The 140,088-nt window shown below is 41.7% G+C and overlaps 14 protein-coding genes across 17 annotated transcripts in view; 9 read left to right on the top strand and 5 right to left on the bottom strand.

Annotated features, from left to right (window-relative positions):
- Positions 1 to 1,972, top strand: part of LOC133975716 (cadherin-related family member 1-like) — a 12,222-nt gene extending 10,250 nt beyond the window's left edge. The window contains exon 17 of one of the 2 annotated variants that reach the window (XM_062413682.1): positions 623 to 1,972. In XM_062413682.1, coding sequence (XP_062269666.1) covers positions 623 to 1,153 — 531 coding nt within the window. In that variant the 3' untranslated portion in view covers positions 1,154 to 1,972. The other variant, XM_062413683.1, reaches the window with a different exon arrangement.
- Positions 1,973 to 2,922: 950 nt separating this feature from the next.
- LOC133931545 (leucine-rich repeat, immunoglobulin-like domain and transmembrane domain-containing protein 2) lies at positions 2,923 to 5,459 on the bottom strand. The gene is made up of 3 exons (XM_062378450.1): positions 5,318 to 5,459; positions 4,354 to 5,135; positions 2,923 to 4,236 (listed from the first exon to the last, which is right to left on the bottom strand). The coding sequence occupies exons 1-3, from the start codon at positions 5,425 to 5,427 to the stop codon at positions 3,449 to 3,451; spliced, it is 1,680 nt and encodes a 559-aa protein (XP_062234434.1). The 5' UTR covers positions 5,428 to 5,459; the 3' UTR covers positions 2,923 to 3,448.
- A 1,160-nt stretch (positions 5,460 to 6,619) lies between these two features.
- Positions 6,620 to 9,938, bottom strand: lrit1b (leucine-rich repeat, immunoglobulin-like and transmembrane domains 1b). Its single transcript, XM_062378361.1, has 4 exons — positions 9,714 to 9,938; positions 8,913 to 9,373; positions 8,380 to 8,685; positions 6,620 to 8,236 (listed from the first exon to the last, which is right to left on the bottom strand). Exons 1-4 carry the CDS (start codon positions 9,833 to 9,835, stop codon positions 7,176 to 7,178), a joined length of 1,950 nt encoding a protein of 649 aa, XP_062234345.1. The 5' UTR covers positions 9,836 to 9,938; the 3' UTR covers positions 6,620 to 7,175.
- Positions 9,939 to 13,575: 3,637 nt separating this feature from the next.
- Positions 13,576 to 17,858, top strand: rgrb (retinal G protein coupled receptor b). The gene is made up of 7 exons (XM_062378432.1): positions 13,576 to 13,978; positions 14,797 to 14,953; positions 15,731 to 15,852; positions 16,143 to 16,296; positions 16,413 to 16,530; positions 16,634 to 16,747; positions 16,928 to 17,858. The coding sequence occupies exons 1-7, from the start codon at positions 13,903 to 13,905 to the stop codon at positions 17,066 to 17,068; spliced, it is 882 nt and encodes a 293-aa protein (XP_062234416.1). The 5' UTR covers positions 13,576 to 13,902; the 3' UTR covers positions 17,069 to 17,858.
- Positions 17,859 to 22,782: 4,924 nt separating this feature from the next.
- slc18a3b (solute carrier family 18 member 3b) lies at positions 22,783 to 25,553 on the top strand. The gene has a single exon (XM_062378370.1). The coding sequence runs from the start codon at positions 23,221 to 23,223 to the stop codon at positions 24,787 to 24,789; it is 1,569 nt and encodes a 522-aa protein (XP_062234354.1). The 5' UTR covers positions 22,783 to 23,220; the 3' UTR covers positions 24,790 to 25,553.
- A 622-nt stretch (positions 25,554 to 26,175) lies between these two features.
- Positions 26,176 to 35,948, top strand: LOC133975741 (choline O-acetyltransferase-like). The gene is made up of 15 exons (XM_062413712.1): positions 26,176 to 26,401; positions 26,916 to 27,034; positions 27,786 to 27,977; positions 28,589 to 28,707; positions 29,735 to 29,788; positions 29,903 to 30,086; positions 30,956 to 31,133; positions 31,268 to 31,437; positions 31,511 to 31,611; positions 31,712 to 31,840; positions 31,957 to 32,079; positions 32,180 to 32,321; positions 32,526 to 32,588; positions 32,871 to 33,008; positions 33,390 to 35,948. The coding sequence occupies exons 2-15, from the start codon at positions 26,990 to 26,992 to the stop codon at positions 33,654 to 33,656; spliced, it is 1,905 nt and encodes a 634-aa protein (XP_062269696.1). The 5' UTR covers positions 26,176 to 26,401; positions 26,916 to 26,989; the 3' UTR covers positions 33,657 to 35,948.
- Positions 35,949 to 48,244: 12,296 nt separating this feature from the next.
- LOC133931624 (poly(ADP-ribose) glycohydrolase) lies at positions 48,245 to 67,977 on the bottom strand. Its single transcript, XM_062378540.1, has 17 exons — positions 67,565 to 67,977; positions 67,385 to 67,464; positions 66,168 to 66,922; positions 65,769 to 65,891; positions 65,357 to 65,443; positions 65,089 to 65,163; positions 62,220 to 62,312; positions 61,287 to 61,441; positions 58,982 to 59,061; positions 58,838 to 58,898; positions 58,619 to 58,694; positions 57,205 to 57,352; positions 53,118 to 53,196; positions 52,503 to 52,611; positions 50,589 to 50,694; positions 49,452 to 49,580; positions 48,245 to 49,188 (listed from the first exon to the last, which is right to left on the bottom strand). The coding sequence occupies exons 1-17, from the start codon at positions 67,669 to 67,671 to the stop codon at positions 49,061 to 49,063; spliced, it is 2,391 nt and encodes a 796-aa protein (XP_062234524.1). The 5' UTR covers positions 67,672 to 67,977; the 3' UTR covers positions 48,245 to 49,060.
- A 5,592-nt stretch (positions 67,978 to 73,569) lies between these two features.
- zgc:174164 (uncharacterized protein LOC570656 homolog) lies at positions 73,570 to 80,980 on the top strand. Its single transcript, XM_062378901.1, has 22 exons — positions 73,570 to 73,768; positions 74,529 to 74,635; positions 74,723 to 74,799; positions 74,887 to 74,962; positions 75,046 to 75,122; positions 75,584 to 75,776; positions 75,877 to 75,939; positions 76,111 to 76,182; positions 76,271 to 76,440; positions 76,550 to 76,640; positions 77,232 to 77,365; positions 77,501 to 77,672; positions 78,114 to 78,203; positions 78,287 to 78,482; positions 78,617 to 78,728; positions 78,925 to 79,105; positions 79,222 to 79,308; positions 79,395 to 79,500; positions 79,936 to 80,065; positions 80,184 to 80,283; positions 80,391 to 80,428; positions 80,536 to 80,980. The coding sequence occupies exons 1-22, from the start codon at positions 73,702 to 73,704 to the stop codon at positions 80,657 to 80,659; spliced, it is 2,463 nt and encodes an 820-aa protein (XP_062234885.1). The 5' UTR covers positions 73,570 to 73,701; the 3' UTR covers positions 80,660 to 80,980.
- Positions 80,981 to 81,640: 660 nt separating this feature from the next.
- LOC133975996 (L-seryl-tRNA(Sec) kinase) lies at positions 81,641 to 85,411 on the top strand. Of its 2 annotated transcripts, none has more exons than XM_062414057.1 (6): positions 81,641 to 81,942; positions 82,367 to 82,625; positions 82,740 to 82,941; positions 83,043 to 83,118; positions 83,233 to 83,326; positions 83,410 to 85,411. In XM_062414057.1, exons 1-6 carry the CDS (start codon positions 81,736 to 81,738, stop codon positions 83,625 to 83,627), a joined length of 1,056 nt encoding a protein of 351 aa, XP_062270041.1. In that variant the 5' UTR covers positions 81,641 to 81,735; the 3' UTR covers positions 83,628 to 85,411. The 2 variants fall into 2 exon arrangements, with proteins under 2 accessions (XP_062270041.1, XP_062270040.1); XM_062414056.1 differs by having other exon boundaries at positions 83,233 to 83,338.
- Positions 85,412 to 85,591: 180 nt separating this feature from the next.
- On the bottom strand, positions 85,592 to 88,165 carry LOC133975994 (zinc finger protein Pegasus-like). Its single transcript, XM_062414055.1, has 4 exons — positions 88,043 to 88,165; positions 87,698 to 87,853; positions 87,415 to 87,603; positions 85,592 to 86,597 (listed from the first exon to the last, which is right to left on the bottom strand). Exons 2-4 carry the CDS (start codon positions 87,831 to 87,833, stop codon positions 85,663 to 85,665), a joined length of 1,260 nt encoding a protein of 419 aa, XP_062270039.1. The 5' UTR covers positions 87,834 to 87,853; positions 88,043 to 88,165; the 3' UTR covers positions 85,592 to 85,662.
- A 976-nt stretch (positions 88,166 to 89,141) lies between these two features.
- acadsb (acyl-CoA dehydrogenase short/branched chain) lies at positions 89,142 to 93,766 on the top strand. The gene is made up of 11 exons (XM_062414054.1): positions 89,142 to 89,264; positions 89,639 to 89,804; positions 89,917 to 90,017; positions 90,122 to 90,328; positions 90,499 to 90,669; positions 91,413 to 91,538; positions 91,628 to 91,720; positions 91,826 to 91,915; positions 92,028 to 92,165; positions 92,546 to 92,645; positions 93,146 to 93,766. Exons 1-11 carry the CDS (start codon positions 89,232 to 89,234, stop codon positions 93,220 to 93,222), a joined length of 1,302 nt encoding a protein of 433 aa, XP_062270038.1. The 5' UTR covers positions 89,142 to 89,231; the 3' UTR covers positions 93,223 to 93,766.
- A 2,602-nt stretch (positions 93,767 to 96,368) lies between these two features.
- On the top strand, positions 96,369 to 97,739 carry hmx3b (H6 family homeobox 3b). The gene is made up of 2 exons (XM_062378581.1): positions 96,369 to 96,772; positions 97,054 to 97,739. Exons 1-2 carry the CDS (start codon positions 96,490 to 96,492, stop codon positions 97,647 to 97,649), a joined length of 879 nt encoding a protein of 292 aa, XP_062234565.1. The 5' UTR covers positions 96,369 to 96,489; the 3' UTR covers positions 97,650 to 97,739.
- Positions 97,740 to 99,417: 1,678 nt separating this feature from the next.
- Positions 99,418 to 103,700, top strand: bub3 (BUB3 mitotic checkpoint protein). Of its 2 annotated transcripts, none has more exons than XM_062378729.1 (8): positions 99,418 to 99,599; positions 100,424 to 100,618; positions 100,711 to 100,780; positions 100,906 to 101,057; positions 101,458 to 101,616; positions 101,784 to 101,961; positions 102,171 to 102,409; positions 103,341 to 103,700. In XM_062378729.1, the coding sequence occupies exons 2-7, from the start codon at positions 100,424 to 100,426 to the stop codon at positions 102,389 to 102,391; spliced, it is 975 nt and encodes a 324-aa protein (XP_062234713.1). In that variant the 5' UTR covers positions 99,418 to 99,599; the 3' UTR covers positions 102,392 to 102,409; positions 103,341 to 103,700. The 2 variants fall into 2 exon arrangements, with proteins under 2 accessions (XP_062234713.1, XP_062234712.1); XM_062378728.1 differs by having other exon boundaries at positions 99,419 to 99,599; positions 102,171 to 102,387.
- An 8,057-nt stretch (positions 103,701 to 111,757) lies between these two features.
- si:zfos-911d5.4 (uncharacterized) lies at positions 111,758 to 127,843 on the bottom strand. Its single transcript, XM_062378739.1, has 7 exons — positions 127,708 to 127,843; positions 127,272 to 127,396; positions 126,627 to 126,727; positions 125,990 to 126,138; positions 124,745 to 124,973; positions 124,134 to 124,354; positions 111,758 to 113,476 (listed from the first exon to the last, which is right to left on the bottom strand). The coding sequence occupies exons 2-7, from the start codon at positions 127,388 to 127,390 to the stop codon at positions 113,309 to 113,311; spliced, it is 987 nt and encodes a 328-aa protein (XP_062234723.1). The 5' UTR covers positions 127,391 to 127,396; positions 127,708 to 127,843; the 3' UTR covers positions 111,758 to 113,308.
- Between the last annotated feature and the right edge of the window lie 12,245 nt (positions 127,844 to 140,088).

The following is a 140,088-nucleotide window of genomic DNA, read 5'->3' as shown; positions in this document are numbered from 1 at the left end:
AAGGGAGAGAAAGATATGACAATAAAATAGAAAAATATTTTCTATTTTCCTTTTTGAAAAACTTGTATTTTCCTCTCGTAATGTGATAAGGATTTTTATACGAAATCCCACCTTTGGTCATTTGAAATACTCATATTCATTATAATATTAGTTTATCTGGCCACATGACAAAGATGAAGCCTCTGAACCGGGAACCTCGCCTCTACACCTGGTTTAGGTGAAGATCTAAACCAGGACTTGTTCATTTCTCACACAACCATTCACATCACTCATGTTTTGGTGTCCTGAACTGTCCTCGCTCTTGTTCAGCCCTCATCAGTCACACGCCAAAGACAAACCCTCACACACCGCACTGCCAGACGCATTCCCAACAACTCCCTGTAGTGTGTTGTGCTTTGGTTTCTTAGCTTTGCATCAGCAGTCCTGTACTGTAGGACAGAGGAAGACGGATGAGTGGGTGTGAGAGTGTCGCATGGTCGGTAGATGTGTTGATTGGGGTTCCTCTGTCAGTGCTTTTCACATTCATCCATCATGCTTCCATGCTTCAGGCAAATGCTGCGCTAACATTTGCAGTCAGTCCCCTGGACTCGATTTAAACTCTTTCATTTGTGCTCTTTTGCAGACTCCTCTCAAGGGGCCTATGGCGGCCTTTTTAATGAAAAGTAGGGACAGTCCTATGAGAGCTCTAGGCATGGTCACTGTTATCATTAGCGTGTTGGTAGGGGTGACGGTCTTGATCTCTACGGCTATGTACATGCGCAACTCAAAGTCCAACAGGATCATGCCGGCGCGTCGCATCATTAAGAGGCGACCCAGGGACCAGCGGCACTGGACCTTCCAGATGCCCGTCATCAAATTCAACAACCCTGCAGAGAAGTTCCAGGTGGGCGACCCAGAGCGGGACACGGGCAGCCCCAGGACGAAGCCTCCACCCCCCAGCGCTCCTTCTCTGCCCCCTCCACCCCCGTGTTACACACGGCCGAGTGAGAGGCCCCGGGCGGTCCCAACAGTATCCGGTGCTCTGGCCTCTAAAGGCTCGAAGAAAGTTAAATCGCATCGTCGAAAAGAGGGAAACATGAGCTCCGCTTTAGTGTCGGAGCTCAAAATGAGGCTGGAGCAGAAGATGAATGAGAACAATCAGGGCTATTATTAAAAAACACGTCAGGTTTAAGGCTTCTCAGTGCGTTCTTTGACGACTCCACTGCCCTGAGCTCATCTTCTGACCAAGAGTACTCACCTGAAGCTCGTGTAATGATCTGGTTGAGTGGGCCTTACTTTAGACTGGGACGGCATAAGGCTGTAACAGGAAGGTTTGCAGATATTTATGTCTTAATATGAGATAATAAACAATGGGATCTACTGCATCCTTTGCTTAGATAAGGAGCGGAGAGGGCTCGAGTCTGCGGGTGGTGCGGCCGTAGATAAATCATTACACTGACATCTTGAGGAGGATTACATCATCTTAGGAGTGAGAAGCATCACTGTAATTGACCCAGGGAGAGGATTTACTGAGTACACGTCGGTTACATAACTTCCTGAAAAGTGAAACGTTCGGCACTTTTCAACGCGAGAGGGATTTCACCCGATAAATCCTAGAAATACGAAATCTTCTTGCTTGACAGAGCATGCAGCTGAATGACACAGTCATGAAAAGCCTGTTTATATAAAGTGCTAAAGGACCTGTGTGTTTATGTTTTTACTGTTTCACATCAGCCGCTTGAACTGAGAAGTTGCTCTTTTGTATGATTACAATGTGCCACTGTAGGTTTTCACAGTAACATGAGCTGCGTTGCTTTTATTGATTTGACTGTGTGATTGTAGAAAAAAATGCTTTTATATAAATGTACATAGGTCCAAATTTCAAGGTACAGCACCTCTATTATTTTCATCATTTTGAATGTACATACAGTATATGACAAGATATGAATGTTACAATAACAGGAAGTACAAATAAAACAAATGTAAAAAACTAGCTCAGATTTCTATGTATATAACTTGCTTGGACATTTTCTTTATAGATATATATATATATATACAATTTAAATATAGAATCTGTGACAAATATTTAGGCTCCACACACACACACATACTTTCACTAATTTTACTCTTCAATGCCTTCAATTGTAGGCAAATAAAGTTAAATCGCTGTAATAAATATTTATAAATATGAATATCCATCAGTCTATATCTTAACTAATATCTATCTTAGATAAGTTGATATAAAATTATATATCTCACTATATATTACATTTGCCTGGTCCTACAAAGTAACATATTTGTACCGTCTTTGTACCGTCTTGTTTTTGAATAAATATTTGAAAATAACGTGTTCTGTGCTCTACTTTGTCCAGAGGCTGCATTAGTAAAACTTTTAACACCTCATTTCTCTTTATTTGTGTTAAGTTTTTAAAGTTTATTCAAATTTAATTAAAATTAGGATATTAGTAAAGAAAAAAAGTATTTAACGTGACAAATCTTTGCTTTATTTACTCAGGGGGGATTGTAAATACAGGACTGTTATTTATCATGGAGTATTTTATTGGTTTTATTGGTGCGTTTACAATTTAGCTGTTAAAAATCCTACATTCTACATAAGCTATGTGAGCTAATAATTATTGCGGTGTGGATATAATGAATACTAATGAGATGTTACACATCCTCTCTGATTGTCTGCACAACTGATGTACAAATGGAAATATAATTTTCCCTCTGCCTGGGATTCAGAAACTCACTGTAATCTGCTTACGAGTGTACGTATAAATGCACGGGAAAACACCAGTTACATAACAAATCTTCTGAGTGATTGTGCTGAATAAAAACAAGCATGTCTCAGCATTCACCTTTGGTTTCTCTTTAATCCATGTCAAACATCATTTCATTCCATTACAAGATAAGCAAATCTGGCGTCTGGGAAAAGAAAAACTCCCAACATAAGTCCTCTGAAGCATAAACTCACACATAATAAGCTCTATTAGAATTTTATTTGGTGAATTTAACAGTGAAATATACCCATTGTTTTTTTTTTATTATTTAGAAGTGCATGTCTCTGTATTCAGTATCAACACATTCAGAAACAAAAGTGACACAAAGAAAATATTATATCAATACATTTTACAATACACTTTATGTACAAGAACATTAACACAGATATTAACAATCCTTAGAATAAGGAAGAAAGGCCTCTCCATTTTGATATTTAAAATTTTCAGAAATTTAAACTATTTACAGGATGTCTTTCTACACAATGTTGCAACCTGCCATATTTACCGTTGCATTTAAGTCACGTTTCTACAGCAAACGTAGTTATTATGGAAAATGAATACCTCAGGTTAAGGGTTTGGGGTTAGGGCTAGGTTTAGGGTTTTTCAGAAAATAAGGTGTAGTAGTGAGCTTAAATGTAACAGTAAAAGATGAGCTAACGCGGTAAACATAATGTTGGACTTTGATTCTAATACAGATGAGCCGCACTTCCTCCTTTGGGCCTAGCCTCAGCCTTCCCCCTCGTTTTCGGATTTTCCTCCGAGTCCTTGCACAGGCCTTCCTCGCTGGTCGCCTGCAGGCTGTCGAAGGTGCCCTGCCTCTCCGTTCCCTGCAGGTTCCCTCCGTGCCTCCTGCGCCTCCTCCACAGATCCACACAGCGCTCAACGCAGTTGAACCTGGCCTCTGTGGTGCAGGCGTACATGCCGGCCGGCACCGCCAGCACCATGGCGCACACGATGACTATGATGTGGATGAGCCTCTCTCTCTGCTCCAGCTCGCTGATGTCATTTCCCGTCACGAACACGATGCACTGGCCATCCCGCGGCGGGTGGTTCTTCAGGGTCACGCACACCTCATACTTGGTGACGGGGAGCAGGTCGCTGACTGAGTAGCTGTTGATGCCGGGGCCGATGTAGATCGTCTCCTTTTTAGGTGAATCATATTTGCCAAAGTGGATGGTGAACCAGGTCTCAGAAGGGTTGTCTGTCGCCGCGTACCACTCGAGGGTGATGCCGTACACCGTCTGCTTGGCGATGCGCATTTCAATGAAGGCGTTGTCACCGGATGACAACATGCGGACAGGCGGAGGGAGAGGGGCGGAGGAGTTGGACGAAGGGATGTCGACCATGATGCTCACAGAGGAGTTGCCGATGAAGTTGTTGGCCATGCAGGTGTAAAGGCCGCGGTCGGCCAGGTGAAGGGAGGGGATGACCAGCTGGGAGGCGACGGTCTCTGCATCGATGTGATTCTCCGTTACTGCAAGTGAGAAAACAGAACATCAGAGTCTACAGCATTTAACTCACAGTTCAAGATATCTCTCACTAAGTGCTTCCACAGCAGGTTTACAGCAGTTTAATGGATACAAAATCTTACCAGAAAATCCTCTTTTAATCTTCAGACTGTACATCCACTGAATGGTCGGGTCTGGTCTGGCCTTGACTAAGCATGTAAGCGTTGCATTTGCCCCGAGAGGTAAAGTTATGTTAGTCTCCGGGGCAGAGGCCACGGGCTGCATGCATGTTTTTAACTGGATCTCGTGGAAAAACTTGTCCGCTTTGGAGACGGGGCCTGAGCACTTCAGATAAGAGTTCATCAGGATGATGGGAGTGCTGATGGTCCTGATGAATTCAACAAAGCCTTTGAGGCGGCAGTCGCACAACCAGGGGTTGTCATGCAGCGCAATAACCACATTGGAGACCAGCCCTTCTTTCTCCCACGCTCTCCCTGCTGCTTGGTAGAGAGGCCAGTTAATGAAGACATCTTTTGATATGACGCTAAGGTGATTGACGGATAAATCTAAATAGGTCAGGACGGGTAAGTTCCTCAGAGCGTGTTCAGGTAGGACGTCCAGTCGATTGTGCTTCAGGTCCAAAATCTTGAGTTTCGGCGTATCCTGAAATGCCGTCCAGGGCACCGAAGTCAACTTGTTCCCTTGTAGCCTCAGCTCCGTCAGGTTGGCGAGCCCCTCCAGGCTTTTAATGTTCATCAGGGTGATCTCATTGAAGTTGAGCCAGAGGAACTCCAAGGCACTAACTTTAGAGAAAGCTCCTTGCTGTAACTCGGTCAGGTGGCAGTTTTCAATACGGACCTTCCTTAAATCGTGTGGGATGTCCTCTGGGATGTGTCCCATGGAGGTTTCCATACATAGTAAAGACCTAGGATGGTAAGACAGGATATTTAAAGATAAGACGGGCTAACACAGAGAGTATTTCATCAGCCCACATTTTAAGGATATCGTTTGTAGATATTAGAAAAAATTGCAAGCATGGTACATTCAACACCCATGTCTAAACCAAGACACCCTATTAGAGTTTGTATAGTTTCAGCGGTTACTTACCTTCCAAAGATATCATCTGTGCAGGAGCAGCCGGTCAGACAACTCGATGATCCAGGGGCGATGACATAAAATACCAGAGCGATGCGTAATGTGACATAAAATGCCTCCATATTACCGGAGGAGCATGTGGAATAGGCCTGTGTGGGCAAGACATGCTCATAGCCTGTGTGGGAGAAAGCCTATTACCTTAATCCTGCTTGACGTAACACTTAAGACACCAAATGACATTTGAGACACATGGGAAGGTGTATTTATAGCGATGAGTCCACTTTGTCTATGAAAACAATTGTCTGATCGGTTTAGAGGCATAACAGACTCCACAAATGTTTTGGTTTTTCATTCCAAACTTGGTTATGTTTGATTGTGCTGTTCCACTTTCAGGAATGATCCTAAAATGCTTTGCTGTCGACCTAATTTAATTTATTTGTCCCCCGACCGAAGCGCAGCCGTGGACATGGCAGGAGGCTTCTGTGTGTTCAGTGAGCCGGAGCCCGTCAGGCTTAGCGGCACAGAGAGGGAGGGCGGCAGAGAGACAGATGTCTGGAGAGGACCATAACCTGACCTCAATAATCTGAACACTGGTCGTCTCTCAGGTTGTTAAAGACAGAATCAGCATGTAGAAGCAAGTGTGAAAACAGAAAGAATACACAAGGCTTAAATCTTTTTTTTTCTTTATTGTCCAAGCTTTTATATGGTTTAAGGGCATCATAAATCCATTTTCATTTGTTGCTCGAAACATATAAAACCTCCCAATTATTTATTTTTATTATATTTAATCATGTACCATTTTTTTAAGGATTTTTAAGTTTTTTTACTAATCTACGACAATACCTGTTAAGTTAAAGCATACAACAATCTGTTCGCTGAAGATGATTTAGGTTTGTTATTGACAGATACATATACAGAGCTAAGTGCTAGCATTAGCATGCTAACATGCTCACATTATGCTAATATGTTCAGGTAGAACCAAGTTCATTAACATAGTTAAGTGGGTTAACATGATAAACTTTGCAAATTGGCCCTAAAGTAACATACGTTTTTAGACGAGTTTGGGACTCACCAAAATTCACCCTGAAGAGGCGACTTGATTATTTGAACCAAATTTTTTGGCAAATTAATCCGCTAGTAGAACACTACAGCGCCTGTAGCGTTTCAGTGACCGAGTAATCTGTTTACTTTGTATGTTTACGTTCATTAAATCCCATCTTTGTATGCACTTGACATAATAAGTTGAATTTAGATGAAGCTTAGAAATATAGATACCATTTTCTGAAATGCGAGAAAAAAGCCTGTAAACATTCATCAATAAAAAAAAGTATTTATTTGTATACAGTAGATTCATACATACACATATTTCAGATCAAAAATATTGACACTTTATAAAATGTAGTGTGTGTTGGGGTTATGACCCAACAGTAAACCTTGCACATAAACAAAATAGATACAAAATAAATTCTACATGACATCTGATTCATTATGTCTCTAAATAAAGGTTTTAAATAAAGACTCAAACACAATGCCGAGGTTATATCTTGGAAAAATATTTGGATTTCAGACAGTATGGGGCATTTCAACATTTCAAGACAATTCCCTCTGTGAAACATCACCCTTAAAAGTGCATGATGAGTTTAAAAAACAAGTTTTATATATACACATTTACACCACATGTAAATATTGGAAGCCATTTTCCCTTTTTTTGCTGCCCACCAAATAAATGGTGGATTTTATTCCCACAAGGCTGTAAAACAAGTCCTGACAGAGCTACCAGTGTCCTCTGAGCACCGTAGATGAACTGTTCACATTACAGGCTGTGATAAAACAAAGTGCATCCTGTGGAGGTTGAGGCATATGTTTGGTTTTAGCAGAAGTACTCGTTGGGTGGCCCCTCAGTCCTGGCTAAGGCCTCGGAGTCAACACTGGACCTCGCCGAGAGCAACCTGTTGGATTCATCAGGGTTTAGCCTCGTCAGATATTCGCCCTCCATCCCCTTGGTTTTGGTCCCAGGGCCGAGGGTCTCGAATGTGACGTACGAGTCCTGTATATCCTTGGACTGCCGCCCCAGCAGCTTTTGGCAGCGCTTCTTCAGCGCCCCGCAGCACACGATCAGTGTCAGGGGGACGGCAATCACACAGGCCACCGTTATCACCACCACGTTAATAAGCTTCTGAGTGCCACTCGCACTGGCTGCTTCATCTGTTGAGAAGATTACACACTGCTCCTTTTTCGGGATCAGGCCTTTGACGCAAACACAAGCAATGTACTTTGTTTTTGGCACGAGGCCATCAATGGTGATCCGGTTCTTTCCAGCACCCACATTGATCCGACGCATGTCTCTCTCACCGAATACAGCATATAGGACACTGAACTCTGTGGTATTTATGGCTGTGGGGGCTCGCCAGTTCAAGGAAACAGTATGGTCGGTGTCACCAATCACCTTCACCGAACGCACTATCCTTTTCTCAGGAGCTTGCTGTAAGGACGAGGCGTTGGCTGCTAAGTTACTCAAAGCATCCACATCCACTGATTTCTGGTCCGAATCCTTGCCTTGTCCCTTAGAAGCTCCATCAGAGACACTGTAGCTCTGGATTTCATACTTCCCGGTCACACCTTTGCCATTGAGCGGTTCGATGATGGGCTTTCCGGCTGAGCTAGTTGGTGGCGGAACGTATCTGGCAATAAGTTTCTCCTGGTACGCCGCTCTACCGATGCCACCAGGTTTCTTTCCTCTGTTCTTCTTGGAAACACCACCGGCTGTTTCCTCAGAGCGAAAGGAATCTGTGATCACTAAGGAGATGACTGCATCTGCGGTGCCCACAAAGTTGGTTGCTTTGCAGAGATATTTCCCAGAGTCATGGTAGGAGACCGCAGGGACACTCAGGATCGACCAAATGATGCCCTCCTTGGAAATCTCTTGCTGAACTGAAAAGTAAAAAAGCAAAAACAACAAACATTATTTGTGAGTGAAGCACACAAATAATGATTTTAATTTAATTGAGACTTTGACCTGGACAGAAGTACTTCTCCTATCTTAGCACATCTGAAATTAGCTCAGCAGAACTCACCGGTGCCGTTCATTTTCTTGCCATCGGCGCGGCTCCAGGTCAGCTCAGGGATGGGGACTCCGATTGTGCCACAGCGGAGCAGGACGTTGTTGCCCAGTGAGCTCCGAACACGAGCCACGGCCGTGTGCACCCGGGGGCCCTGGCACCGCTGCAGCTCGGCCTCGTTGAAGAGGACCCCCGACAGGCTCTCTGGATCGGCGCACCTCAGCCTGGGGTCAATGAGAGCCACGGTCGATGAGGGGAACTTCTGAAACTGGACCAGATCGTACAGGCGGCAGTCACACGCCCAAGGGTTGTCATGGAGCCCTGTAGAAGAAAACACAGTGTGAACTATTCCACCTATCCTGAAGATTTCCTCCGCACAACACTAAGACCTTGTGGGTGTAAGTTGCGATAAACAGAATGAGTCCAACAATAACTATTATTAGACTAATCCCTAAAAGGCGTCATGGTGTCAAAGAAGTGGTCGTCGTGCACAGCAGCTTAAAAACAAGACTTCAAAGTATCTTAATTTGTCAAAGCTTGTTCCTCACCGAGAATTAGTTTGGAGGATTCCGTGTCCTGGGGCGGCTTCACGCTGAGCCACATTGTGAGGACGTCAGCGGGGACAGTCGTCAGGCTGTTGCTGGATAAGTCCAGATAGGTGATATTCTTGATGTACATGGTGGCGTCGGCGGGGACGCTGGAAATCTTGTTGTTGTGCAAGTCGAGCAGCCTCAGGCTCGGCGTGTCGGTCAGGGACTCCCAGGGGAAGGAGGTGAGGGCGTTCCCGTCCAGCCGGAGCTCGTCCAGGTTGTAAAGACCTCGGAAGCTGTCGACGTTCAGTGAATTCAGTGAATTGAACGACATCCAGAGAAACTCCAGGTTGTTGAGGTAGTGGAAGTTGCTGCTGGAAATCCTTGTGATGGCCGTTTTCTCGATACGCAGCTTGGACGTGTCGCTGGGGAAGTTTGGAGGGACCACGGTGATTTCTGGATCATTGCAAAGCACGCTCCTGCAAGAAAAAATAACACAATCATTATAATTTATACAATACACAGTGCTTTCTAATCTCACGTTGCATTTGTTTGAAGGAGTGAATTTAGGAACAAGCATAAAATATGTTCTACCTACATTTTACATAAAAAATGACATAGCTCAACGTAGTAGCCTATTGTGCAGTAACAAGCAAAGGAGATTAAAGAGCAACTCCAAGTTAATCCTCCACTACACGGAGTGAGTGAATGGAAGAAAGCTGCCGTAAAGAAATCTTTTCCACGCACAAGAAAACAATAAAAGCTTCCTCTGGGGATAAATCCAAACAACACAAATGAATAATTGAAATTACAAATTACCTTGCTTTTGATCCGTCACTTAATTTGTGGAAGAAACAGTTGCACTGGGCAGGACACGAACCGCCCAACACAGGAAGAAAAACAAACGCCAAACAAAAAGCAACAGCGAAATGTCGACTCATGTTTCGGCAGCAAGTTACTAAAAGCTATGCAGCTAAACTACAGTTGAATCGGGAGCTGCTAACACGATCTAACAGGACATCAGAGGCATCGCTGTTGTTCTGCAGGCTCACAGCTCCATACTGCTGCCACCGGTCTGAATCCGCAGATAAAAAGGATAGGCAGGGATTAGTGAAGGACTTGGGTTATTTGCATTCACACGATTAGACTATTGCCTCCTGGAAGCTGATAGGTTGCATCCTTTTCACTTTTATTCAGGAGACGTTACCTTGCAATACTTAATTGGATGGTTTATTATGAACTACTCACATGCAGATGTAAAGGTAATAAAAAAAAAAAATGACTTTAGGAAAAATGTCTTCAACGAAATTCAATCATCTTTGATTTCCTTTTTTGACAATTCTTCCCATTATTTCTTTCGTATATCTTAAGTCATATACGTACAATATTGAATATTAGAGTCTATTTATTTTAAATGACAGACCGCCAACCTCACATTATGAAAGCACATGGCTGTCACTCGGTTTTAACTTTTAAGTTTTCTTCTCATTACAGATCAAACTGTGGTTATTTTCTAACGTGATCCACGAATATGTTTAGTATGTTGACAGACATGTTGTAGTTTGCATGGAGGCTACAGCTTCTTCCAACACATGACCACCAGATGGCAGCGAGTTACTCACATTCATGTTGTTGGGCCCAAACCTCAAACCAAATGTAATACCTCACCTGGATTTCAATTCAGATTCATTTCCCCCCTTTCCTCTTTTATTTGTATCATTTGTGATTCAAACATAAATTCACATTTCTCAGAGGAAATAAAAAACTGGGACAATCATATCCAATAAACTGTAGATTTTTCTGATTGTAAATAGAACAAATATGTAAAAATACCCTGCAGATTTAAAGATATGACTTGTAACAATAATTCGCAGTAGTATCCTGCATATACATGTGGATATTTTGACAAATAGAGGAGGATCTCATCTTAGATTTTCCCTGTGAATGTGTGATTCTGGTGCGACACGCTTTGCAGCTGACGGACATGTTGTCTCTGAGGGTTTTTCCAAAGGTGCAGAGGTTTAAAGACGTGGCCGTCCAGCAGGGTTTCAAATCCTTTAATCCAGTCATCTCTCCGTCTCTTATTAATACATGGCGCTCAGTGCAGGACCAGAGGGAGAAAAACTCCCACCATGCACTTCTTCCTGCCTCGCTCCCCCCCATATGACCTCAAGAGAGACACTTCTTTGGATCAGGGAGCACGAAGGAACTGATCTTTTGTCTCGAGGTACAACATGTATTTTTTCTACAACTAAAGTATTAGTAAAAGTATTTGCAAGATTTTATGTTCTACTAGTGAAGAAAGGACTTCATTATTGAACAGTTTGACAGAGCAAAAATATAAAAAACAATAAAATGAAGAGAATTTTAATATTTTTTATTTATCTTTATCAAAGTATTCTAGCTAATTAATGATGTTTTTATTTATATAATTTATTTCCAGTATTTAATTATTTAAACTGAAATTTGACTGTGTCTCCAAATGTGTTGCCTGTGGCACCAAACTGTACTCAAAGACAGCAGTGGAGTAAAAGTACTCGATTACTTCTCATCCACTCCTGCTCATCACTTGATCCTTTAACAAGACCAGACAAAGACATTAGTGTCACTTTATCTTCCTGCTGTTCCTCAGTCTGAGTGTGCGAGTGCAGTTTGTACAGTGAAACCTTTGTTCTGTCGGCAGCAGATTACAAGGATGAAATAAATGATTTGCCAAACTACCAACGTGCAGCCACTACAACAGGTTTGAGTCCTTTGATTAAAAAGATACATAATACTGATACAGTCAAACCTGATTTCTTACAATAAATCAAGGCTGTGTGGTCCCAGTTTCTGCAAAGGACAAATTTCATTCAAAAGACATTATAGAGCTGAAAGAGGTTAAAAATATGCTTCACTCCGATTTCAAACCGGCAAACGTTGACAGCTTGTGACGTGAGCACGGTGGAGGTTTTGGAAACACAACAATCACTTTCTCCTGGTTGATCAATCCACTGGGCTCATGTTCCCCCACAAGCTCTTATTTCGTCACACTCAGTTGCTGCAGTAGATTAACACGCACAGTTTTTATCGAATCGTTTGCATTGTGAAATGAAGGCACTGTGCTGTGCTGTGCCGCTGCCTGACCTCCCTCGTGTTCCCTGAGCCTCTGACCAACAGGCCTCTTGTTGGGATTCAGAACAGCTGATGAACATGACGCTGATGTACTGAATCACAAGCTCCAAACTGTCTGTTTGTCTGTGAGGGAACAACGTCTCTGCAGCCACATGAGGCCCATGTGTCCGAGCAGCAGATGCATAGTGAGCGTTGATGTTGCCGCTCTTTTTTTCCCCCCTGACGTGAGGAAGCATGTAAGTGGATGGGGACGCTCAGCTTTGAGTCAGGACAATATGGGCAGTTTGAGAAAAGGGTATTATAAGTCCATTGGGACACATCATTACTTCATAGTTAATGAGTTTGTGGTAATCTGTGCACAGATTAGTGGAGCAATCAGACTCTGCCCAAATGCTGCATTTTAAAAGCTTCGGGCCGCGGCGACGGCCAAAGGTCACATTTCCAGTGTCCTCGTTCCGGATGTGGTCAAGAGTTTACGACAAAGACATGAGTCAATTAATAAAATCCTTTTTACGCTAACATTTAATTATAATCAATTTAACTCCTGTAGGTGCAGCCTCAACTCAAAAAGATGCAGTGAAATAGACATTTAAAAGTGATCAGAGTTACACAGAGTTAACAGGGGAACTTAAATATAAAACATATAGAGGGTTTAAAGAAAAGATGTAGAGCCAACTGGAGTAAATGTTGGAGTAAATACATAATATTGGAGGTGAAGACTTGTGCTAAAAGATATTTGTTACCTCCTCCAAGAAGGTTATGATTTTTTACGAGTGTTTGTTTGTTTGTAACACAAATTAACACGAAAACCATCAAATGGATTTCAATGAAACTTGGTGGAAGTATGGGACATGTGTCAGGGTATTTTGTTCCACTTTCAAAACGAGATAGAGGGATTAGCAACATTTTGATTATTTAGAGAATTATTAATGGATCTAGATTAAAAAATCTGATGAAAAACCTTGATCTAGTACATTTTAATGTTGTTTCTGTGGCTTAAAGATCCCAAAATGATCCAAGAAAGTTTTGTTTTGCGTGTTAACTTGGGAAGAGAAGAGAATAGTTTGAAACATGAAACGTTCTTCTAAACTTTAAACGTCTGGAGTTTCTTGAGCCAGAACAGACACCTTTGTGTTGTGTTGTGTAAGTTTTTGTTTCAGTTCACAACTTTAGCTCTCCTTTCTTTTTCTTTTTATCTGATCACATCAGTTGTGTCTGCACACTCAAAGTCCAGGTTGCATGAGATACTCTGCAGAGTAATTCAAGAAATCAAATAATTTGAAGTCAAATTTGAGGATTTGTACAATCAGACCAGGAATGATATGCTGCAAAGAAACATTTCCTTTCGTAAACACTGAAGCAGATTTATTAATTTTATTTAATCTTCTCATTTTAGAAATACAAGCAAATGCATTTTCTGTGGTAAAAGACAACTCTCAGAATGAATAAACTAACAGAGTTCCTGGCTGCTCGATGAAGGGTTTAAGTCTTTGAGGATCTTTCTGGCCTCTCACATCCGAGCCTAAAGAACATCATTTCCCATGTTCCCCCTCTCCTCTCTTATCAAACTCAGCAGCCGAATGGGGGGAAAGAGTGAAAGGAAAGTTCGCCTGTTGTTTTCAAACTTCAGAGGAAGAGAACTCGACAAACTTTCAGATCGAACCTCAGCGCAGCGAACTGGCTTCGCTCGGTAACTTGTAGTTGCAGAGGTTTGCAGGAGGCCTGTGCTCGTTAGGACATTCTTCTGGGGATTGTTGAAGGGGCTTTTACCGAGATTAGTGTCTTTGTGCTGTTTCACGTGAAAGAGCCTTTATAAAGGCGTCGCGCTGCAGGAGGACCCGTCTGCGCCCAAACTTTGTTTAGTGCACAGTGTGAATTCACTGTGCGTCTCAACATGGCTTCGTTTACGTTACCGGAGGGTTTCACGGACTTTGACATGTTTACATTCGGCACAGCGCTCCTGGTCGGAGGTGAGTGGAGCAGGACCCAGGAAGACATGTCTGTGCACACGTTAAAGAGACAGGACACCCGGAATACATGTGTTCCTATAGTAAACACTTAAACTTAAAATAGCATCTTAACCACGCATCATTTACTCTCAATGTCATGAGCATAACTTCGTAAGTGTTATTCTCATGTCTTTTTAATCTCTGCTGCACCTTGAGGTGATGTGGTCAAAATTATAGCTTAATAAAGATGTCGATATCAATAAGCATAACGATAAATCATAATAGGTTAATCTTTATTTAGAAAGCACCTTTCAAAACCCAGTTAAAATGTGCTTTACAGGATGAAAAGGGAAATAATTTAAAGCAAAACAGTAAGAGACAGTAATAGAGCCCAGAGACAGAAACCAAAATCAAATGAATCAGCATTAAATGATTAAAATAGACAATAAGATCAGAACTAGGAGAACGTGCAGGGAGTTTAAGTTTAAAAACTGATTTATATGTTCCGGAGTAAAGGTTGTGGTTTTTAAACTCGTCTTTATGAGCAGAGAACGACAAACACTTTACAAATCTGACGTAGATTAGTGTTACACATCCTCACTGCGATTACACAATGTATAATTAATATATAAAAGTATATTAAACCTTAGGTATATGCCTGTTGAAGAACATTATACTGCAATAATTATGGATATTGTTTTATTACCCAGTCCCACCCTTAGCTGTTTACAGGAAAGTTGTTTCTATACGATACTTGATGGGGTATAAAGTCTCATAAATGGGGTTACACTCAACAGAAGATGAAATGAAAACGTCACAGCCTCTTTTTCTTCTTTCAGGGATGCTCGGCTTCGCCCTGAACGCCATCAGCATCGTGTCTTTCCTCACCGTGAAGGAGATGCGGAATCCCAGTAACTTCTTTGTCTTTAATCTGGCCGTGGCCGACCTGTGTCTGAACATCAACGGACTCACGGCTGCTTACGCCAGCTACCTCAGGTATCAGATTCCCTTCAGCTTTCCCTAAACAGGTGCTTTTCACTTTCACGGGGGTTGTTACCTCATTTCCTGAAGTAACCCCCACCAAAAAAAATAGGCTCAGTGTTTGATGTCAGCCACGGAGTATCACAAGCTGAATAAGCTTCTCAGTTTCATAATCCAACCACAATCCACTTTTATTCAGCACGGTAAGTTCACATTTTGCAAGAATGATAGTTACCCAACAGGGGGGTTTTACTACTTGGAACAGAAAAGAACAAATTACAATGAAGCAATACAGTTTTTTGCTTCTGTTTGAACCTCTTATATATTTTTCTCACGTGTGTCCCAATGGGCATGAGCAGGGCCTCTGTCAACCCCCACCACCCCCCCCACCCCCCTCACCCCCCTCACCTTATTTTCCCAAGGAGTGAATTATCTATGAATTACATACAATTTTATTTTGTAAAATATACCATGAAAGCAGAATTAAGTCAAATGATTAGATCAGAAATTAGCTTCTTAAGAGATTTTGCTTTAAAAGTTCACCTAAATGTTTTCAAGATAATTGTGATGGTTAAATGTATAATTTTTTGAATTTCATTGTGACATGTTGGAGAGTTTTACCTCTTCAGGGCCGGAATAGTGGGATGAATGTGTTTAATATCACGCTTTGATTGAAATGTTCAGAAATATTGCTTTCAAAAGTAAAATAGATTAAAGAAACTCTTCATTTTCAGCCCATCATATTCATATAATTAAATTGGAGCATGACAAACGTTTTTTTTTCCTCTCTAGATATTGGCCGTTTGGTCAAGATGGATGTAGCTATCATGGTTTCCAGGGGATGATATCGGTCCTGGCCTCAATCAGTTTCATGGCTGCCATCGCTTGGGACAGATATCACCAGTACTGCACAAGTGAGTACAGGATATATATGTGTTATGGCCTATATTTAGACCATCAAATTAATAATGAAATCTCTTAAACTAGAATCTTACTCACATATCTTCACTTAGTCCCTTAAATTCAATCAAGCTGCACCAAATCACATACACTCATAAATATCAGTTCCCTAAACATGCACGAAAGTTTTCATCAAGATCCATGAATTATTTTCTGAGAATTCAAGGAAAATGTTCAAAACCTAGCTCATAAAAACCCTGGATCCTCACACCCACATGACCTCACGTGTGTTTTCATTGTGCAGGACAGAAGCTGTTCTGGAGCACGACTCTGACGATGAGCGGAATCATCTGGATTCTCTCCATCTTCTGGGCCGCTGTTCCTCTGATGGGATGGGGCGTCTACGACTTTGAGCCGATGAAGACTTGCTGCACGTTGGACTACACCAGAGGAGACAGGTGGAGTCATAAGAGAAGATAAAAAAAGTCCACCGTGTCTTTCTGGTCTAGAAATGTTCCCTGAAAACAAGAAGTCACATTCTTCCATTCAATTTCCCATTTGATCTTCTCCACAGAGACTATGTAACCTACATGTTAACCCTGGTGGTGCTCTACCTGATGTTCCCAGCTTTCACCATGTGGTCGTGTTATGATGCCACCCACAAACACTTCAAGAAGGTCCATCACCACAGGGTAAATCCATCCATCCATCATCTACACTGCTTGGGGGACCCATCCAAACTGAACTTTACGTGTAACATCTTCAATAACACACCAAACTTTTTTTCTTTTCCAGTTCAACACCAGTTGGCCGTTGAGGGTCATGCTGATGTGCTGGGGCCCCTACGTCCTCATGTGTATCTACGCCTGCTTCGAGAACGTGAAGGTGGTGTCCCCGAAGCTGCGAATGGTGAGCGATTGTTTTGTTTTGATGAAAGATATGATCAAGGTGGTAAATAAGGCTAGAGGTGTCCCTTTATCTGGAATTGCGCAATTGAGAACAATGCCCAGAATTTAAAAATACGCTGCAGAATGTAATAATCTCTCATTTAATTCCTGTTCTCATGGACGTACTTGTCTCCTCTCTCAGATTCTTCCAGTCATCGCGAAGACAAATCCGATCTTCAACGCCCTCCTCTACTCGTTCGGAAACGAGTTCTACCGAGGCGGCGTGTGGAACTTCCTCACCGGACAGAAGATAGTGGATCCAGTTGTGAAGAAGGCCAAATAAAAAGGATACTTCTGGCAGAAAGTCAGGACCACATCATTGTTTGCTCTCATGATAGGTTCCTCACACTGTTTGGCTGGGTAAGGTAAATTGTCACTGTTGCCTGTACAGTTGTAATATTGTCACGTAGATGAAACCCAGGATGATCCTCACGCTAGATTCGTGTTAATCTTAAGAAATGCTCTGCGGGACACTTATCCATTTTCAAGGTACTCGCTGCATTGCTCCTCCGTCCATAATAAAACCACCATGTTGCTGCTCTTCTACTTGGTGCTCCATCTATTCACAGATGCCTCATTTCAGCAGCTGATTCCCTTCGATGAGGCGAACACCGGCATTTTACTAAGAAGAGTAATGTATTGTGATTTTGTTGGGAAGACCGCTTGAGGTGATGTAACCTCTATATATAGGAAGGAAATCATTTCCTGTGTTAAGACTCTGTTAAGCGATTATGGAGTCGTCAACGTCTAAGGTAACGTGAACGTAATCACCTCTAGGCAGCTGATTATGGAAATCTGTACACTGATAGTTAACTTCGGCTGATATTTTGGTTTTAAACATTTTATCTTTAGCTAAACTTTTTCCTTTATATATTATATAGAGGCCAATGAAGGATGAAGAAACCTGCCTGATCTAAATAAAGATCTGTTTGTTGGCAAAGAGGTTGTAGATCGAATTATTGAGAGGAAGTTATGCAGGGAGAAATTGAAGGAATTAAATAATATAATTGTTTACAGTGACAAATGCAGCCACGTGTATAATACCAGCATTAAAATATACACATTTGAACACATTTCCTTGTCTTTCCTCAATATGGTATTTGTCTCTGTGGCCTCTTGTCTGCTACGTCCGGTGTTTAAGTGTCAGCAAGGCCGCAGACTGAATAATTCTCCTCCTGCTCCCTGATCCCTGAGCTGCTAAATACAGTTGTGCGTGCACTCCAGAAATAAGCAGAGTGAGACCAAGTCTGTCTCACTAACCTCAGAGGTGACTGATGTTCTTGCCACTCAGTCGTCAGCAACTGAAATCCTCTCACCGTCAGTGGGCCGCTTGTCTTCCTGCGTCACTGCTAAGGAAATGCGGTCCCTGATATAGTTCACAGGACTTTAGTTAGAATAGTTACGCACAGTCTGTAAGTCTCGACCGGGAGGTCAGCAGCTTGTCGAGCACATTCCTGTGCCAAGGCCCATTCAATGGACGGCAACACATTTCCCACAGTCTTAAATATTAGAATATAATTATTCTGTGGGAGATGCGTGAAAATGTCAAAAGACGCTCTATCTTTTTTAACGTGACTTTCTGGTAATCTAGTATTTTTTGTGTCATCTATCTGACAAACAAACAAACAAACCAACGATCAAAACATAACCTACTTCGCAGAGGTAATAGTAAAGGGGTCTGATAACCTACATGATTCATTTGTCATAAAACATAGTTAAAGAAAAGAAAGAACATTTTAGGGGTTCTACATTATCTCTCTTTTTTTAATAAAGAAGAGGGAAATAGAGAAAACTTAAATTCGGTGTAGAAACATTGAAGAAACTGAGCGTTATATAGTTCAGGTCAAAGTAATTAGTTTAAAAAATATTGTCAACGGTAAAACTTAATATTCTTTCAACAAAGTCTTCATCTGTGTTTGATTGTTAGTTTGTCGCATTTCACAAAACTTACTCAACTGATTTCCGTTAGATTTTGTGGAGGGATGAGACGTGACCCAACAAAGAACCCATTTAAGTTTGAAATGGATTTTCTTTTACTTTAACTTCTGTACATCCTCACATGAGCCACAGGCATGACAAGATTCTTATTCTTGTTATCTTACAAAGAAAACCCACAGATTCAGGTTCAATCTTTATGTTCTGAGTCTATTAGTCTGTTGAAAATAAGCTAATTGCTATAAATTGAAAGAAGTGAAGTCAGGAAGTGACCTCAGGAGTTATGATAAGCAGCCGACTCTTCAGTTACATGTCCGTCCATCACATGAACAAATAAGCAGGCTGAAGATAATCATGTACTTCCTCATACACTCCACAGATCTATGTTAATTTGGACTGCTGAGGTGTTTATCAAGTGTCGGATTAGCTTCAGTTTCTTGGAAGGAGTCGTCCCTCTGACTGACGGCCGATTACAAGCCAGTGTTTTGTTCCAGTGATCTAATTCAGTCCGAGCTGCAGATAGAAGCAGCAGTAATAGCATCAAGCTCACAGGAATGAAGGAGGACGACTTGTCGATTTAGCCTCGTTGAGCTTCCTTCCAAACCCATTGTACAAACAAGTAGATCTGATGGTTTTCATTTGGCGGAGACAGGATTTAGATCAGCATCCAGACACTGGGACAGGGGAAGGTGCCCCCGGCTGCAATGATACAGGGGGTGAGGCCAATGTGAAGCCACGGTCACAGACAGATGGTGTAAAAAAAAAAAAAAACACCAGAGGAAAACGTCTGTCCTTACGCAGCAAAAAAAGCAGCAGCACACATGGCTGCGGACATGTGATATGTTCAGAGAGATTTAGTTAATCGGAGTCAGATTTTGACCTTAAGAAGTCAACGACACCAGGGACGCAGCCAGAGATGTTGAGTTACTGAGGTTGTTAGTTTCCCCAACACACAGAGAGATGTTGGACGAACAAATATCTACAATCTGTTGTTAAAAGTTTCTTTCATAATTGTTGTATTCAAATCGCCAAGTGTATTATTTTATGGAGGTTATATCTCCTCACATGATGCCGCTTCAAAGTCTTCTACACACTGGCAGAATTGTTACATTTATATTACTATTTGCAATAAAGATTAAAAAAAACTTTCATTTCATCCAATTTACCTCCAAAACAATCCAATTTAGAACTATCTAAAGATGATAAAATCTGCCTTGACTAATATTCAATACGCAGCTTGTTTAACACTTTTAAATAAAAAATGATTATATAAAATCATAGGATATGACCATTATAATGATATCTACAGTCCTGAAGAATATTATATCCAAACCAATGCAAAACACTAATTAAAAAAATGATTTTACACTTGTAATATTTAGAAAAAATGGTGTAATACGTTTTTATAAAATAAAATTATATTTATATTATTTTTATATATATATAGATTTTGACATAAGAAATAAAATACATTGGGATTTTATAAAAAAAAGAAAAGAAAAGAGGATTATGGTTGAAAAGCACTCTATATTCCACCGGCTGATGATCTGTTTAAGTGCACATGACAGCTGCTGAGCTACAGTGTGGGAAAGAAATAAAAAATACTTTACTGACTAAAAGTTGGAGCCCACAGGTCACGTTAGGACAACATTAGTTTCGTAAACTCAACATGATGCAAAACAGAGGTCGGGTCAAAGGTGAGCGTGAGAGCTCTTTTAAATGCCACACGTTGGAGTCCATGGGTCAGATTAGATGACAGGAAGGAGACAGGTCACATGATCAAAACAAAGATCTTACATAACGCTAACGTGTTTGTTCAGAAACCATAATCACGTCTTCACAACACCAACTGGGTCAAAGCCGTGACGTGCAGTAGATTGTTCCTGAAAGCATCTTTAAAGGATTGCTGCTGATGCCAAGTTACTAGAGCGATTTTGTCCTGGGATTATCCACGTGTTCACATCTCTGCACCGTCAACAGTATAAAACCTGTTTTATTCAAGAGGAAAACCAACTGTAGCAGGGTGTGTGGAGCAAAGCTATGATATGAAAAGTGTTTATCTAGCAGCTGCTGCTGTGCTGAGCTGCTCTCATTAGTGAAATTGGGCAGTTATTTCCTGTGTGGTGTTAATCCCCCTGTTGGTGAATTAATTCTGCTCTTTTCTGCATCAAATCATCCACTGAACAAACTGGAACCGCCCCTCGTCTGCTCACACAGACCATCATCCAACCTCCTGCTTTATGTCAACAATCATTTGAAAGCATTAAAAGATGGATATTTATTCAGTAACTTAGATTGACTACTCCTACTTTGAGCTAAGGCCATAAGAAAAGAGTTTCAGATTCCCAGTGCGTAAAATAAAGAGATGGAGGATTTGCCTTGTGATTTTGTGTGTGTGTGCTCATTTGTTATATCAATTATTCCTTGAGAGACAAATACAACATCTTAGAAAAACTTCTTGGATTAATAAAATCAAAATACAGACACATTTACTCGGTTGCTGCCTCTATCTTAGTGATGCTCCACTTGGTTTTGGATTTAGCTCTAAAATTACACATTTGTTATTATATGCAGGTCTTCACTGCCCTCTAGTGGCAAATAATGATAGAACTGTCGACCATAAATAAAAGAGCCTTTTACAATTTAACAACATGTAACGATTTAAATGTTCTTATTTAGCATTCACAATAAATAAAAATGTTTTACTACATGTAATATTTTTCGATTTTCATATTATTTAGTCTTACGTGACAATGATAATTTTACGCACTTTTTTTACGTATTTTACGTATTGTCATTCATTATCTCTTTATAATGGCTCCATATGGTGTTCACAGAAGGAGTAAGGGTCACTGGGAAACACATTTATAAGCACATGCATCCTTACACCTATCATCCTAGCATGCTATAATTACATGTATGTATATCTATGTTGCTCATATACTAAATTTGATGACAGCAAATAAAGTCTTGCCAGGAAAAGAAGAAGAGAATAAAAATTGAAAAACTGAGAGAAAATAAGAAGTGTGTTATCTTTTAAAAGGACGAAACGGTAAATTTAAAGTTATTCTTATTGTGTGTAATATTAGTTTGTTTTAAAACGTAAGAAGAAGCTTCACACCGTTGAGTTACTGAGAAGATTTTCATTGGCGTCTGTGTGTACTTTTACATTTCCACCACAAGATGGTGGTATAGGCTCATTTCAAATTTAAGAGGCTCTGCACATGGACGTGTGTGTTTTAACTGATTTCATCTCAGGACCTTGGATCTCTATGTGAAGTCCTGTTATATTGAGACGTTGCTTTTAAGAATGTTGCTATTTCATGGTGACACGTGATCAAACTAAATGTGATAAACGTGTGAGAGAAGATGCGGGTGCGAAAAAGCTGTCCGCAGCTCGTGGTGCTGAAAGCTCGTCAGCTCCTGCAGCAGTTTGAGTCAATGGCAGAGAAAGTCCCTTAAAAACCTTGAACTGAAAAATTTAACTCAATTATAGATAGATATTTCATTAAGTCTTAACATCGCCAGTAGGGGACTTCTTTAAAATATTATTTGTATAATTTGAGATTTATTATTAAGTTTATATTAATTTTGTGTTCTTTCGTTTTCAGAAGATGTCTCTTGTGTCTTCGCGTGTTTTGTTTTATTTGTACCTTAGTTTCAGTTTAAAATCAGACTGATGTCCTTCCTGTACATTTATCATTGCAGATATCGTCACTTCATGTTTATGCGTATATAAGTGTTTTTTTCCACGACTCCAGACTCAGGAGTCACGCACTGGACATTAGAAGAAAGAAAAAACCTTTTCTTTCGCTGCTCGTGTGGAGGGGCCGAGATGCACTCACTGGATCTTATTGGTTGAAGTTATTGCTGCCACGGTTGGAAATTAACATAAAGGAGGCGAGTGACGAAGGGACCCACTTGGGGGCAAGCTGCTAATGCGTCATAGCGCTTGGTGAAAAGGGGGGAGACAAAAAAAAGCGACTAAAATAGCGGAGAACCAGCGGGTTAATGTGCACCAATGGCCAAGAAGTCACTGGTGGTCTCAGAGCAGAGCGCAAAAGTGCCACAGGTGATAGGAGATATGAGCACGGGGATGAGAGTCTTGGAGCGTCCGCGGGCTGGCCAATAAGTAACAAAATCGCTCGAAACAAACGTTGCCATGTAAGATTAGCGACCGAATACTCTGCGCGGTGCAGAAGAACCTGCGACTTCACCACGTCACTTCTCGGGAGATCATGAAACAAAGTCGGATGGGGCTGAGGCGAGGACAAGTTGAGGGAGCTGAAGAAAGCCATCTTCGCCGATGAAGCAGCCAAGTTCCTGTGCGCCTCTCCCTTTACGCACAGGCGAGGTGAGGACGGAGAGCATCGCTTCCATGTAGAGGAATCACCCATGAGTCATCCGAGGTGCTGAGAGATCGGCAGCAGACGGGGAGAAGCACAAGGACCATTTTCTAACCGAAAAACTTATCTTTACAAAAAGAAAAAAAAGCACACCATGGAGGGAGAGGGGAGATCCTCCGGGCTGGCGAAAACTGCCGCCTTAAAACTGTCCGAGATGGGAGAGAAAACCAAGCGGCTGGGCACCGCGATGAAGGATCCACAAGGGCAGAGACGGATCATATTAGTGATTGTTTGCGTGGCTCTCCTGCTGGACAATATGCTCTACATGGTAATCGTGCCAATTATCCCAGACTATCTGGCTGAACTGGAGATTGAGCAGTCAGCGCACGTCCACCTAGTGATTCACCCCAACTCTTCAGCCAACAGCACAATCCTAGACAAAATCAACAAGAACAACTTAGACATCCAGATAGGCGTTCTCTTCGCCTCCAAAGCCATCCTGCAGCTCTTAGTCAACCCGCTGTCCGGAACTTTCATAGACCGGGTTGGATATGACATCCCGCTTTTAATTGGACTCTCGGTTATGTTCGTGTCCACCTGCATATTTGCGATTGGGGAGAACTATGCGACGCTCTTCTTTGCCAGAAGTTTGCAGGGCCTGGGCTCTGCTTTCGCGGACACGTCTGGGATCGCGATGATCGCAGACAAATACACGGAGGAGGGGGAGAGGAGCCGGGCGCTCGGCATCGCCCTGGCCTTCATCTCTTTCGGGAGCCTCGTGGCGCCTCCCTTCGGGGGCATCCTGTACGAGTTCGCGGGCAAGAAAGTGCCCTTCATCGTGCTCGCCTGCATCTGCCTGGCGGACGGTATCCTACTGCTCACCGTGATCAAGCCCTTCTCCAGCAGGACTAGAGAGAACATGCCGGTCGGCACCCCCATTTACAAACTCATAATGGACCCGTACATAGCTGTGGTTGCCGGTGCGCTCACAGTGTGCAACATCCCCCTTGCCTTTCTGGAGCCCACCATCTCCAACTGGATGGAGACCACAATGCACTCCTCTCAGTGGGAGATGGGAATCACCTGGCTCCCAGCCTTCTTCCCTCACGTGCTCGGTGTGTACCTTACAGTTAAATTGGCAGCGAAGCATCCACACCTGCAGTGGTTTTACGGAGCGTTGGGTATGGTTATCATAGGAGCCAGCTCCTGCACAGTCCCCGCATGCAAAACTTTTGGGCAGCTCATCGCCCCGTTGTGCGGTATTTGTTTTGGCATCGCACTCGTCGACACCGCGCTGCTGCCCACACTCGCGTTCCTGGTCGACGTGCGTCATGTCTCGGTGTATGGTAGTGTTTACGCCCTAGCAGATATTTCCTATTCGGTTGCTTATGCTATGGGTCCTATAGTGGCCGGGCAGATAGTGCACAATCTCGGGTTTGTACAGCTCAATCTGGGTATGGGTCTCGTCAATGTGCTTTACGCACCAGCCTTGTTGCTGCTGCGCAACGTGTGCCAAATGAAACCGTCCCGCTCAGAGCAGGATAACCTGTTAGAGGAGGCTCCGCAGGGGCTGTACGATACTATCAGGATGGAGGAGAGGAGAGCCAAGAAGAAGGGCTACAGCACGGCAGGGAACTGCCTGCCAGTAGATGAAAATGGGTTTGACCCATTCGGAGCACAGCGGTCCTTGTCAGAAGAGTCGTCCGGTCCGGAGTACACTTAGTCCGGCCACACTCTTACCACACATTCCACAGAAAAGATTTGCAGGCAGACAGGCTATTATAATCTAGTGAATTAAACTTTTATGTAAGTACAGATGTGCAATATAAACACCCAATCACCAAAATCATGATTGTGTGACCCGTTCTCCAAAGTTTACTTCTTATTTTCTTTCTCACTGTGATTTCATTGTGTCGAACAAGTCTATGTATCGTTTGTCATGAACGTATAACTGGAGTTTTGTGAGAGATCTATCAGCTAACGTTGAATTTGTGTGTATTGTTAAAAAAAAGATGATATAAATAGTTATATGTGCGTATGAGATTATATGGGACCAAGTATAAAGCACATTTCCCCCTTACACAAACAGCCTATATTTTTAGTCTATGAGGAAAATGTTTTTACTCGCACATCAAAGGCCTAATTTTCCTTGGTTTTCTCTTTAAAGATTCGTAAAAAAATATATACATTTTAATTTTTAACAACTGGGCCGGTTTTTTATTAGTTTTATCTCTCATGTTTTCTGTTGTTGTTTGAAAGTAAATGTACTGTAATAAATGGATTTTTGTAAATATGTGGATACACATGCACAATGTAAATTGTAAGAAAAAATACGTGGACCTCTACAAAGTGACTGTGTGTGTTTGTGTGTGCGTGCGCGCGTGTGTATGTGTGTGTGTGGGGGGGGATAAAGTCAGTCTCCTGAAGATGCACAAACATGTAGGCTATTCATTTACCGATTGTGGTTTTAATAAATCTCTGTTTGGATCCGTGACTGTGGTGACTTATTTTCATTCTCATACCACAAAATTGTGGAGTTTTTAGGTTTATTTTTCATTAGAAATATGAATAATGTTGGTTTTAAAAATGACATGGATTATTATTCTGTTCGTTATGGACGCATTCAAATATAAAGTTTCGGGAAATTATCTCAATTATGGATTTAGTTTGATGTAAATGGTGAAAAAGGCACGAACTTTTCTCTTGTGAATGAATAAACACTGTAAAAAATATAACAGATATGTGATTTCCACAAGTTCTACTTTGTGACGGTACACACACACACAAACACACACACACACACACTCACACACTCACACACTAAAGAAAGAGCGCACATAGACGCATGTGAACATATTAATAAAAATAAACTGATCCAAATGTTTAATAAATTATGCTTCAGCTAGTAGTCGCATCCCATACGCCTGAAACGTGAATCTGACAAGAATGAAGTCCTCACAGTGACGGAGAACTCCAAAAACACACTCTCCCCGGTGTATTAACAGTATTATGGGATCTGGGTGGGGTTTGAGGGCGGTTGGGTGGTGGTGGTGGTGGGCTGAAGCTGTCAGATAAGATGTTCCTCGGATAGATGAGGATGGGAGGAGTTTCGTGCCTCGAGGGGGAAGGTAGACGCAAACACCTTCAGCAGCTCTTTTTTTTTTTCTTCTGCTTTTCCACTTTTAACGTGGAGCCGCAGCCTTATGGCGAAGTGCGCAGGGCAGCGAGGAGCAGCAGTCCGGCGCCGGAGCGGAGCTTCACTCTAATATGGGATTTCACGGCGTGCGTGGACTTGGCAGGCACATGCACACTTCGTTGAACTCTACACCGATCAGGTAAGGCACCTCTTCTATTTATTTCTCTCTTTCAAATGATAACAATGGAGATCTGTGTGTTTAAAACTTATCCATTGTGCGCAAAAGTCCATTCACTCTCACATCGAATTTGTAAAGTGTTTCATTCTTTAACCACTTGATTTGTTTTCATCCAGTTATATTCTGATATACAGAATTACACTTTATATTCCTTTAAGTAATATTCTGAGACTGTGTACAAATATTTTCCTTTTATTTTATTTATTCGAAATACAGTTTGGTATACTGAGATGTTAATTAAGTAAATGTTTAAGAGATACTGAGTCAGTAGTCGTGAGCTATGAGACGCAGCTGGAATTCAAGGACACAAGCAACAAATTGCATTAGGCTGAGCATGATAAAGAATAGAAGCCTGTTTGGCTCAACGTCAGACAGCAGCGTTTATAGCTCCATGTTTCCAGGCCTGACTTCATTCACCACGTTTTATATGTTTACTGTTTTATTATATTCAAGTGTTTTAATATGCTCTATTCAGGGAAAGCAGCTGAACTCGAACCACCTCCAGAGAGTTTCCACTTTATTTCCACCTGAGCGGAATAGAATGCAAATATGCCGATTCTACAGAAAGAGACGGCCAGAGACCGAGAAAACCAAGTATGGAAATGTCCCTGATTATTTTTTTCATAGCCTTCTCATCATCTTCCACATACAGTTTCCCTGCTGGGGGAGGTCGCTGTCCGCGGTGCTGGAGTTCACAAACTGGCGCAGATGGGTTTCAGCACCAGGGACAGCGCCACCTTCCATTACATAATTGGCCGCTAGGGGCGAAAGTTGCACAGCAGGCTTTTCATCCTCATGAGTTATGAAACCTTCATTCAATTTCTGAGATTGAATGTATATATTTATATAGTGCAGTTATTTAATAAGCTCTGAGGCAACTGAGGATTATATTACAATCTATAGTCACATTATTTGGGTTCAACTGTTTCTGAAAACAATTTGTGGGGTTTTGCTTCTCCCAGGAATCATTTTATGCATCGCTGCAGCTATTTAAAGTGATCACTACAGAGTCCCCATTTCCAGGAACCCACAGATACAATGAAATGTACGATTCTGATGTACTGGTCAATATTAACATCTTAGATCTACATGCAAATGATCAAACACCACACACATACTATAATCAATTAGCATGTGTCCCATGAGGTTGTGGAATCTATTCTCAAACAGGCCTTAGAGCTTTTAAGATGAATTATTAACTCTGCTTCTAACAATAAAAGCATGAAAGAAAAGATGAGAGGGATTTATAACTTTAACGAGGGGTATATTTAATGCTAAGCTGCTGCTGTCCTTTCATTACTCCTTATGTTTATTTATGCCACTCGGTTGTTTTTTGTGACGTCAGGTGCTGCCGAAGGTCCCGGTGCCCCCGCTGAAACAAACCCTGGACACGTACTTGAGATGCGTCCAGCACCTGGTGAAGGAGGAGCAGTTCAAGAGAACCAAGGCCATGGTGGAGAAGTTCGGGGCTCCTGGGGGAGTCGGAGAGCAGCTCCAGAAGAAGCTTTTAGAGAGGAGGGACAAGACGACCAACTGGGTAAACTCTCACATTTACAAGATAAAATAATACGCTGCTGCTCTTTGCCTTAATAGAAAACCCCCCACAAATGTTTCCCTAAATCAATTAAGATATATTTTATCTTGTCAAGTGGAAATAAATCTTAATGTGAAAGACTGCAATATATTGAATTTGAGAATCATCTTTTGTTACACTGCGAAAACAATGCATCAAATTCCCCTGTTCAAACTGATAATAAAAAAACATCTCAGATTGTGTCTCCTATATAAGATTCCTATACATCATCCACTCATGGAAGATGTGTAACCGTAAAAAAAACAACTGGTGACAAAGATTTATCAGAGCCTCTGCTCGTCCTCTGTCGCTTCAATCTCTGCTCGTGCGTCTGGTTGATCGGTGAGTCCACATCTCATCCAGCGCAGTGAAATCTATCACACTCCCACTCTCACACTGATGCTCTCTCCCACTCTCCCTCTCATCTGGCAGTGATACACTCTAATGGGTTTGTTTGTTTGTTTGTGGTTTTCTCCGTTGCCCACAGGTCTCCACTTTGAGGCGGTAACTCGAGTTCGAAAGCGTTAAACGAAGCAGAATCTCTCAAATTGCGTCCCTGTGTTTTTATTATCCAGGTCTATGACTACTGGCTGGAGGACATGTACCTGAACAACAGGTTGGCTCTGCCAGTCAACTCCAGTCCCGTCATGGTGTTTCCCAAGCAGACGTTCAGAGATCAGAAAGACGCCCTCAGGTATATGCTGCACTTCAGACAATCTAATATTAGCAGGTAACGAGTTAGAAAACCTTATTCACCCTCCCTCATCAGCTGTGATGCAGCAGAGACACTGACGAAGGTATCTGAGAGTCAGACTGTGTAGGTCAATGAAATAATTGATCAAAAAGGAAATTGTTTTCAAACATCACTGTAATGCAACATGTTCCAGCTTCATTCATAATCGAGTTTGACAGCAGAAAATATCCCAGACAGGGAAACTTCAGAAATTACACTGAGGTTTTGGTTTGAAGGAAATGATCTCTGCTGGACCCTGTGAGAAACAAAAAGTGAAATCACAAATCAAAGGTTAACAGGACTGAACGTTGCACACCGTCACTAATGATAGAAAATAAACATGCTGTTCAGACCCGTAGCTGCTGACATGGTTTATGTTCTTCTCAGACACAGACTCAAATAAAGATCTGAAACACAGACATGGAAAGAATCACCGGCATCATCTCTCTGCCCGTTATTAAATGAGTGGTCAACCAGACATTACACCAGTCGGTCCAGGCCTATAACTCAACATTAGCTCTTGTCAGCTCGGGCCGCACTAACTGAATGTTTCCAGAGCCCCCCGTGCGGCTGGTAATCTACTGACCCGGCCACTTATTAGATTTGGGAGTGACAGGGCCAAGCTCTCCGCAGAGACTGGCAGTCGGGCCTCGTTTTGGGGTGCGGTGCGCTGCGGCCGACTCTTTTGTATTGATCTAGCTTTGGACGTAATAACAACAAGACAAATGACACACAACACACGATCCGACAGGGCTCTGTGTTTCCCTATTTGCCCGCACCGCCCACTCCCACAGAGAGACTGCCTCTCCTTCGCCAACACAGCAAAACACACACACAGCACGTTCCCTGCATCCAGGTAATTGGCCCCAATGTGATTACTGTTCAGATGAGAGTGTGTCTCTGTATAATCACCAGCCTGTCCTCTGTATGTTCAGTGTTACAGCAAACTCAGTTTTCTTTTAAATTCGTTCCTTTTCATTCTTTTAAGATTCGCGGCTCAACTCATCAGAGGCGTGTTGGACTACAAGGGACTCATTGATGAGTAAGTACTTTCAGAGTGAGGTCAGTCATTCGCACATGAAAATAAATTGACGTATGATAACGATGAGTCATGAGTCTCAGAGGTAATCTGACATGGTGTGATTACGTCTGCCAGGCGAGCGCTGCCGGTGGAGTCCGCTCGAGGCCAGTTAGCCGGAACCCCCCTGTGCATGGAGCAGTACTACCGCCTCTTCACCTCCTACCGCTACCCGGGGCTGAAGACAGACACGCTGAAGGTTCAGACGAACGCAGCCTCCTCCTCGGCGCCAGAGCACATCATTGTGGCGTGCAAGAACCAGGTCAGGACACCAGAGTCTGGGGAGGCTTTTTTATGCTCCGTCACACTTCTAACCGGAAACAGTGAGAATATATATGTGTACATGTAAGGACTCTAGTGCAGAAAACGTATTCCTTTGTCCACTGGAATGGTTCAAATCATGCATCAACCTCACCGATTATGAATGCAAGGTTGGTTTTCCAGCTGCAGGCTTGAGGAATATTTGAGGACATATAAAGTTATAAAATTCTAATTATAAACACCAATTCCTTGTGTTTCAACAGACAAAAAACAGTTCTCGACCAGAACACTTTGCTGGTCTAGAAGAAAGAACTATGTCTGGGGCAAGGGGCAGGACTATAAAGGCCAACTAGACCAATAAGACCACATATTAAACAGGAAGATATTTGATATCTTAGTGTAGCTCTCATCTAAACATAGTTTATTTTCTTACAGACCAAATCAAACTAAAAAGACTACCATACTCTGTTTAATTTGTAAAAGAACAGCAGCGAGAAAATACAATTTGGTTACAGAATCAAAGTGATATCTCATTGTACCTATAAATGACCACAGAGCGACACTCCTACTTGGAACAGGTTCTGGGAATTATCAATCTCTGGCACACTGGGAAGGTCCCCATGGAGATACAGGCAGTTAACATAATTACTGTTGATTGAATCCACCGGTTTAATGAGAGCTTCCCTGAACAGCTTCTTTAACCAAACACAGGAGAGGAGTCACTTTTCTGAAGGACCCTTTTTAGTTCCTGCCATAGTATCCTAGCTTATCCTGGCTACACCAGGCTCATAACAACATGTGGAAGTGACATGATTGTGTATTTTTCAGGTGGATCAATTCTTTATTAAGTGTATCTGCTTTTTTTTCTAGTTTTTTGTTTTGGATGTCGTCGCTAATGGCAAACAGCTCAGCGAGACGGAGATTTTATCCCAACTGGAGAAGATCATGAAAATGGCAGAAAACGCTGAAGAGAGACTTCCTCCTTTCGGTATCCTGACATCTGATGGGAGAACAGAGTGGGCCCAAGCCAGAGATGCACTGACAAAAGGTCTCAGCTCCGGGATTTTTTAATTTCTAATCACGGCTACGATCACTTTCAGGAGTCTTGATCAATCGTAAACCACTTTTAGAAGGAAAATCCAGAGTGTGCTTTATTTTTGTCTGCTTCCTTCTTCCATCCAGACCAAACCAACCGGGACTCCCTGGCTCTGATCGAGAGCTGCCTGTGCGTGTTGTGCCTGGATGAGCCCAGCGGCCTGGTGCAGAGTGACACCAACAGGGCCCTGCTGATGCTGCACGGTGGCGGCCGCGAGAAGAACGGGGCAAACCGCTGGTACGACAAGTCAATGCAGGTAGGACCATGTTCGAAAGCTATTCAACAACGAATACAGATTTTGCTCCTGTTGTTAATCCAGAGTCTCTCAGTTTGTCGTAGGAATGGACGGGACGTGCGGGGTCGTGTGCGACCATTCGCCATTCGAGGGGATAGTTCTAGTGCAGTGCTCTGAATACCTGATGAAATATGTGTAAGTCCGGCCAGTGCAGTGACATGTAACCGTACTTTTACCTCAAGCTAAAATGCTGCAGTGAACATGTAGGAGATGTAAAAGTTGTTTGTCTAAACAGCATTGGGAGTCCCTACAAGATGGCGAGGCCTCTCAGCATCAGAGAGCTCCCCCCTCCGAGGAGACTCCTCTGGAAATGCAGCCCCCACATCCAGGGAGTCCTTGCGGCATCTGGAGAAAGACTCCAGAGGCAAGAACAGCACAAACAAACAAACAAACAAACAAACAAACAAACACATCCAAATAATGATTTACAAGTCTTTCCAGAGACGTCAGCTCTCACATCTCTTGTGCTTTCTCCTGCAGGCTGGTGAATAATCTTGACATGGACGTTTTCAAGTTCACAGCTTATGGAAAAGATTTCATCAAAAAGCAGAATATGAGTCCAGATGCATTGATACAAGTTTCCTTACAACTTGCATTTTACAAGTAAAGAAAAAACTAATTATTTGCATGTTTCGCTTTGATAAAAGATCCCTTGGTCACCTCATCGTCATTTTCTCAATGATCCTGTCCGTCATGTGCTCAGATGCAGAGGACGGCTCGTGTCCACATACGAGAGCGCGTCCATCCGGCGTTTCCAGGAAGGTCGGGTGGACAACATTCGCTCTGCCACCCCCGAGGTCCTGGCCTTCGTGAAGTCCATGACAGACGAGAGGGTCACTTTCTCCGTGAGTCATTTTTCTCACTTTGACCCCAATTACAGAGTAACTCCCATATTACTGCCCATCAAGCCGGCTTTAATGAAACAGGTGCGATCGGCCCCCCCCTCTGGACGCCAAACCAGGAGTCTCCATTCGAAACAGACGATCTTCCTGCAGGTTTAATGGATCTATGAAACATGTATTTACTGGATGAACTGTTCTCTTCAACAGGACTCGGAAAAAATGAAGCGATTGAGGGATGCAATTCAGGCCCAGACAAATTATACGATTGCAGTAAGTATTTTTCATCTGGGTTAACCACCTCCTTGCTGTAACTTCAAATTTAATCTATATGAGAGTGGTATCAGTCTTCTCATCTAATTCTCAGCATGAAAGTGATAATAATTCCTAATTGGCTCTACAGTTTAATTTAGCTGTAGTAATTTAGCTGTAGTAAACGTGGGCTATAGGGTTATCGTTGCAACTAAAACAATAGGTACTTTATACAAAACTAGGGATGGGCCTTTATCTAAAAGACATCATTAGCACTGAGTAAAAATCTAAAATGTCTTTCAGGCGATTACAGGCATGGCTATAGACAATCATTTCCTCGGGCTCCTGAGAATCTCAAGGGAGATGAACATGGAAAAGCCGGAGATCTTCTGTGACGAGACATATGTGGCCAGTAACCACTTCATCCTCTCCACCAGTCAGGTAACAGGTCATCCTGCTACATTTGAACATATGACAGATTATTGTTTAAAGTTAATGTTTTAAACTTGCATGCTGATGCTTGAACACAAAGAGGAGACCTCCCCAGAAACGTCAACTCAACACACTGAGAGGATGAAAAATAAAAACTTTCCTTGATTTATCCATAACTGTATCATTTGAAGTATAATCAGAATGTGCTGAATTTCTCTTCTTTGTCTATGAACCAACAGAGTCACATGTCTTCAGCTGGACAGGCTTTGTGTTTTAGTTTTACTCCTGACCTGTCCTCAAAAAGCACTACCAGTGTTTCCCCTGGCTTATGGCAGTGTCTAGTCTTTCTCTTGAAGTCGTCTTATCCCGACTGCGTCCTCCCTTCTCCAGGTTCCGACCACAGTGGAGATGTTCTGTTGCTACGGCCCCGTGGTGCCCAACGGCTATGGCGCCTGCTACAACCCGCAGTCAGACCACATCATCTTCTGCGTGTCTAGTTTCTGGGAGAACACAGAGACGAGCTCGGCGGTTTTCGTCAAAGCCCTGAACGAGGGCCTGCTGGAAATCAGGGACCTGTGCAATAGAGGAAGCGCCGCGGCGGCCAAACCGGTAGAAAGCAGCCAAGGAGCCGCCCGGCCTCATAAATCAGGGAAGTAAGCCATACTGAGATTTAGATTTAGATTTTAGCTTTAGACTCAGTAGCTGAGATGCCTTCATCTGTCTTTGTTGTCTGTGCAATAGTGTTTCCTTCACAACAAATGCAAAGCCTTAAAAGCCCACATACTGTACAGTATGTACATATATAAAAGATGAAGGAAAGTAGTTTTCTTTTGGGTCTGTGTGGACATCGGAATACGTTCTGCTCCGACACTGCCTCTGCTTATCTCAGCAGACTTGAGATTAACTGGTCTGCTGCCTTTAGGAATCTGAAGCCATGTCTGCTTTGTAGCACTGATGTGAGGGGATAGTCCTCTGTCAGAGAGTTGATAAACCAAGTGATCGCAGTATATACAACCGGGGGAGAAATGAAAAGGAAAAACCCAAGAAAATAAGAGAGTCAACATGAAGTGAATTACGTGCTTTGAGCTCGACTGCCACCAGATTCGTAAACCAGTTGGACACCTGTAGGAAAAATGAAGACTGATGTGAATCTCCAGTACCATCATCCAGTGAGGGAATATGTTTTGGCAGAATGGTGTTCAACTGTCCGGCAGAGCTCCAGAGACGATTCACTGCCAAGGCTCAGGGCAGCTGTTCTGGAGCCGACACCTTACGAACACCCTGTACGTGTTCTTTCCTTTAGATTCTCCCCCGTCTGTATTTCACACTTGTACCCGTAGAGTAGTAATGTAATAGACATGACAGGTTTATGTAAAAAATAAAACATAAATATATATGTATATATATTCAAAACAATCATGACATCCTGTAAATGTGACCAGCTTCACTGTGCGTGCAGCCGTGTTCTCAGCAAACTGGATCAATGGTTCTATTTTCTTCTTAATGTGTTTAAACGTGTGAAGTGATTCTACTGACGCCCTTGTGGTCATGCATATGTGACGTCTGCGTGACTTTGAGTCACTTTAAGATATTCATGTAACGATGTGAATGAACACGTGTAAACATCGAGGACTGGTTGATAAGTAACGTACGTGTGTAGAGAGAAAAAACCTGATATTTCAGTGGCACATCTGAAATCATGAGCTCGATATCTCAGCAATAGTTACAATGTGTAAAGTAACCAGAGCTATATTATGTAAGTAAGTAAGATACAGTCCAGTGGTGACTAGGTGTTCACATGTACATGAGCGCTTTCTATTTGCACATAGAGGTAGAAAGAGGGTAGCGATGTATTTTATTGTCGGTTCTCTGTGCAATAACTCAAGTGCAGTGAAGGTGTATGTGCAATAATCGATTCATTAGATGCATGGAGCTAATATGTTATATTAAATTTATCTACGGTTGCTATTTTTGATATTCAGAAACAACGGAGTGAAATTATACTGGATCTACTGTACACGCATGCTGGTTTGGTCAAAGTGTACCGTGACTTCAGTCGTTGGTCTTGTTTCAGTCTGTGGTTCCTGTTGCAGCAAACCAAACCCTTGTGGTGAATGTGTGAGGATATTTGTCGTGTCCACTCAAAGACATTTACTGTGCGTTCGTCAGGTATTCGTGTGCATCATCAGCCAAAGTGAATGTGAACCACGTCCATGGTTTCAAAAATCCACACATGCATGTTTAGTCTTCCGTACTAAATGTATTTTTATATGTCCACATAAAGAGTTGAAATAATCATATCGTAAAATATGGTATATAGCAATGAAGCCTTAAAAGAAAGCGTTGCAAACTGTTGACAGATGTTTTATTCTATAAGTGTTTAATGTGGATTGGATTGACTTGGTGTTTGCTGTCTAATCAGAGTGATACATGTTAATGAATGTAACGTTTCTCTAGTTCTTAAAAAAACGAACTAATAATCCATGTGAACTGTTCTATCTATAGTATTGTATCTATGTGCACTGATAAATTAAAGTTACACTCTTTAAATCCACATTCTTGTGAATGGCACCTAATGTGTAACACATCCCTTTATTATGTCATTTAATATTTGATGATTGTTTGGTAGAAATTCTAATGAATACATAATGACTATATTTTGCTGATAAATCAAATCAATGTAGAAAATGACCTTTACTCTTTGACTTAAAAAATAAAAAGGTGAATGAACACTGAGAAACCTGATATATAAACATATGTGGTATGATCATGTAGGACTTTTCTTTTCCCTTTGGTCAGTGGTGTAATGTCCTGGATCTCGTCTGTTCTATGTTTATATGAAACTAAAATAAAGTAGTCAATTAAATACTAAGCTAATAGAAGACATTGCCATTGATAAGCTGGAATAGAACTGCTGTGAACCTGAAACTGATAAGTACCAGAAATAAAATGAACTTCAATCTATTACGTCTCGTATTCTCGTTTTTTTATTTGAAACCCTGTTTAGCTATGATCCCGAATTTGACTATAAGTCATCACAGTAAAAATCCGTTGTCATGTTGTGTTTCCTTCTTATAATAACTCCATAAAATGGGATTGGGATGCATTTTATTATTTCAAATCCCTTAGCGACAGTATTATACAAGTTGTCTGCTGCCAAATGAAGTTAGCTTGGGTTAATGGCACCAATTGTCAACAATTACACACATAACAACCTTCAGATGTTGAATTCACTCACAAATATCATTCACTTAACTTGAATATTGCAATAAAATGGTAAATATTAACTGCACAGCTGATATTTCACTGTGTGGAATTTCTTGGCATTTACTTAAAAGTGAATCATTAGTTTGAGTTGAGCAAAACAGCTACTGTAAATCAGAGCTCCTGACGTTTTGTGATGCTGGGAAAGGTTTGTTTACATCCGTATAGTGAAATAAACAGAAATCCTGTCACACCCTGACTCATAAATCAAACATAACAAATCAACTCCACGTTACTAATGCGTCCAAACACGGTGCTAAGCTAACCCTGTATTAAAGTAAACCCTATGCATGGTGATCAAGCTTAAGCTGGAGCTGGAACAACTGGGCTCCTTTTTGCACCACGTTGTCTGCTTTTTGCGGCGCGGCCACCTCGCCAGCACACCCCCCAACAGATGGCCTCGTTCCACTGGCATCGGGGAAGGTCTTCGGGGAGAGACCCAAATTTTATTCTCCATTGGTTCAACCACTGAACCAGGTTGACAAAATGCCCAAAAAGCATTAAACATTTAGTCAAGCTTCCATGAACTGGTCCAATGAAAATAAATCATGTTCGACTCAAAACAGATTAAAAGCAACGGCTCAGTGTGTTGGTAGTAACAAACTGTCAAGGTCTATTAGCCTTTTATCATCTCTGAATGTAATGGCTGTGGGTTTTTGTCACAATGTCACTGCTGATCTACGAGGCTGGTTGAACTAGATTTGCATATGACTTGTAAGCACCTGATTCGACAATACACAGCAATATTTCAGTGTATCAATTTAGATTTGAATTTAGATTTGTTTTTTCATGATTGTGAGTTAAATACTGTGAGTAATGTGTGTCTGCATGTAACTGGCCAATACCGCACCTCATCAGATTAGTGTGACCTCACTCCCATAGATGAATATGATTATAGGAAACCTAAACCCTAAGCCTCATGAACCTTAATGTTTCCTTCCATTTGTCCTTATGTGTTAAAGACTACTGTAAGGAAAACACTGCTGTTCCCTCAGAGGTCTAATGCTGGCGGTCCAAACACGAGTCTATTGACAGAACATGATGCTCAGGACATCTAAAGCCAGTGCCGGAGGTGACCGGTGCTTTCGCTGCGTGAGGGGAAGCTAGTGACAGGGTTTGGTGTTGAGATCAATGGCGGAAGCCCACCTGGAGATGGATGACGGCCGGACATTACCACCACTAAGTGTCAGCCACGCCGCAGGCGGAGACCGAGGCTCACCTGCTGGCTGCTATCGACTGGAGAGGGGAGCAGAGCGGAGCAGAGCTGTCCATCCACGTTCTCTCCTCGCTGCCCAGGGGTCGGAGTCTGAGAGGAATGAGAGGCCCCTGAGGCTGAGGATGGAAAAAGCAAAGCAGGGCCTATGTCTATGCTTTGGCACATAGACCCTCCCTCCCCTCAACAGCGAGAACCTCCGATAATCTAAGCAGATATTGGTTCAAATTGATCGGAAGCTTCAAAAACACGATTTGAGTTAGTAAAATCCTGAAATACAGAGCAGCAAATATACATTCAGAGTACGAACAGCTTTTTAAAAAGGGCGCAGCGGAGGAATGATCTGATAAAAAGTTGGATGGCTGCCTCCACAGATGACCGGGCTCCAAAACCCATGAGCCCGTCAGCCACCTCACAAATCATGTGCTGTAATCACTGATCACTGCGTCGTCCTAATGAGCCTCCGTAATTGAACATGTGCACATGAATCAAAAATAACAGCTACTAGATTACAGCCCGACTCCGTCCCACAGCCAATTAGTTACACTGAGCCTGTCATCCGAATGGGTTCCCCCCCTCCCGCCCTGTGAGCTAATTCAGACGCAACAAGCGATGATGCGGCCATCTTTGAAAATTAAACCGGGGTTGACATTTTCCCTCCAAAATGGAAAAGAGATCCCCAAAAAAATGTCCCAGTGTCCTGAGCTTCAGATATTTGGCATTTAAGAGGAGATTCAAAGACAGTGTCATTCGTACAATCTTTCAATTAAGACTGAGTCTATATTTTAGCTGTCTGTTTTCACTCACAAAGGAATTCTGATAATGGCCATTCTGGCATTTATGAGGGAGCTGCTCCCAGGGCAGAGGCTTCACTTACACACCATCTTGGAGCCTAATTGGGCAAGAAGTGAAGCCCCATTAAATAATACGCCACGGTGTAGTATGTGACAAGAGCTGAGAGGAAGAGCCTCCATGGAACCTGTCCCATTTAAGTTAGATGTAATAGATGGAAGCAAAGATTCTGCTTTGAGAGGATTATGTGTATTTCAGCTTCATATAGCGACTGAGGGGTTTCAATCATTGCTTTATAAAGAAAGAGTAAAAAGTTCCATATAATAATTTATTTCCATCGTATAAAAAAAGAATTTCCAAAATACAACACAGGCTTCTCATATAAGAAGCGCGGTGTAATATTATCAGAGGCGTAGCAATTAATCCTGAGAGAAAATATTAAAATGACTGTGGCCGCAATCACACATTGTTGCATATCTCCGCTGTAGAATAGACAACTTCAAGCTCTTTACTCCGGCGCCTGTCAACAGTCTCTTCAGTTGTTTTGATTTGTTATAATGAGGCTCTGCTGGATGACGTGTCACCCATTTATCTCAAGCCAGACTGCATCAAATTTCTATTCCTATTTACTCCCCCCCCATTCAGGAGCAGGTACTTGTTTTCTCATGTTTTTTTCAAAACAATGATCCGTCCCCGGGCTGCTTATCAGCCGCAAACACAAGCCATGCTACTGTAAACGGCCGTACCTAAACATTGTTGGCAACGTATGATTCATTTTGTGATTGGAAGATCAATAACCAATTTGAAGATGACCTGGCGGAGAGGATCCAGATTGCGGGGGCCGTGCTTCGATGTGCGGCGTAAATCTCGGGGTGGTGGACGTCTCGGCCCTGCCACCGCTCCGGCTCCGAGGGAATGATTTATGCCTCGGTCCGGCAACGTGTCCTGTAGCCGTTGGGCTCTCATCGAACGGCCCGGGGGCTAATTTGTGTGGCCTCGGTGAAAGAGGCCGGTGAGTGAATGGTGGGGATGGTAAGTGAGAGGGTCGGGGTGTTACAGTTAGAGAAAAGTGCAGAAAGTCGTGATTGGAGAGGAGGAAAACAACCTCAGCCGTCATCAATCATTAGCTTTATCCCCCAAATCATTATCATAAGCACAAGGGGACATAAAGGACGTCTCTCGGGCACAAACATGCAAGAACTGAACAGAAACAAACAAAGAGAGAGGGGGAAAGTTCAAGAGTGGATGTGAGTTAAGGCCGTGGAAGGTAAATGGTTGTGCCAGACCATCATCCTAAGACCAGAGTCAATCATCCACAGAAGAACCGCAAAGAGACAAATCGCTTAAATGCACTCCTCGCATCGGAGTAACAACTCGCTCGCCCGCTTGCATGGCCTCCCCGAGTTCAGCATGAGAGCCGCTTGCATAAGTGCCAAACATGAGCGGATCCGAGGCGACAGCAGGGAGAAAAGTTAGATGGAGGGAACTCATTAGCAGCGCTGCACTCTCCTCACAAAGCCCGTCTCGGTAACGCGGAGGGAATTTGTGAACTGGCCATGAGTTGTGAAGGATATCTCTCAATGCTTGACAAGGGAAAAAGAGCGCCACCAGGCAGCTAATAGCTGGGCTGTCACGAGGGCAAATAAAAAGGCATGAGTTTGCATGCGCGTAGCCTTTGTGGCTCTGGTCATGTGAGACCCACTCATTTGCAAATGGCAATTCCCTCACTACCCCATTCCCCCCCCCCCCCCCTCCCGACAGATCTGCTCCGCTGCCGGGCCAGATGTGAGATGGAGGGATTGTCGGTGTTATAGGAAGAAAAGGTTGACTGGGGAGAAAGGGAGCTAGAAAAAAAGAACAGAAAAACAAAAAGGTGCGCTTCGCTAAGTGCTCAGCTCCCAGGGGGCCATTTGTCCCAGTAATATTGTCCCTGTGGAGCAGAGCTGTGCGAGGTGGAGAGGAGATGAACAGAAGCACGCACTGAGCAGCAGCAGCCGCAGCAGCAGCAGCAGCTTCCTGGAGCCCACAGCTGCCGGCGGCTCCATCAGTCTCACGACTCCGGTAACTAAACCACGCGGCATGGAGCGGCGCCCGCCTTCCTGACTCCGCAGATTGCAGTGACCCGTCATGAGGAACGGCTTCAACAGATGGGTGAACGGAGGTGTGTTCATTCGCTTGTTTGGTAGAAGAAGAAGAAAAAAACAAACAGACAAAGCCTATGTTGACGCTCAGGTGCTTCTTGCCTCTGGTTTAAAGGGACAGAGAGACTTTTTAAAGCTTCTATGATATATCAGTCTCACTTTCATGTGAGTGTGGTTTAAGGATGCGATAAATGTCTTATGACATAATTAGGTACTTACAGTTTTCAAAATGGGTCTAAATGTTTAAGCAGAAGATGAAATGTCACTGACGTTTTCATCTTCATACCTTCAAGTTTTTCGTTGCTAGTGCATTAAACTTAGTGAACTACTTACTCTAACTTTCAATTATATATTGAAATTGAACATACAGTAGAACAACATATTCCTTTATCCTCCACAGGGCTCTGTCCAACTCTACCCCCCACACACAAAACAACAAAACAATCTCAACTCAGAGAGATGAATGAGCTTGGTGACTTGAAGCAAGCAACACAGCTGAAGTACACATAAAGGACCATGGGGAACACACAATCCTATCAACAAACACATTACTCTGCATAGTCCACAGGGGAGTTCCCTCTGAAATAAACCGAATCCTATCACACAGGGATAATATTAGAAATTAGATTAGCGGCATTAGGAGCTTAACGGGCCGCACAGCTGTGGAGTCGTACTGTATGGCCACCCCTCACTCAGGGTGTGGCTCGTGTGCGTTCTGTACGCCGTCGAGCTCATTTGTGTTTATTTACTTCCAGGGGGCTGTGAAGGTAGACGAGGGGAACAGCAGAAGAGAAGCGAGCCGGAGCTGTGAAGTAATGGCTCCGTTTTTAATGAGCGGCTGGGGACCGCAATATCTGGTGACAGAGAGGGGCCCCTCTGCCGAGGCTCTGTCACAGTGGAGAGGCTCATCCTAAATCTCGCTCTCATTGCCGGGACCAGGGCGACAATATGTCACCGCGCAGAAGGAACTTCACGTTTTTATGGGCGCTTGGGTAATTGAACAGCGAGAGGTAAAAAAAAAAAAAAGATCTAATCCACTTACCCGTAAAGGTAGCCTATCCAAACTGAAACTAAATGACTGGAGAGTTGATATTAGTGTACTCTAACCCCCCCCTCCCTCTCTGTTGCCTTTCCCTCGCAGTTTGTCAGAGATGAGATGTTTGTCTGTTTGCTGCGGGAGTGATGATATCATCTGGGCTACATGTGTCCCGGGGTAAATAAGCCTGTCGGTTTAGCCACCAGTTCATATGTAACAGAGGACAGGACTGAGGGATGGTGGTGGCGGTGCCGCTTTATGGCCCCTCACACCAGACTTGTCAGGGAAAGGGGCCCGCGAGACAGCTCGGATGGGCGCGACTAATAGGCTTTGTCTCTGTGGTTTACAATTACCCAACACCGGAGACGGGCTATAGGGCATTTTCAGTCCCCGAACTGACTTCGAGAAGTATCAGCTGACATGGACTCACTGTTGCTTTTAGGCAAACACTAAGTCAGACATTTGCTCCCAGTCTCAAACGACATATTGACATGTGGTGAAAAGCTCTAAATGTGAGTGGACATCTTCGAAGATTTTGCACACAAAGCAGAATAGGATCCATTTTTCATTTGCACACAGGAAATAATTGCTTCTCCGAGGACGTGCGCGAATAAATCAGTTATACCTGTAAATAATAATATTTTCTCACAGGTCATGGTGCCTAATCAGTTACTCTTTTTGTCCTTTGCTTTGCATGCTCTTTAATATATTGTGTCGATCCTGAATGGAGCATTTGATCATTAATAAGATGTAAAGCCGAGTGCAAAGATGAAATAATCTATCTGTGTAGTTTTTCGTCTTAATTAGGGGTCATAAATCCCCCGGAGTTATGATACGTGCAATCACTTTTGCACGTCTCATTTATGTTTTGATTAAAAAGGATGTCTCTGCGAGGACCGGAGGGCTCTCCCAGATGAAATCCAATTAACATTCAGTAAAAAGGCCCAGCGGGGATTCACTTTCTAACCAGGAAACCCTCAACTCCCTGTGCGGCCAATGCCGGCGAATAACTGTGCTTCTAAAAAAAATATAATTTAAGGGTCAGGGTTTGTCACAGAAAAACAAACAAATGCAAACAGTTTGTTTCTCTATTAATAAGGGAACATGCACCTTTCTCTTGCGCTCCAGAAAAGGAAACAGTTTGGTGCTACGTGCTGCCACTCGACACGGTGACAGCTCCACAACAAGCGCGGTGCCTGGCAGAGCCTGGAGGTCCGCCCTGCCAACGCCACTCCGAGGACCACTAAAGGCACATGTGGACAGCTCCCTCCTCTCCACGGACAGACACACACACTGAGGCAACCTGTGACATGTGACAGGCCCTCGCCTCCAGTCGCACAGCTCCACTGTTCCCCACGGCCCACTGTCACAGACACTGCACATACATGCAGCGAACAACATATCAGGCACTTTGATGTACGTCAGGAAGAGTTCTGGTCGAGGTTCCTGTTCTCCAATTTGAAAAAAAAATCAAAGGGCTGCAGTCACTTAATCATCGATAGTATTATTCATTAATCTTTTTTCTTAAGAGGGTAATTGATTAGTTGTGTTTCAAGTTTATGTCAGTATCATGAAAAACAATCCTCAGAGACCAAGATAATATATCTACGGTGGCCCTAAGGGCTCAATGCACAGCAGCTTCAGAAAAAGCATTAAAATAAACACAACACATGCAAATGGGGGAAACATTTTCAGCATTACTTGACAACAACATGCAGAGCCAAGAGAAAACATGTTGCAAATACTGAGAACACAAGCAAGTCGCAAAACAACCAAACACTCGCAGCACAAACAAGTACTCGCAACTTGTAATACAAGCAAATAATCACAACACAAGCAAATACTCTCAACTCAACCAAACACTCATCAACGTGCACATCACTTTATAGTGTCCCTTGGCAAAAGCTTGTGAGTATTTGATTGTGTCGTGAGTACTTTGTTATGTTGTGAGTATTTGCTTGTGTTTATTTATTTAAGAACCTTGTATGCTGTATCTGTTTGCACATGCGTTGGGCTCTCAGGACCACCGTGGTTTCATGAAACAGAGGAAGCACCAAATCACCACACATATTGGATTTCAGGGTATTAAGTGATTTAACAGATTACTCTGCCATTAAAATGGATGATGACTGAATACATTTTCTTATTAATGAATTGATCAATCATTCCAGTGCTGTATCTACAAAAAAAAATACATGTTTACCAAATTATTCCTTGCAGATTGCTGCCATGTGTTGGGATCTAATCATATCCTGAAAATGATCAAGGCCCAATGTCAGTTTCCTTTGAAATGTGTGGGAAGCATCTGTCTCTGGCACAAACCCGGAGAGAGAGAGAAAACCGTCTGATGTGGCAACATGTCCCGAAGTTCCCCAACACCAACATACATGCATCCATCTATACGTCTCATTTTAGCACACCTCCCCTCTGCAAAGACATGTTATATTTTAAAATATTTTTAAAGCACAAATAAATGTGTCCCATCTGCCCTTATCAGTTTCTAGTGGCCCTTTGAAACCATTGCCAGGAAGCGGAATACATCTTTCTCTTTTTGAAATGAGGATGTCTTGTGCGGACCCGGAGCAGATGGTGTTATCCGCCTCATGGGTGGAAGGAGCAACACGTGTGCAATTAAAGGCCTGAAGAGATGCCTTCAGTTCAAAACAGATTAAAAAAAACTATTCAGCCACGTAAAGCAAACAATTTACAGTTTCATTTGGATACTTACACTTGATGCCTGGATTCCTAAATATACAGTAAAAATGGGAATCTAGAAAGAGAATGAAAAATTCATGCAATGTTACGCAGTCAGCGATAAGTGGAGTTTGTTTAAATTAACAGGATTCATCCTTCCACAATTGCAATTCCAGCATTTTTCACTTCACATGCTGCAGTTATACATTTTACAGGGAAAAAAAACATAGTCAGAATTCGAGACACTGGCTTTCAGATGAGTTGGGATGAGAAATGGCGCAACACGAGCAGTGAGCTCGCCACTTTTTTCTCCCATATATCCTTCAAGAGGCTTCTTCTGCACGAAGTGAAGCAGAGACCGGACCACTCCTTTCTCTTACGCACGAGCGGCGTTGGCCTCGCTCCATCCTTCATTCAAGCTGAGTCAGCATCAATCACAACGCTTGAATGATAGATAGGCAATCTAATAACACTAGGAGCAAAAAATAACTTCAGTCGCTCAATCCTTGACCTTACGGAGCGGGCACTCGGTTTGGTTAAAAGCCACGGCTATCACATAAAAATTGATTTTTGTCTTTTAGATCAATTGACGTGAAAATACTTGAACTAAAATGGCTACGGAAAAACTGTCACTAATAAATAATTGCCATTGTTATGGATTTATACGCCGCCTCTTTCTCTACAGCAGGCCATGTTAAGAGATTTCTTTTTTTTTTTTACTTTACTTTACCGCAGGCTATTTTAAAAGACAATGCAAGCAGGTTTTCGAAGCATTAAAGGAACTGCCTTTGGACGAGGAACCATCTCAGCATGTGCAGAGCCGGAAGGACACACACAATTACCATGAAACAATGGCGACTATGCCTCTGCCGAGGTGCTGCACAGGACACACAGGAAGAGATGGATTATTTAGGCCATGCCGGGTTCAAACGCGCTCGCAGACACACCAGTGTGAGGCGAGGACACTTAGAGAGCACACAATTCTTTTTCTTCTCAATTTATCCAAAGTTTAACGTTTAAATTTCAAGGCAAAAATCCTGCCTCCAAAGGAAGGGTAAATGGACAATATTCATACAGCGGTCTTCTCACAAAACGCTTTACAGTCAATCTTACTCCAGTGGACAAACCGCTCTTCTGATGGTCAGGAGGAAAAATTGATGGTGGAGCTGTAATTTGCTCCAAGATCGTTAATATTCCATCTCCAATAAACTCCAGTTGTTTTATCTCAGCGGGGGCTGGCAGGAGACAGTCCAGAGAAAGACCAGAGTCTCTCACTCAGACATTTGCTTTCTATCAAACATCCCCTATGGAGAATGTCAGGAGATTATCCAGAGTTCAGTGCATGGGTGAAAGCAGCTTCCTTGGATCTCTGTGTTTTTTGTCTATTTAGATGTCAGCAGTGAGTCCTTTCAAAGACAATAATTCTGAACTTATATTCCAAGATTAGACTCAATTGCAAATTAGCTGCATCCCCCAATTCTACATGACGCCTCAGGTGAACACACAGAATAGGAATTGTATCATGGTAAGGACATAGTGGGAATAATTAGCAAGAGAGATGCACATGACAAGGAATCCTATTTATGTCTTATGTCCCCAGTCCAAACAAATGTAAACCGCCGCTACCAGGGTTTCATCAAACATATCAATATTCAGCTGATAGAGCCTTTAATCTGTGGCCAGGAGAATCTCGCACAGATCCTCAAAACAAACCAGGGAGTTTCCACTAATGATCAAAAATGACATTGAAATATGAAGTAAATAGCTGATAAAGAATTAAATAGGCCCCTGCATTTATAATACAGCATCCCACTTTATAAGAGCTGACCTTGTTTGGTGGGAAAGTGGGGGGAAAGGATATGGCGACGTTGCTCCAGCTTCAAAAGGAATCGAACAATGAACTTCTCGATTCATTTGATTTCTCTGAGGTTCATTGTTAATTCAACAGACTAAAGAAACCTTGGCATTAGTGTACTGCTTTGTGAACGATCCCTCAGTTCACATGTATTAGCACGCTGTATCCACTGATCCACAAATTCTACTCGCCTCAGAACTAGGTGATCACTCTGGCTAGAATCAGCTGACTACATCACTTCCTGCGCCAGGATTCCACACACTGTTCCTGGGTGAAATTGAAGTTGAAGTTGTTATTGTGCAATTATTGCTTTTCATGTTATTCGGGTAAAGTCCCTAAAGTTTCAATCTTCACTGGGGCACTATATGATTCCCCGTTTCCCCATCACCATCTGCCTTTTTAATCAAACCATTTGCAAATGCCATTAGCAAGTCATCTAAACCTAAACACAAGCTGTGAAATAAATGTGCGAATAAACGGATAAGACACTGTAAGGGAAACAAAAAGAGGTTATGGAGGGTGTACTGCACAAAGTACAACTGAAGGTGATGGAAATGTCCTTAGTTTAGAAGGTGTTGGATAAACTTGTCAGATTATCCATGTCAAAGGAGCAAGAATGTCTGAACATTCCAGCTGAGAGTTGTTTAGACATTAACAATAAGAAATCAATTCATGTAAATCATGTGGTGACACTGGAGGTGAAGTCAGTTGATTTCTCAAAGTCAGTAGGATTCTGGGAAGCATAAATGTCGGATCATGTGCCAAATCCGTTCAGTAGAGGTTGAGATACTTCCTTGATTAAGTGAAAACCTGCTGATGGCCCTAAAGGAAACGCTCTGAGAACTCAATGGACAGGATTTCATGGTAATCCATCCAATTAGCATCCTGCTACCACAACTACAAACAAGTTGGTCTGTGAAAAGTAACGAGAACGTCAATCATGGATAGTTGCATCAATATATTATACTAGAGTAATTGGCAGAGGTAAAGTGATATTCTGTGAGGAAACAACCCTTACAGGACATCCTCCAAGATTAAACATATTGGTTGGTTTTGAAATAAAAAAAGAAACGAATTGTGTTTTTTTCCCGCACTTCTTTAGTTACTTAAATGTTTCCATTACCAAGCTGCGATAGTGTTTTAAAGAATAAACAGTGTTTGTGCTCATGACTTCATGACAGATGGAAGCCAAAAGGTCAAAGTCACACGCGAGGTTCACTGCAGAGGGATCAATCCTGAAGGGAACCCCAGTGTGTTCCTGGTAGATCCCCTCGAGAGCCACGCCACCAAAGGTTTCTTTTGAACTCGGCAAGCTACAAAGAGAGACCCCCTACTTACAGGTACTGATTCCATGAAGGCAGACGGCACCAAGCCTGGAGACGCCCACACCTCATTCATTCACTTACAGGCCCCCAGGAGTCCATTCAACAACAGGCACTGTGGGGACAAAACTAATTTAACATTCGACTAAATATATTTAGTCAATAAACGCCTGCTGACTCGGTAATCTGTGCACAGACAGACAACCGCTCTTTAGGCACGTAACTAAATAATCACAGAGAGCAGGGAAATCGGGCCACACTGAAATACAAAGTGTGGATAATCACATAAGTCGACTTAAAAACACTAAAAAAAGAATCCAACGGGTTATTGCAGCACATTTTTACCTCCGCAAGATGGTTACCTTTTCACCCATGTCCAATTATTTGTGTTGAAGCAGAATTTAGCAAAAAATACAGAACATATTACCATGAAACTTGGTGGAGCAATGGGGAATAATACATTTTGGTGTTGATCAAGATCAGGGGGCGAATCCAGGAATTTCTTTAATGCCAACAAACACCACATGTATGTTGCCCATATGCCCTCTCCTGTATACAAACCTCTGAGACGTCTGTCGAGCCGCTTCCTCTTCTTCTTCCTCTTCTTGATGCAAATGAAGCTGTGTGTTGTCCGACAGTGAAAGCACACAGGAGCCCCACTGCCTGACTCACGCCCCTGACTGGATGTTCTATGATCTACTCTTTACTTAATGAGGTGCCATGTACAGTTTATATAAAAGGTATGACCTTATTAAACTGTGAGTGAAAGGGTGAAGTGATAGCTGGAGGAAGATAAATGGCAAGGCTGTAAGGAAAAACCCATTTAGGCTGTTACATCCGTGGGACAAGACGCCGTCATTCTGATTGTTCAAAGATGTATTACTGACATTTGGGGCTCTATGCAAATGGTGCTATAAAATATAATACATTTTCTTTTAATTTAAAACTGATTCATTTTTATTAAAGTGGTTTGAAACAACATGTGTCAGAGAAATCCCCCATATTCATTCAGGTGTAGCTATTTCACAATTATTAGAGATTTTACACTGAAATCAATTGAAACAAACAAAATTATGATTTATAGTGCAACTGGGTTCTTTTAAATCATACAAACCAAAAAAAACAATATATTCATGGATCCACGATCAAAACTAGAACGTTGCTTTAAATGTAGAAGGTATGAGATTACTTCTCTGAGAGCCAGGCTGCTTTTTAAATCAGCTTTCCAGAGTCCGCTCCGAGCTTTCCCGATCCCCGCTCTTGTTATTCCTTTCCCTTTAACTCGATTTCTGACAGCCAATTCAATTAGGCTGGATATGTGTGGGTGTAAAAAAAAAAAGGCAAGATGACAAAGTCTGTAGATGGATGGCAACCTTTGCTTCACCATTAAAATCACAATTGCGTCGTATTGAAGCTCAATACATTGGCGTATTACCAGCGGCGGCAAAATGAACACAGCTTGGACTCCAGCGACAACAGGGTCATAGAAAATCAACTCCTGCATTTCAGTTGTTGTTTTTCAGCACGACAGATTTTCACGAGGTAGAGACCACATTTGGTAGTGTAAAAAGTATGACTGTCGAAAAATTATGATAAAAGTCATTAATAAAGCTTTAAGAAGAGTGAGAATATTGAAATGCCTTGTATCATTTCCGGAAGATGAGGCGCTCGCGGTGACTCATCGGCCACCTGACCTTAACGGCAGCCTGTGGGGACATGTTGTCTGGCAGAGCGCCGGTCGAAATCATTCAGGGGCCAGGGAGGGGCTGACCTGTTGGTAGATGAAGGAGTAGAGGCTGACGTCAGGGCGCCGGCCGAGGCAGCTATTGCACACTGCGCTGTTGTACTGCCCCAGGAGATCGTACACCTCCCCTGTGACGGAGACAAGGACACTGTATGTTGTCTCCAAAGTGAACTGGTATGAACGCAAGGAAAATGCGAACAACAATGTATTCTTACCATCAACAAATAACCATATCCTTGGGTTATGACTTTATATCGTTTACAAATAAATTCAAAACTGAGCTACAACTCAAAAATAAATAAGGATAGATAATTAATGAATGTTCATATAAGAAAGGCACAAACACAGCTGGATATAAACAAGGAGCAGACAGGATGGATGTTTGCCTCACCGACACTGATGTTGTGCTCTGTGAGGAAAGAGTGCATGTTGTGGACATCTGTCATGAGCTGGCTGTCACCAAAGGTGAAATAGGCAACATCTCGGCCCGCCTCAGCAGCTGCCAGCATCTGGAGCAGAGCTGCAGGAAAAGAAGCCTGCGTTACACTTCGACAGCGAGAGTGACACAAGAGCTATTTCAATGGAGTAGAAGGATTGGTGTTTACTGCGTGGAAACATGGTTTATATTTCCCACAGTCAAGTTTAAAGAGTCATTCAGTAGCTGATGGATGTTACAATTAAGAGTGAGTGGCACTAGTCTGTGCAGGAAAAGGTACATACTCGAGGGAATAGGTCTCACCCCCACTGACAACTCTGGATTAGTTACAAAGAGAAGCCAGGTCTGGCCCCGGAGAGCTGTGAATATTTGAAGAGACTGGAAAAATGTCTCCTTATTAATGAAGGTTGGGACAGTGGCAAGTTAATGAGAAAAACTGAGTCGTCATATTCGGAAAAGGGGGCTAAGCTGAACGCATCTGCACTTCAGCAGTTTGCATCCCCTGTTTCTGCTGCAGCCACTTTCTTCATAATGTATCTGACAATTAAAAAATAGGTGGACTACGTGAGGCCACAGGAACTAAACCCAGGAGGAAAGCTGCATCTGCATCATGATAGCTCTTCCCAGGAGGCGTGTCATTAAGCAGACAGTAGGTGATGGTGCCTATGGAGGGCTGTAGCTTGCTCCACCTAATTAGCAAATACATAAGGATGTATGTATAAGTCAAGCGGAAAGGGAGAAGCTGTGCTGCCACTGCAAACGGTTAGTGTAAACTCTCCTTAGGCTCCCTGCTCGGTGACAGTGATACAAGGCTGAGACAAAGTGCCGTAACGGACTGATGGACTCCAGCAGCCGATCAATTTCACTATTAATGAAACATATTTACGTTGTCATTTGATCAATAAAAGGAAGGCAACGAACAGGCTTTAAGTAAAAGGATGTGTTCCCGGGAGACAAATGGATGGCCACACCAGTCTTCCGGAGCCTTTCAATCTGAAATGTATTCGGTTATAACCAGGAAGAGAGGCCGTGTAGACTGCTAAAGACAACCTCAAAGACCCGGTGACGGAAGTGTTGCGTCAGAGCTTTTACCTTTAAGACGTGTGTCACCTCCAAAAACGCCACAGCCCCAGTTCCCTGTTGCCACTGCGGCGAGGTTATGGCTTTGTTCCTCAGGGCGAGCAAAGCCACAGTAGGCCTAAATGATGACAGAGAAAAGGGATGGTAAGGAAGCAGATTATGAAAAGTAAATAAAAACATAATTTGATAAGATAGGAGAAGTGTTCTGTCGCAGACATAAAAGCACTGTAAAGAATTAGCTGTGGTTGAAATCCGTAATTATTTTCCAAATGGAAAAGTGGGCAGTATATTTAAGATCTATGAATGTTAAATGATTAGTATCACACAGAAAAAAGTGGACACGTTAAAGTATATTTGTTGTTCATTTGAGAGAATTTTTGAGGGCTTAAAATTTTAATAAACTGTAGTAAATGGAGAGTGACTTTGGACATGGATAGGGCTTTCATGGGGTGAGAATAAAAAGAGAAAGCCAGAATCAGCCCTGATGAGCCTCAGGTCTCAGGATCAACCCCACTGTTCCAGATCACTGGTACGTTTCATAAGAGCCAGGCCTGCAGAACAGAGCGTCTACATAACATCACATGTAAATTGAATATAGAAAAGCAAGTAAGAAAGTAATTCCATTCGCCTGCAGGCCTGTGCCTGACATATCATTCGCTGAATGAACACACAGGTTGATAGGCCTGATATATAAACATGCCTTTTTTTTTACATTTTGTCATTTGGCAACTTCCCACCTCTTCTATCACTGGTGTGAAATTGGCGTGGGTTTTACATATTAAAAAATGTCACATTATGGACAAATCCATGTGCATGACCGGGATCCTTTTCACATGACATGTCGAGTGGGTTATCACACACGTCAAATAATGGATGTGTTAAATAAAAGATCTCGAAGGGCTCAGGACATTAGTTTTCACAATGGAGATGAGATCAATTGTGAAAATGAATTGTACGGGCCCATCCTCCCCCTGACCAGTCATAAATTCCTCCTTTGAAAGGGCAGACATGACAGTTGGCTAAACAACATTTGAAGAAAGGGATTGATCTTCATGTTGGTGCATTCCTCACACCCCTGTCAGAGTAGTCAAACTCCTCCGTGCCTTCTGACGGCAGACTTGACAACATTAACATCTTGATTTTCTATTACAAATGAGCAGCTCTGACTGGGAGACAGCACATCTGGAGGGATTCCTATGTTTAAAAAAATCAGTTCTGTTAATCCAATAATTGTGATTAATCGTTCCGGGGTCAATTACATTCATTGATATTCATTCTGGGGACTAATGACTAAAATGAAGCTTATTCTCCACATATATGACAATCCATCAGTGTGTATTACAATCATATGACACGTCTATAACTCACATGTTTACTTTGAGAATCTAACCATCAGTCAGCTGACATTTGGGATGAGACCCTTTTTCGTATTAACAGCTAAATGGATTCACACTGAAATCATTAAATCTCTGCAAACTAACCATGAAGTGAAATCACAAATAAATTATAAACGTGGCAATACTGCAGCCTAATGCTGTTTCAAGAAACAAGACTATGAGGCATTAATGTGTAACATCATAGAGTGGTGGTAGATTGCCTGCCTGCCTGCCTGCCTGCCCCCCCCACACACACACACTTCCACTGCCATAAATTATAAAAACTTAATTTGTCTACAAATTAATAAAATGTGCTGAGTGAAGACTTTGCCATACAAGAACCAGTGAGCTGGCATATGTTGGTCAGGGATCTTCTATCTACAGTCTGATCTAAAACCAATGAGCAAGAGCCGCTGATCTGACCCAGTATTTATATTTTCTGACTTGCAGAGTGAAGAAATTCACAGAAACACAACAAAGAAACAAACCATAAAAAAAAAAAAAAATACAGCACGGAAATCAGATTCAAAGAAAAAAATGAAAAACTTACCTTGTTGAGTTCTCGGTCGATTTTCTCCGGTCTAAACTGTTCCCGAAAGTTCCTGAAGTGCAGCGCATCAATGGCGACGATCTCTGTGCATCTTCTCTGCCAGTCATCTCTGAAACAAAGCAACGTTTCATGTAAAAAAAACAACAACTGCGCTAAAGTCAAATCGGGCGACAATTTCTCAAAGCTACACAACCATGTAAAAAATAGGAAGCTCTACAAATAAAACCAGACAAATGCATCGACATAATATTGGTACAAATCACATAATGACTCATAATGACGATGCTAACATGCTGAGGTTTAACAGGTTGCTGTATTTATCATCTTAATGTACTTAGATAGGATGTTAGCATGTTTTAATCAGAGTTGAACACTAAGTGAATATCATTATTTAACTGGTATTTGATCCTAACAGTCAAAGTCAGAAGGGGGTATTCTCTGGGGACCATGAATGACCATCCAATAGTTGCAGAGCTGTTTGGACAAAACTGTTGGACCAACCAGAAGAGATTGTCTTTCATTAATCAGGCTGTCAAGGGTGGCACAAACAATTATAGGGAAGGTGTTAAACATATAACTGAGCTATAATTTAAGCCTTTCAAGTTCCATAAATACCTCTGGGTTGGGTCTTGATGGCTGCCGGCACATTTGTAGGTCTGAGCGTAGCCTGTGTATTTGCTGTACTGCTGTGTACCTGTTAACAACAAACAGGGACATTAATCATGCACCTCTGCAAAACATGAACATATTAATCTTAATTATAAACATGGTCAGAATTGAAGAGCACTAAGACTTATTTAGCAAAATTGAAATGGCAGGAATGGTAACATTGCACTAACAGGCACATCAAATCCACTTTAGCAATTTTAATTATGCTAAATGAAATGATGGTTGAAGGGAAATAACAAAAGGATTTCAATTGTTGTGTAATTAATGCAAATCAATATGTTTAGATTTGACAGAGATGAATAAATTCTAATATGATTCTCATTGATATATTATTAGTGGTAGAAATGTTGTGCTAGCCAGACCCTGTGTGGCATAACATTGTCTTAAATGTTAACTTACACAAAACAGAAAGGGAATTATCCCAAATGGCTCCCCCTTGTGAAAATTCAACAATAGACATTGATTTGAAAAAATCACTGTAAAAAAACTGTTCGTGGCATTTCTACTGTCTGTGATTGGACGAAACAGGAGCAGCTGTCTTCTGGCAAGCGGAAGGTCAAGTAATTGCCCCCCTTAAAAACGTCATGAGAGGCCGCGACTGACTACCAGCCCGAAGGGGGGGGCACTCAACGTCATTAAAAAGGGGAGCAGGAGGTGGGGGAGGCAACAACATAGTCAAACAAACGAGGCCACAAATTAACTTCCCTGTCATTAGCGCTCATTAATACCTGGCTGTCAAGAGCACTCCCTGAGCTGCTTCACGCTGCAAAGTGAATAAACCACGGGACAAATAGTGTGGTGTTGGTCAGCAGGTATCCGGAGATACGGGGGGGGGGGGGGGGGGGGGGGGATCTACACAGCGCTCTCCACTTGACAGGATTTCACTGATAATCAGCCTCCCTTCATTTCTTTTTAAAGTGAAAAGCTAAATTGGCGCCTGAATACGACACAGTAGCACCTCATCTAGTTCACCACTTAAACAGAACGCAGTGGGCTCTTAATCACACTGCATCACAGTGGTCATTAAACTAACATGCAGGGACAAATCCAGTATTGCTTTATTTTACAGCTCAGGATCATTGATTCTGGATTTTGATGTGCTTGACATGAAAAGACAATGAGAGATAAGAAAGAAAATACTTAAACAAGAGCAAAACACTAAATATGGCAAATATAGGCAACAACTCTATTGATATGAGGATGCGTACAATGCAAAGACTGTACCTAAAGATGGATTCTGCCTCATTCCTCTACCCAGAAATTAAGCAAAATGATACTGAATACAAATGGTGCCATCTTGGGCCCATGACGTCATTTGGAGACTGGGCCGGGGGGGGGGGGAATCACGTTGCTTGGCTCAACTGTCAAACATGAACCATTGAACCAACCTCAATTTCAACCTTCACCAACATTGGTATTTACATTAATACATACATGACTATGAACCCTCTTATGCTATTAGCATAATATATGGACTAAAAAATATTCTGTTACTTTATGTAAAAACATTATAGTGATGTTAGAAGTTAGAAATGAGAATGGAAAGCGAGTCAGGTAAACAGTGAGATAACCCTGCCCCCCTAAAACCAGAGCATTTACCGTGCTTACACCTGACCTTTACTGGTTCTCCAAAAATATCAAACTTATTTGCACTTGAAAGGAACAACCTTCAGGAACAACATTAATTATGCTTTTGATTTTTTTATGCAACCCATTTTCTATTTGCATATCATTTGTGGATGGAAGCAGATAAATCTTGGCCAGTGCAAGATGTGTCTAGTTATCATGAGTTATTTATAAGAAACAAAAAGGGGTTGCTCAAAAATCCATGGGTATAATTCACAATGTTCCTAAAAGGTTGTTTCATTCATGTGTAAATTCATCAGAACAAATGCACCTCAAATTTGTAGTGGACCAGCAACTTTAAAAAGATCAGAGTTGCCTCTTATCACTTGGTAAAACTGAGCAACTCCAGCTCTGTATGGAAAGAAATTAACAACAGGGTTCCTTCATTTTTGTTAAAACATCAAATTCAAGGACTCTTCAAGGTCTTTCAAAGCCCAATCTCTCATATTCTAGGACTCAACTCACTTTAGCTTGAGATACAGACAAAGACTAATTTGTTAGATAATACAGAGCAAGATTTTGTGCAGTGTCAAGAAAGAATGTCCTTACGTAACTATCTCCTTGTCTCAAGCCTCTCTGGTCGTAACTGCCACCAATGAATCACACAACCTATCCTTGATTCTATTTATACTTTTAACCACCCCCGACAGCGGCCAGATAACAAGCAATCAAGGGAGATTCAATTAGGCCTGTGCACTTTTGCAAATTTCAGTGCAGGGGTAAGATCCATTAGCTTCCCTTACTGTATGGCCATGTGGTAAATCATATTCCCCTGTGATATATTTTGGCATACTGCAGCAAAGACTTGGACTTTTACAACGGGACACAGGAGATACAGGCAGGGTTTAATAAAGATGATGGAATGGAAGAGTCCATTAGTGGAGCAGGTCCTGGGCAGGTCTTCCAGCTATAATTAATTCCGGGCCCCAGTAATAACGTTAAGTGGCGCAAGTGGAGGCGAGGGAGGGATGGTCGCCAAGGAGTCTGAAGGTGACTCCGGCAAAGCGGGAAGTGCTACAGCAGTATGATTGGTGATCGGGAGGGCGGAGGCTCTGTTGCCTCATTTCTTGTTCTGATCCAACCCACTCTTTATGCAACCAAAAGGTATCTTATGTCTTTATGGGTGAAGGGTGTTTGAGGCTGGTTCCAGTTGTGAATCAGAACATAGCATACGAATGTTTCAGGGACGTGGGGATACAAATGGCTGCAGTGAAATCAGCAGAGAAAGACATAGCCAAAGAAAACCGTTTAGAGTCAAGGAGAGTTGGCAAATTGTTTCGGAAACCAATATTTACATTTTGGCCGAATCAAATGATTGGCTGGCGTACTCGTCAGCCACTAACCAATCAGCCTGCCTGCTTACATGTTGCCCATGCTCTCACTGCACATGACAGGATGACATCATCAGACGTTAAGGAGCAAGTCACGGACAAGTCAGCTTACCAGTTGTAAGCCAGTGTGCTTTGATGGTACGGACGACGTGGAGGGGTGGTATGAATCGGCTGCATATTTCAATATTGTGTAGCTATATCACTTGTCTTACTATATTTCCAGGATTAACAACACAACGTTTAAAATTGTATTAATCGTTTTTTGGGACATGTGAAGTCAGCAGATACAAGCTGCAAACAAAATCTATCACACATTTATTAAATTCATTGTCCCCTATAATAACACATATTCATACACTGGATACTTATGAGGGGTTTACTATGTTTATTTAAACAGTAGTCGTGATTTTTCATAAAGGAGCTATAGAATCCCAAAATTACTGGTTTAAATTAGTATTATTATTATATGAAAATTGGATTTGACAAATGGACTTTTTTGGTCCTCTTGCTTCTTTATATAACCCAATCAAACAGTCACAATAAATCCAGACAAACAGTGTTGAATTGGGGAACACAAATCCAGACAGCCAACATCAACCTCATGCTGGGACTCCCCAGGGCTCTTGTTCCTGGGTGCTCTCCTAATCTTGTTGAAGCACTCAAAACTTAATGGACAGTCAGTTGGAATTACTCAACAGAAAGACCCAACAGAGCAATCAGGGAAGCCCACTCTCAACCTCCCGACTGAAGCAGCCAATCAAAAGGAAACAAGCAACAAGGACGGACAGAGAAAACAGAAAAAGAATATCCTTGAGTCTCGTGTCTTTCTGAGCCAGGATGGGGTAAACTGAGCGTCTGTGATGTGCACCACATACTGTGAGTGACAAGAAACACTCAAACACTCCCTGTGATTCTTCTGTCAAATTATAGGTCAAGCATCAGAAAAGTGAACCTGAGGCAGTATTGATCGTATCAGGATCAACAGACTAAAAATCATGAATAATTGAAGTGTTGAATTCCTTCGGTGTGAAAATGAAAGTTTATCAAACGGGGGGGGGTATTTTGTGATCACTGACCTGTGATGATCAAACATTCATTGTGGTCCAGGGCTTCAGTGAAGAGGCGAGAAACAATGAGCTCGGGATTGATCAGAAAACGGATTTCCTCTTGAACCAGACCAGAACCGATGACGCCTCCTCCAACAAACTGATTGGCAAAATCCACCTGCAAATTAAAACAGATGAAAAACAGTAAACCCGATGGACCAGCCATGCATTTGAAACATCCACTGATACTTTATCACTCGCATTTATTCTGATGAAATTCAACAGCAAACAACATAATCCAGGTGAAATTTACTTGAGGTTTTTCTTTGACAATGAAATATATTGCTTCCCTTTTGGACATCAGGATGAAAACACCTTGTGAAAGGGTCTCGGCCCTTTTTCTTTTTTTTGTGCCAGAGTCCCAGACAGGCTGATTGGGAAGGTGGCCTGAGGTGCTCACATTACTCAGACATCTGCCCCCCCATGCCAAAAATGAGTTCCACTCAGGGGCAGCACTTCAGTGTGTTGCTGCCAGTAGCAAATATCAAAACAAGAGTGCAAGCCCACAATCCAAAGTAAACATCTCTCTCCAGTCATAACACGCTTCTGAAGTGACTGCTGACTGATGCCTGTGAAATCTTGTGCTGCCTGCGTTCTTTCAGGTCCGTGCACAGATCTATTGGTGACACGGATTTACCCGTTTATTTTGGTCTGTTTATGATTCAAAGGAAACTACGCATCTCATCGTTTCAGCTCAGGGACGTACGTGACGACTCATTGTTTTAGTCAGAAAGCAGCCGCGTGGAACATGCATATAATCTAAATTCAGGACTGACAGTTGTTGCTCACTGGCGTGTGGAAGAGCACAGGCCAACCCCATCGCAACCTGAGGAAGACAGTGCAAATGGGTGAGCGGCATCGTGAGAGCAGATCTCCCAAAACTGGTCTCTCAACTCTGGGACAGCAGGCAAGCCTCCAAAGTCTGCTTTGACAGGCTGTCAGCTACCCCTCATCCCCCCCCCCCCACCCCAGCAGAGCATCCATCAATCCAGGCCACAGTGTGCCCCGGAGCTGGTCATGTGTGCACATCAACTGTCAGCTTGTGGCAACTGGAGGCAGACAAAAGGTGAAAGGCAAAGCGGGCCGTCCTGACAGTGCACAGGAAGCGCGGCCGACACATTGAGCAGAGGAGGCTCAGAGGCCTCGACCCCAGTCCCAGCGCACACTCCCTCAAAGGCCTTTTCAGCAGTAGTAAGCAATCTGGGTGAAAGGCTCCAGAATGAAGTGGCTCCGTGACTGACTACAACAGAGGCAGGAGAGAATGGGAACCAAATACAGGCAGGGAGGAGTATTTCTCCAACTAAGGGCTCCGACAAGCAAAACAATAGGACTCTGCAAATTACAGCAAATTGATCACGATCAAGATATTCCCTATGTGTCTTACCTGAAGCATTCCAGAACCATCATCCTCGATGGTTCCCTCACACGTAATGTGGAGCCTTGTGAGGCGAGTTTGTGAGCTGAAACAAAGATGAGATGATGGATCTTTAATTGCTTTTAACTAGTCTACTGGATTCAGTCAGCCGGGAGATACAATTAACAAACAACACTTCCTATTATAAAATAATGTTTGAGGTTCAATAACAGTATCAATATACTACACCTTTCCCATGGTGGGGGCTTATCCAAACTTTGTCGTGTGAATGTTACAAGTCCAAGAGGCTCTTAAAAGAACAGAACATACAAATTTGAGATCTTTATTGCGATAATTGAAATTACTCATGAAAAATAAAATCCAAACACCTACTTTGCTCAGTCACACTTTTGAAATAGCACATCAGGGTTTTCAGCTTCTCAATCTTCTTTGAAGAGGATCCTTCAAACAGTCTGCAGATACAGAGAAATGATGGGTTTCATTAAATCCTTGTTGGATTTTGATATTATCCTTGGTTCATGATAATGAAAGCATAGTTTTACGGCACGAAGGTGAAACCCGGCAACTTGTACAATCAAAAAGCAACAGCCAAGACCTGGAAACATGACTCTCTGAACAACCAGTACCATAGAGGCACAGGACCTCCATCTTGGCCATGTGAGTTCAGTCATGCTTGAAATCCAACTCAAACAACTGGATATAAATTAGTTCATCCCTCACTCAGCTTCTCTTTCACTCACTAGCCGATTATGTAGGCGCTCCTTCACTGTTACGACAATGGAGTTGCCCCAGGCTTGCCATCACCGAGTCACACTCATGTGCCACATCACAGCACTCACATAAAAAAGGAGCAGAGAGGGTAACAGGGCTCCCTCCTTGGGGATACATTAAGAAGCCCTGTGTCCCTTTTAAGCAACAGAGTCCTCAGGAGGCAAAAGGTCAGTCCCCCTGAAAAGTTAAACACAAACGCACACATAAAAGCTGCTGGTAGTAGGGTTTGAATGCACTTTTAGAATTTAGACCAACATCTCCCCCTCGAGCAAATTCTAGAAAGAGCCTGACCGCCAGAATAAAGACTAAGTAATTTCGTGTGAGTGAAACAATGATCAAAAGCTTGATGCACCGAGGACCCTGCAGGGGCAGAGAAACCCATTCATCGAAGTCAACTCCTGCATTCACTTTTCTTTTTGTCAATGTGGCCCCTCCAAACAATTATACGTTGTGTAGTCCTCGGGGAAAACTGCCTTTGACATAAGCTGGCCACTATGTGAGGGTAGGCTTTTAGGAACAAGTCCCATCTCGGTCTTTGGGGAATACAATATTAATTCACAATATTATATAACATCAATATACCCCCACAGATGGGCAGAAAGTAATGATGTAACTCAGAAGACTTTGAATGACAGCGCCAAAGAACAAAGAGGCAAAAAAAAAAAAATGACGATTTCTCTGTTTTATCTCAATGGAAATTAGAAATCTGCATTGAGATAAAAGAACATCTGCAGATAAAAGTTTGTTTTTGTCCTTTACCGAGAGCGTCTTTAGGAAATAATGAAGAATAGAGACGAAAAGTGTGAATGTAATTAAAAGGAAATAAATTTCTAGAAAGTTTCAAAGCGTTTCATATCTGCTGCACGGGAAATCGGTGATTCGGGACAAGAGTTACCGTCAGGCTGAAAAAGACGACACTGGCTTTCACAGCAAAACCTTTATGTGAATGAAATACTGATGCGATTGAACTCTGTCACAGTCCTCTGCAAAAACAGCCAATGGCCTTCTCCGTTGTCGTATGCAGCCATCTGAGTCAATGTTAATCTAATTCCTTCCTCCATTTAGGTAATTACACCATGATGCCAACAGAGATGGAGGACATGGCGGAGAGGTGATCTGCAGACTGATTTGGCATTACAGCACATAGACAATCTCCACAGTGGAAGTTTGCCGGGAAGAAAAAAAGAACGCCCTTCAGCCGCTCTGTTTGTCGTACTTGACCATTTTAAAAGGAAGAGTTTTGCCTGTGAACTGCATGTGTAGAGCAAGAACGGAAAAAAAATACTGTCTCATATCAGCAGAATAAACGAATGAATGTAAGATATATCCAAATGCATCTGTATGTGAGGGGGCAGGGACGGTGACCTTACAGTTTAAGGACTGGAAATCTCAGCTTTGACCTTAAAAATGGATATAATGAAATGTACCTACTCATTTTTCGTTAAGCTGTGCAAAACAATGCATCCTTCTTTGAGACAGAATGCACAGCTTTGGTTAATAATCTGTTCTGTAAACAATAATGTGCAACTGCAATTGCAATAATTGGTACTGGCAGGTGGAGCAGGTTAAAGGAAAGGTCGTCACTGTGCAAAATATAATGATTACATGAATTTCTTAAAAGCCACTGACCATGAAAAAGGTCAGTGGCTTTTAAGAAATGCTCCAATGTGTAGTGGGTGATGTGGTTTATCTTTTTTTAATCTTTCAGATAGTGTTTGTTCATATGTAATTGTAACAAAGTGCAATGTAAATATTGCGTGCACTAACCTCCGGCCACAATAAAAAAAAAAAAAAAAAAAACATACAGTAGTGCCCCCTCATGGAAACGAAGCTTGAGGTCACAGAAGTATCTTTTTAGATTATGTAAATTTAAGCCTCATGAGTCAGCATCACACCCCAACTTTACCTGACAAAGTTGATGTCTGGGTAGTGGCAGTACTCTGTCTTTCTAGAGTTGCGTCGCGGGAACGTGCAGAAGAAGGCGTTGGCGAGCAGACATGCCACCTGCTCCTGAGACATCGTGATGGAGTGGTTCATGCCTCTCTTGAGGAGCGGTATCGGCTGGAGGAGGAACAGAGGTACAACTGAGGAAGGTCAAAATCATCTGATTTGTCAATTAGTCCAATGAGACGTTGAAGTACATTGCGTAAACGCGCTTATTCTGTACCACTCTGCGCTTCTTGAATCAGTCATCATAATCACAATCAAGGTCTGTTGCTGCACACTTGTGCCATCCCTAAAAAAGGTTATGTATTTAAAAAGGAACAATGCATCTTAATAAAGAATTCTGTAAAGGTAATAGAATGAGTGTGCTGTCAAATGTCAAAAAATGGAGGGAACAGGTGTAAGAATCCTTTCAATTTTCTTTAACATTAATTTATTGATTTATCTCTTAACCTTACAAACAATCTGATGGTGTGCAACACAATTTGTCACGTGCATCCGTACTTTATGTTTCACCTTTAACTTAGGAAATATTTTAACTTGTGTTTGGGCCACTTCGGGTGTTAATTTATCAAATTAAAATGAGTAACACACAAGATGCTAAAATTAGATGATTAGCTGTTTGGCTAAGTGAACACACAGAAACCTTTCTAATGAGACTTTTTCAGCTCAGTCTTTGTGCCAAACAAACAGATGGACCAAAGCACGTTAAACATCTGATAAATGTAAATAGCTATCAATATCATCAATAGCTACGTTCCTTGACCTCACCCGTTTAACTACCATTTCAGGAGCTTATCTGTCATGGCGCGACCTTTGGGGTTTAACCTGCTGGGGTGATCTACTCTGTCACAGACCAGTGAGTTGGTGTCCATTGGTTAGTGATGGCTGTTACCTTGGTGCAGAGCTCAGATGCTCTCAGTGCTAATTGCACCATGTCTGGCAGCAGGGAGTCAAACAGATGTTCAGCAGCGTCGGGCTTCAGGACCTTGGAGAGAGCAAGAGATCTGTTTGTTGGTTTGCCACAAAACTCAGCTGTGACATATTTAGCTGTTTGGCCTGAGAAGTTGGAGACGGACGGATACAATTTACAGCTATCGAAAATGTTGAGATCTTATCAAACATTGTACAGAAAAAGAAGCATTAATGAAATGCAATGTAGAATATTCGAGGTCAATTCCCTGTAAAAGAAATGGCTAAAATCAAAATGATCAAATAAAAAACAGATAAACTATACTTCATAATAATGGAGCATTTAAAAGAAAACATGAAAGTTATGGCCTCGTATTTCCACAAAAAAAACTTCAGCCTTTAGTTGGACAGTTCATCTATAATAATATACCCAGGACCAAATATTAGAATATCAACCATCCATGACTCCACAAACTTCCTAGGTACAAAGACACATCTTAGACAATATACTACAGTACCTATATTTACACCCATGTTGGCTAAATGTCAGAATGATCAATCACAAAGCAATTTCATCAAGGTTGCAGGACAACACCGGCTGATTAAACAGTCTTCGTGAACAGATGCAAACGACTGCGGATTGGTATAGAAAGGACAGTGTGTTCCCAGGATAAGGAGCCTTGGCTGGTGATTTAGCCCAGGACATTTATATTAAAGGCAAAGGAAGCCTGACTAAACACTGTCATAAGTAATGACCTGGTTGACATCATAAACTGCTCCTATGGGCGTAATAAATGAAGGCGGCTGACAGGGCGAGACGGTGGATATAGCTGAAGTAGTAGAAGCCGGCCTCTTTAAATCAGCTGAAGACAGTGCATCAAATCAACTGATCTGACTCTCTGTATGACATGATACAGGTCTGTACATCACACCAAACTGACAAAGTAATCAGGCAAGATGTGGGTGTGTGGACAGTGAGAGACCAAAGCGGCCCTATAGATTTAACACAACCGCCTCAAGCTCCAGTTCCTTCTCCCCACAGGTCCGACGCAATAAACCAATCTGATTCACTGCATCCGTGAACGTGTACAAAATAAAAATTGTTGGGAGCTCGTAACCATAAATACAGAACTGGTTCGGCAGAAGAAAGAGACACGAACAGAAAGTGAGGCTGTCCGTCAACGACTTTTCAGATATTCATAAGGTGCGAGTGCTCAGATGAATATTCGATGAAGGGGCCCGGTCCGTCACTCTATGCCATTCATGTCTAGTTTTCTCTGACACTCAAAATCTTCCTGCTACAGTGACTCTAATCAGGCATCTCTGGGGAGGAGGTAACAAAGTGAAAAATGAGAAAAACGTTGCATTGTGTCCCATTTTATAAACATGCAAGATCCTGTTATTAAAATGAAGGGTATTAACTAATCAGCAATACCATATTCAGTGGGCTACACAAGCACATTCCTATCACTGCATTACCAATGCTTATCATGTAGCTTGAGTGGTTCTGTCTCTTCTGCATTTAAGTCCACTAAAACAAAGGTTCATTACTCAGTGGAGCTGTGAATAAATTCTGTTACAGACAAAGGCAATAAACTATCTTGAATAAGAGGAAGCGTGTGTTTCAATAATATATTGTATAAATGAAGCAAATGTATTTTGTGTGAGCTACAATAACAGATTGCTGACTCCTGAAAGTTACCTGCAAGTATCTAACATAAAACACAAATATACAAAACCGTGTGCAAAAAAATGTTCAAGCTACATTGCTGTGACACCTTACATTTAACTATTTCTATAACGTAGTGGAGATTTTTTCCGTCTGCAAAAAATCTAATTTTACCATATCAAGTTGACCGGACACAATCCAAACCCAACTTTAACATCAGACCTTGGCCTATGGCTAAAGCCTCTTAACATCTTCAGATGGTATCTCATGTAACTTCCATTCTAATATGATTTATGGCATACACATGGCACACAATTGATTCAACAGCGCAAAGTAAAGCATTATCTGGGAAATAATGCAAAACATTTTCATTTCTGACAAGTTACTAAATGTGACCTTTTGCAAAAAGATTAAATTATTTCTCGAGACTCTCACTTTGCCTCTGAAGGGCGGCAACATTCTCCCGCACAAAACCCATTAATGCTCCGGTGGAAAATTGACAGAAACACATTTGACATACTTGCGTTACATATACTTTTTTTTCCTTAAACACAAGATATGAGGAAATCTAGATGATGCCCTTCAGCACATGCTTGGATGAGCGTTGCCTCACTATCAGGAGACTAAAGCCTATTATTTGTTTAGTCTTACAGGCTCAGGGTTTCTTATATCAAACAATCATGTCACAACATGGCCCCTCTCTCCAAATAGAATATTCCCATCCCCTTCATGAGCCAGACAATAGAACAGCCCTCCCTGATTCTCTACACAGGATGAGGCGGAGTGCATCAAGACAACCGATGATGGATGACCTCCAAACGAGACTGGAGAAGACACTGACAACTCTAAGCAATGACCAATGAGCTAACACTGCTCCGGCCATCATGGTGCAATTCAGGCCTATTTTCCCCTTGTGGAGAAAATGACTTGGCAGAGGATGAAAAAACACAAAAAACTAACCTTGAAAATACTACCATTGAATCTGAGCTTCAGACACCGATGCCGGGCAGTTAAGAGTGATAATTGGACGGCTGATGTTTTTATTAGTTTGCCCTTAATCAGTGCAATACGTGTTCCCATCTGTGTTAACTAGAAAATGCCATTTTTGGAACCTAGAGAGAGTTCGCTCACTTCCGAGGTCCTGCAAAGATCAGTAATCAAAATATAGAGGTGTACACCTTACCTTAGTGCAGTACTGATTTAAAGCTGTGAAGTCCCATTTCTTGGCGATAGAAGGACTGTATTTCAATATTGCATTCTGTAACAAATGAAAGCAACATTCGTCTAAATTAACATTTAAGTTAGGATAGCTTAAGGTGTTTAAACAAAACTCAAGAGACCTTAGTGTGCCTCACATTTTCTGGGCTCATGGTGCCATCTTGTGGCATAAATTGGTAACAACAATAGTGCATTATACATGAAGGGAAAATATATAGAGGTGATCAACTTGCCTTGATATCAAGTGGACTTGTGAATTTCTTGTTTAAAGATTCCTTGATCAGCTCCCACCGACTCTTATTCTGAAGTTCTTGCGTTTCCTGTGGTAGCAAAACGTTTGTAAGGTATCTGCTGGTTGAATTCAATTCAGCTTAGAAGATGCAAAGAATAACAACTATGTTTTGCTGTTGTGTCTCATAATTGCAGTGACTTCATGCATTCATTAAGTGCTGTGCGCCAACATCTCTGAGCGGTCAGTTGTTGCCCACTGTGTTTCATTCATGCACATGTAGATGTGAGATAGTATGGATAAGCATCATCACTTTAGGAATCTCTTAACAGTATTACTAAGTGATATTTTGACAGTTCCCTAAATAATGTATAATATGTGTCAGCAAAAACTAACAAAAAGTCTTGAACCATTACCTCATCTTGTATAGGAAACAGGTTACTGCTGGAACAGGGCATCTTGGCATGGATGAAGTCCCAGGTATGCTCAAACACACCAGGATATGGAACAGGAACTTTCCCATATTGAAGAAGGTCTGTCTGTCAAAGTAAGAGGATTTGAACAAAAACTATAAAGAAATGTTATATTTATATGATTCATATTGACAATAAAATAAGAGAAATCCGCATCATAATATTGAAGATAATGCTGCTGATGTTAGGGTTTATTAATATACAATATTTTCTGAAGTCTAAAAACTCCTACACCTTCAGAAACTGGAAAAACATTGTGGTGACCAATGTAACACTATGCATTTCTCTTATGTAACCACCTCAAGTACTGTTAATAATATAAAAACCAAGAGGAGCTCAAACCCTTATCATCACAGTGTGCTTGTCAGGATCATTCCTCAATGGGGGAAGCCGTCTGCCACATTCAGGCATCCTCTTTAGCTCACTGATTGGCGTCCCCAGCCATTTAACATCAGGCTTTCCATCAGCAGATGTCGATTCCTTGTCTCCATCTTGTTTCCCTGGAGTCTTATCTGATTGGCCCTTTCTCCCAAGTAGACGTCGTGATGAGTTCCCTGAGAAGAAATCTGTGATTTTGTGTCTGACAGAGGTTTCTGAGCTTGATGAGCAGGCTTCCAATTCCTCTGTTTCTGATCCTCCATCATTGCAGGACAGCGTGTGGATAAGCCCACTCCCTGCTGAGTCCTGGGAAGAAGGTGACACCTGACTGTGTTCCTCCAGGTCTTGTGCTGTGAAGAGTTGAGTTTCTTCATCCATGTTAAATTCGGTGGGTAATACAGTATTTTGGCAATCCAGAGACAGAGCTGAGGTACTTTCAATGCCGCCATCATCTGTAATTTCCATATCATCTTGGGATAGACACACTTCAGGTGTATCTGAATCTTTCCTGGGCTTAACGAGCCATTGTTCAAGAGTATTGATGAACTTCTGTTGCTGTCTGTGGCCCATTCTCTGATGAGAAGTGTTTCTCTTCACACTTCGCAAACTACCGGCTCCCGTCTTTGGCTCTAGATCCATCTTCATCTCCGTGTTCTTTATACCTCCTTTTTCATCAACTATGGACTTGTTATCTTGCATCTTCCTACACAAAGATTGATCTGAATATAAGGGAAGGAAAACAAGCGACATGTGTTACAAAGGGGACATATTGAATCTAAAGATCAATTTAAGCTGAACCAGGTTGACACGATGATATAAATCCACCACATAATTATGTGTTGCAAGTTCAATTTTCTGTATTGTAGTATGCATAGGACTCAAGGTTGACTAAGGAAGCCAGATAGATAAATATTGGATGAAGGTACAAAATATCTCTGCAAGAGGACACCCTGACATTTCTGGAGGTTTTTGGCGCGATGAGCCAAGGTCTAGGGATTTTATCATAGCTTTTATAATACTCCGCTTGCAATGCCTCTGCTAAATTGTTAACTTCCTGTACGGCTCGTGAACTTGTACACTCAGTGAGAGAATGAGTCATCGTGCGTCTCCAGAAAATAAGTCAAATCGCTCATCCTGCAATATTTCCTTCACAGCGAGTAGCATAGAAACGTGTTACTCACCTCGGAGAACGGAGGATGGAGACGCTGGTGCATTGGTTCCGACCTTGAGCCTCTTTGCCAAAGGTTCAAAGTTAGTCATTCTGGAGGAAAAACAAAGACACACATAGGACGTCCATGATATTCTGGTTTCACGCTGCGTTTTTAGCAAAATGCAAATGCTCTCCATGATCTCTTACTCACAATAGAACTTGAGCGGACACCACCAGTGAGGCGTTTGTCCAGACTCGTCTTTTGGGAAATCCTTTATTTAATAACTGGGAAAGTCTCGAGGCGTAAAAAGCGGCCATGCATGACGGTACTGACTTATTTAAAGAAAGCAAATACCGGTGCAGGGTTTGTCCATGTTGCTGAACGGTAATGGACCAAATAGCCGCCGGAAATCGCAGGAATGCATTTTTAAGATAAGTGATAATAACCACTGAAAGGTTCCACAGCTTACTAGCTTACATGCTAACTAGCTTTTTGACAACACCTCGTTATCGAAACAACTGAAAACAACCTAGCTCGTACTGGCGCTGTAGTAAACACTGTATAGTGACAGCCTCCTGCTAGCATTAGCTTCAGAGTACACTGTGACACTGTTTGTTGTCTTTGGTCTTCTTCTTCTGGTGTTTATCGGCGGTTGGCAAACCAGCTTTTAGGCGCATTACCGCCACCTTCTGGAGTGTTGAGTAGTAGATTAGCGACGAACAAAACTAAATTAAACTTAATTTGTATGATTCTTTTTAGTCCTGTTTCTCTTAAGTAGTTAATTAGAAGATTAACTATTTTCATTTATGTCTTTTCTAATGTTATATTTAGCTTTTAGGTATTTTCATCCTGATATTAATTTCCCTTTTTTGTTAGTTATATTTGTTACCATATCAATACACGAGTGACAGTTTTTTGGTTGTTTGCAGTGTTCGGAGACTCCAGTTGGGGGTTTTCCTATTTTTATGAAGTATATCATTTAATACTCTGACCAATTCTGACGACATCGGAGGCAACAGGATGGACAAGGGCCGAGCAAGAGAAACTGCATCTGTTGTTATTTACTGTGCCAATGTAGGAATACATACTTTAGATTGGCAAGTTAGCCTCATGCAACCTCATTTTGTCTGACATTACTATATTTATTCCTTCTCAGATAAAATGTCTATTGATTGCTTTGGTTTTATTATTAATAATGTGTAAAGCCTGGGAGATATGAGACGGTGCAGGAAAGAGTCAGGGAAGATGATTTTAAGGGAGCATGAACAGAGAGAAAGATAGTTTCTGTCATTTTAAGTAGTTTTCACACTTATGTGTGATTAAGTGTTAAAGTCCCCTATGAGATGGTTTTAATTTGTTATTTGATGCTGTAAAAACAAGGTGAAACGTCATGAATGACAGTTGATACTGACTCCTGATAGGTCGGGATTGCAGCTCCATCCCCCAGTTGCAGAATCTGGCTCCAAAATGGCAGCATTTGTATCCAGGACATTTAAGCTTACTTTCTGGATAGTGGGAGGAAGTTAGGACGTGTCGTCCATCTTTATATACAGTCTACAGCAGCGGCTCAGTGGAGTAGAGTTTCTTCTAACCTTGAGGCAGTTGAAGGCTTAATTGAGCAGGTATTTGCTTGTAGAGCAGGTCCTTAGATGACCATGACAAAAAAGTTCTGATGATTTATTTTTTGTCTCAACAAGTCAATATGGTCTCATCCTCTTCTGTGATGAGGAGTCATTTCTGACGTTGGATGAAGATCATCCATCTTTCTCTTCCTCTGGGACTCTGTCAGGGAAACTGTCAGTTGTTACGTCTGTCTCCTCTTTGGCCTCGACTCATCTGGGCTTTGATGACAAACAAAAAAATTGTTGAAATCTCCTGGATCTTAAAGCAGTGGTTAGACATTTTGAAAAATGCACTTGGCTCCGGCTCGTTAGTTAGTTGATGAGACTTTTATGATTCTTCTCATAGAACTCTCAGCAAAAACAATGTGTTAAACTGATCTTCTACAATATGAAATAATCAATGCAGGGAGATTTTTTAAACACCAACCTGTCGCCACACTCGTTCCTTTTCCTTTTCTTTGCCTTACTGGTGGTGGAGGCCTGTGACGGGAACGGCTCCTCAGCACTCACACCAGCAAGGCGGTCCTCCTTGGCTGGGCCGACAGAGCTGGTAGAGGTCCCCTCATTTAGGTATGTTTGGAGGATGGTCTGTGCTGCATCTTCTCCACTGGGAGAGCTCTGATCCCAGCAGACGCTCATCATGTTCATGCAGGACTTCAGACTGGAAACCAACCAGTTGCTCAGCCAAACAATTTCATCTACAAATATGTCCTTTTTTTGTATCATAACCTGTGAGCACAGAAGAACACAGAGCATCTGAGCACACACTTACTAGGGGCTGTTGTTGAACGTGCCCTGAAGGTGGCTCATTGTGAGGAACGGATGCTCAAGGATTCCTCGGGGGGTGATTCTTTCAGAGGAATTCACCTTGAGCATCTGTGTCAACAGGTTGATGAAGTTGGCCAGGTCACACTCACCATCACCACTTATCCCTAAGGCTGCATGACACAGCTGGGAAAGGGTTAGAAAAAAACAAATCAGTAAGTAAATCTAAACTTGTCCTCATGTTTGTCTTTCAAAATTAAATGATGAAAGACGAAGATATATGGTACCTTCATGAGCTCCTCAAGGTAACTCATCCCTTTGGAGGGTGTATAAGATTCTTCCAGCTCATCCAATGACTGAAATGAAAGAAGGACACAAAAACTTGAGGTATAGACGATATATCACCCAAGTTAACATTCTTTGATATCACAGCTGAGTGACAGAAAAATTATGTCTTACAATATATATCCAATTTGTGGATCCCCTCCAGTATAAGGGCCAGAAAAAGTTGTGCGTGAACTTTCCAGCCGCCAGTAGCTCTTGGTTAGGCTTCCCGATTGTCTCTACAATCTTTTTCATCTGTGGGCAGAACACAAGGTGAGAATATCTGTCCCTGTTCTAAACAGATGTGAATTTCATGTGAAAATCATGAGAGAAATTTACCTATTTGTTGTGTTTTAAGTAGAAATCATGTACCAACCATATCGTACTTGTCCCAGGCGTTAAACAGCCGTGTGCCCAGAAACATTTCTCCAGCAGTGCAGCCAAGAGACCACACATCTATGGCCTCGTTGAATGGAGCTCCCAGCAAGACCTCAGGAGATCTTCGAATAAGATGAGAAACACAAACATATTACTGAGGTTATTATTATTCTTGTCACAACAACCTTTACACATCTCTAGCATGCTAACGTTAGCATGCTTATGCAGGCGTTAAACCAGTAAACACCTGACCTGCCAGTGTACAGGGCTTGTTTGATTTAATACAGCAGACAACAGCTGTCAGAGATATACAGGTGTGTTGATGGTTGCTTACCTGTACGATAGGGTCTGGATGGTAGCACCAACAGATTTTGCTGGATTGTTCAGGGCTAAGCCAAAGTCGATGACCTTCACCCTCAGCGGCTCATTGACCTGATCCACCATCATGATATTTTGTGGTTTTAAATCTGCGTGAGTGATGCCTATGGTCTTGAGAAAGTCCAAGGCTGTGGCAAGCTGAAATCATGAAAAACAGGTCAATTCAGCTCTACTGTCAATTTCATGTTGTCAAGAAAAACTAAATAATTGTTGGCAGCTCAAAAAACTAAAGAGAAAACAACACAAACCTGCTGCAGAATCGGGCGGATCTGCTTCAAATTCAGAAATCGAGTTGGGCTCGTCCTGATGAAATCAAAAAGCTCAACATCCAGCTTCTCGAACTCGAGACAGTAGCGTCCCTCATAGGCGAAGGAGTCATTCAATCTCACGATGTTGAACTGGTCTGCGTTGAGCTCTTTAAGTTGTCGCAGATAGTCTTCCTGAAGGAGATTGTAGAAGAATAAAATGTGCTGTTGAGTTGTTAAACAAAGTCAAACAATGGATGAACAGAAGTTGTACTATACCTCGATCCTCGCTACCCGAATTTGCTCCTTGGTTCTGAAGATTTTCAGAGCAACCGTTTCGTTGGTGGTCTCCTTCTTGCATTCGGCGACCGTGCCAAAGGCGCCCTGCCCCAGATACTTTGTGACCTTGTAAGATGCCGTCCGGGTGGAGATGCGTTTTCCGACGGCAAATTCCATCACTCTCACAACTGAGAAGAGAGTAGAAAAGACAAAGTTTAGACACAAAACCAGGTGTTGTTTTGCAAAGCCTGACAGCCAGTTCCCATGCACGGAGTTAATGGACAGTTTCAAGCTCAGCGAATCATCTGTCAATTTATTCTTGAAATTTCCTTAGGCTTCTAGATAACTTGAATGTTGAGCTTTGTTGTAGCCTTAGCCGTGAAAGCTAACCTGTTAATGGCTGTTAAGAGTGAGCATTACCTGTAAACAACGTTTTATCAAAAGAGTCAAGGTTTTGTCAACTTGATAATCAGTGAGTAGGTTAACTAAACCAACTGAGGTACAAAAGGGTAAGTCTGTATTTATGCCTTGGAAGGATCTCACAAGCATTGATCGCCACTAAGGCTAAGGCTGTCTTTAATCTTTTCTAACATCAAACATTCCTGCTTAAATTGGTTCCTCTTTAAGTTGCATAAGTACTTTGATGTTAATTTATTTCATTTGATGTTAATTTTTTTCAAATCTTTATTGACAATCATTGTTTCAGTGCAATGAGGCTTCAGATAAATTGAGCCTGTGCTAAGAGTCTGATAAAACCGATTTTCAGATTGCTGATCAAAGTGTTTTTATTTCTTCATACCATGAGAAATGCAGCTCTGATATACACAGTGCACAACCTTTGTTGCCAGTTTATTAGGTACACCTAACTCAAACTAATGCAGGCTAATACACGGTTCCTGCAGTAATCCCATCCTTCATGAAGGTTATAGCATTCAGTTGTTGATTAAACTGTCTCAGTGAGCTGTTGAGTCACATTTAAGATAGTTTTCATAAGTTTTGCTGCAGCCGAGTGGTATTTCATTTTATTATTGTTCGCCCCATTTATATCAGAGGAGGCGATAAGCTGGAAAACTGAAACTGCTCAGTGTAATAAAATACAGTTCAACAGTCATTCACGGCCATTTATTGTGGGCAGCCTAACCAATGACCAACTAATGACTAACCTGTACCTAGCCACAAGCTCTTATCAACAAATATCTTTTTTGCTGGAGTTAAAAAAAGATTGTCTATATTCCCTATTGCACCAAAAGTGAAATAAGTTCACTGCTCATCCTGCAATGATCAGATTGAAACAACTGATTATTTATTCTATATTAATGTAAATTATCCAATGCCTTTTGGGAAACTCCACATTACTGATTATATCCTAAACTTGACCGAATCGACCAAAGAAAATGTCTATGAAAAGTGACAGACGGGATTTAGCAATTAACACATTTGACAGGACTCACAGAGGAAAGTCACTTGGAACTGTTTCACACACAGCTAATATGTCCTTATACATCTGCTGTATATATATATATGTACTCATAAGCTTCAGATTTATGAATCTTCTGCTACCTGGTCCTGTACATATATTATTCATCATCAGTATTTACCCTAACTGTTCATAATCTGTATGTATATTTATCTGGTGCATATATATTTATTCAGTTGCTACAGTATTTATTCATCTACTGCTATCCATCCTGTAAATATATTCTTCATTCACCTTAACTGTACATAATGTAAGCCTGTATTAATGACCTAAATATACTCTGATCACTTTAATCATTTAGATTGAATGACTCCTTTTAGAAGTGAGTACAACTAGTTCTCACAGCCGTATGCAAATATTCTTTACTTCTATAATAATTGTAGTATACCGCACTGATTTTAAACTGTTGCACTGATGTCATGGTTGTTTTCTTTCTTGTTATAACATAACTTTGAATTTGAATTAGTTTCTCTCTTTCTCTCTCTTTCACTCTCTCTCTCTCTGTCTCTCTCTCTCTCTCTCTCTCTCTCGCTCCCTCTCTCACCCTCATTACTTTCTTTGCATTTCTTTCTCTGTTATTGCCTGTATTGTCTGGACAAGAAGAGTCTGTCAATGTACCATTTCATTTATAAAACTGTTCGTTAAAGATGGTTATAAATAGTGTATTCATCCATCACTGCTTGTTGTTACCTCTGTTAGGGCTCCTCCTGCTGGACAGGGTACGCGCGGGTCGGGTACCTGTCTTTAGCCACACCCACCAGGAACAGGACGCACCTGTACGGCAGCACGAAGCGACAGCTCGGACTTTAATGTCTTTGACTTCAGACATAATTGTAGATCTTACTGGTGTTTCAGCTGCTTCACCCTTTAACTGGGATAATGGTCAGAAAACACATCTCGATCCTTTGTGTCCTGCTCTGTCTCGTTTCTGGGATCGACAACAAAGGTGAGAATCAGCTGCTTTGGGTTTCACTTTGAACTGGTGTGTCTTCTTTTGTTCATACGCATGTATTTCCTCATCTTGCCCTGAGAGCTCAACACACTGCAACCTAAAAAAAAACACAATTACATTTGTTAAACTGTAAACTTTATTTGTTTATTTGAATAAATAATACTGTATTACTGCAGATGTGTCCTGTTAACCCCCGAGAGACACTGGGCTTTATACGATCTCAACTATCGTTTTGTCTTTAGATTCTAAATGCAGCTATTTGAGTATAAAAGGGAATATTTCCTTCTCAAGCATCGCCACCTGCTGGTCGTTTGGGTTAATCATTAAACTTGTTTTTTTGTGTGTGTGTTGGCATATTGTGATATTCTGTACTAGCTCAGGTTCAAACTGCACCATCCTTTCATTCAATACATTTGAGAAGTTGAACATTTTCCCCGATTTGGGTCGCGGCTTGCCATTAAGGGCTGATGGTGGGTCCTGAAGCCAGACCAGTTGAGAACCACTGCTTTAGAGCATCCTGTTAGACTGAATAAACAGCGCTAACAAGCAAGCCCCTGTTTGTGAGGCAATGTATTGACCATATTGTGCAGGGGTAGGCAACCTTTACTATCAAAAGAGCAATTTTGCCCCCTCGTCCATGCTAAGATCTCACAGTGTGTCTATCTGAGATATATATATATATATATATATATATTAACCAGAGAATAACTTCTCAGCGTTTTACAGTTTCTCTGTGTTTTCACTTCTCTTCCAGACCTCTCCAGTGAGCTGACCTCCAAACTTGCCAAGTACTCCATTGTAAATCCTCAGGTGATTCACAGAAGGTCCAGGAGCCTCAACAGACCGCCACAGCCTGAAGGGGTGGGTACCAGAAACTCTTATTTCTTTATCTTTTTATGTTGCAATTTGTACGCCTACACTAAGAATCCTTCCTTTTCACCATTTCAGAACGATGGAGATGAGAGGATATCGTATGCACTCTCCATAAACAACACAAGGCACCTGCTTCATCTGAAAGCCAACAGGTAGCCTAAACGCACAGCTTTGCCATTACCTTGTTAGAGCTTCAGATCAAATATACCCTCATATTCTGTTTCTCTTCTTCTTCTCAGAGACTTTTTACACCCAAACCTTCTTCAGCATTGGCGTGAGGCAGTTGGTGACCACAACTCCTCATTAAAACGACATGTAAGTCGACCCTCGGCCATTCTGGTTTATGGGGCTGGTTTGAACATCAACCATTAACCTGTGTTCATGTCCCTTCTCCCCAGGTGCATTGCTATTACCACGGTGAGGTGGAGGGATATGAGGATTCGATGGTGGCGCTCAGCACGTGCTCCGGCCTCAGGTTTGATTCCCCACTCTCGCTAGTTGTAGTTACTCTGATTCGGTGGTAACATTTCAATAGAATGGTGTCATGTTTTTATGATTTCACAGAGTTTTTAAAGTAGGGCTGGACGGTATGGCCCAGACTGATATCTAGACAAAACTTTTCCTGTCATTCAATATTCATAATTGTCCCGAGAAATGTTATATCATTCGTTTTTAAAGGCTTGAAGGAAGGTTGCAGGTTTAAACTTCTTTTTGAGCAGGATGCAAAACATCTCACAAATCTGAAGCGGATACATTTTGTATGATACGGCTCAGCCATTTTCCATGAACTAACTTCTCAGTCAAACCTAACCGAAGCGATCCGGATCCTCCTGTGACTCACTGCGTACATTTCACTCGTAGTCAAGGGATCACAGCAACACACCCTAGGCTTCACACATTTTAAAGGTGTTTCCGCTCTTCATGCCGCTTCTGCAGGGGCGTTATCACCTTTGGAAACGAGACCTACGGGCTGGAGCCTTTGTCCCGGTCTGCGACCAATGAGCACGTCCTCTACCTGCTGAGGGACGTGAAGTCGGAGCCCGTAATCTGCGGGGTCGTCCACGAGGCGGCGTCCAGGCAGAGCCACGAGGCCTTTGACCCCGGTCAATCGCTGACTTCTCTGCTGCGGGTTGGGATGCTCACATAGTCAAATTATATTAACAGTTTAAACAGGTTTTAAAGTGGATGGAGGCTGAAGCTCTTTTGTTTATTGTCTATTGTTTTCACAGAGGAAGCGCGCTTTACCACAAACCAGTTATGTGGAGTTGGTGCTGGTTGTCGATAATCTCAGGGTGGGTGTGTGTTAACCTGTTTGTGAATGTGAAGCATGTGTCTTTACCCAACATATGTTGCAGTTGTTTTCCTATGAGGTGGATTTCATTCCCATAGAGATCATCTCGGCTATTATGGCTGTATGGCTGTTTTGAAATTATCATTAATCTGTGTGTTCACTGTGTTTACAGTATAATTTAAAGCAAAAGAATGAGACGGCTGTTCGAGAAGAGACGGTGGAAATTGCCAATCTACTGGACGGGGTGAGATTCGAAGTAGGAAGAACAACTAAGCCAAATTTTGAGTGAATCTCTCTGAAATCGCCTGTTTTTATTTTCTGTTCCGCTCCAGTATTACAAACCCCTGAACATCCGTGTCGTGCTCGTGGGCCTGGAGATCTTTAAGGACAGTAATCCTTTTAGTTTGGATGGCTCTGCAGGGGACGTGCTGGGCCGCTTTGTAAACTGGAGGAAGAATACCCTTATACCAAAGATCAAGCATGACATTGGTCAACTCATCGTGTGAGTACTGCCTGTTAGTTGTCATCTTCTGTTTTTAAACAACATGACGCCATCCGATGACAACTTTTGACACAAGCTACTTTACTCATCTCTCTGTCTCATTTCTCAGTGGTAAGCCCAGCTCAGCCTATGGGAACGTGTTAGGCATGGCCTTCGTGGGCACCGTCTGCTCCGTAGCGACCTCTGGAGGAATGAACCTGGTTAGTTTGACTTCCTTTTTTAAACGTCTATCACCATGAGACACCGAGGTGCTTTGACATCGTGAGCTTTTGTGTTGAAACTGATACAGTCTGCATTATTCATGGTGAGCTCTATAAGCGTGGCTCATTTTCAGAGGCTGTGAATAACAGAAGTATCAAACCGGTAAGACCTGTCTGACTCAGCTCCATGACGAGGCATCTTATTTTGTCCCATTAGATTCTTTAAATTCTCTTGTCTTGGAATAACAGTGTTAATTGTTCCCGATTGAGGTCACGCTGGGAGGAGCAATTACTTCCTGGTAAACTAAAACAAGAGCACCTATGTACAAAACTCATTTTAATAATCGAAAGGAAACTCCCCATCTTTTTGTTTGTTACCATCAAATAAATCTTGTTTTATTGGTATAACTTAAATTAAATAATTCAACAAGACTCATGCAAAGCCAAAGCTTTGCATGACTTACATAGCTTTTCAATCAACATTTTAATAATATTGACAAGTAATTTAAATTTCCATGTCTGGATTATATATTTAGATGTATAAACTAACGAGGATATTGACACTGAATACACGTGGGTATGTTTTCACAGTTCAGCAAAGACACTTCTTTGCCTTTCTTCTCCACTATTGTGGCGCACGAGATGGGACACAACCTGGGCATGAATCACGACGACAGCTGCAAAAAATGCAATGGAAGCAGCTGCATTATGAGTGCTGGTGCCAGGTAAAATATCTTCCCAAAATATATAGTTGACAGAAAATTAAAAAAGTTAAAACAGTATGTACATACAGTACAATGCATATTCTGTGCCTTTCCAAATGGACATTTCCATCCATGTCTGTTCCCGTTACCCTGTAGCGGTGCCACCAGCTTCAGCAGCTGCAGCGAACAAGACTTTGAGAGGCTGGTCATCGGCGGAGGAGGCGTGTGTCTGAGAAACCAGCCCTCGTCATCAGATGTGATCGGAATCGCTGAATGTGGCAACGGCCGGATTGAAGAAGGAGAACAGTGTGACTGTGGAAAACCGGAGGTAGGCTACCGTCCTCCAGATAAACTCACACACTCAACTTGACACTTTGTACTCTCATGCGTTACGAATGTTATTCTAATACATCACATCGTCATATAATGTAAGGGACAGCAGTTTTTTTTCATGCCAACTTTTCTGATCCAACGACCTACAAACACGATTGTATACAAGAATCACTGACAACAATGCTGTTATTGTAGTTGCAATGAGCTGTAGAGTAGGTATTTAGACTTTACTCTTGTATTAAACATGTGCAGGACATTTGCAAATGAATGATGTCAGTATTTAGGAAACCTTTTGGTGTAATGCAGACATGGTCATGTTACAACCTCAAGGAGTTTAAACAAAAAACTCCTTTTGGTCCTTTTTAAAGTCATGTGCTTTTTCTGTCTTTTTAGTGTAGTGGTAAACATAGTTTTGCTCTGTTTCTATTTCGTGCAGGAATGCAAGAATAAATGCTGTGATGCTGCCACTTGCAAATTGACAGGCGGGGCCGCCTGCGCTTCGGGATACTGCTGTGACAACTGTCAGGTCAGCATTGTGCTGGACTACAGGGAATGAGAAGCTGTAAATTGCTTTTGGGAAAACATTGTTTGCACGACTTTTTGTTGTAGATCCAAGTTGCTGGAACCCCGTGCAGGAAGTCTGTCAACTCCTGTGACCTTCCTGAATACTGTAGAGGCGACAGTGGGTCCTGTCCTGGTGACTTCTACATCATGGACAGCCTGCCTTGCCAAAACAATGCTGCATACTGCTACGACGGCAGATGCCAGACGTATGATTTCCAGTGCAAACATCTCTTTGCACCAGGTACATTAAACAATCCCTTATATGTGTTTTCCAGTCAGGAATACATCACACATAAAAAGGTCACCAATACAAAAAAATCCACTTCTCTTGTCATTAATATTTTATATCTTGGTTTTTATTTGTCTCTGCTGCAGATCCAGCTACAAAGGCGGCAGATGTTTGTTTTAAAACAGCAAATACTCAGGGAAACAAATTTGGAAACTGTGGCCTCAGCAGCAACGGAAATCCCATTCCATGTCTTCCAGAGTAAGTAATCAGCTTTTTATGAATGTAAATAATGGATCTCTAATAATTTATTGTCAAACCAACACGGAACGTAAGAAAGTACATTCGATGGCAATTTTTAACTAAATGATATGATGTAACCTTAATTGTCGGTTAAAGGATACATTTTTTCGTCAGCTTGAGCCCATTAACAGTAGTGGTAAATTTCTTTCTACAGACACTCCATGTGTGGAAAAGTGCAGTGCACTAACGTGAACACCAATTCCCCCCCTCCTGGGGCCCAAGTCAGCAACCAAGTAGTTGAAGGCCAGACTTGTGTAAATGCAGACTTCAACCTCGGCACAGATGTGTTAGATCCTGCCTACGTTAACCCCGGCAGCCCTTGTGCAGAAGGAAAGGTAAGCCGACTCTTACTGGGAAGTTATGTGATTCCAATTAATCTACCTTTGGGAAAGTGGAAAAGATGACTCATAATAATTCATCTTATTTGTGAGTTATACGTCTTCTCTTTCAGACCTGTGTGAACTTCAAGTGTGTGAACGCCTCTGCCCTGTCGCCCAACTTGGACTGTGACGCTCAGACCACCTGCAACGGCCGAGGGGTAAATCTGCATTTACTGTTTTTTGTTTACTCGATCACCAGCCGCTAATAACAAGTCTGACTTCGCTGTCGTGATGCTTCCTTCAGGTTTGTAACGACCAAGGACACTGTCACTGTGAGAACGGATGGGCGCCACCGTACTGTGACAAGTCAGGACGAGGCGGCAGCGTAGACAGTGGTCCCGCTCAGATAGGTGGGTTTGAAAAGATTCTATGAATTCATCTAATCGAGGATTGTGTGGCTTATTGTAATCCTACATCAGGGCTTCATACTGCTCATGTATTAATCAGCAGCAGCAGCAGTGCTACCCTGTATGTCTGTCGTTGAAGCACCCAGACGTCTATGTGTTTTGGTCTTAGATCAGTTTAATAATACTAATGGAACGGAAACTTGCCAGGAGGAGCTATGTCACTTGGTTGTTATTCCATGATGAGTGGTATATACCTCTGAATGCTCGTGCATGATGTGTTTTTCATGTAGTTGAAAATGGGGGGGAGGGGGGGAATCCTTCAAAGCCCAAAGTCACCGCCAAAAATTATTGCTGTAATTTTCTGCACTTTGCTATGAAAACATGTTGACACTTTTGTTGACACTCTTCTCCCTTCGCATGCGACCGCGTCCACATCAGACTACTCCCTCAGGGACGGCCTGTTGATCTTCTTCCTGCTGGTGGTTCCTCTCGTGGTTCTTGTGGTTCTGGCCCTTCTCTACTTCTTCAAGAGAGATTCCCTGGATGTCTGCTTGAAAAGACGCCGCAAGTAAACATAACAAAATGTTTCGACATTTCAATAGTGCAGATGCAGTGTTTAATAATTTAATGTTGATGGAAAAAACTAATTGGTTCTTTTCTGTGCCTTTTTTTTAATTGTTTTATAGGCCACGTAGTCCTCCAAGTGGAAATGCAAATGGACAGCAAAACACAAATGGTCAAACAACTGCCACAACCAAGCCCCCAGCACCTACTCCTCCTAATGAGGTAAAAAAAAAAAGATTCTCAACCATCACTGCAGGGAAGACAGCCCAAAATAAAAGAGGGAAATCAATGATAACAACACACTTTTAATTTCCTTCTTCTAATTCTAGCCTGGAAATCCATCGGTTACATCAGTTCCGATTCCTGGGTATGAACTGATTTTAAATGTCTTTTTCACTCAATCCGTATTCATGCATAATCTTTTGTGGGAAAAAAGCAAACCTGTAACAGTTTTACCAGAATTTCTGTGTTCAGTTTCAGGTATGGAGAAGTTGATTACTGGAATTCAGAAACGAGCGCTGCCCCTGCAAAACCAGCAGCTCCGAGGCAGGGCCCCGGAGTGCCCAGACCAATCCCAGCCAGGCAGCCGCCGAATTGATACCCATTTTATGTACCAAATAATAATATTCTATTGTATTGAGTGTACAACCACTTAATACTATATGAAGGGACCATTTTAAATTGCTGTGACAATAGCACCTTTATTGTTCGACTGTAGTCACGCAATGGTAGGGGCTTGTAAGATGTGTAAATTTGGATCTGTATAAGTGTGTTTTATTCGATTCCTGTCCATCAAATATTGCAAATAAGTGCGTTTAAAATGTAACGAGTGAATATTTTGTGACTCGATTATCTATTAAGTATTTGAAAGATTTTGATTTCATGGATGTTAATTGTAATAAAAAAAATGTATAAGGGAGTTTGTTTAGAGTTTCTTGGAGATGTAATACATTTTCTGTACTTTTACTGTCAACATTACCTCTAGTTTGCATCACGTTATAGTAGTGATAATAAATAAATAAAAAAGGCACAAAGTTGAAGGTCAGTGTATCATCAAGTAAGGACATATTTTGGCAGTAATTGATATTGACATAATGTGACTAATTTATTCAAGGAATCATAATAATAAAGAATAAATTACTTTTAGCACCGCCCATACAGATCATCTGTAGCCGGTAGACAAAGTAAAAGTGCATTTCTCATCAGATATTGATTCTATAATTGGCCAAACAGATTCAAAATATATAACAGATTGAGTATAAGCCACAGATATGAGTTTGCCTGAATTTCTTCACATTTTTAAAAATGTAAGGAATGCCAAATTAACCATCAAGAGTTCGTTTTTGCAATGCCTGACTGGATTTACTGACAACTCTTAAAGAATTTGTTTCAATACTGAAGAAATCTCAAAAACCTGATGTTTCTCAGGGAGGCTCTGACATGTTCCTGTACCTGCCCCATTATTCTAGAGTGTTCAGTATTCAGTCTAATTTCATTCTATGTGCATGCTCCCCTTTGTGTACTTTATTCTGAAAGGATCAAACCCGGAAACCATATGTGTTCCTCGTGTGACGTCAGCGGAAGTCACCTGTCAGCTGTGACCAGCCATGGCTGCAGTAGGACACAACACGATGGAGAGAAGTTGAGATTCAAAGTGTTTATCTGTTATAACACATGGCAGCAGGGGAGGCTGGAGGTCGGGCTCCGGTCTGCCTGTGTGTCCTGTGCGGGCTGCCCGCCGCTGGGAAGTCCTCCCTGGGCCTCACGGTCCTCAGCACCGCTGCTCAGCTCGGATGGAGAGCCACCGTGGTGCCGTATGATGACCTGATCCCCGGGCAGGCCTTTCACCCCAGACTGGAAGAGGAGGAGGACGGAGCGATGGTGAATATTGAGTTTGATAAAAGTATTTGAATAAGGTCAATTTTGGCTCTGGTAACTGTTTTTATTATTATTCATATTATTATGCAATTCATAAACCAGATAGTTGATAAGGTTACATCGAACTCTCTTTCTCTCTCTCTGTTATTGTAAGTCCTTAGGGTTTGTGTTTCCTGTAAATATTCATACTACTTTTATTCAGTTTCATACTTTTGACATGCATTCAAACTAGAGCTGGGCCATCACAAACATCAATATTTATCGCCACATAATTTTCATGTGTTTTCACGTGTTTGTTATAAATAAGAGTTTAAAAGGACAACCTTTACTCTTATAAGAAAAAATGACAATTTTCCTCATGATATTATTGTAGCCCTAGTAAAGAGTTCTATTGATTGGCCAATATTTATTTTTTAATCTTTTCTAGCACACTGATTGGAAGTCACACAGACAGGCAGTGCTGCAGTGCATTGAGCTGTTCTTGAAGACGCCTGACATGTCGGCAGAGCTGCTGAGCGGCCGACAGATCAACACTGCTGCCTGGGAGCAATGCGTCCGTGTGCTGCGGCAGCCTGAAGGACCTGTGGACCCCTCTCAGGCCGACCGGGCACCACTTCTCTTTCTGCTGGATGATAACTTCTACTATCAGAGCATGAGATACGAAGTGTTTCAACTTGCAAGAAAGTGTAAGCACTTTGTTTCTTGCATTCAACACAAGCCCCTAACATAATGCATGTTTCTGTCCATTTATAAACTTTGTATATTCATAAAGCATCCTCTTGCATCAACTGTCTTTGCAGACTCACTGGGGTTCTGCCAGGTGTATCTTCACTGTGATGTGGAGTCCTGCATCAGCAGAAACCAGTGCCGGCCTGAACCCGTTCCCACCGAGGTGATTCTGGAGATGGGAAAGCGTCTGGAGCCCCCGAATCCACAGAAGAACTCGTGGGAGACGCAAAGCATTTCGATCGACACCACAGATAATTTGTCTAACCTTGACATGTAAGACAGCAGAGTAAGCAGTTGTTTTACCAAAGTGCCTTTTTCAGGTATTAATTGTTTGCCTCTGTCTGTTTCTCCTCTCCCGTGTGGCCTGTCCTCAGCCAGAGGGTGACAGACTTGATCTCCTCTGCGCTAAGAAACCCGCTGAGCCCGGTAGAGGACAACACTGAACAAAAGGTGTGTTGACCCCCCCCTCACCCACCACAGCTCTCCTGAACCTGTCAACACAGGGTTTTAAATGTGCGACTGCAGAAGCGGAGAGTTGAGCTGCTTTGTTCTCGTGCTGTGCAGGAAGCCGACCGTCTGAGATGTGCCACAAGTGTGGTTCACCAAGCTGACCAGGCCTGTCGACGCCTCATCTCCGAAGCCATGAGGACTGCCAGAGGTCAGACAGGAGGTTCGTTGACATTGTACTCGGCTTGTGATTTGCAGCACTTCATAATGGTAGTTTGGTCACCTTCATTTCAGAAAATCAAGTGTCTTCTGAACACATGAGATCTTTGGCCTCGCAGCTGAATGAATCCAAGGCGACATTTCTTCGCAGCCTGCGAGAGCAGCTGCTGCAGGACCCGTCTTTCTCTCAGGAGGAGAACATGGATGTGGAGCGTGTGGTGAAAAGTGCAGTGGATGTTTTCGACCATGAGAAAAAGGAAATCTTGTTAAAGATAATATATGACCATAACTAGATTTTATTGGTGCAAGTCACAAGTGGATGTGTGGATATGTAATAGAATATATATTTAAATAAAATGTACTTTTACTTATCCCTTCTTCTTCGGTTTGTGGAACATTCGGGAACTAAGTGAAAAAGAATCTGAATAAATGTATGCATCCCTTCAATAATTTATTATGACATAAAAAAAACTTTCTTCAAAATCCACATCAATCGTCTGCAAACAGGATATGAAATCTTGATGAGATAAAAATTTTATCTTGTTTGTCAGGACACACACTTAAGATCAAAAGGGATAAACATCCCATTGATGATTCCAATTTTTTTTTCATAATAAGATTATATAAAACGAACAAGTTAAAGTCTTGAGACATTAAACAAAGATTTCCATGAAATCCGAAACTTGTTTAAATGTAAAAAAAAAAAAGAGAACCTAACTTCACATTACATCTTAAAGTCACAGTGTTACCCTGAATCTTAACAGTGTCTCAATAAGGGCTACCATTTTGTGCAAAAAGAAATTGCTAAATACAGAACCACAAAAATACTCAAAAGACAATTTATAAAAACTCATAGAAAAGAGTTTCAGGGGTATAAATAATATTTAAAAAAAACACTGTCAATCTATCTAAAATATTGACCTATTTGATAGGTCTACAATTTATGAAGTGAGGCATTATTAAATATCAGAGAATGAGCAGGATTTTAAAGATTAGCTGGACATAAAGTTAAGTTTTGAATAGAAAAACAAGTTGATCAGTTCATGAGTCTCTAAACATCCCACTTCAGCTCATCACAGTAAAATGTGCCCAGCTCATTAAACTGAGACAGAAACTTTAGATTAACAGATGGTCCTGCAGTGAATACCTGTGTTCATTTTTAAATACTGTTGATTGTTTTGTTTGTTAAAATGGAGTTGCCTGTGTATTTGAGATTTACTGTGAAGCCCTGGTGACTCTTTGCCAAATCACAATGAAACAGGACAGAGGTCAGTTTCCTGACCTCTGTCGTCTGTCGTTGGCTCTGAACTGGACTGCCTCACAACAGTGGCTGAGAGCAGGTCCCTGAGTAGGTTGCGGTCCATCTTGGACAATGAGCACCACCCACTTCACAAAACTCTCATTGGTCAGAGGAGCGTTTTCAGTGGCAGACTCCTGTCATTGTCATGCACATCGGAAAGGCTGAGGAGGTCCTTTGTCCCCAGTGCCATTCGGCTTCATAACGCCACACAGAGGGAGAGTGGGGGGGAGAGATCTTCCCGGCATGAAATTACAATATCCGTGGCACCTATTGCAATTCTGTCCGTCCTGGGAGAGGGATCCCTCACATGTGGCTCTCTCTGAGGTTTCTACGTATTTTTACCTGTTAAAGGGTTTTTTCGTAGTTTTTCCTTACTCTTGTTACCCTGTTATAGCCCATGAGAAGAATTGTAACTTGTGAATATGGGCTATTCAGGTAAAATTTGATTGATTGATATTCCTATATATTTATATATATATATATATATATATTTATATATATATATATTTATATATATATATATATATATTTCTGCTGTTTTTATAATATATATACACAGTTTATATTTTGTTGTATTAACCACTCCAGCACAAAATCACTTTAAATACTGGACACTGACACAATCACATCATTGCCTTCCATACCTGTATCTGTATATATGCTCTCCGTATGTGATATATGTGATTTATGTGTATATGTCAGTGATGTGGTAAGTGTACAAGCTACTGGATGATCTGAATTTCCCTCGGGATTAATAAAGTATCCATCTATCATCTATCTATCTGACACTGCAAACTACCCTGTTGTATAATGTGTCTGTCGTCGAATTCAGTCAAAATAATGTAAAAAAGCTCCTAGTTGAAAGCTGTGTAGAGCTGTCATAAGCAACGTATATAGTGCAGTTAGTGAGTGTAAAATTGATAGTAAACTGTACAAAAAAAAAACATTAAGCCAGTGTCACTGTGTGTAATACAATTTACCGAAAACACAAGGATATCTGACTCCATATGCTTCTCTATCACAAGGAATCAGTTTTTATGTTGGCCACGGGCAAAGTGGCATGCAAAGTCATATTTGTCTGTGCACATGTGTCCACAGATGTTGCACTGGAATGGATGTTCGTAGCCATGACAGCCCATGTGAATGGTGTAGAGGATATTGTCCGAGAAGTCTATATCACAGTGCGGGCATTTTTGAAAGAGCTGTTGGTCCAGTGTGTTCATGGCAGGAGTGGGTGTGCTCGGCTGGCTGTTGCTCACACTCGCAGGAAGCATGTGCATGTTGTTCTCAAAACCGAGGCCAGGAACAGGACTACAACTGCCGCGGCCCGAGGTGGGAGATTCTTCTTCTTTAGGAGGTGATGTCTGCACTCTGTTTGAAGACATTGCAACCTGGTCAATAGAGACCTGATGTATGAGGATGGGCTTCTCATCTTCTAAAAACTCCCTGTCTGGAGATGTTGCAGTCTGAGCCTCAGGGTGAAGGTCGGCCAACTGGCCAGCAAGTGTGGAAAGCTGGTCCAGCGGATTATTAAACGTCAAACCATTAGCATCTCTGTTGTGACAATCACTCTCATCTACCTTGGGAAGATCCTTATACTCACTGCCATTCATATGGTAGTGGAGCTTGTGAGACAAGTCGTTTAGATAATCCGACTTTGGCATCACCATGGAGGCAGGGTTGAAATTGATAAGCAGTCGCCTGCTGAAGCCAAGCGCGCCCGTCCTCTTCTGCAGGGCGCTCAGCATTCTCTTGTTGGAGAAGGAAGAACGAACGACCCTCGTGGGAAGAAGTTTGTGGCGGCGGCGACGGTGGTGCGACAGGTTGCTGCGGTCGCTGCAGCGGAAGGCACAGAGGTCACACTTGTATGGCTTCTCTCCTGTGTGCGAACGCATGTGGGCTTCCAGATGGCGCTCATATGCTGAGGCGAATGGGCACAGCTGGCAGCGGTGTGGCTTTTCTCCTGGGGTACAGTCAGGAGAGGAAATAATTGCAGAAATGTTATATTAAATATCTTACTGTAAAAGAGGAAACAGCAATGAGACAATAAGTAGATTATACTAAGAGCAGCTAGATGATACAAACACATGTAAATCTACATGTAAATCAATTCTGGAGAATTGTGATGAAATTCTCCAGAATTTCATCAGTCACACTGACAGGCTGTAAATAGGACAAACAAATAACTTTTATAGTTAATGTACACAAAATTGAAACAGGATAGCTGGTGAACAACTAACCAAATATCTGTGGTCAGTATTTAAAAGACTCGATTGTTATTCAAGCTAGGTTGACCTAACAACAGGTTGTGTGCTTTTGTCACAGACAAGGTTTTACATATTACGAGACTCTGCCTCAGGCATGAAGGAGAACTAAGTGCTATCACTGTAGTTTTACCGAACTGGTCTGTCATTCTAAATGGCTTCTTACAGTAAACGTGTCAAACATATTATGTTTACTATTATAGATTACAAAGTAAGCATCAGACCCTCTTTTGAGAGAGGCAGCGACCAGGATCCAGTTGCGTATTTTACATGGAACAATTAGATTAAAAGGATTAATTGATTGACACATTTTTGCAGCTCCAGTCTATGCATACATCTATAGCTGATATACACAGTGCTTTAAACTCTGACTAAGGACACTTCCTGTGAGTAAAACTGCATTTTATAATTGTTCGTTTTCTCATTTTTACCCTCCATCACCTGTATATGACTGCCTGGATCCCCTGCGGTGTTTCAGATAAACAGCACATTCTTGGGCATGGTGTTGCCACTGACCTGTGTGGATGCGGATGTGCTCTATTAAGCGAGCCATGCCCTTGTTCGCATAGCTACAGTAGCTGCACTTGTATTTGCCATCACAGGTCCTCTCCAGGCCGTCCATCTGCACATCGGACCCATCCTCCATCGCCAGGCTCACCTCCACAGACGGAGGGTCCAAGCCATTCTGCTCACTTCTGGGTGCAGCTGAAAACGAAACACCCACCGTGACCATTAACGTTTTAAATAATACATCACTTTATGTTTCTTCATATATTTGCAACCTGTGTGCCCCTCCCACCGGCTTGAAACGGCTCCGGGGACTCCTTCTCTCCACACACGGAGCCTGAGATCATGTTGACGTGCTGGGTTTGCTGTGTCAGGTATTCTTGAAATTCCTTCACAAAATCCACAGGCTCGGTCTTTATCTCGTCCATTTCTTCCTCTGTGTTGGAGCCTGCAGAGATCCAGAGGAGAGGGGTCGATGGTCAAACGCGTGACAACTCTTGGTTTTCACTTGTGACACCTGATAACCAAAAGTAGCTAACGTAATTAGCAGCCGCCTTAGATACGTTAGCTAACAGGCGTTAATAACAATGCTAACGATACCTAGCACTGACTGTTTGACGCCATATTCATATCTGACCTTTCAGTGAAGGAGCAATATTATTCCGGAACAGAGAAGGAGGAGAGAACTGAGCTCTGGGAATAAATGACCAGGGTTTCTGTTTATTAGATGCAGTCGTTACCAGGTCAACTTCCTCCTTTTCTTCCTCGAGATTGAATTGCAGTTCATCAACCTGCTTATACGCACTTTACCGCCACCTGCTGGGCTGGAGTGTGAAATGGTACAAGAAAAGAATATGTAAATCCTCCTCAATCTTTCATTTTGTTCTTAAATAATCAAATAGGAAAATTCTAGATGTATTTCACATCAGATACCCTAATGTGTGACTGTATTTTCCCACCAACATTTCACCGATATTAATTCCCTTGTATGGAGAATAAATATGGAGCATTGGAAATTGTAGATGATTTTAGTAATTTAATTCCAAATATGGCCTCATATTGCTATTTGACATACACTGAGACAACCTTTTGGTTGGTAGTGACGTTTTTTATCAGGTTCTAGCTCAGGGAAAGTGGTGGGAACAATAAGATTGACCTAAATCTACTGTATCTATAAACAGTGAACGGCCACTTTAACCTATACATGATCTTCTTCTGAGAACTGATGTAAAAACTTTAATATTTTACCTTGCCTTCACCTGAAACTGTCTGGGGCCACTTTAAAAATCTTTGGCCTATAATCATGGATATATTATATATAAGTTGAATTAAGATCCCCCCTGGACTGATCCCCCTTTCTAACTTTAAATCTGTAATTTAATCAGAAACAAAAACAGTCTCAAGTGGCGAATATTTGCAACACTGTTTTCTTTGAAACCACAAACTAACCTCTTTTTTTCCATATCGTCCCCTTCAACTGAACACCTCAATTGGTTGAAATGCTTTTGATACACACTTCAGAGAAAATATTTTCTACATTACAACATAAAGTTGACGGCCTTACTCATGTTGCCTTCATGTACCGTCGGTAGAAATCTTATCGTCAACAAACTACCCATAATAACAGCTCTGACATCAGTAGCTTTCTATGTGTCCGATTTTTTTTATTCACATCCACGATGATCACGATGAATATAGCCTTACAGTGCAGTTGGAATTTAATTTGCTCTCTTTGACAGTTGTCACCATCATAGTGCATCAATATGGCAAAATTACAAATGTCCTGCGGTCCGCGGAGGCAGCATGTAAACATTTCGTAACCCAGCATGGCCGCTCCGTTGGTCAGGATCTTTTCTAAGGTGAGACTCAGTATTTCTGTTTACGTGCTTTAAGATGCTGCTCTGAATTCAGCATTTCCCCACCGGGTTAGCTCTTTATCATTGATGTTATTAGCCAACAGGCTGCTAACGCTAGCACTAGCATCCCATGAAACCGTGCTAGTTTTGGGTTCCTAGCTAACAACAAAGCAGCGTATCACTGTCAGTAATGTTTCGAATGGCTGAAGACACTAATCCAAGTCTTATTAACATCTTAAAGTGAAGTTAAAAGTATGAATGCATTAGCTGTGTTTGCGTTTTGTTTGTGGAACCTTACACGCTACAAACCCCGTTGTTTAAACAGTGTAGTCGGTGTGTTTGCATATGTGTCATCTGGGTATGTCCTATGTTTTCAGTCTTGCATCAGACTGACCCCCCGACCATGGGGGTCATGCCAGGCTGGATGGAGGGCCAGGTCCACCAGATCTGCCCCGGACGTGGCTTCACACGAAGCGGCCGCGGGGGTCTCCTTCCCTCCCCTGCAGACTTACTCGGAGGAGGAGAACATGATGAGGGAGGCAGGTGAGCTGGAGGAGTGGAGGGGGAAACACGAGCCCTGCTGCTGCTGCTGCTGCTGCTGGAGACCGAAAGTCCTCAGAACCCTAAAAATCTGTCTCTTTTTGTGTCTTGACAGTGAAAAAATATGCCCAAGAGCGCATCGCTCCATTTGTGTCAAAGATGGATGAAAACTCTGTCATGGATGAGGAAGTGATCAAATCTCTCTTTGAACAAGGCGTATGTCATTTACTTATTTGCGTTTTTATCCGAGTTGTCATTACATTTGAGTCGCTGCCTTTCTTTAAATCTATTGAATGACTCGTATGTTGACCTTTTCGCAGCTCATGGGCATCGAGATCGACCCAGAGTACGGTGGCACCGGCTCGACCTTCTTTTCCTCCATTCTGGTCATCGAGGAGTTGGCGAAGGTGGATCCATCGGTGGCAGTTCTGTGTGACATCCAGAACACGCTGATCAACACCCTCTTCACCCAACTGGGCACCCCAGCTCAGAAAGAGCAGTACCTCAGCCGACTGTCAACTGACACGGTGAGCGGTTAGATCTTTCTTGTTACATAAATCAACTTTCTTTCTTTTGTTTTGGAAATAAGGTGGACCATCAACAATTGTAACAGATCACGTCACAGATTCGGCACATTCTGCATTTCCTGGAAGCTCTCCTGCGCTTCCTCATGTACCTGTGTCGACATGTCCCACAGATCGGAAGCTTCTGCCTTTCCGAAGCAGAGTCGGGGAGTGACGCCTTTTCTCTGAGGACAAGTGCTCAGAAACACAAGGACTATTACATCATCAACGGATCCAAGATGTGGATCAGTAATGCAGAGCACGCAGGTGTTTTCCTGGTGATGGCCAATGTGGACTTCTCTGCTGTGAGTAACTGCCCATCGTTGTTTTTGCTGTCGTTGTTTACTGCAGCTCATAAATTACAACACTTTGTGCAATAGAGAGTAATTACTTATAAGGATGCAATTTATGGTAAATTATTTATTGAATTATCTAAAGATTTGACTATAAATTGTCAGAAAAGAGTGGAATATGCGAAATGTAATTGCTTAAAATCTTCTCATATCTTAATTGGTGGAATCAGTGATCCAAACCCCAAATATTTTTCGTTTATAATGATTATGAAACAAAAGAGTAGATCCTCCTATTGGATAACCTGGGGTCAAATATTGTGTGGTATTTTTTCTTTAAAAAAGAATTCTTTCCGAACTCGACCAAGTCCGAGAGGAAATTAGACAAACCTTAACCACACTCAACAACAGTCTGTATTTTGTGTCCGAACCTGATGTTTACCCTGATAACAGGCACGCGCAGTACAAACAAGTCAGTGCCTACACACAAGCTTATTGGTCAAACTGATTTAATAAGCCAATTGAACATCTGAAGAATGTCATCACAAACAACAGAATCACACAGATCTATAACTCAAGTTAAACATAATGCTTCAATAGTTAGTATTTATCCAAGGCACATGTCATATTGAAATATTGAAAAATTACATATTTTAGATTTTTATTTTATTGACTAGGAAGCTGTCTAAAACTTCCCAGAGATGTGCGCTCCTGTGATTACAAATATATCATCATTGTTATTTTCTCGTGATGGACAGGGATACAAAGGCATCACCTGCTTCATCGTGGATCGGGACACCGAGGGGCTCGAGATCTGCAAAAAGGAGAACAAGCTCGGCCTGCGTGCGTCCTCCACCTGCCCGCTCAACTTTGACAATCTCAAGGTACAAGCAAACACGTTGTGCATAAACCAGAGTCATGTGAAAGGAATACACATTTGGACTCTTCCCAACTTCCCTGCTCTTCATTGTAGGTGCCAGAGAAGAACATTTTGGGTCAGATCGGTCACGGGTACAAGTATGCCATCGGCATGTTGAATGAGGGCCGGATTGGGATTGCAAGTCAGGTAGACCATGAGATTGTGTTTATTTGATTTAGTTCAAAACAATCCCAATGTGCTCTACTCAAGATAAGACCTGTTGCATGTTAACTTTGTCTCATTGTGTCTCAGATGCTTGGTCTGGCACAGGGCTGCTTCGACAACACCATTCCTTACACAAGACAGAGGAAGCAGTTCGGAAAACGCATCTTTGACTTCCAGGTGATCGTCTCCTCTCTTTTACCTAACATGTTTATGATCGATCACACTACTCTGCCAGCCGGCGCATTGTTCAGCGAGTGCTCATGGTGTTGTGGAACTCTTTGTGTTCCAGGGCATGCAGCACCAAATTGCGCATGTAGCGACGCAGATCGAGGCCGCGCGGCTGCTGACGTACAACGCTGCTCGTCTGAAGGAAGCTGGGAGACCTTTCATTAAGGAGGCCTGCATGGCTAAATACTTCACTGCAGAGGTGAGCTTTCTGGGTCAAGGACTTTTCACGATCTTGATGTTCTTTTCGACCAGCATTGGATCTTTGAAGCTCATATTACCATGCTCAGTCAGTCCAGCTTCTTTCAACTGAGATGTATTGCCAGAATCAAACCTGTACTATCTGCCAAAAACAAGGAATTATTTTAGAAATTATTATAATTACATACAGGGCCCTCCATGAACTTGGTCCTGACTATCTAGAGGAACTAAACTAGATTTGCTCAATCTATGGCTTGTTTTATAACTGTTACTGTGTTACATGTTTTATGCATTCTACAGTATGAGGTGTCGTTATCCTGTCCAGGAAAGTCTCTTATATTTTAAATTTTCGGTCTGAAGCATCCATTTTATTTTCCACAGCTTGCAACACAAACCACGTCGAAGTGCATTGAATGGATGGGAGGGGTCGGCTTCACAAAAGACTATCCCATAGAGAAATACTACAGAGACTGTAAAATTGGTGAGTATAACTGGACCAATAACCTCTGGATCACTGTTGACATGTGTTTCCAGACTGTTTGTGAAGCAGAGTTGAGTTGTGTAACTGCCACTAAAGCCACAAGGTGGAAAGAACACAAATCACGAGGGCTGCGGGAGGGTCAAGTGTAACTGCCTCTGATTGGACCAGGGTGAGGTGGAGAAGGAGGCAGTGGCTGTAACGGGACTCTGTAGGAATTCCCCCTCTCAGAGTGTCGTTATACAAACACGGTGCCAAAGAAACTGCCAGGGCAACATGTCGTTTTTCCTCTCATCACTTCCACGTTGGTTTCCTCGTTCTTCAGCTGGAGCTCCGGCAGAGTGATCTGCGTAAAAACCCCACTCACCCCAACCCCGAATCCTAACCCTAACCCTTAGTCATGATAGTGAAGCTATAGGGTAGTTCTTTGTGCAGGGGGGATGTAACTTAACTTTTTCTGCAGGGATTTTATTCTAATACTTTGTTCTGTGCTCATTTCCTAGGCACCATTTATGAGGGCACGACGAATGTTCAGCTTTCCAGTATAGCCAAGTTCATCGATAAGGAGTACGACTACTAGACACTTCCAACGGGAACCTGATCGATTGCACTCTGCTGTGTTACACTCCATATCATAAAGTATTCTTACAATTTCAACTTGTACACTTGTAAAGTAGTTCCCACTACCGCTGTTGCTGATTAATAAATAGTTATATTTCCCATGCTTTGGGGTTGAAGTTTTATTGTTCCGTTTGCCTTCTATTGTCACTTCTTCATTTTGAAACATGACAGCATTCTTCAATTGTACATCTCTTTGTCCTCATTTGTTCTTCTGTTTACTGAGATGTCATTAACAAATAATTTCAAATAACTGTATTTGTGTTCCAATATGAGAATTATTTAAGATATTATTTTAGATCTTAGTTTTAGACGTTTCAGTGCTATCAGGAGGATAGCTATGACTGAAATCAGACGTCAGTATTGTCTTTGCAGGATACTGAATTGTAATGTAACAGTTTCATGCCTTGTAAATCCTGTTAAGTTCTTTGCTGCAAAAATGAGACACGATATCAAATGTTAACAGTGATCTATCAAATCCAATAAATCTTATAATATGCTGTAAATCATCTGTTTCTGGTGTCACTGATGCCCGTTTGAAGAGTATTATTTAGTTCTGCCACTAGATGGAAGCATTCTCCAGAGTGACCACAGAACCCTGAACTGGAGAGGCTCCTCGGTGCAGGAGCAGTAAATTATCATGTCTCATAACAGCCTGTCACCTCTAATGATATTTTATACCAATTTAATTACACCGGTGCTTCAGATGAAAAGAGCCCGCCTGCCTGCCGTAATTGCCTCACTGATAATTTTTCAGGTGAGATTGATCACATTTGGCCTCCGAGTAAGATGAGGACTATTGTTTTACCCCTGGCAGGCAAGTTTTGTTCACATGTATAGGACCATTAACAGCTATTATACATGACCCATTATGTACATGCTACTTACTGTGTATCTGTTAAACAAGAAACAATTACCAACATGAGTTATTCATTAACAAGGATGATAAAAGTCAGATTCATAATGTTGCAATAACAGAGATCAGCAGGAGCCACATTTGGATTACAGAAAGGCAATGAATAAGAACTTCACAAACATCCATTCTTTGTGTGTCTGTTTTATCATCTTTCTTTAATAAAAGAATCCGATTGATCGCAGAGGATTGCATCTGTTAGAATATGAATTTTCCTGATTAAACTGATAAAGCAAATACTGTGAGAAGAAAAGGAAACAATAAACAAAAGACCCATTTCCTACAGTGTATTATTTTGACAGAGAATTCTTCATCCTTCTCATGTTTTATTGATCATCTCACTTCCTGATTCTGCTACTAAATAATGATGAAATGTTTATCTTGATTTTTTGTATGTTGTGGCAGAGAATAACCTAAGATGTGGTGTCTTGATCACAAATAACAAAATATGAAATGTCATCTGATTACAACTGTATTCAAATAGATTAGGCTTTGTTATTTGATAGAATTGTGTGGAAATATATATTTAGATGTAAACCTCTACTTCTAAATGATTCCAGTGTTTTCCCATCACTCTGAGGGGAATGTCAGCTCGGACAGACAGATATTCTAGAATATATTTAATAGCATCAGGTCCGTGTTTGCTGACAAAGCAGTGAAGTGGAAACAGGGGCCTGTGTTAGCATCACTGATTGAGTGTGTCCTCCGTTTTCCCCTCTGACCCACTCCGACTTGTTCTGTGTGTGGAACGAGCCCCGGTTTAATGAACATAATCTGTTGAAAACACAGCTATCCTCCCTTTCACTTGGAGCTGGCAAACGCAGCTCAAGCAGCCTCTTTCTCCGCCCCCATCTTTAACACAGCCATGAGACCTCTAATTATGCAGGGATTCAAGTAGCTTTCCACAAAACCCAGTGTTGTCCTTTAGAGCTGGAGAGCTGCTCCACGAGCTGAAAGGACAGGCTGCATGTTTGCAGGTTGAGCAAATTCAATTTGTGTGATTAGCTCCACTGCATCTGCTTCAGGTTCGGTCTAAATCAAAAGTGCTGAATTCACTCTGGGTTCGTTTTCTATATTTCCGAGGCAACTTTCACCTCAAATTATCCTAAATAGGTGCATTTATATCACTGCATTGGCAGATATAACTTCTGTGTTAGATGCTGTTTTTTTTTTTATCAGTGACAGATTTAGATTAAAGAGAATCTTATACACTCTGCATGTTGCATTCTCAATATATTATTGCACGTTATCTCAATCTGAAAGCAGAAACAATACAGAGGAGGCCCACTGCTAATTTTCTACTAAATTATCATCTAATCTGATCACATACAATCTGCTGCAGCCAAACACCAGCCAGTGTTGTTATAATCTGTGGCAGAGACAAGACTTGCTGTTTCATTGCATTACACCACCTGCTGCCTCTGTGCGTCTGCAGCCTTTTGTGCCAAAGCTGATTTGAAAAGCCTTTATCACAATGGTATAAACATTCAATTTGATGTCCGCCCGTAGCACTTCCTGCCTAATAAAATTACACCGAAGTCAATGAGCTCCGGTGCAGGTGAAGTGCACGGTGCATATTGGTTTCCCGTTGCACAGAGGTGGAACAGAGGGATGCTGGAACTCTGAAGCAGATGGATCAGGTTGAGATATGTATCGACAAATTGTGTCAGCAAATTGTGTCTTTGAATAGAAACATAAGACTTGTTAAGTTGGATGTTGCTTATTTTTTATTTGTCTTTTGTATATTTTGGTGGCTTTCGTGATGCTTAAAATCTATGCGTAATTTGCGTAATAATTGTGCCAAGGCCAAGTTAAAGTGTGAAGATCCCCGTGCCATTGATTGAATTTACTGGCCGGCGATTGTGCTGCACCTCCCTTAAAATATTGAGACATTTTCCTCTTCCCTCTAATTGGATGATAAGTGTGCGCCTTCACTGTTGAGCCCGGAGCCAAAACGCTTGCGCGCGGCCTTTCTCTTCTGAGTCTATTCTCGTCACAGCCCCCTGAGGTGTCATCTCAAATCCCATTTGCTATTTTACCTGTCCAATAGCAGAGACCGAGCGCGTTTTAACTTGGTAGGCATTTTTTTGATTCCATCATTCCATCCATCCAGCGCATGTTTGACGCACTGATCCCTGCCCTCTCGCTCAGATCATCCTCGGGAGGTGGACGCATGCAGCTCGGTCCGACTTCTACTCTCTCTCTTTCTCTCTTCCTCTCATAAATCATTTTATCCGAGGATATCTTTTTGTCAGGTTTTTCTCCCCCCTGGTAAGTTCTGTTTGATGGTGATCCACATCGGACAGTAAAACGGTGATGGCAGACTCTGATGCGCAGGAGACTCGCCAGCCAGCAAAAGACTCACCCTTCTCCATAAAGAACCTTCTGAACATCGAGGACAAACCCGCGAAGCAGAAGAGCTTCCTGGGCTCGTCCAGAGGAGTGTTTGAGGGCAGCTTCTTCTCCCGGCTCGGCGAATTATCTTTCCCTCGGTTTGAGCTGCCCTCGCCTCAGAGGATTGGACTCTCGGGGCAGTATCTGGACAGAGCGTCTACCTGGTGGTATCCATACACGCTTGGGGCTCATCTGAGGACCGGAGGTGAATATTTTTTACATCTGCATATGAGGATATTGCAGTTTTGTGCTCTGAAAAAACTTGAGTGGTTTTAATGCAAAAGGCCTTTTTTGCACATTTCATTTCATGGAGACTGAATTGTTCTTAGAATAATTATTAATTCTAAGGAGCCATGTCCATAAATCCTTCATTAAAAATCGATATTACAAAACGCATGTTTCTGAATATGCAATTAATTAAATACATGCGGTTGCCACTGTGGGATCATGTTTAAAAACTGATAAAATGTTTGTTTTTTCCTTCAGTGTCTGAGAAGGCAAACCCGAGGGAGGCATCCCAAGCACCGGACAGGCGCTCCCCGGACATCCAGAAAAGTGACCTGCAGGATGTCAAAGAGGAAAGCGCCGACGAGGAGGTCACGCTGGACGAGAGCGACGCGGAGGAGCCCAAGAGAGAGCTAGACCCGGAGGACGACTGGAGGAAAAAGACGGACGAGCTGGACGCTGACCAGAAGCCGTGTCGGAAGAAGAAGACTCGCACAGTGTTCTCCCGGAGCCAGGTGTTCCAGCTGGAGTCCACCTTCGACATCAAGCGTTACCTGAGCAGCTCGGAGCGCGCGGGCCTGGCCGCGTCCCTACACCTGACGGAGACGCAGGTGAAGATCTGGTTCCAGAACCGGAGGAATAAATGGAAGAGGCAGCTGGCCGCGGAGCTGGAGGCGGCCAACCTGAGCCATGCGGCGGCGCAAAGGATTGTGCGGGTTCCCATACTGTACCACGAGCACGGGGGCCCGGACTCGACCGGGGGCCCTTCTGCAAACTCACCGGGAAACCAGTCGCTTCTGGCTTTTCCCCACCACATGTACTATTCCCACCCAGTGCCACTGTTGAGGCCTGTTTAACACTGACTGCGTCCATTCAGCTGTAAATATGTTTTTAAACGAGAGTGAGTTTCAGCAACAAAATTAAAAACATTTTGTATATTTTGTAGATTAATCAGACACCATGTTAGTCCATATTATTATTATTATTACTATTATTATCATTATTATTATTATTATTATTATTATTATTATTATTATTATTATTACTATTATTATTTGTCCTTTATCCTGCTGAAGTGTAAGCAAGACACAAAATACCTATTACAGCCCCCACTCAAAAGTTATAATTATTATTCTTGATATTATTGTAGGTGAAATCATTACGGTTCTTAAAGTGGTTGCTGTTCCCTTAGGGAAAAAAAGAACTTGCTTTAAACAGGGTTTACTGTCCATATGTATTTTACAGAGATTTGTGTCAGTGTTTGTACAAAACATGTGGAATTTAATATTTTGGCATTTTCCAACATTGTGCAATATTTCTGGCTTCATATTAGACTACCTATAGTTACACTTCTGCAGGAAAAACAAATTAAATTTTCTCTTTGTCATGTAATAGTGAGGACAATCATGTGATCCTTGACAAAATAACCAGAAAAGCTGCAGGAGATGTCATTGTTTTTAAGGATGCAATGTTTTGCTGGTGATTTTAAAGCCATGAAAGAGACAAAAATACCAATGTTTTTTTTGTGTGTGTTTTTCCTTTGATATTGTTATTGAAATCCTGTATATTTTATGGTCTTACACTCAGTCAAGATTTCCTTCCAAAAAGAAATATGTTCAAGAGTGATGTACATGAGGGAAAAGAAAAGATTGTTGGTTTAATCATGTTGTTAAAATCTTGGTTTTCAAACCTTTGTGAGTACGGAGGGATGTGTTATTCATCAAATGTCTATTTTTCAAATATCTAAGGCACCGAGCAGGTATTGGAGAGATAAAAAAAAAAAAAACATCAAAACTTAAATAGTGTTGAAGTTAAATAATGATGGTCAGTTTTTTTTCATTTGATGACTTGAGAATTGTGTCATTCAATTACATTCAATGTCAAAGACCATTTGAGAATTGTGTTTCTTCATCGGAGAATATTTTATTCAGACACAAACATGAGCTCATGCAGTATTGATCTGCTGCATATACAGACATATATCCTTTCTTTAATAATCAATAAAAACGCTAAACAATAGGCAGTGATTATTAAAACATATAGGCTGTAGATGAAAGTTGTTACATGGGAATAAAAAAGCAAAGAATACATTTCAAAGCAAATTTTTCATGAATCCAATCATATTGGGCATTTATTCTTCTTTTGCATCTGAGAAGAGGACTCACTTTTCACTCGCGGGTTTTAAAAAGTAAATACATTTTCATTTTTATTATTATTACATGACCTGCTGGCCTATATAGGAAATTATTTTTATTAAACTAGACCTTTTGGGTCAAACTCAATTCACACAGAAACAGAAAAAGAAAGAAGTTTATCTTACATCAACTTACATACGTGTTAACATGGAAAGACAAAAGCTGTGTGTAGATTATTGTGTCTCATTTAAAAATTAAAAATCTCCTACTTTACTATGGCCTTTAAATTATAGTTTTTTATTATATTATATTGTATTAATGAAATATAGAATAACATAAAACAAATGTGTTACTGAGAGGTGGAGAGACAAATAGAGACAGCGAGCAGTCCTATGTCACGTGATATGTGCTGAGACAACGGAAGTAAACGTCGGTGTTCGACCGGCCAATCACATCGCAGGCGGGAATTCAACCGTTCATTCCAACCAATCAGCCTCCTCTGTCTGCAGAACTCAGCACTGCTAGGAGGGGAGTTAGCTTAGCGCAGACACATTTAGCCGTTCGGCCTTTTCCCACCTTATTTATATGATTATATTACCGTAAACCAGCGCGGAATAAACAGGCGCAGTTAACACAGCATCGTTTTCGTCTGGAAGACTCCGAACTGACACGGTAAGTGAAATAAAACGCCTCATTTCAGCGTATGTAGCCCGCGTTGTCGTCACTGTTAGCAAACACGGCTAACAACAGGCGTGGGCTTGGTGTAATTGCTGGATGATGTGGAGCGGTTCGCGGTGATTAGGAATAAAAGCAAACGCGAGACACGCTGCGAATCAAACTTCACCTTCCATCGATCTTCAGTAACAGATCGTGTTTTTTTAGGGAGCTCACATGGCGCATGCATAGCTCTCGGTTGCGCTTGTTAGCTAAACTCGTAGCCAATGTAAGCGGGCGCGGCTAATAACAAGCAGGACACACATTGATCCTCACGTCAGACGGTGGAAGAGGCTCCCTCCAGGGAGTTCAGCGAGAAGACGAGCTTAGATCACTGAGGCATATCCAGTCATATCGACAAGGACCTGTTTGTTTGATATTGGTCAACAATGTGAGGAGCTCTGGCGTCAAATGTCACTAAACAACAAGATGCCTGTTAATACTAAAGCATGCTATTTTAAAATATCACGTTTCAGAGTTATTACGTTTGATATTTAGAACCAAACAACACATCAGTGGATCATAATGAAATTATCTATAAAGTCCATCAAATAAATAAAAAAATTGTAAAGCTTTAAACATATAATGCTATAATAACAATGATAAAGTCTATATACTTGTTTGAATCAACATAAATATACGGAGAGCGACAGATGCATAGCGGTTTGACTCCATGGTAGTTTTTAAAGCATCAGTTTGTGGCGTTAAACTGTGTTTTAAAGTTAAGTTTATACCTTCTATATTGTCCATTAGTCTTGATTGTTATCTTTCCCTTCTTGAAGATGACGGGCTCCAATGAGTACAAACTGAACCAGGGACCAGAGGACACCATCTCTGCCGTCAAGTTCAGTCCCAGCACAACTCAGTTCCTGCTTGTGTCCTCGTGGGACTGCACGGTCCGTCTCTTCGATGTCGGCGCCAACACCATGCGGATGAAGTACCAGCACACAGCTCCAGTTCTTGACTGTGCTTTTTATGTAGGTCACAGATGTTTGTACATATGGTCTTTGTTGTCTCGTCAAAGCTTTTGTCTGATATATCCAGATAACAATCACCTTTTAACTTGCAGGACCCAACACATTCCTGGAGTGGAGGATTAGATGCACAGTTAAAAACTCATGATTTGAACACAGACCAAGGTACGTTACAAACCGGTTAAGTAGCAATAAAAGCTTTCAGGCAGTATCACAACTCCTCACATCCAAGAGTGTAATGTGCTGAATTTTTTCATTCTATTGACTGCCACAATATTCTCTTTAAACAGATACAATAGTTGGAGCACACGATGCTCCAATCCGTTGTGTGGAGTACTGCCCAGAGGTTAATGTCATGGTAACGGGTAGCTGGGACAGATCGGTTCGGCTGTGGGACCCGAGGACGCCCTGCAACGCTGGCACCTTTGTTCAGCCTGAGAAGGTAGAGCACAAGGGGCATGCAATTGTCCTTTTAAAGATATTAATAAGATGAGCATGTTGGGTCAGAAACACTTAGATTTAGTTGTTATAGTACAGTCACTCAAGGATGGCAAGATTTAACAATTTAGTTTACGTATAATTGTTAGTTCCTTGCCGAGTTGATTGTTATTTATAAAATAAAAATATTTTGTTCAAAAAGTACTTGCATTTGACCTGATGTTGATGATACATCATGATAATATTGATGATAAATATGAGTTTATTGTGAACACTTTACACTACAGTATGAATGAGAGAAAATGGAAACCTGGTGAAAAAAGTGACATCTCACTGTTACCTTTTTGTGTGTGTATTGCCTGTGTCTTCTCCCTCTTGTCTCATACATGTGATCTTTCTGAAAGGTGTATACGCTTTCTGTGGCCGGAGATAGACTAATTGTCGGCACAGCTGGAAGAAGAGTCCTGGTCTGGGATTTGAGGAACATGGGCTACGTACAGCAAAGAAGAGAGTCCAGTCTTAAGTATCAGACACGCAGCATCAGAGCTTTCCCCAACAAGCAGGTACCTTTCAAATCCCAATCGATTATAGTTTACACAGTACTAATAAATCTTGCAGTGAACTGTTGATGGGTAATTTACACATTACAGAGTATAATGTTACCAAACAGATTCCTGTGTTAATGGGAAGAAGTGGAATGGTAACTTGGTATTTTGTGTCTTGGCTGCAGGGCTATGTCTTGAGTTCAATCGAGGGACGTGTAGCTGTGGAGTATCTGGACCCGAGTCAGGAGGTTCAGAAGAAGAAATACGCCTTCAAATGCCACAGGCTGAAGGAGGATGGAATTGAGCACGTTTATCCCGTCAATGCAATCTCATTTCATAGTGTTCACAACACCTTTGCCACAGGTACGACTCGCTCATTAGTAGCTACTTCATAAAAACAATGTTTTTGTTTCTGTAATGGGATAATTTGTTTTTGCAACGCTGAGAGATGTACCTGTAACCTTCAGCATTAAGCTGCCAAGGTCACACGTGGAGCAAGCTGTCATTATAGATCCATATCTCAACACATTCTAAATCCTTTGAGCTTGACCTTGGGTCTCCCCTTCGACCAGGTGGCTCGGACGGATTTGTGAACATCTGGGACCCATTCAACAAGAAGCGCCTGTGCCAGTTCCACCGGTACCCGACCAGTATCGCCTCCCTTGCCTTCAGTAACGACGGCACCATGCTCGCCATCGCCTCCTCCTACATGCAAGAAAAGGGTGACATCAGTCACCCGGAGGATGCCATCTTCATCCGCCAGGTCACAGATGCTGAGACGAAGCCCAAGTGAGTCTTCCTCATCCCGCGGGTGTGTACTCCTGCATAATGTGGCACCTTGCCTCTCACTGAATCTATGAGCAGCTGTATTTACAGGGAGCACGTCCACCTGTAGCATATGCCGATCTTTATCTCAGCTCGTCTACTTTTCAATATCCGACAGTTGAAAGATGCACAGATCAGAGCTTGAAAAATCCTCCTGTGAGTCTTTGTATCTGTGCTGTCATAACAGACACATGGAAACCTTCTGCTGTACAAAGTGATGCAGTACATTATAATGGTGAATAAAGTGGCAGGATTACAGTGTTAAATTGAAGGTCACATTGATTAAATTGTTAAGTCTATAAAATGACAAGATAGCAGGAGATGTTTTCAGAAAGCTTTGCTTTGTCCAACCAGCAGCTTAAAGCCGAATGATCATATGTTTATTATCACACGGAACAGAGAAACCAACAGGTTGTTATATTTGAGAAACCGTGATAGGGAATTTTTTCTGAACTGCATTAAAGAGTCCATCCAGTAAATCACAGGACATTTAACTTAAACATTCACAACATTTAGGTGCAACTGTCTATTTGTTGTTTAATGATTTCCCTTCAGAAAGATTCTCCGACCGGTTGCTAAGAATATTTTTGTGAAAAAGAGGACATTGACCTTCCATGTGCCAATAATGTCTGTATTTCCAGATCTTTGTGCCACTATGTTTGCCATTTGTGGCAGTTGAGGGCGTTCACACACTCTCTGGCTTCAGTTCAGCTTTTTATACAGGCTGGTTTTCCCTTTATTTTCGTTTATCTGCCCTCCATCATCATTAAAGGGTTAGGGTTAGTATAGCTCTCTCCACATTAGTCAATTAGACTGAATGGATGTCAAACCTCAGACCTACATATAGTTTTGAATGTAGCACAAACTGCTGCAGATATGACTCAAGTTGATTGAATCTCTTCTTTTCTACTTTACAGGTCAACCTAAGTCCACCTTGCAACAGTTCCCACTGCGTGTGTTTGGGTTATCTGCTGGTATCCAGTGTACCATTATCAAAATGTCTCCTGTCATTTCTTTCTGTTCCATACAGTTGATATTTCTTGTAACTGTTGTCTGTTAAAATCTTTTCTGTTCTGGCTCTTGTTATATAGTTCTCTTTTTTTCATGTATGTTCCAATGACCATGCATTGTTGTCTGATTCAAATACACCTTTTTCTGCTTTTGCATGGTCATCAACACAAACAAATTTTGTGGTCTTTTTTGTTGACTCTTACATTTTTAACACTGAAACTTTTTGAGCTCTGTTTGTATAATAAAACATTGATCAACAGCACAAACGCACTCTGTCACATTTACTTACAGCCAAAAAGAACACCTGAGAGAAATCCCAGGAATGTGTCTGGGCAGAAAAGCTTCTCTTCACAATGTGTTGAGGGAAAGCGATGATCCACTCGTATTGCCGAAGGCTCCACTTGCCCCCAGACAGTGACCCGTGTTGATAGACATCTGAGGTCTGTGGCCTAAACCAGATCCTGCTTTATCACCAGGGGGGAAATATGGAGAAAACCACTAAACTGGATGAACCGGCTGCGTCTGGCAAACTAAAATAAAAATGATTAAGAGGCTCTTTTTTTGGATTTCTCATATTTCTTTGAATGGTGAATTATCCGCTGAGAACCCTTAGTGGTGAATCCACGTTTAAATGGGGCTGAAGCAGAGTGCTGCCAATCCTTTTAGTTTCACTGTACTGTGTTTGGTTTGAACCTGTTGATTGAGAAATCCATTTAGAAATTAAATATATTTTTTAATTTGATCAATATTTAGGGGTAGGGTCATACTTTTCCATCAACAATTGTGAATTTATAAAGTCAAGTTTTCCAAGTTGTTACACTGGCGAGTGTCGAGTGCAGGACAGGCATTTTTTTTTTATACCTCTCAGCAGCCATTGGCCAAAGGGGTTAAGTCTTTCTGGTTGTCGGTCTGTTCTCATGTCCACGTCAGATTCTTGTGAACACGATATCTCATGAACACTGATGACATTTCCACAAATTTGGTCCGAACATTTTTTGTGGTCAAAGGCCAAATTCGCCGAAAGTCAAGGTCACGGTCACATGTTCTTGTGAACTTGATGTATTAGGACAAATTTCCTAATACAAAACATCCAGCACAAACATTAATTTAGACTGATGGTTGACCTGATTAGAATTTGGTCATCAAATCTCCCAAGGTCAAGATCACTGCCACCTCACCAACCCTTTTTGCCTTGTGAAAGTTTTTTTTGAATAATATGCTTTCGAATTTGACACAATGTTCACATCGACTATCGGATTAACTGATTAGAGTTGGGTGGTCAAAGGAGAAGGTCACGTGTTATTTTTGCCAGAGGCGTACAGTTTAAGAGCCAGTAATTCAAAAGTATAGTTTTTTCATGCACTGTTCAGTGATGTGTGTGAATGGCCACGGCGAACACAGCAGTTCCCTGCAAAAGTCTCAAGTGGCGTCTTTTTCCCCTCAGTTCAGATTTTTCAATTGCAACTAATGCAATTTCTGAAGCCCTTCAGCCAAAGCAGCAGAGAAGATATAGATGTCAATTATTCTGTTTAAGAGCTCCAATTTTTTCTAATGGCTCTATCTGCCTCTGCGGTATCCTGGAAACGATTAGTTTGGTTTTGGTTTAAATGATTTAACTAATTCCCATGATTGTCGATAATGAGTCTTGTCTTTGACGTTGGATCGAGGCTGCAGCTTAATATGAAATGGCGTTCATTTCGGGACGCAATTACTGCTCGTGAAACAGACGTCGAATCGGCCAGAGGGGGGTTGTTGTTGGGCCGATGGAGAATTACCTTGTTTCCTGTCATCTTTGGCTTCCGCTAAATTGGAAAATTGAGTTCTTTGAATGTGCATTAAAAGCGCCAAGGTTTTCTCATCTCTGGTGGATAGCTGTTTTATAGAAAAAGGTAATTTAGGAGCAGAGGAGCAATTAGTCTATTTCAGACCTGGAGCTTACAAAGAGGTACACGTGTAGTTGTTTTGTTCAGTACCATAAAGGATTTATTAGTAATTTAGAAGATTGCAGCAGATGCATCTGTTGCCCTGTCTATCAGCATCTTCCTCCAAGCCTGTCTCCACAGAGATCTCTCCTGGTTCTTTTCTTTTTTTCCCGGTCCTGCTGCAAAGGCCCAGTTAACCACATGTGGTCGTGTGACCGGGCTCTGGTTTCCAACCGCTGAAGTGGAGGCTCGTGTGTTCACCGGAGAGGGTCGCGGGTGACCTTCAGCCCGACACCTTATCTCTCAAGACCGGTTTCTTTCTAATATTATATCAAGCCGATGATACCGTCCTTCACGCGCTGCGGAGAAATGAGGAAATCACATGATGATGCATCAGGAAAATATTGACACCACTCCTTGATCTGGCTTTGTCTCCTGTTTCCCCACCACATCACAGACAGGAGAAGCCATCCAATAATTCCATGCAATTCAGTGACTTAATGACCGATCAGCATCTTTGACTTCTTATTTCACACCCAAACATTTTTGAAGCTGTGTTATATCTAACCTCAAGAACACGCATGAAATGATTCAATATTCAATAGAACACTTATAAATAATAAATAATTTCAATGGGCTACATTGCTCAGTAATCAGCTACATTTCCTTTTAAATCAAACCGGACACTGGACGGCTCAGCTGTTTGATTTACTAAAAAACTTGGCAGGTGCATGTTTACATTGAAAAGATTCAGTAGGTTTGGGTTAATGAATATGTAAAATGTTGATGTTGAGTAAAAATATTTCTAAAAGGATTTCTATTTTAGAGATGAGCCCATGCAGCCATCAGACTTGGCCCAAAATACAGATCCTGGACCCGTTGACGTCCCGGCTGGGCCGGTGAAACCGGAGCCTTTCTCCTGGATGTGGCTGTGGCCTGCCACAGCACCTCACTCCACGCTGCCCCTGCCCCGGGGGGTGAGGCTTTTAAAGAGCTGTGTAGGGCAAAACAGCATCTCCTTGAGAGCATTGTAGTTACATTAGAGCCTAATTAGACGCTAAAGCTCAAGGCCATGTGAGCGACTGCTAGGTTCAACGCTCACCGCCATCCATCTCTCTGCGGGCCGGCCAGGCAGCACTGGGGCTGACTGGTGGAGGAGGCTCTCACCTGGGAGCCGGGATATAGTAAATCAAAAGTGTCTGGGTGTGACAGGAGGGTCGGAGATTTGGGGCGTGAGGTTTTTATTTTGGCTCGTGGGCTTTTTTGTCTGAGATTTTTCATCTGATAATAAACCGTGTGGCATTGATGGTTTAGAATTAGGCCTGCCTGCAGAACGTTGAGACCAGATTACATTTGTCATGTTAGATTTAAATAGTGTACGAGATGCTGAAGTTGGATTACAGGCTTTGGACAGAATATAAATAAATAAATGAATAATCGAAAATAATAACCATCCCCCACTTTGGTGCAGACTGAAATATGTCATCAACTATTGGATGGATTGCCATGAAATGTTGCACAGACATTCATTGATGAATCACCATGACTTTGGTGATCAAATGATTTTTCCTCTTGTTCTAGGCTTCCTTATACGGATTTGTCCGGGTTTTTCCTACTGTTCGACCATGAGGTTATCTTTCATGGTTATATCTTAGTGACTATCTGATGGATTTCCATAACATTTTCTCCACATTCATGTCCCTCTGAGGATGAATTGTAATCATCATGGTGAGTTGAGTACTTCAGTTTATGATATTAGCACACAATAAACAACAAACATTGACAACATGGCTGTACTGTATGTTCAAACTTGACTTAAAGTATTTATCTGTACGGCGATTGGGTAATTAAGGTGCCACAGTAAACATTCACCTCAAAAAGTAAACTGTGGAAATTGGTGCTTCAGAGGGGAAAGAGTGCAGCTTTCATGTCTCCTGTCAAACTGATGAATGTATGAATGTGTAAAGAAGATGGGGGCAGCCAGTGCATCGGGGGGGGGGGGGGGGGGGCTGCAGAGATTAAAGGTGAAAGCACACAGAAAAGTGAACTCTCTTGTTTATCCAGACAACAGATCAGATCAGTGACATGTTTGTGGACTCAGGGTTTTGTTCGGAGTCTCTAAGTGTTTGAGGCTGTAAAAACCGAGGGGACATCACTCGAGGGTTCCCACTGATGAAGGACACTCTTTGATGCACAGGTTGTCAATTCATATCGTGCCGGGGTTGTCGATTTCCCTTTTCCCTCCAGGGCTGAAACCACAAGCACTTAAACACAACTGATCCATGTCCGACAGCCACCTGTGGGTAAGTCCTGCGGATCAGGCAACATATCCCACTTGAAAACAGAGAACCTGTTGCATTGTGTCAGTGAATTGCGGTCAGCTTTGGAGCGACGGGCATTTTTCTTTCACGCAGTAAAAAAAAAAGACAACAAGGGACAAATCCCAAAGGGGACTTTGAAAAACAATAACTTGTTATCCCCATTTAAACCGTAATCAGATTGGTGGCCTTGTCAGGGCAGCCTCTTTGTACGCGGCCTGTGTCTATGAAACCCTCTGTGCAGTGTAATGGGTTCATGGCCACGGGGCAGGGGTTACAGTTTGTCCTTCCTGCAATTAGCATTCACGGTTAGCTTAGCAGAACTAATGCACCACATCTTTGAGGCTCAGGTTCCCTGTGTGCCTCCGAGTGACTGCGGGCGGAATTCAACTGACTCCTTGTATCCATTTCAACCTGCTTTATGAAAAGTTATTGGCATAATCCCCCTGAAGAATACAATTTCCAGCCAACTATTAACTGCCAATTAAGTTTAGGGGAAACAGAGGAGTTGGGCGATGAACTTACTGAACATGTTATAGAGTCACATGGATATTCGCACAATGGTATGAAATGTAACTCACAGATCAACTTGGGCCATTTCTTGTATTATAATCACTTTTCATGCATCATAAAAAATGCCATTATTCTGTCTTTTCTGTTTGTTTTGCTCTGTGACATTTAGGTCATGACACTTTGATCTCACGGCAGCTCTCAGCACACAGGAACATCTACACAACAGCTATTGTGGAGGCGCTTATGGGCCTTGGGGATCTCATGGGTCTTAAGTGACACCTTCTCCAAGCAGCTCGGAGCCGCTCTCTGCTGTTGGCTTTGTTCGCGTTGTGTTATAGATCACCGTTTATGTATGAATCCGAGGACGTTTATGTCAGTTGTCTGCAGCATTGTTTGGGAACTATAATAACAATATGTTGGTTATAATGAGGATGGTGGGAGTGGGATTTTTTCATTGGGTGAATGAAATGACAATAGATGTAACGTAACGTAAGGTAACATTATAGCATTTCATAACGTAACCCATTACAGCATAGCGAAACATAACAGAGCATAACATAGCATAGACTCTAAAGGTAAATTCAAATGGAAACAATTGTATTTAACATTGAAGATCTTTATTATGATTTTACTCCCTTAATTAAAAAAAGCAAGCACTCACTCCAGCCGTCACTCATCTTACATCCTACATATTTTTTTAGATTATAGAAAATAACATAAGAATGAGGAAAACCTACAAATAGTGCAAATATTGCAAGAATATTTTATTTGACTCACGAACCTAAAGCTATATGCATAGTGAGTCAGTAAAGACTTGATGTCCATAAAAACAAGTGAGACGTTGTTTTAAAAAGGACTTAAACCCAACAAAATGCAAAAGATCTGAGAAAAATAAAACATTACTTAGTTAAAATGAAAGTTCACATGCAGGGGAAAATCTATGTTATTGAATAGAAAACACATTGTTTCCTAAGTGCATCCTGTCTGAGTGATCAGTGCATTACGGAGCCGAATCAATGACACAAAAAGGAGGTGCTTTCATAAACAGTTTTTGATTATTGGACATTATTAACATTTGTGAATCCAGTGAAGTGAAACACTGTGTTGTCCGATCGACTCAAATGCAGATTAGGCAAACTAATGTGAACGCAGGGGATCAATGCATTCGTCCAGTTGTGTCTCTGTGCGTGGAAACGGCGATGCATTTAGAAGCCTGGCCCTAATTCATCATCATCCACACATTATATTATTACTGATGGCTCTTGCCTCTGGCTAGTCCATTTGTTTTTTTTTCAGATTTGTGACAGGCAGCAGAGCGCCGGGCGGAGGTTTATTCCGCAGCCACGCCAGCAGCCCTCTATTATTTATCTATTGATCATCATACCTCCCAATAATCTGCCGCCTGACACGTTTGACAACATTATGTGGAGCAGGTCAAAGGACAACGCTAATGAAAGTGAAGTGATGGATGTTAGTATCCACAGCATTAACCTTGCTAATAGTTGTCACAGGCAGCACATGTACACACACACATTACGACAGCCCCGCTGAGCCTGCTTGGATTTCCATGAAAATAAAGAATTCAATGAGGTGGTCCAGAGGCACGTGCAGAGTGAATATAATAAATCATCCCATGGTGTTGAAGATCAGCATTATCATAAAATATTGAGATAAAGACTGAACAAACCAGGTTCTTTGGGTGACAACAATTGTTTATAACAAAATGTTATTTTAATATGTCAATGTGAACAGTTGAATGTCTACGAAAAACCTTTTTCTTTTGGAAGATTTTACTCAAGGCCTCAAGAGGTCCTGTGATCCCAAAGAAGAGGATTCGGGAAAATTATTAAGTGTGAAATTTGGCCTGGAAAAGAAAAAGGAAACAGATTGTGTGAAGGATGAAAAGAAAAGTTATTTTCTCCTCACACATTTTCCCATTTGAGTGACTTCAACAGGCCTGAACGGGTTAAGCTGTAGAGTATTTCTAAATTTAAAGGTTGATATCTCAAACAACCCAAATTTACATTTTTAAAATTTGAGTCTTAAAAATGAAACTATTCTATTCAGTGGTTTTTGTAAATCTGATGTATTTTAGATAAATACATCAGTGGCCGGTAAATAACAGATGCAAAGTTAAGTGACGTTCAGGATTGTTGGCTGCTGAATATTAGAGCACTGACAGATTCCCCACTCACAGTAAACACAATCTCATCTCTAGGGCCCTTTACTGACAAAACAAGCCGGCATCTCAGAAAATATTAGTTAAAAAGAGCGTGTTGACCTCAGAACCTTTGAGCTCGTCGAGCTGAAGCAGCAGAACCTCAGATGAAGAGTTTCTGTGTTTGTCAAGCCGGTGAAAGGAAGTGTTGCAAACAGTTTCCCAGAGGGAAAACAAACCGATGTCCCCGGGTACTGACCCACATGAACACAGCGCCGCGGTGGTGCAGGATTTCCAGCTGAACGGCCAAGGCGGAGGCTCATTCCTTCGTGTATGTCATTGGAGAGCGGCGCGTCCCTCGTGTCCAGGCTGCTCTACGGTTTACAAAGGGACATGTCGGACTGGTCACCTGACCTGTCAGCCCCTAGGACCGTGCTGAATGGCGGGAGGTCAGAGCTGGACACCTGGCTTTACTTGTTATTCTTCACTAACTGTATTGGCCAGCAAGTACCAAGTCTTCTCTATATGCCAAAACATGCAGCTTTCAGATGGGTAGAACATGCGTCTATAGGACACATGACATGTTTACCACAAAAGAAACCCACCCGCATATTTACAGCTGATTGTGTTTTACAATAGATTCACTTCAAACTCGATATCCGGGAGGATTTGAACAGAACCCTCATTGATTCACTTTCCAGAGGAATCGCTGCCTGGATCAGTTTACCTTGTTACCTTGTCACACTATGTTCTGGTCTGATCTCCATGTCCATTTCCGCTCAGCGCAGCCCCCCCCACCCCTCAGTCGCCACCACGCCGCCCAACAGAGCGGGCTTTGTCCCTGCGGCCGGTCATCCATTCCTAATCTCCAGTCTTTTTTACTGTGCTGGAGACGTACCGCATGCTTTCAAAGAGCAGAGTGAGCTGTTCATGCCCTCCCATCTCCCAAATGAAGCTTGGAAGAAACCTTGTGACCCCAGTGGCGAGAAGTGACTCAATATTACAGATTGTTTGCACCATTGAGATCTGGAAATGGAAGAAACCTGGAGAGAGGCCACCTTAATTAAAAGATTCTGTAAACTATATGGCACCAAGTAGAGCGTATATACCTCCACCAAGGCACAACAGTCACTTTAAATTCACAGATATACATTCCTTTAATATGTCGGATTTCTTTCAATAAGAACTATGATATATTCCCTGGGAATCAGTGCAAATTAAAACAAATCTCACAATGTACTAGAAAGTGATAAAAAAGGGATCAGAGCCACATGTAAAAGGAATGGCTTCCTCCCTGACCCGTAACGCATCCTTACACTAATTGTCTTGCTAATTGGTTAGGTAGTTTTGGCGTGATCTTGTTATAAAACTAAATAAAACAAGGGATGGAGTAATTACTATGAGAAGCAATGACTTGTTAAATCTGTTTATTATAACACCAGATAGTACAAATACACGTAAACATAAAAACACACTGCTAAAAAAAATACACACAAATGTATAAAACCACTATGCGCAAAACAACCAACTGAAGAGTGAGTTAAGCAGTCGTGCTTCTTGAGTTGATGCTGAAAGTGCTTGAAGTTTATTCTTTAAATGATTATTTAAATGATTTAAATGATTCTTTTTAATATATTGCAAAAAGGAAAATAGAGTAAATCCTGCTAAACAGTAACTTCCTGCTCGTCCCAGATCACCTGATATCGTCAAAACTGTTTAAGTACTGTTTGAAAACTGTTCCTTAGGATTCATGTCTCGGAAGTAGAGCGTGTCGTCCACTAACCAGAATGTTGGTGGTTCGATTCTCACCAGAGTGTCCTTGGGCAAGATACTGAACGGCAAATTGCCCGAGTGTAGGGAGTGACGTGTGACAATGTAACCTTTTGACTGTATTAATGTGTGTAAATGGTAATAATGAACTGTTTAAAAGCTTTTAGAAAAGTGCGATATAAATACAGACAGTATTTAAGTTTAAATTCGCAGACGTTGAATTCCTTGAAACAATCCAAGCACTGCCGAGCGACGTATCAAAACAACCGCAGTCTGAAACGTTTTGGTTTCTGCTTGCTCAAAACAACTCACGGCTCACTGATCCGTCCCTCAGGTAAAGCGGTAAACAGACGTTTGAAATAGTGAGGAGTTTGAGTACAGTGTAATGATGTTTCAGGTAGAGAGATGCCATGCAAAGAGATACCATCAACGCAGAGAGCCTCCCTCTATTGCATTAGCTAAAGGCACTGATATCTTGATGGAAATAACTTCATTTTGGCCACTGCCAGGCCCAGTAAATACAATTGCTAGCTGTTAGCGCAGCCGTGTAAGCCCGGTAACTGATGGAGAGTGACCCAGACACGGTTGTGAATGGTGCTGGTGGCCGCGCCCGTGCGCTCTCGAAATGCGTTATCGTCTCCTCAGCGCTGCCGAGCATATTAATAAAGCACCTCACAGTCACACGGTCCAAACCTCCGCAGTAAATCACCCCCCCTTTAACCCAAAGAGGCAGACCCACGCTCGGGCCCCCTCGTTGTACCAGACGCCGCCTGTTTTTTTTTTGTTTTTTTTAAACTCCCACAATTAACACATTAAAACACTTCAGTCCTGAACTGATGTGACACAATCAGTTAAAATAATGACGAACTAATGGGCGGTGTAAAGTGTGGGCTAGCCCTAGAAAATCCACAACAAGAGAAAGTTAATCAGGCTAATTCTCTGAAAGCATCTTCATTAACATAATGTTGCCAGAGAGGATCCGATAATCAGGGAAATTGGCAAATGGGGCTTTTTCACCTCCCCCCACCCTTTTCTTTCCTTTATCTCGATAAATTAAGAAACTGCTCGTACAACAGTACAAATACAAACACTGCATAGTAAAAGGCACTCTGTAAAAATAGCATACTGTGAGAACTACATTAAGAGTTTGGTTTGTCTTGTTGCATCTGAATATTTGCACACACACATATTCGTCATATGCTGAGGTTGATGCTGCGAATGGTGCTTGCCGGGATTTTGGCGTCTGCCTCCTCGCCGCCGATCCTGAAGATCACAAAGGTGTTGGATGGGATGGTGGAAGTGGCGCCCAGGGATTTACCCAGCCAGCCATGAGATCCGCGCTTGTACATTTTAACTGTTACCTGCGGAGAAGGAAAGAAATGGAAACAAATATAAACGTTAAATTTGTTTTATCGGTCTGATCTTCATGTGTCTGACACAAGGGGCTTTTCAGGGCTTTTCCTGGGTTCATGATTCGGACTCAGACCTCCTGACCTCTGGTTGAAGTGAAGCAGACGCTCATGACTTTCACCTTTGCTGCTGCTTTGTCTGTGGGTCTGTAGACTGACAGGTATAAACCTACGATCGCGGTCTGTTGTCAATTTAAAAGTTTCATTCAAACTTCGACCCATAAAGTACAGATTTGATGACCTAGAGGAACACAGAGCTAATTTCTATTGTCAACGTCTTTTTTCAAAAACTAGATAACATATGAAGTTGTGGACGGTTTGATGTTTGTAATTCAGTTTACAGTAAACTCACAACGAAATGAAGTCCTTGAAATAAAGTAGAAACACTTACATATGTAACCTAGATGTCAATAAAACCTTGAGATTTAGAATGTGTTTAAGCTTAATGATCAAACATCTTTTTGAAAGGCAAATTACCTTAACTAAACTTTAACTAATGATTTTACCAGTTCATCAGCTGATGTTTTTCATTTTATATAAGAAATAATAGTGACAAATTACCATTGCAATTTCTCAGAGTTCACAATAACGTCTTTAATCCGGTTCATCTGGCAAACAAAGATGAACCTATACTTGCTTGTTGGGCCGATTAGTTTTGTTTTGAACATCTCTGTAGTTTTCTATTTGGCTTAATATTTAACATGAAGAAGCGAATCAATTCCTCTTACAGTGGCTGTATCTTAGATTATTTTATCTTAGATCTTAGAAATTTACTATCAAATGTTCCCTGAGCTGCAGAAACGTTGTGCGACTGTGTTGGAGAAGTGATGCGACAGCAGCCGGGAAACAGGATAAATATTAAATTAACCTTTTTCTCGCTGTGAGCTTTTTTAATTCCCCTCCACGTATTGAATGGAGTCATAGCTTGATTTTATGTAGGTTGTAGGGCATAATACGCTTTAACACTACATCAAAACTGCCTGTTATGTTTGAGCCGGACAATGGAAGCCTTAACTAGATTTAGACATGCAGGTAACTGAACTACATCCATTTCAAAAAGAATGCCTCGCCACATCTCTTGTTTGGCTGCATTTACAGGGGATAACAGAATATTACAGTGCCTTTTCACAGCTCCATTTTCTTTCACTTAAGCATTAGGCAATTTTTCAATTATGATTTTTTTTGCCCGTGTTCTTTCATCCCCGGCTCTCCATAATGTCTGGGCCTTTTAGTTAATGGTAGTGACAGTCAGAGCCCAGTATATCGGCCCTTGTCCATTTCGCAGGTCATTGTGGAAGCCCAATAGGCCTTTTATTACGCCGACATCAAAAGGCAGATAAGCATTAGAGGTGGGGAAAATACCCTGCACTAGATATGTTCCCTCTTTCCTTTGTCTGCTATTGAAAGTGATCATTTTAATAGTGAAGAGGTTGCCGAGCTTTGGGGCTGATGGGGAGTGCGACACCCCTGACAGCCTGCGGAATACGAGCAAGTCGGCAACACAACACAAGCGCACAGCACACCCCTCAACACCTGCACACTCTTGCTGCTAACCTAATTATCTGCAACAAAGGCCACTGCGATTTCAGACACACATCTTTTTTCGCCATTTACTTACTTATTAGTGTGCATTAAAACAGGGAGAAAGAGGAAGGGGGGGGGGGGGGGGGAAACGGAACAATTGTGTCTTGTAGTGAAGCCTTGGCCGAACGCCACATGGCTTTTATTACAAAAGCATGAGACACTTCTGAGAGACTGAGTGTCTATTAATTTTGGGATGCATGAAAAAAATGGCTTCGTGACAGCTGGTGGCAAAGAGGCGCGTGAACCAACACAAAAACATCCGAGAGGAATTATTCTAACAAATCATAGCTGGACTTAATAGTTGGTAATCAGCAATTAAATCATTTAATGGAAGTGAAGTCGAGTAATTCCATCTTTGTGGCGCGGACACAATAGCGGCTGTGCATCATATTCAAGCCTGGACAGAAGCAGTAAGAAACACACACTGACAGAGCAGGAAAGTGTCCACGGAGAATTTACCTCCATTAATATGGTTGACGGAAGAAATCATACACATTTGATGCTGATCCAGGAATTAATCAAACAATATATAGTATATTTATAATCGTACAATAACTGAGACACGAAAAATGTTTATTTGACTCAGATTATCCATAGGTATTAGAAGTCTACATTGTCCCATTTCTTTCATAAATATCTTTGCACTATTTCTTGGGAAATTCACAAAAACGTGTAAAAACATCCTATATCATGATGTTAAAGAAAATGTAACAGTTTCCTTGATCAGCACCAAAATTAAATAGATAACTCTGGTAATCACTCCAGTAGTTAAATTCATAATCATGCCAACGAACAAACAAACAGATGAAACCATAACCTTAACCATAACATCGACACATTCTACAGAAATTACACAAAAAAATACTCATTATTTGAAATCAAAAGCACCGACATAAGTATAGTGTGAATTACATCAAGGTTTTGAGGTCGAACACGGAAGACACTGGCGTCTTTGGCATAAAAATCAAAGAGGGTTAGTTGGTGTCTGGTCTAGACGACCTGCCTGCCAGGTGATACAGAGATGATGTGTCAGGTACAGGAACTGTTACTACATGTTGCCCCTTCCAGCCACTTGAGGCAAGTGTCTGAGGGTAAAGACGATACGGTGTCGTACTCACAGAGGACCAGAGCCTAAAGGAGCCGCGCATGGGAAAATGTGATTTAAAGCGCAAACAGCTCCAAACATTTAAGATGAGAAGCAGCATGTCACAGCCTTCAACAAGCCGAGATAAGCGCGGATGAAAATGTCTCACTTTTGTCTGTACGTTATCCACAAGCGTATGAGAATCACAGCAGAGACGGGCATGAATGTGTGTGTAAGACTTCATGGCGAGGAGAAGACCCTTGGGGCTAAGGTTGGGTGTCACACAAAGGGCTGAGAGCTCACCTAACCGTGTCTACCCTGATCAGGCTCTCACTTTCGGTGTCGTGTGAATGACATCACTCCTCACATTTCAACTCAGACAAACTCGTTGCTCTTATTTACCGTCTGCTAACAATCGCTAAATCCTGCCCTGGGTTCACCATCAACTTTTACCCTCTTAAACACAAGACAACAGCTTGTTCTGAGCAGGTTTCCTCCTCTTCTACCTGCAGGGTCGTTCTCGGCTCAGATCCTGAAGGGACGGCTCAGAAGTCCAACGTTCTTTAAATATGAAAACAAAATGAACGAACCCACACGGCGAACCCCTTGCCCTGCACACTGCGGATCTAATTGTTTCAATTTAATTGTGACAATTTCCCACTGACGGTCTCGACAGATCTGACGAATGGGAATAATGCGAGGGGCTGTGTAATTGGGTAGGGACGTGTCACCACCTGCGTGTATTGCCATTCACAAAGTTCAGATTCTTCCCCCTGATAGAGTCAAAGAATCCCAAGCAGGGTATCCGTCAGCAGGGGCCTGTTACCTGGAGCCATGGGTGCAGTGTTTCAGGTGAACTCTGAGTGAGCGTAACGCCACACCAGCTTCAGACGACGGGCTCTTTGTCTCGCGCCGTGTCTCACCAGACACACATGGGGGGGGAACACTGAGTAACACACCTCCGGCGCACCGGGCGTCTTTGTCGCGGAGCCAAACGCGATGGACTCGGGCCCAAAGTGTTTTGCTATCATTTCAAGCAGGACGTAACGAGGCGATTAGATAAACAATGTGTGGTTTGGCTCACTGGGCGGCTACATCAACAACCTGCTGAGTCGGGTGTGAGTCTCTGGATTATCAGGGATTTCGAGGTTTAAATCAAGACAGATTATTGCTTTTGAATTACAACATTACATAAATATTGTGAATAGGTCTTGGAGATCTATTCTAACAGATGTCTAACATTTCTTTAACATCGTTCTGCAATACGATTCAAATAAGTATCGTAAAAATTATAATACAATGCCAGACGCTGAAAGCATTTTCTATTAAACAGAGGGTTCAACATCTGATCCTAAGATTCAACATCTTTATTGGAAATTGTAAAAATCGAATTATCCTTTTATTATGCTCTGTTAAACCAGAGGGACCCAGGCTCTAGACAGAACTTCCACCGGCCTCTGTTTCCAGCAGATAAACTAAGTTATCAAAGGGTGCATGACCTCACATTCACGTTTATTTTTTTATCTTTAGATTAGACTTGCATCATTTCAGTCATTGTGGTCATTTTCAGAAAGAATGGCTTATGTGTAACACAAGGAAAAGTGTTCACAGTATCTGAAACTTTGCAAATGCGGTGACAACTACTCTCATAACAGCAATTCAACAATGTATAAATCCTTGAAAACGTTATGTGCAAGATAAATTCATCGACAGGCTCTAAAGATCAGAAACAGTGCGTCTGTTTTAAGTTGGACGACCCACTCTCACAGGGTTCAACAAGTTAAACAATTTGCAATCATTTTGGAACATTTGCTCACTGTTCCCTGAACATTTCCCTCTCAGCAGCTGATGTAATATTATTGTACTCTTGGCGGGAGCAGTAACTGCAAGTGTAAGTAAAGTAAACACAGCAGCGAAGGGGGCGCTGTCAATTAGTTGTTTCAAAGTGTTTCATATTAATTTCCTTTACCAGAGTAATGAATTAAATTTGCAAAACTATAAACAATATTTGTCTTTACACTCCTACCTGCTGGAGTGAGGCATTTAGGTGTGAAACTAAATGTTATTTTTGATAATGCCAATATTAATAGCTTAACTGTTCATGCACACAATGTCAGAAAATAGTGAAATCACAAGATTATATTTTTATAGTGCCTGGTTTGAAATTTATGATGGAACTGGGAGAAAATTAAGAAATCCTCACATTTGAGACGCTTATCCTTGGAGGGTCATTGAAGAAGCTGGAACAACATAAAACCTGTCACACCTACGGAGTCTTCAAATAAAGTCTGCATGTCTTTGGACTGTGGAAGAAGGAACTCTGAGTACCAAGAGAAAAACCACAGACACAGGGAGAACATGCAAATTCCAGACAGACCTCAACCAGGCCGGGATTAAAACTGGGAACCTTCTGCTGTACAACGACTGTGAACCACTGTACCGCCAATATTCCACTCATAAACTACTGAAACAATTACCTTAATATGTTAATTGACATATTTGAATACGTGTTGAATGACTGATCAACTATTCGCTTCTGCTAAGTTGCTCGTGCTGCGCCATCTCCTGCATGAAATACTCAAACATCACCACTGAACTGCTGAGCTCCAGCTGCCGACCGTCCATTAAGATGCCTAAACTTTGCAGTAGCGTCCATATCCATAACTACATCTGTCTTAAGCCATGAATGCAAAACATGACTGGTTAAGGGCTGAATAGCTGCGTCCCTGCTTCCACGCAACCTGCCCCGGCTAACAGGAAGCCATTAGACTCTCGGCAATAACCATTTACATCCATTCACCCAGCTCTGACTTTATTTTCATCCGCATGAGTGCATTTTCTGCGAGAGGTTAAAATATGAACCCCCCTCCTTCCCCCCCCCCCCCCTCTCCTCAATGGGTCTGGTCGTCTGGCTGACTTGAGAGGGCACAATCTATGACTGATTTAATTTGCTCTTTACGAACATCTCTAACAGCATTACCCCCAGAGCATACACTGACTGTCCCCATCTGACTCCATTAACTCCCAAATCAGGTTTAAAGACCATATTGATGCCGTCCGTTATTAAGGGTGATTATCAAAACAACAGACAATGGGCCAAAGTGTCTGTTAACTAGTTTATCCCTAATTTCACGTAACTGTAACAGATGGCAGGGCTGTCAATTACATACTGTATCTGCTGCACACAGCGGCCACCCACTGTCTGGATGTGCAGCGCATTAGCCTTTACATTAAAAGAACGATAGTCTGCTCACAGGTGGTCGGAGGAAATGGACTGAGCGCGCCAAATAAACTACCATATTAAATGTCAAACACAGAAATGCATCAATTTGAGGAAGCAGTGAAAATTCACCACTTACCCAGCTGTTGTTATTTTCTAGCTGTTACTTTTGTTGTATAAAAATAATAAGAAATACAGAAATTCCAAGGTGAAAAATTCCAAACGTTGCCATCCAATCCACTTCACCACCTTTATTCTCCTCAATTAACGAGAATGGCTTTTGGAACTGTAATTAAGTGTCTCTGCTCCAATCGGCCTCTTCATTATTCATGAATCTCTATTGATCATATCGTACAAGCTGAACCTCGGGGATCACTGTAATATCCTGGAGCCCCTAAACAAATAGCTGAGCTCACCGAGATTAAAATTAACATCTTGGCCACTGACTGAGCCCCCCCCCCCCCCAGAAAAAGGAAACTTTTTCTTTAGATGCTAAATCCAGCGTGTGATGCCAAACTGGACGATGAGACTCTGAGTCTCATTAACAGGAAAACCCTTTATGAAGCCTTTCTTTGTGATCATATGATAAGCGCTGCGGCTAAAGATTATTTTCATTAGTCGTTATTTTTTTTGTAATAAGTTGTAGTCAAATTGCTTGTTTTATCCAAGTATTAGTCCCAAGCATTTTGAGTAAAGCATCAAATCTCTACATATTGATGACTGAAATGCTTACAGAATAATCAATATGATAGCAACAGTTTAGCTCAACATGCAATGATATTGATTCTGTTGTAAAAACTAATAATTCACAGCAAAATACAACAACAAACTAACAATAAATAAATTACCTTTCAATTTACACAGCCAAAGAAAAGCATTGAACATGTGTTATCTTATCTGTATTTTTTATACAACTATTATACTAATAGATTGGTTAAATATTCCTGTTAAAAATCATTATGTTGATTTTAAATTTTAATTGAAATAAAGTATATCCAGAAACTACTTCTGTGTGATATTGTTACCTTCAGAATCCAACACAGTATATGCAAACATAATTCATACGTATCACAGATATTATCGACTGTGTCTTGCACAACCGCAGCTCATTCCACATTCAAAGACATTATTTTGTAATGAATATTAATGGTTTGGAGCTTTATTTTAAACATGTATTCAAATTTACTCAAACTCAATCTCCACCTGTGTTAAGTAGGAATGTGTAATACATGAACCCTAGCGGTTGATGTTTAACTAAATTAACAAAAGAGCGCGTGAAGAGCCCTCTAGCCTGACTGCTGTTGCATGCTGGGTGATGAATTTGGAGGAAACACATTGAGTCATCTTCAGACTGACAGGTGCGGAATCTCTCCACGGGACTCTTCACCGTGGTTTAGTGCTCGAGTGAAAAAATAGATTTTTTTACCAAGTTTAATCACACGCTATTACAAGGCAGCTTTTATCATTGCCTTCCACTGTGTAAGTGCTGGTGTCTTCACTAGTTCATTACAGACACTTGTGATTCTGCAGCACTCTTCTCGCGTGTAATTGCACGGCCGGCTTTCCTCTGCGGCTTCCTACACACACTCCGGCGCAAATTATTTCCAATTCCAGTTTCCTTTCGAGAGGAACGCTGCAATTACAGGAATCTGAACATCCCGGTAATTTCCCTGCAGTTGTCACTTCAGTTGTAAAACACCAGTAGAACTTTTTTTCTGCATGAAATTCTTCAAAGAACTTTTCCTTCTAAAATTTTTATATAGTACATGCATTTTCCTCTCACAGAGTTTAGTCGAGTACTCGATGAACCCTGAACTCTACAGGACTGACAATCTGATAAATCGCACTTTTGATGAAACAACTTTTAATCATGCTTTTTAGTAAAAGTTTTAGAAAAAGTTAAAATATCCACCTGTGTTGTTCCTGTGGTCAGAATGAAATAAAACATTTGTGTAACCAGTATACATATGGTTCCGCCATATTCGCTAAAAAATATTTTTAATAAATAATAATGGGTGCTGCATATGTTTTCTTCAAATGGCTAAAATATTATTATTTTTTCTCTACATAAAAACACCAGAAAGCCAGAGTGGCTGCCAATATTATCTATTTAGGCAGCAGAATTTGCAGGCTTTGTAAATGGCCAGCTCCAGGCCTTTTGTGTGCCTCCATTCATTATCACCACAAAGCGGTTGATGTCTCCCCTCTCTGCCTTTTCAGTGCTAAGCACGGAGTGCACCCGCCTGCCCATTACGGGTCTGTGACGCGTGCAGCCTGGGAGATGGCCAAACGGAGAGGAATGCCAGTGCGGAGTTAAATTAACAAGCTACATCTGTGGACAGTCAGAGAGATGAGATCTCCGGCAAACGAGGCTCTGATCATTTGTCAGCCAAGATGTTGTCGTTGAATCGGCGGCTTTTCGCTCGTTGGCTTCGCCTCTATTAATCAGCTAATAGGGCGGTGTAGTCAAGTTACGGTCGAAGGAACTCAATTGTTGTTTCTCAGCTATGCAATTAGTCGACGCTCTATATGCCGAGTACGGGTACAAGGGCTGTGTGAAACAGTCCGATTTCAGAAAAGGAGACGACATAAAGATGAACAACACAAGTAACCTGCACTGTAAATGATGACATGTATAGATCTTGAGGTCTTTCTCTCTCTCTGTAACCCACACAGACAGAAACACACACACACACACACACACACACACACACACACACACACACACACACACACACACACACACACACACACACACACACACACACACACACACACACACACACACACACACACACACACACACACAGTAATTACCCCTCAATCCATACAAATTGAATGAAGCCAGAACCGGGGTCTAAGAATATAGACCATAATTAATAAATTACAGCCACTCTACTCAATCATTCTCTACTTTGGGGAGATGTAGACATCCCATTCTCCGCAGAATAATTGACTGGGCCTACAGCAAACACACCTAGTGCCTCCAAGGTGGCTTTTGTGGATACATCTGGTGCCACTTCCGCACAAACCAAACAGCTGGCCAGAGTGAGAGTGCAGGTCATATCACAGATCTTCCAGCCCGTGTGTTTACAAGTAACAAATCAAAAGCATGCATTATTTCTGGGCTCTGAAAATATGCCTGAGGGAGATATCAGGTTTCGTTGCCACCCCCCCTCAAGGGTCCCCTCGCAGCTGCTGCACACGAGCCAGTTTTTTTTTTTTTAAGAAGAATTAGAGGATAAAAGGATGAGACTGTCACCATATCCAGAGGAGAAATATCTTTAAAATTTGCTCTGCTTGCTCGGACATATCCATGGTCAAAATGAATATATCCTGGTGGTTATTGCAGCTGAACACTTAGGAATCTGAAATTGGGAGCGTAAAAACATATACACAGGCATGCATTTGAGCCTACTAAATGGGGTATGCGGACAGAAAAAAAAGGATATTTATCATATCTCTGGGTAATATGGAGGGAGACATGCGCCTCACACTGCCTCCATCTACAAATATTTCTTTGAAAATAATATATTTTCCTGTTGTCGTCGTGTGTGTCCCCCCGGGCTAGAAAAGGGCCTGCTGAAGACTGTCTAATGATTGTTGGGTCATGTATCAAATGTACAGCAGCTGGAGGCGAGAAGGGGGGGGGGATACATACAGTCTGGGGGTTGGAGGGGGTTGGGGGTAAAACTAAAGCCTGAGTGGAGTCTGTAAGGAAAGCCCAGGCTGAGTGTTTGGGTGCTGAGGGTTGGGAGTGTGAATCTGTAATGGAGGGGAGGGGGGGGGGTCACACTCACTACGCCTGAAGAGCTCTGACATTTATTCCATTCAACAAATGTATATAACAAAAGGGACTGAAAAATAAAAATAACTCTATATTTGTGAATATTTTAGGGGATAAACAATACCACTATTATATTTCGCCAATATGCATACGTGCAGTTCAACTCATTGCAAAGGTGACAGTTGAGATGTATTTTCCCGAAATCAGTAGAGATAGCATTTAAGCAACTAGCTATTCATTACTTTGCAATAGAATAAAAAGTAATCCCCCCAAAAAATCAGCTGGTCAGACGATTCTTTTAAGACGCTAAATACCAACTGCATTGATTTTTCATTCAATCACAAGCTGATGAGCCTCTGTTGACAGAAGAATGAATAAAAGACTGAAGAGTTAAAGCACTAATTAACATGTGAAGTGTTAATGGAAATCATCTTGAGTGCACACTAGAGTGACAGCAGCCAAAGAGAAGCCCCATTCAGCTTTTTCCAGACGGTGAAAGAAAGATTTCTTTGGGAAACGACACCTATGAAACTGCCATTGCTTAACTTTGAAATAAACCTATAACAGAATTAAAATGTTGGTTGACAGTTGTAAATCATGTTTGTGTATCATGGTGAAAAAAGATGTCAAATCAAAACTTTACGACTCTTGGGAATAACAGCATTGGAATTACTTAATCTGGTGTTTATAAAGTCACAACCCTAATTGTGTTTTAAATAACTGTAAAATTGCTCCATTCTTCAGACTGAATGAAACCTGTGTTTTTCCAGTTGCCTGAATATAGGAGGAGTGACTTGACATTTGAGTGCTGCAGTCATAAAGCACTACTGCCACCTGCTGGTCTTCCAGTTCAGGTTACATTATTATTTGGAGCCACTGACACAACCGTTCCCCCCTCATTTCACACACACAATTCGTGCTGTAGTGGACTGACCTGAGGAGCGTGTCCCAGCAGCGCCCACAGCGAATCAGGCGACAGGGTCTTGACTCGGGAAAACTCGAGCGTGTCCGTCTCCTGTCGGTTGAGAGCGATGTACTGGCAGCCCTGGTAGTCGCCTTTCAGCTGCTCGCCACAGTGCAGCCGCACCAGATCCCACGTTCCCACTCCCCCCAGGACCTCACGCGCCGACTCCATCTGCCTGTACGACAGATGACCTGCAGGACAGAAAACGCAAATCGAGCTTGTAGCCTTTCCTGTCAAATGCCTGCTTGATTTAACTTTACTAGTGGAATTTTTTTGCACTGTTTAAACAGTTTTTGAGTTCCTAAAGTCTTATTAGGATATTTTATGCCTGTTTTTGAGTCATCGTGAGAGATAAGACTGCAGATGAGATGAAAGACGGATGTGATGACAAGCAACAAAGGTTTCCAGCTAAATCGAAGAATGATTAACAAAAGAAAACTCATAGTAAAACATTCTTTAAAAAGTGGATTCCTTATTTTTTGAATATTTGTATTATTATAAAGTGCCATTTTACTTTATGCTTACACAGTTGTTAATCTTATTCTGTCATTTTCTGCAACTGTTAATGTGGACTCACTCACCAGAGAGCCAGGAGGGAGTCAGAGCGTCTGATATCCAGGCCATGTAGCCCTCCCTGAAGGATCTGAGGAAGTCGTCTATCTGGCTGTGGGAGACCAGCTCCCTCCTCCTCCTCAGCTCGTCCTCCAGCTCGCAGTCCGGGGAGAGGAAGATGACCCTGGGGAAGAAAAGGCTTTGGCGCACAGACACTCCACTCCTCTTCAAGTGGCCGCATAAGTTAGTCGTCTTGGTCTAGAGGAGAGGACAGAGAATTCGTGGGACAGATTGTCTGTTCAGATTTGTAGTTTTACTTTTATCTGATCAGTCTCTGATTTAATAAACAGCTGCCTGTGTTGAGAAAATGCTTAAAGTTTGAGAAGTTTTAACTTTTGTCAAATTAAAATGTTTGTATTCTTTAAATCAAATAACTTTGCTTCCATTTGAGTAAGTTTTATATCTTCATATGACTTGTCTTTGAATTTTGAATTATGTCTGAATGTTTGTGGCATCTGTGGGTGTTTTGTTATGGATTTTGAAGTTTTACATTGATATTAGGAAAGAAAATTACAGCAAACCGTGAGAATTGTTCTCTAATTATTTTCTGTTGCCAGACTAATTGATTTAATTGAGTTAATTGATCCAGGAATGAGACTGCTGAATGCAAACATTCACAGAGCATATCTCAGTAATTAACCATTCTGTTACACAAGGACCTTAAAAACCCATAAATGCACATGTCCGCATTTAAATCTCTTACGGGACCCATTTAAAGAAATCATATGTCCACAAATTAGCCCAGCCGGTCGAGCTTTTATCTGCTTTGTGTAGAATTAATGAAGTTAATAGATCCAATTCAAGCAGAACTATTTCAATAATGCAGTGTGTGTTTGCCATCAGACTCTTCTGTCAAGCTCCCCGTCCAAATTGAGCGTCTATAGAGATGGTAATGAATGACTCTGAACAGACCCAGGCCCATAAGGTGACAGCTGTGTTTAGGCACCTGCCTGCTTTCACCCCCCCTATGAGCATAATTGCGGCCTTTCAAATGAAGAGTGCCCACTTTGGAAGTTTAGGAAGCTCCACTTTAGTGTTTGAAATTTCCATATAAATTGTTATGGTGACTCATAAGCTCTTAACACGACTGAGGTTTGGATGAAAACAATGTTCCAGACAATTGTTTGGACCTTGGACTAAAACGTGCCAGACAGTTTGACATTTTGTTTTTTCCTCGATGCTGTTTGGACATTTCAGCTAAATGTGTGTTTTACCGTGATGGCTTTGAGGGGATCTTCAATTTGCTCGATGCAGGTGTTGGTAAAATGTTGGTCCTCCTCTTTCACTCGCACATGCCAGTTTTGGTTGTGAGCGGACACGGTGCCTCTCCAGGGTTTTACATCGATGCAGAAGATCCCGTGGCCTGAGAAAACACAAGAAGAAGAATACATTTTAAACTAAGTAAATGTTTTCAAACATTAGCGTGTTTATTTATTCCCAAAGATCTCAACCCAAATATGAATTTACTACCTCGACCTATAGCTCATACAACAAAATACAAGATACAGTATGAAATGGCTTTGGGTGGTAGGAATAAAATATAAGATGTTTTATAATGGCATCTAATCACATATTATGATAACTATCATTCTCTGGTGCAACCGTATATTAATAATATATGATATCATTTATTAAATACCCACACATCAAAACAAAGGTAAATATATAATGTGGAGATTATTACTAGGGTTTCAGGAAACACTAAATGTCGATGAAATGAACAAACAATGATTCATTCCTCATTTAAATGGACAGCCACCTAACCACAAAGACCTGGAAAAGGCAATTTTTTAGATACTATATGTTGTTACTATGATAATGGACAAATAACGATTCATCACAGATACCAACCAGTGAGGACAACAATGTTGATGTCAACTTTTGTCTTCTGATGCTGGTCGGGGACACGCAGATTGCAGAAAACATCTTCCTTTCTAAGTCCGGGGAGTTTCCTACAGAGACAGTAGATGGAAAAAGAGGTTTTAAAAAAGGAGAACAAACTGTAAACCAAACTTTGACATATTAGTGTCAAAATGCCTCAAACGAGTGATGAAAAACAAATTGTCTTTATCTTTTAACAGGGTAAGAAAGCAGAAACCTAAAACCCTCTTCCTGGACAGACAAATATGTTGCTAGTGACAAAAATGTCTTGGCAAATATTTGTCATGCCATACAACAACAAACTGCAGTTGTGTCTCCGGCCACCAGTTGTCTCTTTTACCTCTGTTTTGGTCTCCACCAACTCAAGAGGAAAATATCTGCTCCTAGTTGCTCACCAACCAACTGCCTGCTTTGCCTGTCGGCTGTTCTGATGCTACGCAGGTAGCACACAGGGGGTTCATCCAAGGTTTTTCGGTAAAAACTGTTTGTGTTGGGCCGTAAAATCCAAAACAACAAGCTTAAAGACACAATAATGCTACGCTGTATTCTGGGGGTTCACTTTACCCACAGCGCCTCTTCACTGTTGTCAGTGAGGTATTGTTGAAGTGAACTCACCTGACATGCTGTACAAATTCAGGTAGTGTCTGTGCGCTGGGTGGACTCAGGCCTTGGGCACTTTCTGAAGCTTTGGAGCTGAGAGGGAAGTGGGTGAACAGGCTTCCGAGCTGGAGCATTATAGTCTGAAAAAGACAAAAAAAATCTACTTTGAATTGTTTTACTTATATGTCATCAGTTTTTTAAACTGGCAGCCTAAACTTAAAATATAACGACATGTTATAGTCAACACATACCAGCAATATATAGACAGACTATTATTCAGACAGGTACAATGCAAAGTGACAGTTAAAAAAGCTCCCTGACATGAGAGCTAGGCTAATGCTAACAGCTGCTTTATTTACAACACTTGAACCTGAACTTTAGCGGCTCGTGAGGAGAACAAAGACGCACGCACGCGCTCGCACAATCACCCACACACGCACACAACACGCACCAGTGGAGGTCTCGCGCTGCTTGAGGATCCTTAAGAAGAGAAACCCAGAGGATTCAGATCGACATTTCGTCTCCCTGTGTTGTTGACGTCGTCTTGTGTTTTCTCTCTCACACGTGAAGCCTGTTACTCAACATCCCCCCCCCCCTGCTCCTCCTCCTCCTCCTCCTCCTGCTGCTACTCCAGCTTTTCCTAGAGGGAGTAAACAACAGCCCACGTGCAACCAACTGCAGCGTCATATTTCAACATCAACCCCCCCTCCCGGGACATGACGTCAGAAGGCAGCTCACTCAGCCACCCCACCCCCTCCCGCACTGTGTTGATGCTATTTCCACGTGACGTTCCCCGGATACTTTGCGCAATTAATCAGCTGAGGGAAATACAGAAGGGGGGGGCATGTGACACATGGGCCCCTGAGACATGTGTAAGACCCCCCCCAACCACCAAAGTTACATCATCCCTGTAGATGGTGGTTTTCTAGAAAACTATTGGAAACTATTTTTGGTTCTCACTATCTGAAGTCCCCAAACATGATATTTTTGATAACAACAACAACATTGAACTAAATGTCTTTTATTTCATTCATTCATTTTTGTACTATGGATTTTGTGAAGCACTTTGTAATCTTGCTTAGATAAGTGCTACACAGATAAATAAGTTCTTATTATTAATACAAGTTACTATCTTGTTGCCATAGGCCCTGAAGTATACTTAAGTAAAAAAGGTTACTTAACTTTTTTACATAAGGATTCTTCAGGGCCATCTGTGCATTCGTTTTGATTTGTTTTTCAGTGTTGTCTCTCTATCTCCATTGTTGTATTGCTTCCCTTTGTGCTTATTAACTGTGATTGGGACAGAAAAGGTGAAAATATATGCAGTTGGGGCTTATAGGAGTATTATTGAATAATTCTGAGATCTTAGCTGGTTCAGATTTCATTTTTAACTCCAATAATCCAGTTCATTCAAAGGCTTATAATCAGTTTTGTGTGAGTTAAGTATTTATAATATTATTCTTTATTACAAGTGACCCATGAGACAAAAAACTAAGTTATCACAGCAAAGTTTAATCTTGACTTTTCTCAAAATTTGAAAAACACATTTTTACATTTCATAGATATATAACTGATGAAATACTGTCTGTCTTTTTCCTGAACTCATCGACAGTCCACGGAGGATCTTCATGCACATTTCAACAGGATCCGCACATACTGCATGAGCCCACCGAGAGGATATTAAAAAAGTGATGAAGAATATTTAATTCCGCAGTAAATACACGTTGAAAATCTCAATGTGGTGATAAACAATATCCTGAATGGCACAAAATACTGTGAAAGAGCTTAATATCACGAGCAGATAGCCAAATCCGCTCATATGGGCTCAATGGAAGGCAATAAACAGAGGCACTCTGCTCCTCCTGACCTTCACTTCTGGTGCAGATCGGGGTGATAAGGCAGGCGCAACCTCAATAAAACCCATACAATGGCCTAAAATAAATAGATATTAAATTAAAGCAGAGGCAATACTGGCTGAACTGCCGCAGGAATTCGAGGACAAAAGCGTCTTTGTGCACTTTAATATTGTCTACAATCACCACCTCATGATACATTCCCAATCACCTCCATCTCCTGCCTCGACGTATCAACACGTATAATCATCTTGTATTGGAACTTGCAAATGACTCATACGCGTGTATGTGTGTGTGTGTGTGTTTGTGCGTGTGAACCAAGTTTATGTTGTATATTAAATGTGCCTCATGCTTCTTGTTTGGCCTTTGCGGTCTGAGTTAATATCATATTCATAATCTCCCTCATCTCTGAATGTCCACCGAGGAGGAGTTGACGGTGTCACGCGTCGCCAAGCACGTTTGTCTTTGCACAAAGTTCACCCTGCTGCATCTTGTGTTCTTCTTGCCCCCAGAGACCCCAGAAGAAGCTGAGGAACTGACAGCTGCTTATTTTGGTGTCATTACATATACTGCTGCTGCCGCTGCTAGGCCCATGTTCAGCCCTTTGTCATGGGCTGAAATTCAGGCCCCTCTTCAGGACCGCTGCATGCTTCAAGTGCTTCCTGCCTTGCGTCTACTATTGTCGGCGTTAATGTCATTTTCACCTAATGCACCTGAAGAGCCCGGCTGTGTGCGTGCGATGAGCTGCTGAGGGGTTTCAGGTCCCCTCTAAAATATAATTAGGCTTCAGAGTTCATACTTGGGGGCTTAGCTGCTATTGTATAGAGAGCTCAGTGGCCTCACTAGGAAGAAAGAAGCATGATCTGGAGAATGATAATGGAGTGAATTTTATGTATTTGTCAGAATCTACAAGGGGATGATATCGAGCATCTTGCACACGCACAAAAAAAGGAGAGATAGTTTTTCATGCGGGCGATATTTCCATTTTCCATCCTTCAAATCAAAGATCTAATTTGCAGAAGTAATGGCCACAGGACATCGCTGACGCTCCGCTCACTAATTTTTGCTCATTTCCCTTGAATTATTAACACGAGAGATTCTCCATATGCTCTCCGAGGATTCTAGTCAACTCGTTCTGGAGAGAATTTGCAATTTAGAGTGAAGAGTATAAAGAGCTTAACTGCCCCAATCAAACGGTGTGATTTAAAGGCCGTCTAGTCGAGATGTTTAATAGGGGCCGCAGCTGAGTGACCTGAAGTAAACGGTCTGGAAATGATCATGGGTCTCAATCACCTGTATAATTAGGAGCATTTCACCTCGTTACTAAAAAAAGAGGTTCTCTAATTATAGACAGTAGAAATAATGTGAAATAACCCTTTATTTTTCTTATGTGCCAAAGTACTAACAAAACAGACAGTTGACAATGCCCATGTTATAATAAACCCTGGTAAACCTTGGCTCAAACACAAACCGTGAAAGTGTAAAAAAACAATGTTAGTATCGACCTCGGAGAACCTTCCCGGTGACTGGCCTGCCTCAGTAATTAGTTACGCCATATGAAGAGGTAATTTGTATGCTAAAGTTTAATTGTTCAATTATCGTGGATGGGAGAGGAGGACTTGATGCCATTTCATCGTGATAAAAAAAAAATTAAAGTTGAGAACTCCACACTGGTGCGGATTGTTATAGTTGGCAATTATACAGCGAGAGAGAGAGAGAGAGAGAGAGAGAGAGAGAGAGAGAGAGAGAGAGAGAGAGAAATATGCTGGCTCGCCCCTCTGAAAAGCCTTGGCTGCTCGCCCGGCGATTGAGCCTCAAGCTCTCACAGTGGAAAAGGAGCAGAACTTTGGACAGACCCTTTTTTAAAGGCCAGAAAGTATGGATAGATAGATAGATAGATGGATAGATAGATGGATAGATGGATAGATAGATAGATAGATAGATAGATAGATAGATAGATAGATAGATAGATAGATAGATAGATAGATAGATAGATAGATAGATAGATAGATAGATAGATAGATAGATAGATAGATAGATAGATAGATAGATAGATAGATAGATATATAGATAGATAGATAGATAGATGATTCGCTATGTTACAGTACATGTCACATAGGTTCTGCAAGGAATAGCCTCAGTGAGTAAATACAAATTGTTTAAGTGCATTTATTTCCAAGTTGTAATACACCCATTCATTTGTAATCACAGTTGCACAATCAGGTACCGATGACCTGAGATGACGAGCAGATTATGGGGCATGTCTTGCTTTTCAGGGTTCAACACGCAGGAAGATTCATTAGGACTGCGAATGGAACCACATGTCCATTTCATAATTAGCTCCTTTAGGAAAAGAGCTGAAAAACAAATGTACTAAACAGCACCAGATGTTGTTGGTGTCAGCTTTAAATATAATAATTTAATATTTTGACAATAAACAACACAGACCTTTTAAATATAAGACTAAAACCAGAAGCATAAGCCCACAAATATGACATTCTTCTGGAAGGCCTCAGCCCAGTAAGCTTTGTCAAAATACTGTATCTAATCATATGTCAAATAAATTAATTTTTACATAGATTTGGCGCCTTCTGCATTGGAAGTGTGATGAAAACACTATTTCCACATCTTTTCTTCTAATACAAATCAGAGTATTATGAAGTTAAATGCATTTTTCAAGTTTTAAAAGAAATCAGCTTTGGTGGTTCGAACACAGTTTCATTTCCTTTAGGTAATGAAATACCATTAACATTCCTTTTTATCTGAACAACATGTGGCAGTGACAGACACAGACGCTTTGATGAGTGATTTGTAAAACCAGACGTAAAACAGGTATTTTCAGCTCCCCCCCTCATACACACACGCAGAAAAGGCCTCTTTCATGTTCCTCCAACTTGGTGCTCACAATCTAAAACAAGGCTGCAATTGTGGTTGTCACCAAACAATGACATTTTTTCTTTCTTTCACTCTCTAAATTCCCCATATCATCTCTACACAGATGAGCAATTTGTCTGTCATGAGGTCCGGGGCATCAGCCCACTCTGGGCCTATTTCACTGACAACACTGTTATTAGCTGTAAGCCGAGCCAGTGGCAAATGAATCTACCCCACTGTTCGGGAGCCCGGGGGTCTTTTCAGCGATTAATTTGATAAATATATTAATTATGAATCTGGATGACAGTACAATCAGATTGTCGGGCTTCCAGACTTGGCCTTTGTGATAAGTCAGCTTTGAGATTGGGGGCTCCTCGGGTTTCAGGAGCTGTCATGCCCGGGGCTCTGCCGCTTATCAGCGCCTGACCCATTCACTCGGTAATTTCCTGTGTGTTGTAATTAAATGGAGGCTTTCTGATTGCAAGTGACTCTGTTTAAGAGGTGCTTCTTAGGTTTCAGGTGAAAGGGATGTTCAGTGGACTGTCTGTCTCTATTGCCCTCTGCAGGACTCAATAGGCACTGAATGTCCTTTTGTACAGCAAGTGTATTTAACGATCCTTCATAGTTTATGATATAAATAATATATATATATATATATATATTGTATATATTGTTGTACGGTTCACAGAATGAAACATATGACACAAAGATCACAGATCATTTCCAAAAAGCATGGGCGCACTAAAATGATGAATAAATAAGAAAGGGTGAATATATTATAAATGGTCATAATAGAAATCAAAGGAGTAGTTATAATTTCGTTGGAGTTGTACTTCAGGTAAACTCAAACAGCTGCTTTGATATTTACCAAAGTAAATGGAACAGTTCCCTTTTCATTTTGAGACCCAACCTATATTTTATTTGTAAGCTAGGATCTTTTGGCTCCAGCTCAAAATTTTTAGGAAATCCTCCACTGGCTGCAGACAGTGGATTATGGACCTCTACTGGAGGTGCTGACTCAACCCATCCGTTTCCACCTGGATACTGTTACAGAGCTGGCCGACATCCTGAGACCAGAGCTGGGCCTCCAGCAGCAGTGCACTGCCAGCACAGTCTAAGAAAGGGTTACTGCAAGGCATCAGAGGAGTGACAGTGAAAAAAATGGACTAAAAAAATAAAGCTAGATGTGTTTCAGAAACAAATACATAAAACTCACATTATCCTAAGAGATGCCAAAAAACGAATTCTTTGTTTTGCTTCATCAAGATCCATGACTTATTCTCTGAGAAATCAATGAGAAGGTCATACATATCGTACAGTGTTAAAGAAAGTTGGAAAAATCAAATTGAAATCAGGTTAGTTGTTTTTGTGTAATTCTGCTTACAGAAAGTATTGGAGGTAATAGGCCCCATCATTAGTCCCTAAGGAAAATGCCTATAAATCCTTGTCTGAGAAAAAGTTAAACTTTGAAGCGACAGGTCTAATTGACACATTAACTTTTTGTAAATTTCCCATTTTCATTCACCCGTCGTAAAACCCTTATGTTCCACAGTGGGATCTAATGAAAGCTTGAATTATGTCAATTAGGCTGCCGGTTTCCCCGCTGCCCTCTTTCACTCCTCCTCTCTGGTATCATCACGTCCTATAATTAAAACCATGTTTTTTCATACGACTAGCGAGGGCTATTAATCCAGTGAGTGGATCCATTCTGGAGGTTGTGGCTCCCAGGGCAGCGGTGGTGAAGAGGTGGAGCGGTGACTATTCAACATTAATGGCCCCTGTGTGTTGCTGCTATTAATCTCAACAAGTGAAATGACTTGATCTCGGCTGCAGGGGCAGGAAGATACCCCCCCCCCCCCAAAATTCTGTAGTCCAATCTTTGACCTTTCACACCGTCCCCACCTTTACTTGTTAGGACTCTTTGTCTGTTTATACCATATTTTAGTGGAGACTTTATGCACACGTTTAGTGGAAATAAATATAAAAATATATTATAATATTTCAGCTTGTCAGGGAGCCCAAACTGTTCAGAAATGCCACTGGTCAGTAATATGGATTTATTCTACAAATGTCAAAGCAGCACTGACCTGGATTTGCCACATAGAGGAACCACTGAGTCAATATTTCTGCAGTTGGAGTTTATTGCTCGTTCGTGCCACAGTTCCACAGACGTCTGATTGTAATATTACAGTGCTTCACTAGAGGGCAGAAGTGCATACTTCAATAACTTGAGTCCACATCATCGTGACAGTCAACTCCACAGATAATCTCTTTTATAGAGCACCACCTGAACAAACACATTTTGCCTTTCAATTTGCAAAGCTGGAAAGCAGGTTTCTAAATATATATATATATAATTTGACTTATATACATGGTGCGTATATTGTTTGATGGTAAATCCCAAGTATGTTTGTGTAATGATAAAAGGCCCCGTCACATTCCTGCAGAAATGTATTAATGCTTAATAAATAAGGTTTAAATTTCCGTCTGCAGAGGACAGTTGGTGACATCACAGAGAGGGGACACCAGAGGTGAAGTGCAAGATAGATATGTTGGCTCCATGCCAACGGAAAAAAACGAAACAAATTACACTGTTATAAAATGTATAATCTGGGTCCGAAATCTGCTGTCATCCCCTTGTTGCATTCTGCTCATGCTTGCTACTTTAAGCCCGAAATAAAAGAATAATTACGCATTAGAGTTTTTAATTAAGGCTCCTCTCAAAGGTGAATGGAACACTGATGACGTCTTTTTGGGGGGGATTTATTAAATTACTGTGAAATCAAATTAGGGGAGCCAATTAATCCTCGCAGTGAATTAAACCTGTGGATGAGACTTTTCAACACAGAGCAGGGAATGAGCGGGCCGTGAAACACACTGGAGGCGGCTGAGCTCAGGTGATTATCCAAGATGGACGACAGCAGCATTTGTTCAACTGAAACATTTGTTGTCAGCGAGCGAGCATGGGTGCTCCTCAGTGTACACGGCAGTTTCCGAGGCGCTCCTGCACTTTAATTTATGTTCTGGGTGACACACCGTACACTGACGCTAGCTCTCGGCTCTCCTCACCAGATCTTTCCAGGATTTTCCCACAATGTACTGAAGACAGCGTCTGTGTATGGATGCCAGATAAATCACATTTTCCAGTTACATTTGTTACTTTTAGACAGAGCCTGGCTAGTTGTTTCCCCCTGTTTCCAGTATTTATGCTAAGCTAAGCTAACTAGGTCCTGGATTTGCTTCAGACTAAACCATAGGCTGCATAAGATAGACCACCCGTTTCCATTTTTATAGCATCCATAACTGATTAACACCATCTCAATAAAAAGCTGAGCAATGGTGCAATCAGACACCAGGGGGCAATCAAGACTATTTGGCTTGAGCGGTCAAGTCTTCCATCTTTATTTACAGTCTATGGATTTAAAGCAAGACGTGCAGGGTATCAATCTTCTCGTCCAACTCTCAACAAGTAAAATAATCACTTTCCCGAAATGTCACCCCTGTAGTTGCTGGAATTAAACTTCAAATAATGTGATTTCCCATTTCATGATCCATTTATCAACATTGAAAAGGGCACTAGGAGGATTTTAGTACCTGGAGTGATACAAGCCACCAAACATTTTGAAGGGCTTTTTCCTCATTCCCGCCTTTTACTGGCTATGAATCAGGTTTCAGTTAAAGTTCAATGGTTTGTGGCTTTAGGGTGAAAACAAAAATGACTAATTCAGTGAAGTGGATCAAAGATGTAGTTCCCCCTATGAGGCTGATCCAACTATCCCACAACCTTCAACCTCCACAGCGTGATCTATACTGTGATATAACAACAGGAGATACATGCTGGAAGTCGCCGATATTCTCTGGAGATATGAGGATTAATTTTCACCAGGGTCAAATAAAGGTCAAAGGGAAATATCTCCTGATAAGAATGAGCAGAAAGGGGTCAGGAAACCGGATTGATTTCCCCTTTGAGTTACAGCAGCAGTATGAAACTGATATAACTGGATTCACAAAGAAAGATTGTATTTCATAAAAGAGTGCAGCCGGAATCTTATCAAATGTATTTCAACTGCATTAGAAATAATAAAAAACGTAATGAAATGTTATTATTATCATTATCATTCTCTGTTGTATGTTTTATGTGGAGGTTGCTGAGTTCAACAACTCTGCGGCTTCACATGTTTGACACTTGGTACGTTGCAGAAGAATTTCTAATAAGGAGATCAATACATTGCAAATTGTTGTTTGCTTTTTGCCGTTTGATGTAGCAGCGGCTTCACAGAACAGCTGATAATGACTTTGTGAACTCATCTGTGAAATAACGAGATGACAGACTGATAGCCTCATAGCTGAGCTGCTCCACGAACTGCATTGACATCATCAAGGGTGAAATGAGCAAGAACATCTGTCCTTTTTATCTTGCAACGTGATAAAAGAAAAAGTCCAACCATTGGTGTCAAACTCAAGCTTTTTTTCCGACTGTCAGCATTAGTTGAAAATACAGTTTATCCCTGCTCTGCTCGGTGAGGTTCAACAGTCATGCACAACTATGCCATAACTCTGACACCCTCCTGCAGCTGGACGGCAAATATTTGCAGAAAACAGTCCAGCCTGTCCATAAGAATTGCAGTCAGATGTTTTATGATCCACATATTAACAAAGATGATGTTTGTCAGAACATAACCCACCACCTCAAGATTCTTTCTACCTGTAACAGTTGCCTATTTGCAGCCATGAGCATAATATAACACTGACAAATCCCTAATAAAAAATAAATAAGACTGTGCTCCACAGTCCAGCCGCAGTACTAACAGTGAGCTGATTGCAAATTGCTGATGGCGAGATCAGGCTCGGTGCTGGGTTTCCTCCACGTCGCAACAGCTAATGTGAAAAGACAGCAGCCCCAGATTGTTCAGACGGGAGCGCTGCCCAGCCGGGCGTACAGACGGAAGAAAAGGCCTCTTATCAGTGGAGCTTTTCTAATATTAATATACAGCACTCAGTGTTACATTATTACATTATAAGATTATTTTGAAAAAGCATTAACATAAATGTTATTCCCACCCCTGATAACTGGAGCCATGGTTGAACAATGCCCTGGCTACAACACATAATCACAGGTGTGCATGCAGTCAGTGTTAATAGAATCATGCACAGTACTTAAGTATCGAAAGTAAAAGTATAATTTTTTCTATGAAGTGTAATAAAATTTATAATTTCCTTAAAAAATGTGGTAGAATATAAACCCAGCACTTAAGTCAGTGTTGTAAATATACAATTTAAATACATTTTTAAAAGTCTGTTTTGTAAATAACAGTACATTATTCAAGATGTTACTTAATACAAAATAAAATAAAAATGTATAATAAAAATAATAATAATGATAATAATTAATAAAGCTAATTTAGCAAGAAGAAGATTTATAGGAATAATAATAATAGCAAAGCATCAATAATGTGTTCCAATTAATCTTGACATATAATATGTTGCTGAGTAAACAAGGAAATGTAGCAGAACAGGAGGATACAGTAGCTTAAAGGGGAAACGCTCGAGTACAAGTTCAATGACGGTGAATCAGAGGAAGCCAAATTAAGTTTGTGCTAACAGGCTTGATCTTCAAACAATACAACACAAAGGACTCTGGCACTGTTCAAACAAGCAAGAGGCTGATAACATGATGAAATCACAGACTGAGAGAGATCTGAGTAAGGTTTGCTTTTTAGCCCTCCATCTTCAATCGGTTTCCAAGTAACGCTGCGAGCTGTCAGGATCTCTCATTTACGGAACCATTTACTAATTATGGATCTGATGAGAACAGGTCGCTGGGGATAAATATTTAATTGAGCTAAATGTGAGTTGAACAATTAGACTGCGGAACGAAGGAGTTCCAAGGAGTATGATGTTCAGTCGCCTCATCATCATCCTGGTCATATCGAATTCTGCATCTGGCAAAAATGTATTTGTCGCTTTGTTTCTCAGTGTTTACTGCAGTTTGACCTAGGAGACAGATGAAGCCTGAATATCCCGTATGTAAAATTGTCCCCATCTTGCGTAATTGGAGTCTGCACAGTAGTGATTTGGGGAAGGAGCTGAGGTAGCAAGGCACCGGTGATAGAAGCGCTTGACCAATCACAAGTCAGTCTCAGCTGTCAATCAAGACATTTCACCCTAGAACAAATAGCACGTGGACAAACACCAGTTAGACAGGAACTACCCAAGATGACAGAAATTGCTATGTGCTTTGATATTTGTTTTTTGCTTATCGGTTGAGGGATTCATGACCTATACTGTAACCAGCCAATAGAGGGCGAATGAGACGTTTTGGCTTGACTCATGAGGAGCCGTCATATCGTCCATCTTTATATACGATCTCTGTTTGACCTCTATAACATTAGACCTGGACTGGACTTCCAGTTTGAATTGAATCCAAAAGATGCAAATATGAGTTTTTAATCTATTAGTCTCATCTATTAAATGTGTATAAAATATGTTTTATTATTTCCTACACTTAATTAATTTGTCTCATCTGTTAATAACAACCACTTGTCTGAGTTAGTGTCCCTTCTGTCTTCACCTCTGCGACCTCGGGGGTAGGGGACAGCTAGGCTACCAGGCAGCTCATACAGTATGCCTGCACGCTGCAACATGTCGTACTAACTTTTCAAACTCCCCCCCCCCCCCCCCTCCAACACAACATAGCAATCCAATGAAACTACGGTTGAGAGGTAAGAAAACATGAGCGATGAGTCTATATTCACGAGGAAGACGTGGAAGCTAAAGCAAACATTTAGGTTGGGGAATTCATGCCGGCCTGCCACTCCAGGGGAAGTCAAGTGTGGAATTGCAACGCTGTCAAAAAAAAGGAGGAGTGCTGCGGGCCCTCCGTCCTCCCACCGTCTCTCCCAGTCAAGTCCTGCACTTGTTAAATCTTCTGACAAGAGGTATTATCCTCAACGTGGCAAAATCTGAAGACTCCAGATCTTGTCTGAAACGCAGTAAACTCAAAGACCCCCCCTTCGCCACCCACACACACACTGAATTCAGATTTTGGGTGATGCACAAACCACCTCGACACGGTTAAGAGGATAATCAGCAATGACAATGTTAGGAGTTTTCCAGAGGCTGCACATCCTGTCAGGACAGTGGTAAGAGAATAGTCTTTCTTTGATACTTGAATAAACTGCAAACTTTAGAAGTAACATGTATTACAAAAAATAAGATGGTTCCTGTTTCTCAAATGGAAGGATTTAGTCCTTTGGATTCTCTGGATCAAACAAAACAAGCAATTTAATTAAATATTTTAGAGAATGGGTCATTATTTTTCCATCTTGGATATTTTATAGACTAAACAATGAATAAATCTGAAATAATATAACTGCAAACAAAATTTGTTTATGCTCCAGTTGAAAAGTGTTTGCCTGTACCAGCTTTTTTGTGATCTTTTTACAACTGCTTCTTCTAAAGTTTGCAGTTTGTTATAAGCATTATAGTTTAATGTATATCTCATCTTATCTCGTCTTATCTTATCTTTAGGACTACATCTATTTACATTTTTTAATTCGTATTTTGTTTAGTTGTACAGGGATGTGTAATAATGGATGATAATACAAATAGATGCAGTCTTAAAGTCAACACCAATGCTGACATAATAATAAAATCTATTTCATTTACATCAACAATATGCACAAACTTGTAACTTACTTACAGGATGTACATCTACAAGGTCTAACACTTCATAAATCCTTTTCATGTTTTGTGATGGCTGTGTGATAACATCAGTAAGATGCGTTGACTTTTATCTGGATGGACCTCACTAATGGATGGACCTCACTAATGTTTACTTATAAAAATATACAAATGCACTTAATGTTTTGTGCTTTTAAGACGAAATCCACCAACGCCAGACTGGAGAGCGGCGGCACTCTATTCATTCAAGGTCATATTGAGGCCTGGAGGCGTCAAAACCAAAGAGTTCACCTCAAATAAGGGCTTCCATTACAGGGATGTGCATCAAATGAATGATCTCCTCAAATAAAGCCTCTCTCAGGTGGAAAGAAAGAGGACAATGCATCTGTACTTATCAATCCGTCTAATGTGGCACGATGATT

The sequence above is a fragment of the Platichthys flesus genome, chromosome 20 (genome assembly GCF_949316205.1).
Source record: "Platichthys flesus chromosome 20, fPlaFle2.1, whole genome shotgun sequence".
Lineage (NCBI taxonomy): Eukaryota > Metazoa > Chordata > Actinopteri > Pleuronectiformes > Pleuronectidae > Platichthys > Platichthys flesus.
Note: the sequence above shows the minus strand (reverse complement) of the source record. Positions and strands in the feature narration are given on the sequence as shown.

Coding starts and splice junctions, on each gene's coding strand:
- acadsb (XM_062414054.1), top strand. CDS start 89,232: ATGGCCGCTCCGTTGGTCAGGATCTTTTCTAAG. Junction 90,018..90,121: donor AATCTCTCTTTGAACAAGGC/GTATGTCATTTA, acceptor ACCTTTTCGCAG/CTCATGGGCATCGAGATCGA. Junction 91,916..92,027: donor AACGCATCTTTGACTTCCAG/GTGATCGTCTCC, acceptor TTTGTGTTCCAG/GGCATGCAGCACCAAATTGC.
- hmx3b (XM_062378581.1), top strand. CDS start 96,490: ATGGCAGACTCTGATGCGCAGGAGACTCGCCAGCCAGCAAAAGACTCA. Junction 96,773..97,053: donor GGCTCATCTGAGGACCGGAG/GTGAATATTTTT, acceptor TTTTTCCTTCAG/TGTCTGAGAAGGCAAACCCG.
- bub3 (XM_062378728.1), top strand. CDS start 100,424: ATGACGGGCTCCAATGAGTACAAACTGAACCAGGGACCAGAGGACACC. Junction 100,619..100,710: donor TTCTTGACTGTGCTTTTTAT/GTAGGTCACAGA, acceptor TTTAACTTGCAG/GACCCAACACATTCCTGGAG. Junction 100,781..100,905: donor TGATTTGAACACAGACCAAG/GTACGTTACAAA, acceptor CTCTTTAAACAG/ATACAATAGTTGGAGCACAC.
- slc18a3b (XM_062378370.1), top strand. CDS start 23,221: ATGGAGGGAGAGGGGAGATCCTCCGGGCTGGCGAAAACTGCCGCCTTA.
- LOC133975741 (XM_062413712.1), top strand. CDS start 26,990: ATGCCGATTCTACAGAAAGAGACGGCCAGAGACCGAGAAAACCAA. Junction 29,789..29,902: donor TACAAGGGACTCATTGATGA/GTAAGTACTTTC, acceptor TACGTCTGCCAG/GCGAGCGCTGCCGGTGGAGT. Junction 32,322..32,525: donor ACGAGAGGGTCACTTTCTCC/GTGAGTCATTTT, acceptor TCTCTTCAACAG/GACTCGGAAAAAATGAAGCG.
- LOC133975994 (XM_062414055.1), bottom strand. CDS start 87,833: ATGGACGAGATAAAGACCGAGCCTGTGGATTTTGTGAAGGAATTTCAA. Junction 87,604..87,697: donor CCCGGAGCCGTTTCAAGCCG/GTGGGAGGGGCA, acceptor TTTCGTTTTCAG/CTGCACCCAGAAGTGAGCAG. Junction 86,598..87,414: donor GCACATCCGCATCCACACAG/GTCAGTGGCAAC, acceptor ACTGTACCCCAG/GAGAAAAGCCACACCGCTGC.
- si:zfos-911d5.4 (XM_062378739.1), bottom strand. CDS start 127,390: ATGCTCCAGCTCGGAAGCCTGTTCACCCACTTCCCTCTCAGCTCCAAA. Junction 126,728..127,271: donor GAATTTGTACAGCATGTCAG/GTGAGTTCACTT, acceptor CTGTCTCTGTAG/GAAACTCCCCGGACTTAGAA. Junction 113,477..124,133: donor TGCTGGGACACGCTCCTCAG/GTCAGTCCACTA, acceptor CCTTCTCCGCAG/GTAACAGTTAAAATGTACAA.
- zgc:174164 (XM_062378901.1), top strand. CDS start 73,702: ATGGTCAGAAAACACATCTCGATCCTTTGTGTCCTGCTCTGTCTCGTT. Junction 76,441..76,549: donor GACATTGGTCAACTCATCGT/GTGAGTACTGCC, acceptor CTCATTTCTCAG/TGGTAAGCCCAGCTCAGCCT. Junction 79,309..79,394: donor CCACCTGCAACGGCCGAGGG/GTAAATCTGCAT, acceptor TGCTTCCTTCAG/GTTTGTAACGACCAAGGACA.
- LOC133931545 (XM_062378450.1), bottom strand. CDS start 5,427: ATGGAGGCATTTTATGTCACATTACGCATCGCTCTGGTATTTTATGTC. Junction 5,136..5,317: donor ACAGATGATATCTTTGGAAG/GTAAGTAACCGC, acceptor TTACCATCCTAG/GTCTTTACTATGTATGGAAA. Junction 4,237..4,353: donor GATTAAAAGAGGATTTTCTG/GTAAGATTTTGT, acceptor TCTCACTTGCAG/TAACGGAGAATCACATCGAT.
- LOC133931624 (XM_062378540.1), bottom strand. CDS start 67,671: ATGGCCGCTTTTTACGCCTCGAGACTTTCCCAGTTATTAAATAAAGGA. Junction 62,313..65,088: donor TAAATCAGTACTGCACTAAG/GTAAGGTGTACA, acceptor GCTCTCTCCAAG/GTCCTGAAGCCCGACGCTGC. Junction 59,062..61,286: donor CCAGACATCAACTTTGTCAG/GTAAAGTTGGGG, acceptor CTGTATCTGCAG/ACTGTTTGAAGGATCCTCTT.
- lrit1b (XM_062378361.1), bottom strand. CDS start 9,835: ATGAGTCGACATTTCGCTGTTGCTTTTTGTTTGGCGTTTGTTTTTCTT. Junction 9,374..9,713: donor AGTGACGGATCAAAAGCAAG/GTAATTTGTAAT, acceptor TTTTTCTTGCAG/GAGCGTGCTTTGCAATGATC. Junction 8,237..8,379: donor CAAGAAAATGAACGGCACCG/GTGAGTTCTGCT, acceptor TTTACTTTTCAG/TTCAGCAAGAGATTTCCAAG.
- rgrb (XM_062378432.1), top strand. CDS start 13,903: ATGGCTTCGTTTACGTTACCGGAGGGTTTCACGGACTTTGACATGTTT. Junction 13,979..14,796: donor CACAGCGCTCCTGGTCGGAG/GTGAGTGGAGCA, acceptor TTCTTCTTTCAG/GGATGCTCGGCTTCGCCCTG. Junction 16,748..16,927: donor TGTCCCCGAAGCTGCGAATG/GTGAGCGATTGT, acceptor CTCCTCTCTCAG/ATTCTTCCAGTCATCGCGAA.
- LOC133975996 (XM_062414056.1), top strand. CDS start 81,736: ATGGCAGCAGGGGAGGCTGGAGGTCGGGCTCCGGTCTGCCTGTGTGTC. Junction 82,626..82,739: donor GTTTCAACTTGCAAGAAAGT/GTAAGCACTTTG, acceptor CTGTCTTTGCAG/ACTCACTGGGGTTCTGCCAG. Junction 83,119..83,232: donor AGGACAACACTGAACAAAAG/GTGTGTTGACCC, acceptor CGTGCTGTGCAG/GAAGCCGACCGTCTGAGATG.